Here is a 143,369-nt window from a genome sequence, read left to right as displayed (position 1 = left end):
CATCCAGTACAGGCTGGGCTTTTGATGCAGCCTTTTTTTCTGTCAGAGCATTCTACCCTGCCATGTATTTTTTTGCTGAATACATAAGAATTCTCCTCAAGATATCATATCTTTTTGTTATTTTCTTTGATTTGGCCTCTGCATTTGGTATTTATGAGGGCAGAGAAGCAGATTGTTGCGGGGAGGCATTAATTGTATATGGAAACTTTGTTTCTGTAGGAAATTAGTGTAAGAATCCGTAATATTGAGAGTTGAAATGATTTACAGTCTAGGTACAAGGGGGAGTTAGATAATAAATTCATTGAATAAGGAAAGCCAGAAGCAAGCATGGGAATTTTGTGGCTGGGTGTATGAAGGATTGTAAGGAATTCTTTAGCTGTATGAAAAACAAATCCATATAGTACAATACTGGTCAATGGGAGTGAAATTATAAGCTGCAGTGGCAGAAATTGAGTAAATACTAAAGTATTTCTAATTTCTGTTCAGAAGGAAGTGGAAGAAGTTTCATTTGCACATTTAATAACATGCCTGCTACTCAACAGCAGCTATTAAAGGTTTGGCTTTTAAAGCAGAAGTACTGACAAACTCTCACTGAAAGACATAGCCAGTCAGTTTTCTGATCTGTATTTTTATTTTTTTTAGAACTTGCATTGCTGTTTTTTAGAGATGTTGGAACACTGGTGGAAGTTAGTAAAAGTAAGTTAGTAAAAACTGTATTTTTATGGTGGTTTAAAAGGTTAAACAGAGCACAGTACAGAACCTGCTGCAGAAGGTCTGCAGCCCAAGCCTGGAGTTCCTGACTGCTACAACGATAACAATTCAGCTCCAAAGCTGTGTGTGCTGAACAGGCTGTTGTTAGTTTTGGACAAAGCCACAGAGAGCCTGATAATGGAACATAATACATCAAGATTAAAAAAAAAAAAAATCTGTGTCAGCATGTGAGTGATAACAAGAGTCATGTCACTTCTCAGTGGTCCTTGACTGAATCATGACCTTGTTAATAAGATACTGTGTGTGTTAATAAACTGCTGTTGTGTGTATTTTGTAATTAGTGATTTAACTTAAACATAAAGGTTGGAAAAATGTAGTTTACAACATAATTAGAAGCCATGTTAAGCAAGTTGAAGAGCAGGTGGCTGAGAGGTGGTAAAAGATGTGGGCAGCTGCTATAAAGTGGAAAGGTTATTAGACAAGGGGCTGGGAACAATCTTACAAGGCTCACGTGATTAGAGAATTGAAAAATATTAGAAGGGTATTTGGTATTTGATTTATTGAAGAGAGGGTTGAGAGTTGCCTTTATCAATTTACACTTGTCTCCTTAGAGAAGAGGTTTCATCACACAGTTGTTTCTTTAGCTTAGCAAGGATCAGCCTGATCCAGGAAACTAGATAAGAGAAACACAGATAAGATACAGCTCTTAACAGTAGTCGCAAGTAAAGTGGACTCACTTGTACAGAAATCCTTACTGACTGAAGTCTTTAAATCAAAATAGGTACCTGTCTTAAAGATATGCTGTTGTTTAACTGAGGTGTTGATGTAAAAAGTCAGCCATTGCTGTGCAAGCATTTAATGGTCCTGAGGCTTTTAAACATGGGAGGTTCTCTCAGCTACTGCACACAGGCAGCAGTGACACTCACAGTTTATAGGTGAAGGTGATGCCTTAGGATTTTAGATTTTATATTTTTCATATATTGGTAATCCTGCAATTCTTTAGTGTATAACACTAAACTCCATACACAATGTTAGCTACTGTTCTCCCATTTTGGTCAGACAAAACAATTCCTCTCTAGGCCTGGGAATCAAGGATACCTGACTGTCTCAGGCCCCGAGAAACGGAAACAACAGTGAGTTGGGGGGGAGCAAACTTGGGGAGAATGACTTCATTACCTGAAGCTGTAATTGGAAGATTAACCCCTGATATGCAAATGGACCAAACATATAAAAGTATGAAAACCCATAACCTGTCGTCCATTTTTGGGTGTAGGCCCTGGGGTGGTGCTTCATCTGCCCTAAATGTACCTGAAGGCCCTTCAATAAATATGACCGCTTTTTATTCTCTTAATTTTGTCTGGCCTCTGGTTTTAGGTAGTCCCAAAAGGCATCAAAGGTATTTGGCCCAGCTGCTGCAAGGCACAGTAACCTCTGACACTGGAGGGAACTCCCATCTGGGAATCATGGAATACTCCATCCAGCTCACTGGGAAGGAATTTTCAGAGCAAAAATTGGGTCGTTCGACTAAGGGAACTCCACAGGTGGGGGAGAACCACTCTCCTTTCTTCTCCCCAAGCATGGATCATTATTTGAAGGTCACAGAATCACAGATTTGTCAGGGTTGGAGATCATCCAGTCCAATGCCCCTGCCAAGGCAGGGTCACCTGGGGCAGGTGACACAGGAACATGTCCAGGTGGGTTGGGAATGTCTCCAGAGAGGGAGACTCCATAACCTCCCTGGGCAGCTGTGCTCTGCCACCCTCAGCACAAAGTTCTTCAAAATGTCTTCAGAGAAAGTGTAGGTATCAAGAAACTTTTTTCTGTTCTGTGATCCTTGGAGATTTGTCTTTCTCAACACATGGAAACCAGGACAAATCTCTGAGAGGTGCCAGGTCACATGGGTGGCAAACATAACTGGGGAGGTTTTGCACATTGGAGTAGCTCATCACCTGATATGTGATTGATGGCAGAGTTTTCATGGAGTTAATGAGTAGAATGTTAACGAGTAGAAGTTATCTAATATACACCTATGTAGACTACATCATATATGCTATCTATATCTAATATACCTATACTTCTTTTCATCTCTCATGTGCGCAGAATATGCCCAGAGATAACAAGACTCAGTGTTTTAGGTGGAGGAAGGTGTTTTGGCATGTTTTGCTGCCAAGCCCTGTTTGAAGTCGTTTGAAGCCTTTCCGGCTGGGGAAGCGACAGTCGCTGTTCCAGCAGCCTCTGTTGTCTGAACAAGCTCTGGCTCCTTCCCTTCTGATCAAAAACCCTTGGTGAAAGGTGCAGCTTGGATCTTTTAAAGCATCTCATTATGGGCTATATTTAGAAGTGCAAAGAATATATTATTAATTACAAGGATGCTCCAAAGCAAAGAAGCTGTTTTATCCATGCCCTTGATGAACAGAAAAGTTCCTGTGCTGAAGGAAGGTTATGCAATTAACAGTATATTCATTAGGAGTTCATCAGATAGCAAGCTATGCTTATCTTCAGGATGGTTCTGGAATATCTGACAATTTCCTAGTTACTGCCTAAGTGCTAAGGAAGAGCAAGAGACAGGAACTGACAGTTCCTGATATATAAATTTTTATAAATTTCCCGATTATATAAATTTTACTGTCAGTGAAATTTATATAATACAGTTTACATATCTGTTATCTGCTAGTTTTATATATATACATCTACATATTATTTTACATCTCAATTTACAGGCCAAGTACTTTCTTGCTGCCTTGCTGGAAAGAACTGGAGGTGGAAGATGGCCCCGCATATTTCTTGGCTGCTAAACAAGTACAGTGTATGGGCATTGTGCGGATCATTACAGGGCTTTTGCTCTCTTTTGTTCCCACAAAACCCCTCTTACCAGAGTAGCTGTCCCTTGGGGCCATCCAGTATCATCCTGCATGTTTGCTTTGACCTGTTCAGTACTCTCAAATCCAGTCTGTGCACTGGTCCTGTGAAACAGACTCACCTTTGCAGAGGAATTTCTCCAGCTTAAGGGATTTTTGTCATTATTTCAGTACTAACAAAACAGAGTAATTTTTCTGTCTTCAAGTTCAGACTAGCATCTGGTAATTGATTTTTGCTAATTGTGTGATACAATCAGGTGAACTTTTTAAACTGTACTTTAAAACCTAATTTTGGGTTGAGCATTAATTTGCTTCCAAAGAATTGGATAAGTCAAGTGCCTAAATAGGCTAGAATATGTATGAAATAAGCTGCCATCTGGAATTTGTTTCTGGATTTGCTGTAATAGAAATGGAGCACTCTGGGATGCATATTTTGGGGCATTCTAGAAATTAATATATAGGAAGAAAAATAGATAAATCTGTCCTGGTGCTGTGCTTAGCTGCTTGTATAAGAATTTGACAGGTGACCAAGGTGATTATGTCGGGTAGGCTTGGACAAAGTGAGATACTGCCAGAGGAGAGAATGAATTATTTTTAGAAACTAATTTTTTAAACAGTTCAGGGTCACAGTGCCAACAATTTGAAGGCAGCCTAGAAAACTCTGTCACTTTTATCTATAAACCAAAGCCAGTCAAATAACATTTGATTCAATAAAAAGTAAATTTGTCCCATATCTAAAAGTATCTGTGCAGAAATTGTTCCAAGATGCTTTCAAACTGCTGAGTTACAAATCCACACAGGGAGGGATGATTGATTTATTGTGTGCTGCAATCTGGAGTATTTTATCACTGAATCTTTAGTGAAGAAAGTTGATGTTGTTAAAGCTGCAATGTATTTAGACCCAAAGCCTAGGAATAAACCAGGAAGCATTATTGGATCGGTACAGATCAGGAGAGTGTGGTTATTACCTGTGTTTCTGTGGAGGGCAGCTCTTGCTGTGGTCTCCTCCAAGTCAGACCAGGAAGGGATGGGTTTTGTATCAAGGGTGGGCTCTGGTGTGCCCATGGGATGCCCAGGTCATGAGAACTAAGTAATGGGAATTAGGCACACGGCTGACACCTAAATAGGTGACAAAAGACTTGTAATGAGTCCCGTTTGGGTGGGGGAAGGCTGAGGCTGTTCCCCACCTCTGCCACATCCCGGCCCCGAGGGCTCTGTTCAGCAGCTCAACACATCCATTTGTCAGCTCTGTGGCTGCATGAGAAAGTTTCAAAGTTGTTCAAAACTCTGTTTGCCCACAAGGCTCCGGAATCACTGATCTAGGGCAGGGAACAAATTTCCCTTTCAGAAGTTGCATTTCTTGGAGTTAATTAGCTGACTTCCATTCATGCCCAGCTTGTGTCGCCGTAACCTCCCGACTCTCATTTCTTCCTTGACACTCTTCTTTCTTCCCAGAGCATGTCTGTGTTTGAACTTTGCTGATTCCCAGCTACTTTGCTACCAGTCTGTGCTGGGTCAGCTGTTACCCTCGGGTGTTTTATTCTCCTAAGGCTTGCCTGAATCAGAACTGCCTTGAAAGCATCACGCATCACTAATCAAGGGAAAACACAGTGGATCATGATAGATTTTTAAAGGTTGTTTATAGCCAGACTTAGTTTTTCACAGTAGGCATCCCTGGATAAAAGCAGAGGTAGAGGATCTGTGTTGAGAAACAGAGCTCAGCTCTCAACCATGTCAAAGACTGGAGTTCCATTTGATTTCTGGGCTCTAGGAACGGCAAAATAATTTTCTTTTTTCGTTTTTTTCCCCCTTTTCTCCCCCGACCTCCTCCATTACTATTAATGCAGAAGGGAAGGGAAGGCTGAACTGCATTACAACTGGCAATATGTACACAGATTGACAGGGTAATTACTGATGTAGGCAGTGGTGGGATGGGAGGTTTGACAGGACAATGTTGTACATCACTCTCTTTCAAACTAGCTCTAGAAACAGTAGAGTTTAAAGAAGAGGTTCTGTTCTGGGTAGAAAAAAACCAGAGTATTTTTTCTGACCTTCTTAAACAAAGTCATGTCATTGTTGAATTTTTTTTTTAACCTTTGCTTTTGATTGAGCATGAAAAATACCTCTCACAAAAGGGAATATTTAATAGCTTTTCTATTAGAAAACTATCTCTAAAGAAAATTTTGGGTCCTGGGTTTTGCTGGCAGGCCTGGGTGTTTGCTAACTACCAAAGTCAACTGTCAGTTTATTATGAAACTGTTTGGGATCAGCAGTGCACACTGCTGCTTTACTTATGCCAAGAACAGGTTCTTCTTCAGCTGTTCTGGTTTCTTACTTTGATGTCTAGGATTTTCCCTGTGGTATTTTTAGTATCTTCTTTCCTCTGTGCCAAGCTAAGGGCATGACCAACTGATCCTTAAGATGAGAGAAACCCACCAGTGAAGAGAAAATAAAATTTTAAGTAGTACAAAGTGATCTGAAGAAATCTGATATGGAAACTGAGGTTTTCAGTGGCCAGAATAATGTCTTAGAGACACAACTCTTCTTGAAAGCAAGTTCTGCTCTGGTATAGAGGAGGAGTAGAGAGAAAGGCAAGAAGGTCTGGTGCTTTCACAAGGAGGGACCATGTTAGGGTTTTGAACAACTCTCCATTTTAAATCTGGGGCGAATTATGAATTTTCCTCTTCCATCAAGAAGATGGAAGAGCCAAAGTGGTAGAAATAGTGGGAAAAGTTGGCAGATGGCCTCAGACTTGAGTTTATCAAAATCCCCTTTTTGTTCCTCTAAACAGTGAGGGCTGTGCTTCACTGTCATTAAGCAGGGCTGTCACTACAGGGCTGTATTCATTTCTTCTCTGGATTAATCTGGGTAAATGTTTCTCGTGACCATATGGCCGTGGTGTCAGGAAAGATGGGAAACTGGTGTTCAGAGGTGGCACGTGGCTGATGGGCTCTGCTGCACACTGTGTAATAATGCTTTACTCAGATGGGGTTGGACTGCACCAGCCTTGCTCTATTGTTCACGTTCCTGCCTTGCCCTGTGGAGTCGTGCTCAGCTCTGCAACAGGTCACACCACAAGTGTGCTGTGGTCATGGTTATTGTGTATGTTAGTGTTGTCCAGAATCTATGGAAAATGGTAACAAGGGCTGGAATCCCAGGCTGTCCTATGTCTCATTCAAGTTTATTAAAGGATTCGTGCATTGCTGACCAAGCAGTGCCTCGAGGCATTTAACATCAGAGCACTGCTGATCATTCAGAGTGGGCTGGGTGGAGCAGAAAGGCCACGGCAAGCCAAGGACTGGCCTGGAGGAATTGCTGACAGTATCTGGGGAACTGTTAAGTTTCCCCTGGGAAGGCAACTTTTGTCTCAAGTTTAGGGGATGGACCTTTTCAATGAATTCTCATGTGTGCAATGGCAGGTAAGGAAATGTAGTTTGTTTGGGAGCAGAAAGCCCTCACTGTATCATGTGCATCTCTCTCATGCCTAATAACCTGTCATGGTCTCCTAAAAAATGGTTTGTCTCTGCACCAGACTTGAGAGTGGGGGAATGTCACCATGTAAAAAAACCAGTGTTTTACAGGCATTAGATGGTTAAAAAAATAGAATTTAATGAGGCTCAGCAGCCTATATCCTCATTGCTGTTAAACATCTGATCTTACTTTGTAAATTCTGAAATTTCAGAAGTATGACCATGAGGGATAGTTTAAAGGCAATTTAAAAACTTCCTGATTCCTACTGAAAGTATCAATTTTCCTGCCGTTTGAGACCAAGGAGGATCATGTAATCATCCAGCTTGACCTCCTCTTTACCATGGGCCATTGACCTAGACTTGGATTTACCCAAAACAAGCAAGCTGACTCAAGTTTAAGGACTTTATTTCTCAGCAGCAGGGCCTGTTGGGCACATCAGGTAGAGAACGGATGTGCCATGGAAACAGTATCTGGAGAAGCTGTGAGATGAATCAGGTGAGATGTGCTCAGATGATCGCAGCAAAAGAGCATTTGCTCTGTTTACAGGAATATAAAATCAGCTGAAGTCCTGCCAGTCAGACTGAGGGAAGGAAATGCTTTTTGTAGCCAAGTTTGATGGTGGTTTTGGTTTTTGAACTGGATGAGTAAGACATAGCAAACAGTAATTGGAGACAAAATGGTGCACTGGAAGCCCAAGAGTAGCAGTCCTTTCTGTCCAGCTTGCTGTCCTGGGCTATGACAGTATTCAGTATTCCAAGTGTGCCAGGATAGCTCTGAACCTGGGTAAAGAAACCCCTCCTGACCCATGCAGGTGGCTCATGTTGTGAGACATAGAGCTTACCTAAAACCTGATGCCATTTGTCTTTCCAGCCTGCTAGAGATCTCTCACCTCCTTGCACTGTGCTCAAATACAGTTTATATTACCTGTTAAAATTGGCACAGTACCAGAGAATCATTTTCTTACTTGAGGTTGTTTGTAGTGTCTGTGCTTTTGGAACACACTTTTCCTGTGGAAATTACCTCACTGTTACTCTGACAGTGAGTCTCTATTTCAGTAATTAGGATTAATCCTGGGATTTTGAATTCCTGATTATTTCACTCTGATGTCAGAGGTGGTAATCACTAATGTGATAATCTGCACAAAAGTGAGGTACCTGCTATCTATTCTTTTAGACAAGCTGAACCCTTTGTGTGCTAAGCTTATTTTCTCCCTCCAGTTTCAAGGTAGAGGAGTTGGAGACTCATCAAAGACTCCTAATATATGGTGTTGTAAAGGAGCCCTTCTTACAAGCACACAAGAATGGAGTTAATAAGGGCTGTACTATGCAGTGCAATGGAGGGAAATCTGTGCAAATCCTCTTCTGTTCCCCTGGGAACTTCTAAACATAAGTCACCATCAAACAAATCACTCCATTGAATCTATTTATCAGGTGTATCAGTTGCTAATACTGTTCCTGACATTTTACAGTATAGTTCCTTAGTAGCCTTTCCTAATCTGCCTTTTTTGAGTTGCTTCATTTATGTTAGAAGATTAAAGGCAGCGCCCATAAGTTAATTATCTTTTTGTGCAGGAGGAATAGTTTTTTCACTATTTCTATGCTTCTGCATGCTGCCACAAGGGTTATGGCATTTACACACTCACAAATGTAGTCAGGTAGCAACAGTTCGAGCTCCCAGGCCCTGGGAATCGGTGTTGTCAGCATGCCCCAGTTTGACCAGAACAGACCTTTCTGTAAGAGCAGATGGATGGGGCGGCTGCTTCTGTCAACAAAGGCGTCATTGGTGGTGGGCTGGTCTCATTCCAAGTCTCACTGCTGTAATCTTAATTCACTTAAGCCACTAATCATGACATTTGTTTTGGACTGGGCTGGTTTCAGCTGAAATGGTAGAGTTGCCTGTATTTTCTCAGAGATCTCAAGTGTATGTGTACTGCAGATATGGGGAGCAACCCAAGTGCTGCTACTGGATGAGTTGCATCAGCTTTTGTAGGAGTTACAAGTTTGTGTAAGTCTTGCCATCCCAGCAGGCTGATGCTTGTACTGTGTTGCTTTACATGACAGAAGGGGAGTTCAGTGCAGCTCCTAACCTCAGTGGGAGCAATACTTTGATTAGCATTCCCCATAATGTGTTCTGTCTTTGTGTATTGCTGATGCACAGATCCAAACTCAGGGACCCAGCGAAAGCTGTGGGTTCAGGGACTCAAGTCCCTGTGCTCTGTGTACCAGGGCCAAAGAAATTCCCAGGACATAGGAATCATCCACCATGGAAGTTGCTGTCCCCACACAAACACTTCTGATCGTAACTTGGCACAAGGAAGGCATCAGGGAAATAAAGTATAACAAATATGAAATAACACACCTTATAAAATCACACCTAGAATCTGATGTGTTAAAGGGTTGTGAAGTAAACTTGAAGGGTTAAGTGAAGTAAACTAAAGAAACAGCAACCTGTCCTGAGCTACAGTGAACTGGTGGTGAATGGGGTAGGGGCCAGTGTTTCTCACACCCACCCTCAGCTGAGAGAAGAGGCAGGGGAAGGAAAGTACCAGTCAGACACACCTTCAGCTGTGACAATATTTAAAGTCAGAAGAGGGATTTCAAACTGTGTTTCTTATGCACCTTAAATAATTCAATGGGAAAGTTTAAGTTGTAAGCCAGTAGTGAGTGTAGACTGGGATATACATTCATACACACACACACATATATATAAAGAACTGTATATGCAAACTTGTGACTGAGATGTTTTTCTGAATCATGAATCTTCAGTGACTGAGAACTTCTGAATTTCCCTGAGCAATCTCTGCCTGTCAGCTCCCTTCCTCTCTACAGAACAGTTGCTCATTTACCAGTGTGGCTTGTTTTGTCTGGAAACAAACTGAATTCTAGTCCTGTACTTGGGCAGGTATGAACACTTATTTTGGTTTTGAGGCATCTCTGAGGCAGTTCTGCCAGCTGTGACAAAAGAAGATTTAAGGGCAGTGTTTGAGGAGGGGAGGTCCTTGTTAAAAAGCATTCTTTTAAAAAAAAAAGCTGGCAACTAAACCATTGCTGGAGGAAGGTAGGAATTTTAAGTTCCATACTAAAAGCAGTGGAAATATTTGCAGGAGCAGTTTATTGGCATGGCAGAAAATAATTAAACCATTTTAGTTTTGCATTTTCTCTGTTGTAGAAAGAAAAGATTTGGGTTGAAGTTTTTCTTCTGAAGAACCTGGAAAAAACACAAGGGGCAGTCTGGAGAGGATGGGAAGTTATTTCAGCAGAGATAGAGGAGCTGTTCAGACCTGTAAGATGATGTATTTCCACAAAGGGCGTTCTTTTCAATCTGCTGATGAAAAGTCTTGTGGGTTTCCCACCAGTAGAAGCTGCTTAATTGCATTTTGTGTATGCTCTTAGAGTACCTGTTTGGTGAGAACCTGACAAATGGTCTTCTGAAAGTAAATCAATTTTGTTTTCTTGGGCTTTCTTGAATATACATGATGTCCGGAGCCTGAAAAGCACAGCAGTGGCACAAGAGGAAGCAAACAGTGGGGCGCCAGTTAGGCTCTATGGTTCTCTGAAAGACTTTGTAGCCTCCCATAAAGAGAAAGAAGAATGTGCCATTGGCAGTAGTGAGTAAATGGAACCTTCTTGTCTTCTTTGCTCTTGTCTCCTTATAAATAAACCATTGTTGTCCATCCTTGGCATTTGCAGTTCATTGTGATAAATTGGTCTTGATGTGTCTGACATTTCAACCAAGTTGTTTAATGGTGCTTTTCTAAAAAGGCAGATCTTGCTATAACTCGCATTGGTCCAGAATGCATCCAGGGCAGGAGCACTCACCATCACACACAGCACTAACCCTTTCCTTTCTGGCTGCACAAAGAGGGAAGGAGGAAGTAAAACATTTTGGTCACGTCAGCGCAAGAAGCCTGGGTGTGTGTAAGCCGTGCACAGAAGCAAATGTTAGCCTGGACTGCAGTTGCTGAAAGCCTGTCATAGTGTGGACAACAACACAGACTCCACTTGCATCTGCAGCCTCCTGGGGGGAGAGGGGAGGAAAACACCCAACTTGCTGGAAATGCAGGTGTGTTTTCACCAAAGTGTTGCTTTGAGTTTTGTGCAAGATCCCCTCTCTGTTACCTGCCGGTGCTTACAAGTCATTGGCTTCCATGTAACCATTGCTTAGGTGCAGAAACCACTGGAACGCAGAGATTTGATGAACTGTGACCAACAGCAGCTTCTCTTGCTGTATCCCTGAAAGTTCAAGCTTTGATTTACATATTTTAAATGTCTGTAATTATTCTGTCAGGGAGATGATTAACACAGAGATTACTTTCCATAAATAGGAGCCTTCTGTTCATACTTTTCCAAACCTTTCAGCTTCCCAAAGCTATTAAGCGTCTGCCCGCAGCAGCCAAGCAAAAGTAATGCCCATACTTAAAACTGTGACCAATAAGTAACCTTTTTGCTGGTTAATGATCCCACTGTGTGATGATACCATTTTACGATTACATTTCACCTTCTTCAAAATCAGGTGTATGGAACATGTTCCCACCTGTCTTGACCCACTTGGTTTTCAATGGAGATTTACAATGGGGATGGAAGACCTGGTCCTACTTGGCATCAAAACAAATTCTCCTTCCCATCACCATAACCAGAGCAAGAAGAACTAGAGCAATTTTTGGGGGATGTAGACCAATAACCTGGTTAACAAATGTCTCCATGACATTTTTGGTAACCCAGTTTTCCCAGTAAGCCATTTGTACTGCGGTTTTGTATATTTGTACTGCAATTGTGCAGTACAAAACCTGCAGCTTAGTGGGACTGGGACACAGGACCTGGCCTGAGTTGGCAGATACACTGATCCTGGTGGGGTCTTGTTGGGGAGCCTTTCCCATGTTTTTTATTACTGATTTGCTGGAAAAATAATCCAGAAGCCTAAGTAAGGATCCCTTTCTTCCTCCCCCCTTTAATCAGGCAACATTCATAAATGTTATTTAGGTATGCAGCAAGCAAATTTCAACAGAAATGCTGTCATGCCTCAGGGTTATAAAACTTCATTACATCTGTTATTAACTGTCTGTCTGTGGCAGGACCTAATTTTTCTTGATGTATTGGTTGCCCACAGCTTCTCGAAACTGCTTCGTATAACACTTCAAGGCGCTAAAACAGAGAAATCCAGGGATTAAATGGCACTGCTCTCCAAGTGGCTGATTGATGCTTTGGGGCTGTAAGATGCCCTTTTACAGCCTCCTTGTGTAGCTGGAAAGGGAGGTATAATTTTCATCCTCTCTCGCTCAGCACTTGGGAAGCTGATGGACTTTGTGTAAATACCTTTACCAGGGCAGGGTAATGTGAAAGTTTTAATTCAGAATCTGGGTTCCTTCCTGTTCAGTAGCCCTGCAGCCATACACAGCATTATTCTCATTAATACCAATGGAAGAACTATTTGAAAACACGTAATTTTTTGAAGAGAGCGATTGGTCTGTTTAATAAGCAAATCCTGCCAAACTGGATGATGATTCCAGAATGCTAAACAATTGTTTAAACTGTGGAACATTTTACATTTCAGCAGTCTTGTCACAATAAATGTAGATCTGTTGCTCTTTACGCTAGTATGAAGGAAAAAAAAAATAGGAATTTTAGCAATGCAAACTAGTTATGAGAGAATGAGCTTCACAGCTTACTTGGTTCCAGATAAATCTGGCACATTCTTTTTCATAGTTGTGTTCTTGCCTGTACTGGGGTTTTTGCTTCTGCAGGTCCTCCTGTGTCTCCATGTCTGACATCACAGTTGCCTTCAATTTACACAGTTACAGCTCAATTTGTTAAATATGTGCAAGTTCCTGCTTGTCCTTGCTGCTTTTTCCTCAGCTTTGCTGACCACAGTCTGCCTAGATCATTACATTTAGAAATTGCCTTGCATTACCAAACATAGAAGTACACCCTTGTACTAAAATCAGGGAAATAGTTTTTGCTGGCTTAGTTGGAGGTGTTTGTGCAGAGCTGCTGTGCTGTGTGCAGGGGGGCAGTGACTGAACAGCTCCAGGTCAGTGTGTTGGCAGGGAGGCAGAGCAGGCAGTGCTGGTGCCGCACTGAGCATCCCTCACTCCAGGTAGTGCCATCCCTTCCCGTAACAACCAGCCCCAAGTTCTTAGCTGGAATCCCTGGTGGTCTGTTGAAACAACTTTCTCAGTTCACATCAGTTGAGTTAGGCTTGAAACTAAGAGAGAGGGGTGGTATTTGATTTATTTGCATGTTCCTGAAAGGGGTTAGCTGGGCCAGGCACAGGCTGCAGGGACAGGAAGGGCCTTGTTCGCAGGGCAGCCTGTGCAGGGAGACCTGATTTAAGAGGCAGCGGATTGATTTGGAATTTCATTCCAATATGTCTGAGGATTGAGCCATTCAAAGTAAAAGTAACTTTAATAGTGTAAACAATGTTAGAAGTGTTTAGAAATATGTTTAACTTCTGTTTATTTCTTTGGTTTTTTTCTTCCAGCCAAACAAGTGTGTCCATCTGAAAAAATTAGCTGTGGAGACTTAAGCAACAAATGCATCCCGTCATCCTGGAGATGTGATGGGCAGAAGGATTGTGAAAGTGGTATTGATGAGGCTGGTTGCACTCCTGGTGAGTTAATACGTATGCAACATCTCCATTTAGGATTATAAAAGTCCTAGAGTGACTGTTACAAATTGCATGGAAAGGGATGACTTTTCCTGCCAACAAACTTATTCACTCAATTTGCAGTGCTGAGTGGTGACTTTGAAAACAGAGAGGAAAGAAGGATTCTCCAGTTGGGTCTGGCTGGAGAATGAGTGAACTCTATGAAGAATTAAGTATTCTTTATATGGAGAATTATTATTATTAGGGTTAACACCCAGGTGATGTGAAAAGGACTTAAATAAAGGTTCAAACCTTCCTCTGTGGTAGCTCAGCAGGTTCCTGCTGTGTCCTTGTCCCTGCAGAGTGTGGACAGACTCAGGCTGGCTTCTGCTGAGGTAGAGTAGATAGGTCTGGACATTGATAGCTTGTTGGTTTCACTGGACACAGAGAGAATTATATACTCTGTATCCATAACTGTTTTAAATTCAGTCCCTAAATGGCCATTGCCTTTTATTAGGCCTTTCTGTGCTGAATGAAAGAGCTCTTTAACAGTGTTTTCAGTCTGTGAAAACTCCTACACTGTGTGATCAAGCCATTTCTCAGGCTGCCTTTTTGATAGACCAAGCATCTTAGCTCTTTATGCTTCTTGTTGTCACATATTTTCTTTTGAATGAATGCTTGACTCATTCTTGTGACTCCCTTTAGTATTCCAGTTGGTTTTCCAACTTTGTTTTTATACAGACCACCAGAATTTAGGGAATATCAGTCTTGCCAGTCTGTGCAGAAGTAAAACCATCTTTCTAATATCTAATACTGTTCTTATTAAGTTCTTCGTGTACAAATGATCCCAGGCTGTTAAGAAGCTCTCTGAGTTCTATGTATTCACTCAACCCTGAATATTTCTAGTGTTGGATGTGATATCAGCAATGTTGTTTTTACTTCCAAATTACTGGTGAAAGGGTTGAATGATTACATTCAAGTACAAATTGAAGTTTCTTCATTTGAAAATTGGATTTTGGGCTCTAATACCTACCCAGTTCATAATCCACATTGTATATTTTCTTTGAAGTTGTATGGCAAAATACATTTTACATTAACATTTTGTGGTTCTGAGTAGAATGCCTTGGATACGTTTATTTCTTTGCAGTCAGCTTTATCAAACGAAACATTATCAAAGCTTTTACTTTGTGAGCAACTTGTTCCACTATTTAGCTCTCTTTTTAAAAGTGTTTTTTCTTAGTCCTTTTTTTCTTTTTCCTTTTATTTATTTTCTGTGTGAAACTCTTAAGTCTTTTCTCTTTAGCTTTTTTTTTTTTTTTTTTTGAATGAGAGGCTTGAATCAGAGACAAATTCAGGAGATAATTGTAATTGCTGTTTTCCTGATATGAGTGAGTGAAATTAGAACAATTTTTACACTGGTGGCTGCGTCCCTTGATTTAATGCTGCTGCTGCTCACACCAGTGGGAGTGGTCTCACAGAGTCTTTTAGTTACAATAAAAATCTGCTTGAAATTGCTCTGAACTTTTTTTTACTAACCCCCAAAATGAATGTAAATATGTTCTGAATGCCACATAATTTCAGCATAATGATGCTATTAATGAGTTTGGAAATAGCTGAGTGTTTCTCTTCTGGAGGTTTCAGCATCTCTACTCTTACTGATCTTCCCGTTTTAGTGCATGTGCAGGTTCTTAAAAATGGAAATTTAATCCAAGGACAAATTACCATTTTGATGGTTGTTGGGTAACTTGTGAGAAATGAATTAGTAGCTTTCAACCAGTTCCTAATGACTGCTTTCCCCACACACTGGAAATCTCTGCTGAGTCTGGATGTGGGATGGGCCATTCCCTGGCACAAGGACCACGGGAAAAGGCACTGACAGGCAAACTCGGAGCATCCTGGGTGGGTGCAAACATCAAAAGCTTTCAGTCCTAAGATCTCAACTCAGCATCTTTCAGAGGTCAAAACTCGCTTTGAGAGGGAAACAGGAGGCACTGCTGAATGGCTGTAGTGGGAGCACTTTCAGGGAGGTTGCCTGTCAAATGAAGGTCTTTTCCTCATGGATGAGAACAATTGTGTGAGCTGTTTCAGCTGGGAGCTTGTGGGGGATTGATAGCTATCCTCTCTCTTATCCAAATCTGATAAACCTCACTAGACCTATCCACTGATACTCTGTTAACGTTCCCATTTCTTCTCTGTTTAGGATCCTCCTTTCTCTGTTTCCTCTTATCTCAGCAGCACACAGTATCCTGACCACTTCAGACCCCTTCTTCTCTTTGTTTTGTTAATTTTATCTCTGCACTCATGTTTTTATTCTCATTGAGAAGCTTCAGCACTGCCTGTCACCCACAGCCCCTTGGAGCAGAGCATCCTGTCACAGAGGTTGCACTTCTCACAGGGCTGACCAACTTGTCTATAAATAACACATCTTGCTGGATAGATGTTTGGAAGGGGATTTATTTGTGCTCAGAATAATTTCTGTGGTGGGAGCCTGCATGTGCAATAAACAAATGGATGATGACTTGAAGATGATGTGAGTGAGGGCATCCAGAAGAAGAACCCCTAAGCTCTTTCTAAATCCATGTTAACAAAGCTATTACTGCAACCTCATGTGACACTTCAAAAATATTTTAGCTGTGTATACTCTTATTTTTTGATAGGAATAACTGGCTCTTAGATTTATAATTCTTCAAGAGGATTTAATACAGAGTTTATGAACCTTATTTATGCCTGCATTTCTGCATTGGTAATTTGTACCAGTAACAAGATTGCGCTGGTATCCAGGAGCAAAGTTTGATTGTGCTGAGGCTGTGCAAGGACCTGTCCCTGTGTCAGAATGGTCACAGCCCAAGTTAAGGGAGGATCTCCTGCAGGAGAGGACAGTAATGGTTATAGTATAGAATCATCCAAATCTGTAGGAATAGTGTACATGTATTATGGTGCTTCTTCCTCCAGCAGTTTGCTTTCTAGCTACTGCTCTGGACCTTATATATAGGACCATATATTGCTGGATTTTTCCTCTCAGAATGATATCATTGCTTTTTGAATCCATGTGAAATGTATCCAGTGCAGACATTGGCACAGCCAGCTGGGGGGAGAAAGCAGCTGTTCAGAGACTCAGGGACAAAAGTAGAGAATCTGAACAAGGAAACAAAATGGTGTGATTTTCACCCTGTGGAAGAATTTGTCAAGGAAGCCACGGAAATTGAAAATTCTTCCACCTGCAGTGGATAAAGCACCAGTGATTAGGGATCCAGATTTGTGTCTGCACAGGCTGTAGTTGTACCAGGGATTAATTGCAGGTAGTAATCCTTGCACGTGGGTAGTTAAGTGCCCATCTGCCTGAATAATTGACTTCCAGCAGACAGGCTTTAGGAACACTACTGACTTCCAGTGCACAAACAATTTTTGAAAATGCAAATATCTGCCTTTAAAAAATGAAACTATATAAAAAGAAAAATCTTATTTTTCAGTTTTTGGAGCAGAAGTAATTTGAGTCTTTGCAATTCCAGGTGTGTTGTAGTCATAGGTCAGGGTTAGCAGTCTTGAATTTGCTGGCTTGGAGGTGCTGGCAGCCTCCTTATTTCCCTGGTGAAGGTTTTCTGCTCCCAGTGCACCCAAACTTTGTCACAATGGATTGGACAAGTTTAGGAATGTGTTTACTGAGACTAAAAGAGAAATTAAATATGAGAGGCTGTAATTAAAGCAACACAACTTGGGGTCAGTCTGGACTTGGCTAACTACTGCAGAAGTCATTAAATCTCTGCTAAGAGAGACAGTAACAGTGTTTTGTCAGCTGCTCAGGAATGCAGAGAGCACTTGAGAATGGCTTTAGAACAGAAGAGCTGTGATCCTGTACCAGCTGAAATGGCACTGAACCCCTTTAATGTTCCCTCTGACAGGGCACTGGGATACTCAAAAGAGATGCTCCAGGCTCTGGCCCCATCTCTTCTGTCTGTGCCACTGGTTCTCACCTGAACCACTGCTTACACTCAACATGGAACTTGTGTCTTTCAGATGAGGAGGTGGAAGTGCACAATTTTTCCCTTTCCCAACAGTCAGATGCAGTGAAATGATGTATTCATTAATATATTGATAGCAGAATAAGCTATTTACCCATACCATGGTTTATTCTGCAAAACTAAAGCATAGTGATCCATGGGAACTTGTGCAGGCAATGGACATACAATGACCTTGTGCAGTTGGCTGAGGAGAGAGCCAGGAATTCCTGCAGGAGTCTCATGACAGTGATAGCCTTGTTACCCAGAGCATCTTCTTTTGGACCCTGGTCTTCAGGCTTTTCATTGCTGACCACATATCTCCCAATTAGTTCTGGATTTTCAGCCTTATTATATGATGATATGCCAGATTATAAGTGAACAAACTGGATAAAGGATTTTTAAATTCATAAGGGAAACCACAGTAAGCACAGGTGTGCTCAGGTGTAACCATGTGTCTGTCCCTGCCATGGCAGCTCACAGCCTTCACGTTTCCATGGTGTACATAGATCATTTACAGGATCCTCAGGTGGTAACTTCCCACTTCTCCTGGCAAAGCTCCAGGCTCATGTGTTATTCTCCACAAAAAAGCAGCAATCCCTCCAAATGAGGGGTCCTTTTCTTGGAAGGTCCAAGTGCAGAAAACTTTGAGTTAACTCCTTCCAGTGCCTGCTCAACAGCCCTCAGGTCACCTGAGAACCACTGGCTGAAGGCAGAATTTAAAGCAGGCTAAAGCTGTTCATTCCTCCAGCAGATCCACCTGGTGCTGAACCAGCTGAAAGGGGGAAATTGCAAACCTGATTTAAAGCCACCTTCCCCCACTCTGCTCCTGCACCTAGACACACATGAAGTGACCTTTCTGTTGACAGTTAAAGTGTTTCATCATCTTTTATCATTGTCCTGTAACTATAAAGAGCATCAGTTGTCTCAGCACTGTTTTCTTCTTTGTGCAGTAAAAGGTACCTGTGTTTTGCATCTGAGTCACACTTCTGTGCTCCCTATTGGGATTTGACCATACTGATCCAGTCCATTCCAGATCTCCACTGATCCTACTGAGACCTTTTAACTTGGTGATAATGCAGCACTGATTTTATCTTTCATTGCAGTTTGATGAATGTGTGCTTTTGTCAAAGTTAGTTCTGTTCACTGCCTTCATTAAAGGCCAAGTGCACAGTGATGTGCTGTCCCTCAGTCAGCTCAGAGGGACATCAAACCCAAAGGATCAGATTTTGTCATGTGTTCTCCCTGAGAAACCCACCAATTTTAACAGGGTTAAAGCCCACAGTATCACAGTCATGCCTGTAAAGGAAATATTTATCCACTATCATTATTCATTATTATTTTAGTATGTGATGAAAAGAAACATGGCTGGCCTGAAATTCCTGGCATTTTACTAAGGGTAGCTGTAGCTTCACTGCACTTGCCATGCTGGAAGAATTTACAATTATTTCCAAGAAGGGAAAAAGAATTGCTAGATTTAACAAATGCAAGTCCTTCATAAATAAGATAAGGTAGCACAGCAATGATATCCTCTGGGCTTTACATGATGTTTAATTACTGGACAGCTGGAGGGATTAATGCTTGTGCATTATGCCCTGGCTCTCAGAAATTGAACATGTACAGCTGCCACTTTATCACTGCTTAAAGTATTAGAGCTCCTTCAAAAGCAGTAGTAATTTGCAGAAAAATCCCCATTGTTATTTAGGAAAAATCTCAGCCCATAATCATATTTGTCCTGAGTTCCTTCAGAACAAAATGGCAAGAAAAAAGAGAGATTGGGAGTTACTTTTAACTGTATGCTGACAGTAAGGTACTTGCTTGTTTAATATTGGATGCTCGTTGTAATTAAACATAATTAAACAGCGTGTGAACTTAAGTTAGAGGTAAGACAGTCATTGTGTAAATCCAGAATTAAACCCTAAAGCCATGGCCCAAGCTATGCCAGGGCTCTACCTGCAGAAGGTGAGGGTAAAATGGCTTTGCTTTCCCTGCTGCTGTCTCTTGAGCTTAGCTTTATGAAGGAAGATTTGGCACATCTGCAGATGGAGCTTCCAGCATGGAGTGGGGCTTTGGGGGTGGCCCTGTGCTGATTCTTCTCACTTCTCTTATCAGTGTTTCATGAATAATTTATTCTCTAAAGCAGAGTAGATGAAAACACAATCTGAAAACAAGACAGTGCAGCAGTGGTACTTCTGCAGCGTTTCTCTGAAAGAGCGCGAGGGAAAAAGGGGAGATGCAAAGAACAGCACGAGCACACTCACACCCCTCACACAGACACATCCTTCACACCCCAAAGGATCGTTGTTCACAGGGTTCTGGAAAAGGGCTATGAAAGAGCTGCTTTTATTCAAAGATTTGTGGATAATTCAAACTAAAGCTTTGTAGTGCTGGACTGCAGGATACCTGTCACACCCACACGAGCTTTGTCCTGCCACGCTTTCTGCACTTTAGCTGGATACACTGGCTCTGATTCTTCTTTCCAATCTCACATCATACTGACAGAGGAGCAAAAATTGGCCTGTAATTATGTTTATCTTTTGGGTAGTCTGTCTTTCAACAGTTAGAGCTCCTAGAGTTGGAATAGTCAAGGAATTACATCTCTTATTGCCAAATACAATTGTATTTCATGTCCCTGAAGTGCTTTCTTCATAAGAACGCAGCTATAACTTTGAGCCTATTCATCCAAAAAGCAAGAATCTGTTTAGTTTTATTCAGGGAAATCTTCTGTATCTGGCAGTGCCGGTGATGATGCTATGATGGCAGATATGTGGGTAGGAGTTGCATCCTGCAGTGGCCACCAGTACATATGTGTTACACTAATTAACAGTTCTGCTTCCTGAGCATATGATCTGAAGGCTAAATCAAAATCAGTAGCCTGAACTCAGCACAGTCCTACGCAGGAGAGGACCATGTCATGTTTGATGCAAGAGGAAAGAAAAAAAAAAAGTTGGTTTATGAGTCATATTAACAGATAAAACAACATCTGAAAGTCATCTTAGTGGCTGAAATACACTCTTTTCCTACAGAGGATGATATAATGGTTGGATTAACTTTGCTTTTACTTTGCAAAGAAATTTGTTTGATAAATGTATTGAGAAAGGTTTAGCTCACAATAAACACCACTTCATTACCCTTCTTTGTTCCAATAACTTTAAAATTAATTGCTCATGTTGAACATGTGAATCTTCATCTCAGCCCAAATCCAGGGAAGTGTTTCTTTCTATTCCCAAGTCACAGAAACTGCAAGGCAAATCCTAATGCCATGGAAATCTCATTGCTGTTAATGTGAGCACAGTCAGCACACGACCCTTACAGGTTTAATTGCAGTGAGTGGCACTCAGTGATTAAATTTTCCATTTGAGTAGAAAATCTAATACTGTTTTTTCAGAAACACTTGCCATTCTTTTCTGTAATTGTGGGTACATAGGTACGTTGTCTATATCATGTAATAGCTGTGCCCCCTAATTATCACATAACTGAAAACAGTCAGGGTCTGGTTGTTTCCTGAGCAGTCTGTCAGTTTCTTCCCCTCCCAAAATCACCACAGGGGTCTTGTGTTTATGGACTTGGTCATTATAGGATGTGCTTATGTTCATAACCTTGAATGGGGCTACACCAAATTCTGCCAATTGCCTCATTGCATCCTCAATGCTTCTTTTTTGAGGTACTTCTCCCCTCAGATCAGTTGTCTTGCAAACCATTTTATTTCAAATGCACCTTTGTTATTGAGCCTACATTCAAGCTCACTTTGGATCACTGTTCCTAGAGAAATGTGAGACATGGTTGGGTAAACTGGGGGGTTGAGAAGGCAAAGCTCTCAGCCTTGCCTTGTTTTGCCTGTGCTCCAGAAGAGTTAACAGTGCATGTTCCAAATGCAGTGAATATTTAATAGTGAAGCAAACTGCAATTAGAAGCAATAGCTCCTCTTACAGACAGTTCCCATCAAGCAAAGTAAATTAGTGGAAGTGGAAATTTTATGGGGTACTGAGCTCACTGCTTGCAGTGTGAGCTCTGCTTTGTCCCTCACTGCTCAGGTGAGTTCAAACCTGTGAGTTAGCAACCTCCAGGATGCCCTGCTTAGTTATGGCAGTAACTTATAAATGACTTGATTGATTATGGGGAAATGGCTCGGCTTTCCAACTGGTTAAACTGCTACCATCCCTGTGCTTAGGAACAGGTAAGGGTAAGGAGAAAGTGGCAGGCCAGTGACATGGCTGTAGAGCCATGGGCTGGGATTCCTTGCCTTTCCCACGTTTTCTAAAAATAAACCCAATTGTGCTGTCATTTGCCAGTGTGATTGGAGTGTAGCTTTTAGGATTCTGATGAAGTCTCTCTCCTGAGCAGGACATAAGGAACCAGAAAACAAGGGGGAAAACAGGCAGGTCGTGTTTCTGTGACAGCAGATGAGCAGAGTGGGAATCTGCCCAATGGGTGGAAGGTGGCATCCATGGATTGGCTTTTCCTGGCAAAGTGTCTGTGATTTATTTTAACTCTGAAATGGCAAAATTAAATCCTGGTCGTGCAGAAAATGTTGTGCACAGAAATCCTGTGCAGAAAATGGATAACCACAGAGAGTCCTGCTGAATCCAAGAGGTTTCAGTGTGTGCAGTAACGTGGGATTTGTGTGCACTGTCCCAGGATGAAGTCCAGCTCAGTAATGCCCTGTTCTGCTTGCTGAACGTTCATATATTCCTCAGAAATACAGAATTTTGTGTGATGAGAGCAGCTGTTAGTTTAATGGCTATTATCAGATGTTTCTGAGGGATTTGCCAAACTGGTATAATTTGTAAAATTGCCATTTTAATAAGCAAGTCATGTCTAAGGGAATGGGAGTGAGCTTGTCCTGTACAGGCTCCAATTTTCAAAGTCAGGAAAAATACTCACTAGACACATCACAGCGTTATTTTTTCTTCCAGTTAAATTTTGGCTAGTACCAAACATCTCCAATCTGATTCAGCTGATTCTATTCCAGTTAGAATATAAAAGAGTAATAATAATGTCTTCATCCTCATGAGATCCCCATGGGGTGTCTTGGATTGTCACAAAAGCAGGACAGTATTTACCTCTGGTATTTTGACCATCCATTTCTGTCTTTCAAGATGCTTTATTTTACCCTTTAACCCTCTACACTGGATTCACTTGTTCTTATTTTGAGGTTATTTTCAGTCATTTAGCCAGAAGAACCTCTGATAAACTTCCTAACCCTTTCCTGGCTTGAAGGAAAATTGAGGAGACCGCAGGTATGAGTTGCAACCTTACTGCACATACATAAAATTAAAGACAGTGCAGAGTGTGCATACCTTTGTATATGAACTGCTTCTCTCTGTAAATTGGGGGTCATAATTAATTCTGTTTTCAGATAATTAAACCACTTGGAATGAATATATGAATCTCAGGAAATACATTGTAAATCAGCACATACATTTTTGAATCAACTATTATTTGTCAGCAGGGACTTTGGCATCTGGTTGCTGGGTTATAATTAACTAATACTATGCAAATACTGCTGCAGAGAATGGGAAAATGACTGATTTGTGTTTGAGGGCAGTGTGTGACAAAGGCAGCGGGCACATGCAAATATTAATTTGCAGGAGTGCGTGAGATGGCTCCTTAGCTCCATTAGTGATTTGAACAATATCAGGAATTACTATTCCTTCTGCAGGCTCCATCTAGATGGGCTTTTCGGTATCAATCACCATAGCAACAACCACTGTTGGGAGTGAGGCTGCAATTCCACTGCATTATTCCCTCCATGGGAGGCCTGTCATTTTTTCAGAGCAATGAGCTTCAAGGTCATCTTCATTTACCTCCATCTCTTTTGCTGTCCTTCCTGGAGGGCAGCTTTCCATGGGAAACTTGTCCTTCCAGGCACAAATCCACACTTTAAAGACTGGCATTTGATGGAAGATCTGTATGAAATATTCAGGTATTTGGTAAGCAGTTGATGGCAGGCAAAATAAATAATTTAGACAGAATTAAGCCTGAAAATAAATACTAGTTAAGCAAACCTAACATGCTGACAATGCTGGTAGCTGGGAGTTCCAACATAATCTACCCTGTCTGCACTCTGTGACCTCCTTATCCATGGCCCAGCTCAGAGATTGGTTCCTGTGGGCTGGGGGAGCTGGGCTTGCACTTGGGGCAGAAAACCTGCGCAGGTGGAGCTCAGGACTTCCACTCCTCAGCCCTGCAGAGCTCAAATCCTAAACCTGAGAGCTTGGGAGAGTTCCTCAAGTCCACCAGCCTCTCCTGCCTGTGTTGAAGCAGCCATGAATCAACAGCACATCTCTCCCTCCGTGATGCAAATGTTGGTATGCACAAATCATCCTTTGCCTGCTTTAGAAGATCCATTATCAGATTTAAACAAACATAAATTTTGAGACACTTTTTTTTTTTTTTAAGTTGCTTTGGGGACAATATCAGAAAAATATGGTGTAATAATTCATCTTATCTTCTTGTCTTCACCATCAGTAGATAATTGCTGCTGTCCACTTTGCCACAAATTTTACCAAATAATTATCTTTCTTTAAGCCATTCATGTAATTTCAAGTGGAAATTGCTCTTTTGGAGGAGATGAATTAAATACCTGACTCTTACTGAAAAGCTATAAAATCTTTAATTAGAGATTAGCAATGACAGCAGTTATAGTCCCTTGTACATAATTCCCAGCTCCTGTGAATGATGGATATACCATTTATTAAATTTTTTCAGTTTTACCCAGATTTGAGGATCCATGCTTGGTAGAGTTGTCTATTGTAGAAATGTTATGTACAAATATATATTTTTTGAAATGACAGTTTTTAATGAGTGCCCGGTATTGTTAGAGAATTCTACATCTTGAGAGCATTCCGCTTTTTTCTAAAAGCACTTAAAAAGCATGTGGCAGAATTATCTGCATTTTTGGTGCCATGCCTGAGCTAAGATTGTTCCTGCTGCACCAGACTTTAACTAAAGCCTCTGGTTAAATCCTGGCTCTGGGCAAAAGAGAACCAGCCAGTACTGAAACACTAACTCCACAACTGCAATCTCTCTGATCTTCTGTTATTTTATTATTTTTAACTTCCTCTATCCCAAGGCTGCTTCTGCTCTACTCTCCTCAAGAGATGTGACAAGACTGCAGCTGCAGGATGTGAGGCAAAACCTGTGACAGTTGTGCTTTACAGATTGGCACATTGCACAGGGTAGAAATTAATGCAGAATAACTCTGGTATATTTTGTCTATAGGCAAAATCAAATCTACACAATCATTTATGTGTGGTATTTTACTCCCTAAAACTGTGAAGAACCTTTACACATTACAGTGCTCTACACTAAACTGTTGTTATAGTTATGCACTGAAGACTGTTGATTAAAAACTTCTTGACAAACATTTCCAAGATTTCTATTGGGATCACTCATGTTTGAAGTAGGTTTTGCACCTCAGAGAGTACAACATTTATTAATTTCTTCTGTGCTAAAGAAAGCAAATTAATATTTGATTCCTTGGTCTTGAGTGAATCAGCCTACAATAGGACAGGTAGCAAATTTGGAGAATGCAAACAAATTGCTCAAGTCAAAAAATACCCCAGTGATCATTTAACTACTATTGGCACGTTTTCTACTGAAATGGTCTGGGGGCAGTGAAATACTGTAGTGATGGGGCTGCGAGGTACCCTGACAGATTTATGAAAGGCGATGTGAAGTAAACGGTCCCTGGGACTTTGTTGCCCCATGTCCATCTCTCCAGGTGCTGTGTAAGATAATTGCAGTGCTTTATTTCTTGTGTTATGGCTCCGGCGCCAGGCGGTGCCGCAGGGTCCCGGCAGCGGCTCCTGCCCAGGCAGCCGGGGACAGCTCTGCTCCCCGTGCCTGTGTGTGCCAGAGCATCCCCCCAGCGCTGGGAGCTGCAGCCTCTGCCTTACCCTGGCGTGCCCTGAGGATTCCAGCTGTCAGGCAGGATGAGGGAAGGGTGAGAGGTGTTGGCACGTTATCTGCCTTCCCACGGCAGCAGCAGGGCACACGGGAGGGAGGGATGGAGCTCTCTGCTGCAGGCAGGTGTGACCCAGAAGGAACTGCTTGATCCCCCCCTAAGGACTGTGGGGGTGGAGAGGGGAGTTACCAACAGCCAAACTGCTGTGCTTGTTTCATGGAGAGAGAGCTTGTAGTCTCTAGTGCTGACATCACACTGAACTTAATGTTTAAAAAGAAATAAAATAATCATGACCATGCAATTTTTCTAGCTAGCAATTCTCAGGCTTCACTGAGAAAGTCCTCATGAGAGGTAACAAAAGTTGAACTGCTTCTACTTTCTGGCTGTGATTATCAGTAATTTTATATCTGTACTGGGATTTGTAGGTGCAGAGGAGGAGCTTTGTGCAAACTTCCATTGTCTGTATCCCACTCCTATGTTTATCAGTCTCTAATTTGCCAATACAGCAGATTTCTGAAGGGAAATACGTACAAACAGGAGGAGGGGTGGAGGTGGGACCAGGAAAACAACAAGGGGGGAAAGAGGGGCTCATTACAGTTGGTGGAAGGGAAATTTATGCACGTTTGGAGTGTGCAAATCATTACAATCTTGCCCAAACATTAGGGATCAAAAGGCTATGCAAGATTTTTCTCTCTGATCTGAGATTCATAAAAATAATGCCAGAAAACCAGTTTCTTCTTCTCAGCCTTTTATCTGTTACAGAAGCTGTACATAGCCTTAGAAAAATTCCTGTTTCCCCCCTACCATTTTAAAATAGATTGGTAAGATTACAACTCTTACCTTAAATTTCCACTTTATGGAGGAATGTTCTATATGCAGTTCCATATTATGACCCTGCTGAAGACAGTGTTAAGTTAAATAGCTGTGTACTGATCAGTAGGGTTAATAGATTATTTCTAGTTATGGGGTAAGGGTAGAAAAATTTGCTGAATGGAGAAAAAAATCAGAATTTGGGTGAAAATCAGAGCATTTTAATGGTCTTAATTCTGCCATGCAAAAGAAGAAGGTTTTTAGATGCTTCTCCACCAGACTGTGTTTGTATTTCAGGTCCTTATGAGAAGAATTCACCTCCTAATATTAGTTCTCTGATCTCAGTTCCTTCTGTTTGGAGAGGAAAAATTGTGGCTGCTCCAAGGGACAGATGCCTGGTGAGGGCATCTCAGTATCTAAAATATTTTACCAAGTGCAGAAGGAGCCTGAGCAGCTCCTTTGACCTCGCTCTGTTGCATTTCATGATTGGTGTCAAGTGGGGCAGCTGAGATTCTCTTTAACGCTCCTCCCTGCTGGAGGGAGCCTGGGTCCTGGCCAGTGCATGGTAGCTGTGCAGCAGGGAAGGCAATCCTCTTTCTCTTCTGCTTAGGTGGATTGCTATGCTGTAATATCTGGAAAGCCTGGGACTAAATGGGACAGAGCACAGGGCAGGAGGGGAGAGGTGCATATACATATATGTGTGCGTGTGTATATATATATATATATATATTCATGCTCTGATGTAAAATGAGAGGCTGCTTAGTTTATCAGACAGAGCCCAGCAAGTTTTCCAGCCAGAATGTAAATAAACATCTGTGCAAGTGGATATGTTCTTAACTGCTAAATAAATACAGCTTTATTCCTAGGTATAAACCAGACATAATATTGCAATAGAATTCTACTGGGTTCCTGTCACTGGCTGAAAGCTGGGATATGACTGATCCTTTATAGGGTTTCTGCTGCTTTCCAGGTGCAATTGCCATTGCAGTAATGGGTACCATCTAAACTGTGTGGTTTAGTGTAGGGGCTCTGCAGATATGGCAGTAAATACTTCTGCTCCTGAAGACAAAAAGATTCCCAAGTGCAATGTTTAAAAAAAAAAAAAAAGTCTTATTGTAAATTTATATGCATATATTTATTGTACTTTTAACTTATCAAAGCCATAACTTCCCTGTAGAGGACTGAAACTGTGGAAGCAGAATTCTTTTTTAAGTAACTACCTCAAAGTACTTAGGGAGAATTTCTTCCAGGGTTTTGGTTCCCCCACACCTTGACAGAATAAAGTGACTTCGAACTGCACTTTGTTGGAGTACCTGAGAGTTTAATTTGAGCAAGCATCTCTGCTTCAGCTGTCCATTAGGCTTGCAGAGGAGAGTGCTCTACTCAGCTTTTATCTGACAAGCACCTCATTTGTATGTTAATGTTGAGTTGTGATTTCCAGGGAAGGCATTCAGCGTGTTGTAAAGGGCCTTACTGGCAGATTGCAGCTAAATTGATGCTCGACTCACTAAATATTTACCCTACACATCCCACTTAATATGTCCAAAACCAGGCATACTGTGAAATCCTGAAACCTGATTCTGTGCTTATGAAAGTCAGGAAGCTGGTAATGTCAGCTTGGTGCCAAGCAGAGCCCTGGCGCTGCCAGCACAGCCCCAGCCTCTCCCTGCAACCTCCTGCCCATTCCCATTCCGTGCTGCTGCTCCTGCCCTGGGGCTCACCTGGCTCCAGTCCTAGGGCTCACCTGGCTGCTCCTCAATGCCAGGGCAGCGCTGCCCCCGCTTCTCCCACCCGCAGTTCCCACAGCCCTGCTGCCCCTGCTTCTCCAGGGTTGTCCATGGTCCCTAGAGGATGCGTCCTGAGGCCCATCTGGGGAGGGGAGCACTGCTCCTTACCACATGGTTATCACTGGGAGAAATGTTTTGGGGTAGGACAGCCAAAGTAATGCCTTTGTGCCTTTCTCCTCAGACATCTCTAATGTGCTAAAGCTGGTGCAGTGGTGAGGGCTGGGTTGGAGACCTCCCAGCTCACCTGTTTGTTTTTATTCCCAAGCCTGTTCTCCCAATGAGTTCCAGTGCAGTAACAAGTCGTGCATCTCCATCATCTTCGTGTGTGACGGTGACAATGACTGCGGGGATGGCAGCGATGAAAGGAAGTGCTCCCCTCTGACCTGCAACCCCAACGAGTTCCAGTGCAACAACAGCGTGTGCATCCCGGAGCTGTGGGTGTGTGACAACCAGCCCGACTGCGAGGATCAGTCGGACGAGTCCATGGAGAAGTGTGGATACGACGCCAAGGCCCTCAACACGTGCGCGGCCCACGAGTTCCAGTGCGGGAATGGCGAATGCATCCACCTCAACTGGAAGTGTGACGGGGATGAGGACTGCAAGGACAAGTCTGATGAGCAGGACTGCCGTGAGTGTCTGCAGGGGCAGGGCCCAGGGCTCTCCGGGCTGGGGTTGGAAGGGCCAGGAGGCTGCTGTGGGCTGTGTTTGAAGGCAAGGCTTTGATGTCTGAGCAGCAGCTGTGCCAGACAAGGAGCGCTTGTGTCCCACACGGCATGGCTGGGTGCCCAGCCCAGCAGGGTCAGGTGTATTCCATACTCCTTTTGTGCTTTTTCCTTGAGAATCTGGAGAGGAGGTGTAAGAGCTGTTGGATGGTACCGTGCCTCAGAAGAGATCTGTTTCACTAGAAAGATAAGGAGTGAAAAATGGGGAAAATGTTCAAAGCCCTCGGGCTGCATGGTGGGGTCACAGCCTGGAGGTTAGGAGCTGCTATGCTAAAGGGAATATATGATCAGCAGAAAAAAAAAAAATTCATTTTCTGCCTCTGAAATTGGAGTATACTGAACAAGGCAGTCAAGAGAAGTACCTCTGAAGAATCCAGTTTGAAGTGCACTTTGAGCTTGGCTTGATAAAGGCACAGAGCTAATAAATAATGGATTTCTTTTCAGCTGGCTTTATGCATTTAACATGCTGTTGTTGGTATGTGTGGTATTTTGAATGTTTCATCCATTTTTAGCCACTAAACTGTTCAAGCTGGTCACTTACCTGAGGAGGGAGAGAGAAGAAAACAAGAGCAAAATGTTTTGCTAGAATATTCATAATGACAAGATTGAAATTAAATATTTACATAGCTGTTTATATTTAGCATCTCTGACATTGGGCCCCCTCTGGGGACAAAGGCAGCAACCAGCTGCAAACCCAGGGATTATTGCAAGGTATCTAAGAAAATTTACCACTTTTGCCAGCACCATCTTTTCATACCCATGACAACACCAAGTCTAGGCTGGTGAGCTCAGAACAGCTGTATGGGAGAGCTCTTCAAAGAGCTGGGGGTCAGACTCTCTTCCAGGGAGAGAGAAGCAGGTGTAAATTTATTGTCTTCTTTAATAAGAGGAGGATGTAGTGAATCCTGGACACCACTGTTTGCACTGCAGGAGAGCAGGGGGACAAGCCACAGGTTACCCTGGAGCTCCCGTGCCTTTCAAATAGCCAAGGACTCTTTAAAGAGAGGCAAGAGCTGAATAGGGGAAGCCAAAATGTTTTGTCAGGAAGAGAGCAGCTTTGGCTGCTGGATATAACCCAAGGAGGGGTGGATTAGGTAGGCTGTCTTTTCCTTCATCTCTAAGAAGGTGATGAAGTTGCTGACAGAGTTCTTGGGCTGCAGGTACCCCTGCCAGGGTCTGAAGGGTCACAGGGACTGTGGAGTCAGGAGATAAAGTTGGTTTTTGGCTGTTTCAAGAAAGCCATGCAGAAGCACATCTGGTGGAGATGGGCACTTCTCGCTGGGGCAGCCTGGGTGGTTGGTGCCTGTTTTCATTCTGAGACCTCCTGTGGGCAGTCCTGTACCTGTGTCCCCTCTGAATCAGGAGACAGTGGCAAGGGCCATGTTACAAACACAGCTGAAGAACTGGTGTCTGGTACAGCGGACTCCAGCAGAACTGATCGCTGTCCCACGGGATGCATTCCCTGCAGTAACAGCAACTTCACAGGATGGCCGAGTTTGGACAGCTCAGGAGTGGGAAAGGTGAGCTCCCTTCTATTGCCAAGTGGAGAAAGAGGGGAGCAGCTCACTGATGGTGTTTTCCGATGAAATGCCTCTTAAATTTCAATCCCTGTTGTTCAACTTGAAATGTTTTAAGTCTTTCACAGATCCCATTTATTTTGACATTCTGCTGGGTTAGAGGAGTGGGACTGTGCCCATGTACCTTCCTGCAGAGGGCCCACTGTTCCCCAGCTTCTTTCCTTGGTTCTGATGGGCACCAGCCGTGTCCAGCTGAGCTCAAAGTGCTGAGCCATGAGGCCCGAAAGGAGCACGGCTCCACCAGCCTCCCTGAGCTGCAGAGCAGCCTCAGCCAGCAGCACTTCCACAGGCACCAGAGGCAGCTCCCAGGGCAGAGGACGCAGCTGGATACCGCTGCAGCACAGCACGGTGCTGACAACCAGTGGAGAAAGGAGGAAATGTGGCAGAAGTGATGAGACAGTTCTGAGTAGTGGAGATTTAGCACACGAGGGTCTCTTCCCATAAAGTCTCAGTCCAGCACAATGTGGGTTATCTACCCGGGAGAAACAAGCATGTGAGCTGGTTCTGCTGCCTTCAGTCCTATGGACTGGGGAACAGGGAGATTCAAAGCCCCACGTTTTAGCTACCCCAGTGCTGCTCTGCACAGAGTGCCTGGTTCTGCTTGCACCCCAGTGCCACAGTGGTGTGTGAGCCCACGGCCATTCGCAGTGCATGGTTGAGGTAGCAACCGCGAGAGGCCTTGCGGCACTGAGTGCTCGTGTAGCCGATGCGTTCACTGGGTCAGAGCCAAAATTAACGTTGCTTCCCCATCCTAAATGCAGCTGTTGCTGGGGTGCCCCTACCTGCAGTAAGAAAGGGACATTTGGGAGCTCTGGAAGCTCAGTGTCACTGCCCATCTGCTGGACTGAAGAATTTAGGAACCTTTATGATTCTTTTCCTCTGCAGAAATTCTCTGTTTGAGATCAGTATCATGTGGCATGCAGGGAGTCACAGGTGTGTGACGCTGCTCTGTCCCCTTAGCAACAGGGATGGTACATGGGCCCCTCGGCTGGACTTCATTAAAGCTGCAGATCCCGCTACATCTTCTCTTGCAATGGGGATCATATGGGGTTTGTGCAGTATAAACAGAGGGATGGGAGCTAATGCTTTTAAAAAAAAGTTATGAAGCCATCACCTGTCATTTGTTATAAACATTTTGGATTGCTAAATGAGTAGAGCAGAAATGAAGGGTGACAATTGGTGAACAGGTTTTGGCAGCAAGACAGCAAATAAATAGGAAGGAATGAGTCATTTCAGGAAAGCTGTGTGAGAACATTGGGTGGCTGGGGTTTTTTTCCATAGCATATATATTCAAATATGTATATATGTATATTTATAAATTAACATAAGGTTAGATTTATTAGTCTCCAAATCTGAAATGGTTATATTTTAAAATGTCCTTTGCAAGTTGCATTAGGGCATCCAGGAGGGAGAATAAATAATGTTAACAACTGACAGCAAGAAACAGACCTCTTGAGACCTGACCTCACACTTTCCTGCCTCTGTCTCCCCATCTATAAAATGGATTGATGCTTTTTCCAAATGTTGGGATTTTCTTTTTTGGGGAGGAAGGGAAAAAAAATCCCAGAAACCAGAAGAAACTAAGGCTCAGATTTGGAATCTGGAATATATCTGCTGAGTTTGAGCGATGCAGCTTTGTGCCCAGGATTTGTAAATGGGAAGTGTGTCTCTTTGAGGGCGCCTGTTAATTTAGCAGGGCTTTGGTAATTTGTTTTGTATTTGATTTGCAGAGGAGATGGCTGTAAAACTACTGAGATTTCACTGATTCAAACCTTCCAAATTACCACAGCAATTTTCTGAACATCTTGTGCAAATAAACAGCACAGCTCTTCCCTCTTCTTGGGTTATGGCTTTGCCTTGGGAATGGCCTTAATGGGAAGCTGCTGTCAACTCTGCCAGTGGGGCTGAGATGGGTTAGTGTCTCAACTTCAAGATAACATGGAATTCTCCTGAAAAATGCAGCAAAAATTAGAAATGTCATACATGCATTTTAATGCTTTTGTGATCTGTAAGAGCCATTATTGTATCTGCCTTTTCTAGATGTCTCTTAAGAGCTTCAGAGGCTGTTGCTCAAAGGCCTGAACTTCCACAGCTCTGGTGGAGTGAGAAATGAGCCAGGAAACCCAGCCTGGTCTCCAAACTTCTTTTTCTTCTTGAAGCAAAGCCTTGTGCAATGGAGCTGTACAGCCCCACATCTGTGTTTTGCAGTCTCTGTAGCAACTGAGCTAAGAATTGTGCTGTCATTTTTCTCTCAGCCTTGTGGTACTTGTGCAACATTGTCTTTGCAATTCCTACAAAATTCTCCTTAATTTTAATTCATTTTAGGATTAGAAATCTTTCTGTTCTTAGCATTTAGCTATGCTTTTTAGAAGAGCTTTGAAGATTACAGTTGAGGACAATTGTATGTTTTATAACAGCTGCCTTCCAAATCTGTAGCTGTTGTCATGCAGATTTACTTGATGGAGACCTGTTTCTGCTCTAGAAAAGACAAAACCTCCATTGGCTTTAATTACGTTACACTTTTGTGAGGGGTTAATATTTATAGTCAGAAATGGAGGACCATCCTATCCTACCTCCACACATAGAAGTTGCTACAGAAATGGTGAAGCAAACTGGTTTTCAAGTTAGGGGTGAAGACAAGAAATAATTGTGGCAAAGGACTTTTCAGTGACACAACAGGAAAAGCCTTGCAGTGGCCAAGGTTTAGCTTGGCAGAAGTCAGGGTTTCCTGGGGAGGAAGGTGGTGTCTCCATGATCAGGGCTTCCACAGGCAGGTGGTTGTACATGCCAGGAACAGTCTAAGCAGAAGTGACTCTGCCTCCCTGTAGGAGTTCTCGGTGCCACTTCCAGACCTGTGGTCTGTGACTCTCCCAGACCACAGCTTTGTTTCTTTACCTCCTTCATTTTTCTCCATTTGGTGGAGCAGCAGATCCCACATGCTTAGTTTGGAGCTGCTGTCCCAGATGTCCCACTGAGGTTTCTCATTCCTGTGCCTGGGTTTATTAGCTGAAACGTGGCAGCACAGCTGGTCCCATAACTGTGCTTATTGCTTAAGATTTTTTTGTTACTTTGCAGCTTTTTATGAATATAGTGCATATGGCTTTCCTCTCCAAGGAGCAGTGCTATTTCCAAACTTTCCTCATGTGAATACTGTGTATTTCTAATGACAGGATTTCTCCCTTCCCCCACCAGCCCTGCAGTTGTGGCTTTTCCTGTCTCTGGTGCCTTTTGCTGGCTGAAGATGCACTAGAACTAAGTCCAGTGAAACAGTCATGAACTTGGATCCTGCATCCATCGGGATGCAATCACCAATAATGTGGAGTCTCTGTGCAACTGATACTTCATGGTATTGATGCTAGCTCACTTCATGTCTGCAGCTCTTCCTGGGTTATCTGAAAGTAGTCATTTTTGTATTAGAACCAGTTTGTCAAATTGTCCAGGGAAGTCTGCAGACAGCTCTCACCTCCCATGTAGTAACACCAGTGCTGGCCTCCCCTCACTACTCAGAAGCAGTGATTTTCCGTCAGACCTTACCAGGACACAATCACATGATGGAAAGGCTGGAATCAGGAGCTCTCCAGGGTGCGCTGCCTTAATAGGATTTTAAGAATACATCCAATGGGCCCCTCAGAAGGAAGCTGCAAAACATGTCCCAGGAACGAGGAGCCTGTTTGCCAGTGAACTACAGGCTGCCTTGTACCCTGTGTCAGCACAGGGCTGGTCCCAGCTAGGGAGGTCTCTCATTTATTGTAACTTGGGGAGGGAAATATGACTGCTTTTAGTATCGTCAGCGCAGGTGTCTGGTTTATATTTTTCCCCAGCTTTGCTGTTTCATCAGATCTGGTTTGAGTCCATTATAATCTGACCTGGACAAACGAAGTTCAGGCTTGAAACCTGGGCAGATATTGTGGAGGTGTTTAGGGCTGGAAACCCCAAGAAACAACACAACACCATGCAGTGGAGCTCTTCTGCCTTCCAGTGGGCTGTTGGCTCATGGGCATTCGGTAACCTGATGATCGTGTCTTGTTGCTGCCTTCATCCCTACTGTGACCACACTGGCTTTGGCAGTCACTACAGGTCTCTTGCCCAGGCCTTAGCCTGAACATGTTTTGAAATGTATCTTAAATGTAATTTTTTGTGAAGGAAGGAGAACTGAGGAGCAGTTGCCTTTGCCTACCCAGCGTCACTGTACACTCCCAGCTGGAAAGCAGTCTGGCCTCACACAGACTGCAGCCCCCAGAGCTGCTCCACTGCTGGGAGTTTTGCTGCCTGCTTGCTTTGTTCTATCTCACCAGAGAAGCTTCACTGCTGGAACTGAGTCTGTTTTGACAGGGTGTGCTCATATGGGCTTTGATGCTGTTTTCCCAAGGATGTAGAGGGTGATGTAGGATAGCAGAGGGGCACAGGAGAACAGTGGCTGAGGCAGCTGCTGCCTCTGTTGCTTTGGTGGAAGCAGCCAATACTCTGACATTTGCTGACAGAGGGTGCAACCCCGGCAGTGTCAGAGGGACATGGCTAAAAGGTACCACACAAATGACTGAGTTCTGTGTGGCTGATGCTTGAATGTGTTGTCTTAAAGCTCTGGTGACCTGCCAGCCAGATGAATTCCAGTGTGGTGATGGGACCTGTATCCATGGAGCAAAGCAGTGTGACAAGGTGCACGACTGTCCTGACAACAGTGACGAGGCCGGCTGTGTCCAAGGTAGGTACAGATGGCTCTTTGCTCCTCATGCTCCATGGGGTAAATCTGCCAGGGCTGCGTGGCCTCTGGAAAGGGAAGACGCCTGTGCTGCTCCTCTGGGCCATGCCAAGCTGCTTCTTTTACAGTTTTAAGCCATTCTGGCAGTGGGATTGCTTGGGAGAGATGATTGTGCTGACCAGGCAGACTGCATGACTTGGAAAGTTCTTTGCATGATGTTCAGGCTCAATGTTCATTTGCTTAATCCTATCTCATTTCTGCTAATGATGCCCTCCTGAGCCTTATGTCAGCCTGTTTGTTGTCATGAGCCTCATCTAACTTAGTTGCTTTCCTCTCTTGCCCAACATGACAGAGTCAGCATGTGAAAGTCCCAGCAAGTTTCAGTGTAAGAGTGGAGAGTGCATTGACGGAGGCAAAGTGTGCGATTCACATAGAGACTGCAGGGACTGGTCTGACGAGCCTCTGAAAGAATGTGGTACAGTACTTGCCTTCTACGTGTTGCTCCTGTTGTAACTGCTTCCCCTCTCCTCCATCTGGTGCTCACAGCTTTGAGTGTAACCACATGTAGCTGCTAATGCTATTTCTCACTCTGCTCCTCTTTCCTTGCCTTTATTCTCTCATCACCCTTCATATGAATATAATTAGTAGCTTAATCTGATCATCTGTAAGTTTGAACTGTGCCCTTCTCCACTCAGTTTTTATTCTTGGAGGGATGTATGAACTGAGCACAGGACTAGGAATGAGGAATTCCCCCTCTTCCCAAATACTAGTGTCCTCCACAGCACAGACCAGTTTATTTAGCCTCCTTGCCTAAGTTATCTTTGAATTCTAAGGTGATGATAACACCATAAAAATATAGCATTGGGAACAGGCTTTGAAGGTGAAAACATGTAGAGTGGCAGCAACCCCTGAGAGATGACTTCAGCGGTTTCTGGGTTGTACATGTTGTTGCTGCTTCCCCCAGCATTGACAGCAGGCTGCTCTCTGCAGCGTCCTGCCAGCTCTGGGCTGTGGGAATGCCAGGAGAGTCAGGGCTGACAGAGCCCAGGCCACAGAACTGTGCCCCTCTCCATAGGGCAGCCCTTTCTTGCCTTTCCCACCAGACATTGTGGGCACCAGCCCTGATCTGCAGCATTACTCAAACCCATTTGTTGTTTTCCCCAGTACAGAGATGTCTCCAACAGGCATCTCTTTCCATGACATCATGGAGCTCAGTGGCTGCCCCTTAAATAACTCCTGTTCAGGAAGAACCATCAGTCTCTCCCTGTTTTAGACAAGAAAGTGTTTGTGCATGCCTAGTAAGGATGCTCTTACCTCATGCTTCCAGTGTGCCCTTGCTTTTTTCCACTAATCTACATCTCCCTGTTTCTCTGAGTGGGTGTTGCAGTTGTCTGTCCGTGGAGGTCTCCCAACAAAGCTGGCAACCTGGTTTGTCATAGGAGACTGGGCAGTGGCACAGCACATCTGGGCTGGTGCTCAACCCAGTGGTTGTGGTGCCATGACTGGTGCAGCCCTGGGCTGGCAATGAGGTGTTGTCTGAGTTGGGAAGCAGAGAAGAGCCCCTAGGGGAAGGTGTTTCTTGAAGGGCGCAGTGCTGGGCGTTGCTGTGACTGTAATGCCCTCACACAGGTTATCTCCACAGGAGGCAGAGATGCAGGACACACTCACCAGCTCAGTGTGTCTGTCTAGCCTGGCTAAACTCTGCAGTGCCCTCTGAAAGTCCCCCAAAAAAAGCAGTGCAGAAGGCAGGATAACACTTGGCTATTTTAGTCAGGCAGGGAATATACTGCTGAAGTTTGGGTGAAGAGCAGCAGCTGCCCCAGGCTCCTCCTGCCTGGCTCCTCCTCAGCTCTTCTTGAGAAGTGCAGCAAGTGAACCAGCACTTGATTTATAGCCCCTAAATCCATTCCACAAAGCACCCCTGAAACCATGGGAATCATCTTAGTGAGAGTTTGCTTGTTAATCAAAACAGCCTTTGTAGTATTTTGCAGAGAGCAGTTGTGCATGTTTAGAAGTCATTTGCTACAGACCCATGCAAGTGTAGGAATAAGAGATTTCTGTCCATAAATGTCACTGAACAGTGACAATACACAGTGGGGCTGTGGACACCTTCTCGGAGCCTGGTGAACTTGCTCTATTAATTACGTATTGCTATCTCTGTATGTACCTGCTAGGAAGGTGAAAGCATCCCAGAGCTGAGATGGATTCCTTCTGGCATGGTATTTTCCCAGTCTTACTGACTTAATTGGGTTGTGGTTGTTTCCATTTTCTTCCAAGAGCAACGGTTTAATGGCTCTGCTGTGCTGCTCACCTGCAGTGTGCAAGGAAGCAAGAAGTAAAAGATAAATGAAAAATTTGCCTTTAAATTGCATTATAGATTGGAGCAAATCAGTTTTCCTTGTTCTGGTGAGTCCACTGTCCCTGAAATCCCACAGCTCCTGTTCAGCAGTCTTCCTTAAGGAGAGAACTTTCTCTTTACCTTTTGTAAGTCAATTATAAGAAGAAGAAATGTTTTTTTCTGACACTAAACCAGCTTTCCCCAACCTCTCATTCAGTTCTACTTACAAGGATCTATTTATTCTGTTCTTCCTTTCTGCACTTGAGAGCAGGATCAGAGAGGTGGCCTTGGATTAGAAAAGACCCCAGGAGAGGATGGGGGCTGTTGCTTCATGAATTGCTCACTGGGGGCTGCCAGCAAAGACTGTTGTGGGGGACGTGTTTGTGGGAGGACTGTATCTCAGTGCTAATGGAGTATCTCTGACAGACTGCACTTCGGTGTTTTCTGGAATTTTTCACATAGATCATTCCTTGAAGCTAGATGGGAAAATAGTACAGTATTTCAAAACAGCTGGCCCCTGGGAGATGAGAGTCCCCCAGCATGAATTATTAAAGTGCAGAGAGACTGTTCAGAAAAGTCAACATGAACCAGCGCATGGGGAAGGAGGAGTATCCTGGAGAGAGCCCTCCGGTCCCTTGGAAGTTTCTCACATGTGGCAGAACAGCTCAAAGCAGCAGCTCTCTGATGGGATGAGATGCAGAGACTCACATACGCTGTATCCCCAGGGCTCCCCATTCATTCAGCCACTAGCTTTGAGTCCAAATGATCCCACAGAGTTGGTTTGGAATAATAAAGAGCAAGAAAGTGATGCAGTGGAGGCTTCTTATCTGTGAAGGCACTTGTGCTCTATAGGGCCAGTACCAAAACTGATAGAAATAGGAAAATTTCTGAGGAAATCTCTTCATTTTATTCAATCTCACAGCTAGAAGCCCCCGTTTGTCATAGGTGATCTGTGTATCCCCTGCAGGTGTTAATGAATGCTCAATGAACAACGGTGGCTGCTCACACATATGCAAAGACTTGAAGATCGGTTACGAGTGCGAATGCCCGCCTGGATACAAGCTTCTGGATAAAAAAACGTGTGGAGGTAATTGACATGCAAACAGCAGTCCCTTGTGTTTCACCATAGAGAGACGTGATTATATTCACTTGAGCATTGCTCCATCACAGATGGTTTGATTTCAAGTTATTGATGGGTTTCAAACACTCCTTTCAGACATAGATGAATGTGAGAATCCAGACGCTTGTAGCCAGATCTGCATTAATTACAAGGGAGACTACAAATGTGAGTGCTACGAAGGATACGAGATGGACACCCTGTCCAAGAACTGCAAAGCTGTAGGTAAGACAACGCCACAGGCACTAAAACTCTGCTTGCTCTACAGCACACTCCGATAAGAAAACACACTCACAGGGCTGAGGCAGGGGAATGGAAACAAAAGGAAACACGCAAAGCAAGCAAAGACATTTCACTGCGAGCAGCACAGAGCTGCTGCAGCGATAGCAGATGCGTCTCTAGGCAAGAACTACTGATCATGCAGATCAGAATATTTTAACAGTGTACAGAGCAAGATTGCAGTCACTACTTGGCTGTTTGAAGCTGAAACTAGAAAAGAAAGTCTCTTGACAGGTGTTATTGAAAACAGTGCAGCAAAAACATTTAGTGGTAGCAGTATTGAAAGAAAGAAAACATCCCGATTAAAACAGGGTACCTTTGACACCCCTCCACCCTCCCAGCTGTAAGTCACCAAAATCTGACCCTGGATTTTGCACTGAAATGGGAAATTGAAGATGAGTACATTCCCGGGAGTTTCGCTTGTGCCTTAGCAGAACAGGCAGTCCAAGAAGCAGCATGTGTCCAGGGACCACAGAGGTGCCTGCATGTAACAGCCCTGCCTCTGGAGCAAGTTTCCACTTGCTTCCAGTGTGGTGTAAAGCTTCTGTACAAGCACAGCTATCAGTGACTGATAGTTCCACTGTTGTTCAAGAAATGGAAGTTGAATCCAGCCCTTGGGACAGCTGCTGAAGTGACAAATGTGCTGATTTTCTGTGGCAGGCAAGAGCCCATACCTGATCTTCACCAATCGCCATGAGGTCCGTAAGATAGACCTGGTGAAAAGAGACTACTCCCGCATCATTCCCATGCTGAAGAACGTGGTGGCGTTGGATGTGGAGGTGTCAACAAACAGAATATATTGGTGTGATTTGTTCTACCGAAAAATCTACAGGTAAGGAAGGGGCAAGAGAAGGATGTGTGTGTTGGTCCCTTCCCAAAGCTGCATTCCATCTGTACCCCCTAAAGCATTCCAGAGAACAGTGCAGGGTACAGGGCACCTGAGGGCTTTTCTGCCCTGACAGGGATTACCTGTGTGGCCCAGACTTGGTAATCATTTTTAGGAATTGATAAAGACATCAGGGGCTCATGCAGTTATCTCCTTGATAATACAGGGTGACTTTTCATCAATGCCAGATCCTGCTGCACTCCTGAAATTAAATGTAGGCTCTTGTTTACTGAACCATGGATACTGCAAAGCAGGGCCGAGGCTGCTGCTGCACTGTGAGTGTTATATGGGAAGCCACAAAGGACCTGGCATCTGGATGCACAAAGGAGGCAAATGGTGGGAGCAAGGAGGCAGCAATACAGACACAATCTGCTGCCCACTGTAGTCTCTGGTAGACTGGATTTAAATTCAGAGCAGCTGACCACAGTGCATGTTCTGTAACTCATTCTCACTCCTCCTTCAGCTGTTTTTATGGCATCCATCACAGTTATTATGTGCTGGGGCTTGTGAGTGTGCTTAGCCAAAGAAGCATTTAATTTATGTGCTGAAAATCCCCTGTGTATATTCTGATTTGCACAGCTATTGCAGCTTCTGCAGTGGTTTGCTCTGGATTTTAGCTAATGATCAGGCATGGGCTGATTGGTATCAGCACATGGGAGCCAGGCCAGGGTTGCTGCAGGTTCTGGTAGCTCCTGCACCACTGGCAGGGATATCTGCCCAGACTGTGCTGGGTATCGACCACCAGTAGCTGGGCAGGTACCCTGAGGGGCCTGTGGGGCTCTGAAAGTGGGGGGATGGTTCAGAAGAAAGCTGTCAGCTCTCACCGGGTCTCTCACTGGGCAAGGGCTGAGTTCGTACACAGAGAATTATCCAAGACACTGCTCCTGCAGCGCTCCAACAGCAAATGTCCTGGGATGCTGGGAGGCCCTGGGAACAAGCAGTCTGTGGTCAACAGGCTATAGCAAGGTGAACACAGTAGTACAGGAGGTAATTGCTGGCAAGAGATGCCATCTTTCATAATGCTCACCTCAATTGCCTTTCTAGATCCTGTCCTGTTGAGGTGATGTCCCCTTTGGAGTGTCAGAAGATCTTTAACAATATTTAGTTACTGGGAGAATTGAAATGTCACCTGTACTTGAGCCCTTCCATTGTGGAACCTGCTGGAGCCTCTTGGCTTTCCGTCCTGTGCAGGCACAGATGGGAATTTATGTGCCTATGGAACATATGTTATGGAACACAATTGTCCCACTGGCAAGGGATTAACTGGCCTGGAGCTGTGCACTTAGAGCTGGAATACTGTAATCTTGGGAGCACTGCTGGACTCCCAGAGAGCCCTGATGTACCATTCCTTCAGTGCTGGGTCAGAGACAAACCAAAACCATTCTTGTAGGGAAGATGCAGCAGCGTGCTGGTCATCCTTGCTGACTCTGCATGGCCATTCCAGCCCTGACTGCAGACTGTAAAACTGTCAGGAATTCCTGGGTTTAGACACTTCAGTTCCAAGGTTCTAATCTGATACTGGAGAGCTCAGCTCCCATACAATTCCATGAGCTCATTCCATGAGCAAAGGCAGGATGGGCAATGAACAGAGGATGTGAAGCATCTTATGATTTCAAATGTTTGGGGCAGGGGGCAGAAACTTCCTGCTGTTTTATAACTGTTTTAAGATGTACTGAGTTATTCTGAGAGCCAGACTAAGCTTCTACAAACACTCATGCAAACTCAGAATAACTGGATTTCAGCTCACTCAGCAGAATTGATATTGAGAGCAGAATCAGCCTGTGTGGTTGTAGGAGCAACATTTCAGTTATTTATGAAACGTCCATGTGGAGTCTGCTGCCTTTCATTATTGTTTTGAAAGATTTTGAGGCTGCCACTAATATTTAGTGAACATATTCTTTATATCTAGTGAAATCACTTGCCAAATTAATGCAGCTTCATGAATTCCTTTGATGAATCATAATTAGTTACACAGCTCCTAATTCTGCAGTACATTTAAGTACATTTATTGCATGCTAAGCTCAACTCTGTTCAGCAGAGCCCTGAAGATTATATTTTTCATGTCCATAAATCCCACAAATCAATGCTGTTGAAGTTAACATGCCTGAAGTCAAATGTTTTCCTGAATTGTGCAGTTATAGCAGGAAACAGAACAATGAAAAGACAGTTCCCTACTGTGGAAATGCTGCCATACAGGAAGGGGGAAATAAGAGGCTGTAGGAGAAAGCAGAAGGTTGCAGGAGCCACGCTGCCCACGGGGCCCAGCCTCTGGGAGCTGTGTGTGAGCCCTGTGACCCCCTGTCCCTGCAGCGCCTACATCGACAAAGCGAGCGACACAGCCGAGCAGGTGATCCTGATCGACAGCCAGCTCAACTCCCCTGAGGGACTGGCCATTGACTGGGTCCATAAGAACATCTACTGGACAGACTCTGGAAACAAGACCATCTCAGTGGCCACTGCAGATGGAAGCAGGAGGAGGACACTTTTCAACAGTGACCTCAGTGAGCCCAGAGCCATCGCTGTGGATCCCACACAGAGGTAGGTGTGAACACCACGAATACCCCTTTGCCAACAGACATTCCGGTCGACTTTTTGCCCCTCTGACAAACTTGGGGTAGTTTTCATCTCACCAAGACTTCAGATGCCCTTTAAGATATACCCTGCAGTGGAACTGTGGAGATGCTTCAGCTAACCCTTGGCAAGGTCCCTGTTGTTAAAAACAGTTCTGAAATTCGTAGCCAGGTCATGTGTTCAATGGGCCTGAGCTGCTCCCGGCACAGAGGCTGTCCTGGGAAATGAAGTCTGTCTGACTTGTGTTTGGGCTATTTGGATGAGTGAATGCTAGGTACCTCACAGGCACAGCAGGAGAGTTTGCAGGGGTTAGTTAACTGGGGTGAGATTCTGCATTCTGGTGCCAGTTTTGTGGCAGATTACCCAGTGGGAGAACTGCATGCAACTCCACCAGCAGAATTAACTGAAGTGGCTGAGAGCTTTGCTATAATGAGAGAACCTTAGTGCACCTTCTACTGTAATCAGCAGTGCAGGTCTCTTAACCAGAGTCCAGGTCAGTGTTTTCTTACCTCTGCCTCTCTCAGGTTCATGTATTGGTCTGACTGGGGAGACAAAGCCAAGATCGAGAAGGCCGGTCTGAATGGCGTGGGGCGGCAGGTGCTGGTCACAGACAACATCGAGTGGCCAAACGGCATCACACTTGGTAAGTGCCCAGGTCAGAGCTACAGCACCCACGGGGGCTGAAGGAAAGCTGGTTTTATGGTTAAATAGGAAAACAAAATGGTAAATATGCAAAGGCACCTGCACAGACAAATCCTAAACTGGTCTGTCACTACTGCTCGCAAACATGAGTTCTTTTATTTCAGTAGCACAAACAGGAAGTCTTGCTGCAGTCAGAACCTCATACTGCAGGAGCCTTGAGTTGTTTGTCATTGTGCCTTAAGGGAAAGGGAAATTTTGGGGGAGGATGCAGAGCTGTGACAACCCTTTGGAAGTCCAGAAAGCATCAGAATCCTTGGTGTTAAGTATCTCTGTACTTCGGGCTGTCTCAGGAGCAGTGTCAGGATCCTGCACTGGGCAGATGAATGATGCACAGTGTATCAGAGAAAGGGACAGGGCCTTCAGAACCCATTCTCTGTCACCATTCCCTGCCTACCCAGCTGCTCAGGGCAAATGGAACCCACCAGAGGGCTGTGGTGGTTCTCACAGCCACACCAAGCAGCAGAGTGGAAAGGAGGTTTCATGGAGCAGCAGGGAGCATCCTGCTCTGGAGCTGTGTGTGTTTAACACCATGCAGATGTGAGGTTCTCTGCTTGGCTTTGAAAATTCTGGCTGTGCCAAGGATGTAGGAGGAAATGCTGCTGCCATTACATACTGCTGAAGTGCTACTGCAGTGAATAAATAATGTTCTCATTTAGTAATTAAGAAATTAATTAATGACTTGTTTAATTATATAACTTGTTTCTTGGCTCTCATCCACTTGCATTCTGTTCAGTGAATCCCATCCAAAATGAGTGAATTTGCTCCAGAAAGAGAAATGCAGTGCTTAGCATTCCAAATAACATTGGATCCTTTCCTCCCACCCTTATCTGCACCCTCCCCAAACTTGGCTGGCTGTGGTAGGACTGTCCCACCAGCAGATTCCCCCAGCCTGCAGCACAAGAAGGGTTTCTGGGCTCAGGATTCTTTTTCACTGAAAACATGTGAATCTCACAGCTCCTTTAGAGAGCTGTTTCATTGGAATCTCAGTAGTTGTTTTCCAGCAAGAGGCCAAGGCCTGAACAACCTTGGGAGGGATGAAGCTTCTCACCCAGGCACTGATGGAGGGAATCTGGGAAGCCCAAACTACTGCTGCCCTGCTGCTCCTGGTAACAAAAGAACCTCATTGTACAAGGCTGTCAGTCAGGCATTCCCCACACACACACACAGCAGAATGTTCCTCCTTTTTAATCTTATTTATAGGGTCTTATCCCAGCATATCTGGGCACTGATTCAAAATCAGAACTAGTGTTAAAAAAAAAGAGAAGCCCAATAATAAAGAGATTAGTCATGCTGCCAGCAGGAAAAACATGCTGGGCAAGAGCAAAAGAGTTGCAGGAGCTGTGTGTCATTTTGCTTCATTGTGTTTTACTTTCCAGATTTGCTGAATCAGCGTCTCTACTGGGTAGACTCCAAATTGCATTCACTGTCCTGCATTGATTTCAATGGCAGCAACAGAAAAGTTCTGATCTCCTCTGTGGATGATCTGAGCCATCCTTTTGGCTTGGCAGTGTTTGAGGTAAGAGTGGAAAATGGATGCAGAACAGACTGGAGCCTGTAAGAGGTCCCAGAGTTGTTCTTGATTAAAAGCTCTGCCTTTTGCACAGCCCAGAGAGCTCAGTGAGGGCGGTCGCTGCTATAGAAACCGATAAACCTGGTGTGGCTTCAGCAGGGAAACTGTTTTTTTAAGCCCTTAATCAAGAGCAATGTGTTATGTCATGCTTTTACCTAACTGCAGCATCAGTGTATTAAATGATCCGGGGAACAAAGGCTTCAACTTTGGCACTCTCTGTAGGTCAGGTAAAGCAGAGAAAGGTCCAGTTGGCTTTTGGCTCGGGAAAATCCTTATCCTTAAATCCCTTATTCCTCCTATGTGAAGTGGGTAATATCTGGGCATCTAACTTTGGGCATGGGTTTCTCCAAGTCATTGTTGCTCTTTAGTGCTATCCCCAGCAGCAGCATTTGGAAAGATCTCTTAGATTATTTCCCCTCTCTGGTCTGAATAGCTGGGTAGAATAACAGACAACCCTTTTGCTTTTGCCAAGCTGCCCTTGGTTGTCCAGCAGTGTGGCTTTCCTTATGGAAATACACATGGGTTTAGCAGGCAGCAGCACACACAGATGACCAAGAAATTAAATACTGTTTGGTAATTGCAATTCCAGGGTACCTCTTTCACCAGTAATTTTGTATCTTCAACCATAGTATGCCATGCAAAAGATAGTAATAAATAAAAAAAAAAGAAAGGTGCTCAGCTTCCAGGTGTGCTCTAGGCACTGGCCTCTTCATAGATACCTGTTTAATGCAGGTCTTATCTTGGGAAAGGAGGAAAAAATCAGCAAGGTAACAAATGTTTCTTCTATGGAGTATGGCCCTTTGCTCATGATCTATCCCAGCTTACAAAGAAAAAGCAGTTCAGAAACAACATGGATGCAGTTTGTCTGTACCTTACCAAATTTCTCCTCCCTCACCTCAGTCTCAGAGCTACTCAAAATTACACAGCACTTTGTAAACTTGTAGGAGAGCTGGGCTTTTGAACATTGTCCAAAATAGAAAGAAAAAAGCTGCAGACAGCAGTAGCATGAACCGAAGGTGCCCCATCGTAGGAACACAGGGCACTAACTTCGTGACTGCTCGAGTTTACTCCAACTCGAGCAGGATTTGAGCAGGCCAGGTCAGGAATCTGTGCATTCCCTGCAGGACAGAGTGTTCTGGACTGACCTGGAGAATGAAGCAATCTTCAGTGCAAACAGGCTCAATGGCTTGGACATCTCCATTCTGGCAGAGAATCTCAATAACCCTCATGACATCGTGGTGTTTCATGAATTAAAGCAGCCCAAAGGTAAGAGGTGTCTTCAGGATGTCATGGCCCTGAATCAGGTTTATTTGAGCTGGCAAATGAAATGCTCCCTGATGGTTCTTGATGAGAGAGAAAGCACAGGTAATAATGGGAAATCAATGCCTAATGTTTGAAGTTCCTGCATAATTAATTCAGCAGCAGCATTTATTGAAGAACCTGCAATTTGCTAATAGCTGTTTAATTAGCATCTTTGATACCAGTGAGTTACTCTTGTCACTGTGTTGCTTCCCATTCATTATGTATTTGGGAAGTTTTTATAGTACTGTGTAAGGTTCCACTCCACCATACAAACTGTAAAGACGCATAGGCAGCCTGATAATTTTCAGAGGATCTGATATTTCTTTGCCAAGGGCAAGAAATAAATAATTAGAAAAAAACCTTGTCTTTTCTTCCATCTTTGAACAGCTCCAGACTCCTGTGAGCTCAGCTCCCAGCCAAATGGAGGCTGTGACTACTTGTGTCTTCCTGCACCTCAGATCTCTCCCCATTCCCCCAAGTACACCTGTGCCTGTCCTGACAATATGTGGCTGGGTCCTGACATGAAAAAATGCTACAAAGGTAAATACAGTCACATCTCCATTTCACTATTCCAGCAAAACCATATTTACAGTGAACATATTTCCTGATGGTGAAAACACAAACACCGGCTTCTGCCACTCCTTGCTGCCCTCTGAGCAAAGCAGCACGGTGGTGTCCTTTGCTGAAAGCTTGCTTATTTTGGAAAGCTTAATCAGGAAAAGATACAGCAGGAAGGGGGGGGGAAAAAAGGACTAGGGCCCAGCACTAGTTCTTGGTACAAATTCACAGTCTTCTGAAGTTCTGTAAAAAACCACAAGTTTGTGAACTTCTTAGCTACCTTCAATACAGAGTGCTTTTTTGTTAGTATTAATAAATCAAGCTTGACTTCAGGAAGTCATTTCTGTAGCTTTAGGCAGAGAACTATCAATAGTTTGACTACCTGGGAAATAGAATTGGAATTTGGTTTCTGCTTCTCTTCATTAAACAGTCCTTCCCAGATATATGTCACCGTTTGTGATTTGCTTTGTGTACTTGCTTTAACCAAATTTTCTTGTTGCTCTTGGTTTTCACATCTTCCAACTACTGCAGCTCCTGTAGTGGTTTCCACAACCACTGCTGGCACCACGACCATCACTGCTGTACCTGGCAGTGCCAATGACACCACTGAAGTTGTTCCCAAAGCTGTACCAGAAGCTACAATCACCACCCCAAGTCTTCATTTACCTTCCACCACATCCATCCTGATAGATTCTGAGATGACCACTGGAAACAGCAATTTATCACAGCACTGTAAGAGAATGAGATTCCTCTTTCCTCCTTCTATGTCACAACTCCTCATGCACTGGTGGGACACCTGACCTAATGTCTGAGTTCCAGAGGGGTCAGGTGCAGGCACATCCTGGTGCACAGCAGGAGACATCAGCCCGTCTCTCTGCAGGCACCTGGATTATGATGGCTGCTGTCATTCCAGTCACTTGGCATGTTAAGGAACTTATATGAACTTTTATCCAAGGCACATGAAAGGCCCTGAGAGTTCATATCAGCCCTTGCCTTGTGCCCAGTACTGGCTCATCCCAGCTTCAGTGCTGCGGGCAGTAGAATGGATGATTCTGCAGGTGCTTCACCTCTTTTAATTGTTTAATTATTTATGTGATCCAGCACAAGTTCTGGGTGAAAAATTCCCCCTGTGCAGCTTTAGTGCTGCTGGACACGTGGAATCACTACAGCCCAAGACAAGCTGCCCCTGTTTTGTGTGGCCGTGCTTGGCATGTTAATGTGGCCTCATCATGACACAGGTTTGAAGTTTTGCATTATTTATCAGAAAAGCATCCCAGTGGAGAGCACTAATAGGCTCTCCTCAATGGAACACCAGCCTGCATCTCAGAGCTAACAGGCAATCCCTCCAGGTCCTGCTGCCAAGGCAAAGCAGAAAGGCTGAACTGCTGTTCAAAAAAAAAAAAAAAAATTCTAGTCCAGAGAGAAGATTTTGCTCTGCAGGACCTCAAACAGACACGTATGTTTAAAAACAGTAAAATGTTTCTTTTCCCCAAATGTTTCACTGTTTCCATTACATCTGGAAAGCAGCAATACACCACCTCTGTCTGCAGAACAGTGCTGCAGTGCACTCTGTGCTGCGTGGGGAAAGCACAGTCCAATGGCTAAAATGCATTCAGTTCTCTTTCTGCAAGTTTCTTTCAAATGCAATAATTACCTTTTTAATAAGCCATGAAAGTAAGGTGCTTTTATTGTCCACTTTGGAAACAGTCTGGCTTGTTATTAAGTAAACAACTATGTAATGCAGCAGCCTGCTACAAGGAGGTATTTAAAAGTTGCATGAATTGGTGTATCAAAAGAAAAAGTAGTTAGTTCCTCCTATCTCAACTCCTGATATTTTAGCAATAGTAAATTTTCTATACTGATCCCCTACATAAGATCTCAGAGCAAACATTTTAAAGTACAGAACTTGAAAGGTATATTGAATTTTTTTAAATTACGTTTTCCTGTAATTGCTTTTTTTCTCTTATAAGTACACTATTGAATTTTGGAACCATTCTTGTATGCTGAGGCAGGCTGCAGCAATGAGGGATAGATGTGTTCACTAATTCCTTAGCTGTAAATAATAAAAAAGGAAAATATTAAACAGAGAATTTGTGCAGATGGCTTTGAACTACATTCTTTTTCTGACAGCTCAATAAATCATTAATTGTGTTAGTATTAGAAAGTGTTCTGCTGTGGATTTTTAAGAGCGCTATTCACCATGCCCTGATCCGTGCATGGCATTTCCATTAAATGTCATGTTTTTAAAACTGGCCTCCTTTTTTTGTGCTTGCAACAGTCACCCATTTCTGGTCAGAGCTTCTCTGACAGCCCTGTACCAAGTGTGTCCCTTCACTGGGCACGAGCTCTGGGGTGCCCCTGTCCCCCTGCGAGGCAGCGGCGCTGCAGGGACCTCATTCCTCAGGAGAAGGAGCTCAGCTCAGCCCAGATCTGTGTGCACTGCTCAGCATCTCCTGAATAATTTTATTATGAAACTTTTTGTAAATTCTTTAATTGCAAAAGCTTTCTTATGGGCAGAACAACACGGGTAGTAACAGAAAACATTCTTTAAAACCAGAAAGTGAATTAAATGATCAGAACACTTCTGTAATTACAGATGCAAATGATGATGAAGGCTTCGGTTCAACTGTGACAGCAGCTGTGATTGGAATTGTCATTCCTGTGGGTAAGCAGATTGGATTTAACCTTTGAAGGAGATCACACCGAAGTGCAATACCAAAATAGTGCATTTACCACAGTAAATACACTTTTCTAGTTTTCAGTGGTGTGGTGGGAAAGAGGAACTGTTGGATTGGGGAAAAGTAGCCCAGCTTTGAGAAAATGTTATGAGGATGGCTGCCAACATGGGAACATCCCAGCAGATCCATGCCTTCCTAACAGCCCTTTCTTTCCCCTCTCCTCAGTGGTCATTGGCTTGCTGTGCATGGGGGGATACCTCATCTGGAGAAACTGGAAACGGAAGAATACTAAAAGCATGAATTTTGATAATCCAGTTTATAGGAAGACAACAGAAGAGGAAGATGAAGATGAAATCCATATTGGACGAACTGCCCAAATTGGACACGTGTACCCAGCAGTAAGTAGCTGAGGAGATGGCTGATGGAGAAGATTAATTCTGTTGAGAGTTCCAGTACAGAATTTGGATTAGTGTTGCTTATTTGCCACATAATGACAAAAACCAGAACTTCTTTAGTATCATTGATTAGGCAGAAGCATAAACATCCATGCAGCCCATGCAGTTATCTTAGAATACAATGCTCTGTATCAGATACTCTGTTCAAAGGAAGAGTAATTGTCCTAATCAAGGTACCAATCTGACAAATGTAAAGCTCCCTCAAGAGCAACCTCAGTATGGGACAGGTGATTACTCATCCTCTACTGGATTCCACTATATCTCTGCTTAGGCTGCTACCAAGTGTCTATAAACTATCGTAAGGATAAATTGAGTTTCTCTACAAATGGGGGAGAATATTTTCTCCATAGTAACAGTCTAAAGAAAAGTCACATTCCTCACAAGGAGAAGTGAGTGAGGTTCTGTAAGAAGTTAAGGAAAAGGATCCTCCCTCAGAGCAGCATCCCTGGGGAGAGGAGCATTGGCAGGTATAACTGCATTGTATTTTCAGAAGAGAGCAGGAAGATCCAGAGTAATGAGTGAAGGCAATACAGCTCCTCTGGGCAGGCAGGTGGGCAGATAATGTCCTATATCATCTAAAGGTCCCACACAAGACCCCACTGGAGAAAGTGCCATCCCTTACAAGGAGCCTTACCCAATATACAAGGGCAGGAAATTTTCCAGCACCTCTTTAGTAACACCTGAGCAAGTGACCTCATTTGGGGAGAAAAAAATTGCTATCTAGAATAGACTTGTCACCAATTCAGCAGGGACAGCCATGAGAGTTTTAACAAGAAATACAAATTAGCACCAGTATCAGAGTTCACAAAAGTGTGTTTTTTCCCTCCCCAGCGTGTAGCATTAAGCTTAGAAGATGATGGGTTGCCATGAGGATGCTGCTCCAATCAACTGAACACAGAACAAATCTGCTTTGGATCACAGAACCTGCTTCTTCTTTTTGATCGTTATTTATGTTGCAGAAGGGTAACCACAAAGTTATAATGAACTGCAAACATCCAAAGGATGTGAGAGTTTTGTATGTATAATCTTTTATACACATTTTAACTTGTTGCACTACCCATTTGTGATAGTGAATAAGCAACAGCTGAGCTACTAACTCAATGTACATAACCAGCCAGGCTGAAGGTTCAGTAGCTATTGCTTTATTTTAAGACTATATTTATAGATATTTTGTAAATATGTTGAATATGCTTTGTGGCTATCCATCAACATAAGTAAAATAAATTCTGTACAGGCAGTTTAGAAATATTTATTAACAAAATCTGGATTATAAGATCTGTTCTGTAAATATAGTAGAGGGGTGAGAGTATTTATTTTTTGTATGTTTGGCTTGCTGTGCATAGATTATCTGTGTATATATCTATCTGGACAAGATAGATATATAGACATATAAATATATACATATATATAAAAATATATACATATATTTTAAAATTACTAGCCTACATTTATGAAAATTAGGGATAATTGAATTTTTACAGGATGTTTGAGAAGTTTGCAGTGAAATCTAAAGACACTATGTAAGAAAGAGCTGTGGTATAAGATAGCTGACCAGTGAAGCACTCCATAAAAAACAGCTCCTGATTTCCATCCTGGCTCTTTAGGGCTGCTTTTACATTTTCCAGTTTATCCATGAAGAATCCATGCAGTGCATTTAACTGGAGAGCTATTGCCTACAGCATTTCAGTCAGGAGAAACTCCTACAGCACCTAGGGTTTTTGTGTTGTATTGTTGCTTTTTTACAGCTTGGTACAAATCTGATTTGGTTTTTGCTTGTTTGTTTCTAAATGTAAATCTAAATGCTTTTCCACACTGGCAGTCTTGCACCTCTCAAATCAGTTCAGAATTAACAGAAACAAAGATTTAGCCATGTGTTTCCACACTCCCAAGTGAGCGCTCTCTGTGGTTCATCAGGAGAATAACACAAAAGTCACTTCCTTCCCTCCTTGCCCTTATCCCCTGCTCATACTGATTTAAAAAATCCATTTTAGGAGCTGCTGTGGGCACACAAAGAGCTCTTTGAAGGGCAGCAACTCCCTTCCAAAGTCTGGCCCGTGGAACAAGATGCCCCATGGCAGGTCTCCCAGAGCACAGAGCACTAGGCAGAGCGGCCAGAGCAGGATAAAAACTCCCAGCCTTACCAGTGTCTTTGGCTGGGTCATCCTGCACCTGGCAGAAGAAACACCTGGTTTTTCTCATCTCATTCTATGAGATTTCCTGGGAATTCTGTGGGAAGAGAATACACTTACCTCCCACTGCATAACGGACTAGTACCTCCCTGAACTGTACCAAATCCTAGAGAAATCTTCCCCTGTTTTTATATCAGTCCAAGCTTTTGTGTTTGAGTGAGTAGAAGAAACTCAGCCTGAGTAGGTTTGGGGGTTTTTTTCCTTTTGTTTTCCTTTCTTTTAGAATAAATTTACAGTGTAATGTGAGCGGGAAGCTGATTCTTGACTAAGAGAAGGAAGAAAGTGTCCAAAGCCCTGGTATGCATTACAAACATAATTCATACTCTCAAATGCCTCATGGCCTGCATAAACAATACAGAAGTAATCAAGCATCCTTCTATTCCAAATTTTAGATTTTAAGGCAGTGACAAAATGAGTGAGATATCCCATTATTGTTGTAAGGTATGAAGCTCTCTTTCTACAAATCCATGCACTGTGTGCATGAAGAAAAAAGCTGAGAAAGGCTGTATGTGATAACACTGTAACTAACAGACGAATGTAAATATATATGAAAGTTCTACAGTTTTGATACTTTTTTAAGAACACACAATCAAACCTGTACAAACCACGTGTAAAAGGCTGCAGGTTTTTTCAAACCATTGTAAATGAATTCAGTGTGCAGTGCTGATTTCAACCTTTACAGATTTATAACTACTGAGAACACCAAATTTGTTTTTTAAGAAATTAATTATTTTAAATAATGGTTCCGATTGGTAGGGTGATATTTAACATTGTAATCATTTCTGCTCTGTCTTGTCATACTGAAGTTCTGTTAGAGTAAGTTCTTGCTTGGTGCCTTTTGTGTTTCAGTTCTTACCTTCTGGACAAAAGGCCCAGGGAGGGGTGGGGGTGGGGGGGGGCTCTGTGTAACACTTGCTGTACTGGAAACCAAATGAACACGTTTGTAAAACAGTGCACTGTTTCTATAGAAAGATTAAATTTTTTTATTTGGGACTACTGAACTAATTACTTCATGGTGTCTGAAAGGGGGGGTGTATCATATTTTGGTCTGAGTTTTCCCTAACTCTTAACTGCCCAATGCCAGAGTGGGATTTGGGAGCAGTGCAGGGTAATTCAGCTTCAGCGTCACAATAGCAGCACTGGGGACAGTTCATATTCCACACGTGACTCAACAGAGCATTTTGTTCTGAATTGTCTCTTTCTGCCACTTTGGTTTTGGTCATTTGCAAATCACAGGGAAAACAGCACCAGGTTCATTATTTCTTTGAGCTGAACATTCCATCAGTGATGTAACTTAGTAAAACCTCCCGTGGTACAAGTACACCAATCCTTACCCAGTGTGAGAAAATGTCCCAAAAGTGAACAGTGCCCAGAACAGAACTGGTGGAGCTTTTAACCTGAACTATTAGATGTTGGACTATTCAACAACTAATTGCAAACTACTGCATTTCTTCTTAGAGCTTTTGGTAAAACACCTACAGAAGCTGCAAAACGCCTTACAGCCACACTTATGCCATCCTGAAAAAAAGACAGAAATACTGCTGTTCTTGGAATATCAACAGGCAGACTCAACTTTTTTTCTTTTAAACATACAAACAGTCCCTTCCATGGAAATAAAGCTGGAAAAAGGTTCACTGTACTGGAAGTACAATAGCTTTGGCTCAGAAGTGGCTCAGAACTAAACACACAGTTAACTTACTCTCTCTTCCCTGTCGCTTCAAAAAATGAAACCCTGGATAATACAATACAATACAATATCTTTCCCCATCACATGTTGTACAAAGCCCTTGGGAGCAGTGCATTTATAGAAGTTCTCTTTCAGTCAATTCTTGGCCCCAAAGAAAGCAGCCAAGCAGGTAAAACTTTCCAGGCACAAAGAGTTATTACCAAACTAATACAGACTGATGTAGTGGTGAATATCAGTGGTTCAGTTTTCTAACTGAAAATAAGTTTTTCTTACTTCAAAACACTTTTCCCTTTCAGTTAAGTATTTTAGCAAAGCAACATGGTAACAGAAGAAGTGAAACAACCAAAAAAATTCTCTCCAGATCTAAAAAGCAAGGACAGCACAAAAGGAAATTGAAAGAGCCTCATAAGAGTCACAAACATACCTGGGCATCAAGGTACGCCTCCCAAAACAACTCCTTTTTTAAATTATTTATGCTGTATTAGCAATAAAATTCTATTTTTTGTTTCACTTTTTACACATAATAACTGTACAGTCTGAGCTAATCCACACCAACACTGTTCTGCCTACTCCCATTAAGAGGCTCTATGGACCACAGGGACTAATGTAAGTCCCTCAGTGTTTATGTAACACATGCAATTCAGTCACCTGCCTTCTGCAGGAATATGTGTGCTCTTTTCCTTACACTGTTTGTTCTCCATCAAATCAGCCCTTCAACTTTGGGAAACACTTTTAAATCTGTCTTCCTAATTTACATCCTTGCCTTGAAGCAGGGGACTACAGCCATGGGCTGTTGCGAGCTCTTGCACTACCCCAGTGCCAGCGTTTATAGAGTGGTGCTAGTTCCAGTTGTCTCCTAAATGCCCAGTTGTCAACACTGGAAGGATTCAAGGCAAAAAAAGAAACAGAGATGGTGAACTTAGATGTGGGATATGGCAGCCACCCATTAAATTCAAGCTACAGTCCATTTGCACATCAACGTGCTGGGTGCTCAGTGGCCAGCTCCAAACACTGATTAACAAAACCCCCACACCCACACACTCCCTCCTGCTTCCGTTGCAGGTCCTGGGGCTCTCTCTCCCCCTCAAGGGTAGCCCAGAAATGGCACACGGGGTGATGAAGGCACTGCTACAGTCCCAGTTGGGGACGTAACAGAGTTGTTCCAGTCATAGTTTGAGGGTTGTTATGGCTTGTCCTGATGCCAAAACTTGGGGCTGCAGCTTTGCAGCTGCATGTTCTGCAGCAACCTGCACGAGACCATTCCCGGGGAATGGCAGCGAGCATGGCCTGGCCACAAGTGTCATTTATGAGGTGAAATGTGTAATGTCTGGGGTGAACCAGAGCCCCCAGTCTGTCCCAGGCACAGGGCTGGCCAAACTCTTTAATACAAAGGATGAACCTGAACCCTCTCCTGCCCCAGTGGGCTGAAGAAAAGGGACACTGGTCATCCCTAGTTACAGGAGTAAAACATACACAGAGCCACGCACATCAGTAAATAATCTGCTGGGGGAGGAGGAGATAGAGAAAATGAGGAGCAAAGTTAAACCCAGGGGGAGGAGGTGTTTTAAGATTTTGGTTTGTTTCTCATTATCCTACTCTTATTTAATTGGTAATAAGAGAAATTAATCTTTCCCCAAGTCAAGTCAGTTTTGCCTGTGACAGTAACTGGTGAGGGATCTCTCCCTGTCCTTATCCCCACCCATGAGCCTTTCAATGTGTTTCCTCTCCTCTCCCCTCCTGAGAATGGGAGTGACAGAAGGGCTTTGGTGGGCAAATGGCATCCAGGCAGGGTAAACCCACCAAACCCATAACAGAAAAACAGGGGGTTCACTTTCTACAGAGACCAAACTGGCTCTTCTCAGATAGATGAAATGTGCCTGGCCAATAGTTTGCCAGGCTCCTTACACCCGAGGGAATTGAATGAATGCATGGTCAGCAGGGAATGAACTGAGCCACCTTGTTTTACTTTTATGGCTTCAAGCACCAATTCTCCAGCCAAGACACAAATATCAAGAGTCCACACAGATAAAGATGAACTTGTGGCTTTTGCTATCACAGCAGCAGAGACAGTGACACAAATGATCAGCTTCACAGTAGATCACCTCCCAGAGTGTCCCCAGAAGGTGGGCTATATGCCTCAGGGATTTCTCAACCCAACAGTGATAGCAACTTCCGGAAGAAGCCAATGAGCGCCAGTTCCAGCTGAGTTCTTAGCTCTTACAGGAGGGCAGTAAAGCTAATGTGTGTCTGCACCTAAGCATCAGCAAGCAGAATGAGAATTAACGTGCTTTTAAAAATGATACTCTTTTTTCAAATTATTTGCAGCATTCAAATCTTTCCATGTACCTCAGTGGGAGAACATTTCCTTACGGGATTAGCCACAGCTGCCTGCTAAGTTCCCCACACTATCAAGGAAACCACTGCAATCTTGTCAGTGGTGATAAGGCAGTGCCTTAGCAGGGAGCTGAAGTTATGTCAGTGAAACAAGCAAATCTCCCTGATAGTTTGATAGGCCCCTGCCTGGTTCCAAGGATGGTGTACACAGGGTTACAGAAGGCTGGACTGATAATTTTGTCTTCACATCAGTTCAGCTCTTCAGCCCTTGCCTCAAGGCTACAAAGTCAGGTGGAAGAGGAGAGATTTTACCTGCAGTTCTTGGCCAGGTACAACTGAGGCCAAATAACAAAGACATTCCACATTACCCTATTCAGGACTTTATCTGCTGAGTCTTCCAATCAAGGAATTAATTAGTTCCAACTGCAGTAATTTATTTTCATGCATATATTCCCCCACTGGGGCTCAGCTAAAAGCACTTAATTCAAGCCATTACACATAAAAGATGATGGAAAACATTCAAGAAAAATCCCTGAATCTACATATTTTACTAATAAGGCACAGACCTAAATAAGTTCTAAGCAAAGAGAACACCTTGAAATGATGCTTAGAAGATAAACAACACTTGGAAGGTAATATTTAGGTCCAAGTTTCATTGACAGGAATTTTCTTACAAAGGCTAAAGTTGACTTCTAGACCTCCTGTAATGAAAAGCTGACTCAAAATTATTGGAAATTTACATTATTGTTAGCAATATCTGAAATGAGTGTCACATTTAAAAGCCTGACCTCATGAACTGACTTCATATTACTTTGATACTAAAGGCATCAGTGGCAATAAAAGTCATGAAGAAGTTAATAATAAAAACTTACTCAATCACATCAGTGGCTGGCAGCCTGTAGAGGAACAGGTGAGGTTAACAGAATCTCTTGCTATAGAGGCCTTTTTGCAGGAAAGGCCAAATTAAAACCTTTTTGCCCTTTTGGAGTTTGTTTGACACAAGCTCCATCCCAGTGTGGTGAAGCATGAACTCTCCAAACTACATCTCCCCTTGTTTCTTCCAGTTTTTTTTAAAAGGTGATTTAAGATTTATCCATACAGACTCCAGTCATAAAAACCTACTTTGCCTCCTGCAGACTAAGAGACAAAAACAAGGGCTTGGGCTCACAATCCCCAATGACCCCAATGACAGTTACAGTTGTTCCTTTGCCTTAGCTATGGCTCTGCCCAGGACATAGGCAGTGATGCTTTAATCATTACAACTTATATGCACAACCACCAAATAAAGAACATTTTGGTATTTTCTTCAGTCATGTTATCAGTTTACAGAAGCTCATAGAGCTTCAATATTTGCTGCCCAGAGAGGCTGTGGCTGCCCCATCCCTGGAAGTGATCAAGGCCAAGCTGGAATATCCCAGTCAAGTGGAAGGTATCCTTGGCCATGGCAGGAGGTTGGAACTGGATGATCTTAAAGATCCTTTCCAACCCGAACCATTCTATGATTCCATGAATATGTAAGGCCCCAAAATGGTTAAACTAGAGAATGTATGATATTCAGAATATGATCACTGGCCTAGAATAGACTCTAAGCAATACAAATAAACACACACAGGGATGCACCCCAAGCCCTATTTATACACAGCCAAAGACGTGGGCCATCTGCAGACCTAGATAAATTAATTGAGAAGCTGTGACAGGAGCATATGATGATGATGATGTGTTGTTTGTAGCACATTACTGTGGACTTTCAGCTACACTATGCCAGGAACTAGCTACAGTTATGGTTTCCCATAGCAACAGGATATACAGGACAAATTGCTCAGGAAAACCCAGCTGAATGGGAGCTGTACCTCCCATGGTGAGCCAAGCCAGGCATTCCCTTGATTTGCAAGAAAGTGAAACAAAGCTCCTCCATATGATCTGAAATACTTCTTGAATTTAGTCAAAATGTACCCCTTTTCATTGCAGCTGGTGTTTTACCACTCCCACACTGCTTCAGACGCTGCAGACAAGCCTGGTCAACCCAAAGAAGGATGGACTAAACCCACTAAACTTGTGCCTAGATTGCCCTGTTGTCATTAATTTTATGAGTCCTGTGCACAGAACTGGGCTTACAAAGTCCCTGTCATTCAGTCACTGTCCCTGCCCAGTGACCACACAGACCAGCTCTGGACTGATCATGCTTTAAATGTGACTGCCCAGCAAAGCACTGCAGGTAACACAAATGACTGTGAGCAGACCTCCACTACCTGACCTGATAATACAGTGTCTTGGCAGAGATGGCTTCTCTTTGAGAGTTCTCACAGAGCAGGTGGGCACTTGGCAAAACCACCCCCCAGAACTGGACAGGGCAGGGATGGGCCAGGGAAGTGAACTGGAGCTTTCTGGGGGGAGCACAAACAGCACAACATCAAACACCTGCTCACATCTTGGCCAAAACACAAACACACATCAGCATTTGTACTTATAGATTAATGTAATGCAGAATTATCTCCCTCTTCCCTCAGGGACCTGTGTGCCATCTGTGTGACCTACACAGGCAGGCTACAAAGGGTTCAATTTAATCCTAAATAGTGGAGCAGCACCAACTAACAAGCAGGTATACAGAAACCTTTTAATTTCAGTGAGTCACTTCAAGGCAAAAATCCTAATGAAGAGAACATAATTTGTAGTGTCAATAGCTATTAGTGCTATGAGGGCTTCAGAACTCGGTGAGCTTTGATTTAATGTGTCCCTTTTAGAGCACACTCTACGTGCACAACAAGAACAAGGCCAAAGAGGAATAACCTTCAGGTGCTCCTGCAGATCAGGAGCATCTGATCAGGACTCTACAGCCATACATTATTTTGATTATCATTCCCTCATTTGAGAAAAATCAACACAGTGCTATCAGAATATTTATGTCATCAGACCCAATGAATCTCCAACAAGATGTGAAATTATATTCATAAAGTATTAACCACTGCACTTTTGAGAGTACCTCTTGGTTTTTTGGGCTACAGGGAATCCATCTTTTCCAAATCAAGCAGTAACTTTGCTGGCTGACACTAATCTTCTGCAATATCAGTTTTGCCTACTTACCCCCACCTCTGCAGCAGCAGACCTCCAGTATCTCCTCTTTTCCACCAACATTTTTAAAAAGTAAATGCTGATCAAAGTATAAAGTTTGCTTCCAGAGAGGGTGAGATGAACTGATAGGGAAGGAACATGAAATGGGAATGATCTGAAAGCAATGGCAATTAGAAAGAAACAAAGGGCAGCTGGGCTGGAACTGTGGGGGGTGGGGGGGGTGATGGCACCAGCTGTGACTTATTCAGAAGATTTGATAATCCTTTAACAAGGAATTTTAACCTTCAAGTGCATACACACAGGTGCTGCTGACAAGAAACAGAACAACTATAAAGAAAAAATAGAGGATAACTTTTTAGATGTGAATTCTTGTCAGCCTTTGGCACCTGATCATTAGTACCAGTACTTAGTATAAAGCAAAAATATTTGGCAGTTTGAAAATTGTGTTCACATATAATTACTGTGCTGGCATTCACTATATTCAACAAGACGATGCAAAGAACTGCATGGTAATTTCTGATAAAAAGGCAACTCCTCCAGCCCCTTCTTTACACTATTGTGACAACACAAGAAGAAAAAGGTGATTACTTTCTTTTCTACCACTACCCTAAAATTAAGCCTTTCCCCACTGACACTCATTTGGCTTAACACCTCTGATTTGATGAGCACACTGAAGTAAATCTTTTTTAGTTCTTCTTTGACCATCTCAAAGACTGCTGGACTGAAGTAAGGCAAACAAGTCAGTGATGAGCTGGCTGTAAAGAAAATATTGCTTCCTTAGCAGAAGAGTCACATTATAAATTTCCCATCAGATCTCCATATTTTTAAATATTTTCATTTTTCTTTCTTACTTTATGCAAAAAACTCAGTCACTGTCTTCTACTGACACTTGATTTTGAGACAGAATGCAATTCACTCTCCTAAGAAAAGGCAGTAGAGTGGGAATCTCTTCGAGCTCTTGAATAGTGAACAAAACCTGAAAAAAATCTATGTAAACGTAAATGGCTTATGAGGCTGGAACAGCCAGGACATTCTTGTTTCTGTAACCCAAATAAAACAGATACAATCCTATGCAGGCACCTTTGATATACCAGACTGCAGGAAAAACTACCCAGCTGGAGCTGGGTTGACTTGGGACAAGTGATGTTTGGGGGGTGGGAAGAGAGAAAAAACTACCAAAACCTAAATGCAGCTTCAGCAGAAATAATGCAGTTTTAATGGACCATGGAATATCAGATACCCAGCAAGAGGATGACCTTTTCTCCAGTACTGAAATAACAAAGCCATAGAACACAAATGCTGATAAACCAACTTCAACTTTACAAAATCAATTTATGTGATAATAAAAGAACAAAAGACATGACCTTTTCTTTACTATTAAATAAACCAAATCCATTCCATTGAAGTCTTCTTTTTGAACAAAAGTTATTGCCTGACCTTTCTTATTCCACTGCAGGATGCAAAGTGACTGGGCAAGCATTTAAGCTCTTTTGTTCTTCCTAAATCAGAGGTTTCTGCCACCACAGAGAGGAAACTGTGCACATCTTCCCCAACCCCAATACAGGGGCAGGTTCTGTAGGTACCATCAGAGATCTGTGACATGGCCCTCAGACAAGGGGCAAAGACCACACAGGCAGGTACCAGAATAGGAGTGGATACTTAGGCTGGAATATGACTGCCTATCCAAACCAGCCCTGTGTCTCCACAGGATCCTGCAACACACAAGCATCAGCTCATGACCTGCACAGTGAAGACCATTAAAAGTGATATATGTTAATGGAATGTTTTATCTCGTATATCAACCAGATATTATATACAGAACACTGGCATAATTTTGTACGCTATTCTCAAAGAATCAGAAGCACAAACTACGTTACCTGAAATTAACCTTCCCTGTGATGAGTTCTTGATAATTTACTGGATTCTTGACACAAACTGTTTTATAAACAGCATGAAGTAAAAATATAATGTAAATGAATGATAATTACATAATTAATATAATGATAGTCTAAACATAATTTTACCTGTAATATTTCTCTTGTGGAGGCAATGCCCAAGTAATGTTCAACAGATGGATGTTGCTGCCTGGGATAACAGCAAAATAGGTTTATTCATTGAAAAGAGAAATGTGTTATTATTTCCAATCCTTTTAATCCCAAGAGCCATCTGTGGGCAAGGCCTTTTATTTGACATAGAAGAAAGCATATGCAAGTGTATTGCCTGTGTGGAAATATATAAAAATATATACATTAATTCCTGAAGCTGCCATCCACCACTCTGTTAAACTGCTATCAATAAGGAACTGCTGGTGCACCATCCCCATGGTTTGACAGGATGGACTCACAGTCACAGTAATCCTGACTGACTGGAAATCAAGAATAATTTTTTGAGAGAGACGGATCACTTTATTATGAGAAATAACTCCCTGGCTTCTGGAAGGGGATTACTGTATTACAGCCAGTATCATCCTTTTCATCTTACTTGTTTCTATTCTCCAGTTTTTTTACTTTTATATCACTGAAAACCTGCCAGTGACATGAACATGGAACAGAACCAATCTGATGGCTCCTAGGGGCAGGAGAGCAGTTATGCACAGCAAAACAGAATCTTGAAAAAGATGACCAAGAACTCTCTGAGATCAGAGGAAAAGGACAGGAGAACACCAAGACTGAGAATTATATCTCCTGGCTGTAAAATAATAATGCTGAAAACCCAGAATCTCAGATTATATGCCTTCATGCAGTATGGAAGGGACAGTTTTCTGCCAAGAAGCCCAGAGAAGAGGTGGAGAGACTAAATGCTGGTATACTTAGAGCTGAAGAATAAAGAGCATTAGTGAGCAACAAGGATCTGTGACACTGCTAATTTCAGGGCCTGCCCATCTATTGCTTCTCAGAACTAGAGACCCCTGAACAAAAGCCATGGGGTACTGTGGAATAGTACATTTACTGATAAAGCAATCTTTTTCTGGATTAAATAAAGGGGGTTGCCATGGTAACCCTGAATGAATTCAGCACATCACCTGCACATGAAGTCTATCTGCAAGGGATCTCTTGAAAGCTGAGGGTTTGCTTCTTGTTTGGGATCCCTGAAAATTGTACAAGGTTTTAAAAAGCAAGGATTGCACAGGAAATGGATGAGACTTCTGCATCCACCAGATCAAAGCCTGCTTGAAGACACAATTATCTATGTAAAAGGAAAGCAATGTATTTTTCTTGACAAAAATTTTCAAATGGCTGTGAAGATTGGAGAGTCTGATGCATGCGGGGGACAAGCAAGGCTGGAAGTTTTCTGTGAGAAGGCAGATATGCCCGAGGTGTTTCCCTTCTTGCTAATGAAGCCTTAGATTTGGATTTCCTGACCTACTACACCAGTTTCTTTCTTTATAGAGTAAGGGAAAAGAAAAGACTCAAATAGACATTATGACAAGCATGAGAAAAAAATTAAATGCAAAACCAATTAAAAAGTATACAGGTAAAAATGTTAGAAATAAATAAAATTCAATTTAACTTTTTGTCAAAGTGCAACAGAGAACATGAGGCCCACTTAGAGCAGCACAGCATGCCTACAGGTAAAATCTAGAAGTTTCTATTATATATGCACTGCCCCAGGTCTCTCATCTCTGTAAAGCTTGTGAAATTCTTGTGTGTCAGAAGGTTCTGTCAGAACCTTGGATTTAAAAAACAAACAAACAAACAAACTTGGTAAAGCATTTCAAATAAAAGAAAAAAAAAATAGAACAGTGCTTATTGAAGACAAAGCAAGGCCAGATGGAAGCAAAGAAAAGTTTCGTTGTAGCCCTTGTCTGAAATATCATCTTGAGCACTCAGCACAACCAGGATATCCTTCCAATCAAGGAGGTAAAATGTCCAACACTCCTTTGCTTATTTCCACATTTATAGAGACATTACCCACCTCTATAGGAAGGTCATGGGCTGAAGGCTAAATAAATACCTGTGCTCACTCCCTGCCACCAGGGAAACCTTTAAAGAGTTTGGCAGATTTGTTTAAATAAAATCAGATTACACAGAAGCACCTGACTAGAATACAGCACTTGGCCAATGTCAAAATGAAGAGCCTAAAACATGCAGTGACATAAAATACCTCTTTCTTATGTCATACCAACATTTTGGGGAACTACTTAGAGGACAATTCAGTCCTCTAATTTCAGTCTAAATGGGCAGATTCTTCCTCAGAAGCAACCACTGGAGACAAGCTCCCCCATGTCAGCCCTCATAACTATCTCTGTAAAATTCTGAAGTGAGAATTAACACACATCTCTTTTTAAATAAGAGCAAATCCTATTTTGTGTAAGTTCAAGACACAGTTCTACCATGGAAAATAAATAAACCATTTAAGTAAGTAATACTTGTTTTCTTAAATTATTTGTGGAAATAAACTCTAAAGAGGTGGATTCATCAGTACTGGACCCCAGATACTCTTCTCAGTTCTCATACACCACTGCACCCCAACTTCCAGCCTTGCCAAACCAAACAGATTCAGATGGGGGCTGACTTATTAAATAAGTCAATTACATTATAAACTGGCATTTGACACAAAAACGATCTGTAGAAAAAGCAGGGAATCAAAATCAATCAAAACCAAAAAGCTTCATTAAAACTTACACAAATATTCACATGGGAGAACTGATCTTGTCTGAGGGCAGGGGGGTGAACCCGGCAACAAGAACAGACCCTTCCAGTCCTGTAAATTTCCACTAATCTGTCTCCTTTTCAGGCACTCATTTACACACAGGAGTGTATGCTAGGCTTAGGATTTGGTTCTTCTAACACAGAAGTCAATACACCCCATTTTTGTTTACTAAGTCATCACCCGTGAGAACTGCCTTGTGAGCAAACAGAGTCTTTCAGTCAATAACCAGCCACAGCAGCACAGCCCTGTGGGGAAAACCTCACCTCAGAGTAATAAGGTTGTTTTACTTGGCACCAAAACAATAAATGTTCCTTCTTACAGAGCTGTATTTTTAACCAAGTAGATGAAATTTACCCATATTGCAATTTCAAAATACAAACGGGGATGTCTCTCCTAAATAGCACAATAAAATGCACAGCTTAGGGTTAACACAGCACCCCCCGGCCCGTCTCTGAACAGCCACAACACACTGCTGACTCAGCTGTATTTTGATACTCATTATCTCTCACACAATGCAGAGGCAAAGGAATTAACATTCTTCAAACCCAGAACAAAATTCTCTTCCCAGCAACTGAAGAAGTAACACAGGCGTAACAAGGATCTACGTGCAAAGTCAAGATCCTCACCACGGAGCACATTAAAATGCTATGGAGCACGTGTTAAAGAAACATTTTAGGGATTTTTTTTAACTTTCAGAGATTATATTGTCTTACTTTTCTCAGCAAAAGTAGTCTTTTCTTACTGAAAAATCAGTATCTTACTGATAGGGGAATCAGTAAGAATTAAAGCCTCTGCAGATACAAGGAAAAAGAGTTGCATAAAATTCTCTGTGTTTGGAGCATGGTTTAACAAGTTACAGACATGGAAAAATATCAGAAAACAACCTGATTTATTTGCAATCTGTGAAAAAATTCTGCCACCCAGTTCTCCAAAGTGTTCAACATTTCTAGTGAAGAGAAAAAAATAGCAGAAATACAACTATTTCAAAAAACAGTCACAAGTCTTGCAATCTTAAAACTAAGTTAAATTATGGATCCAGAGTAGGTTGATTCATCCAAGCTATCTGCTCTTTTATTGACATGAGAAAAAACCCCAAATAAATAGTAATCTCATTTCTCCCATTTTTCCAAGTCCCTAGGTCAGAGGAGAAAATCATGTAAATTTTGTTCTTTTTAAAAAACAAACAAAAAACCCCAAACCCAAAGCCATTATAAACCAGTACCAGTATCAAGATTCCATATGCACACTGTTACATTACAGCCCCTCTAGCATGTGTAAAATAATGCTTAAAATGTGTGTTTATAGAGATATTTTCTTCACAGAACAATCACTGTTTATATATGCTTTTAAGCAGAATGAAAAGAACTACAATGCACACATTTGTGCCTTTCACAAACACATATTTAAGCCAATGCATTCAAGCATAGCATGTTTGGGATTGTAAATGTGTCAAGATAACCCAAACACCATTGGCAGCAATTCTCTACCCATTGTATCGCCATCAAATATGACATTTATTTTACTTAGACAAAAAAACTAATACACACACAGAAAAAACACATTTTTATCTCACCTATAATATGCATTTATCATAAAATATGTTAGAATGAATATAGAGAGCTCAAAGACAGATGATACCTCCAGAAGGAATGAAAATGCAGGTTCTCAGGATAACTCCTAAGCCAGTTTGCTCTTCCTTCCAACACAATAATTTAAATAAATACACATTAAGTACTGATATTCCTGAAAGGGCTTATAAACAATTTAAATAATTACAGTGGAGTTATTCTCTCACAAAAAAACCTGAAACCAAACAAAACCAAACCTCCAAACGCAGAGACAAACCAGACAGTACTTGGTAATACCTTTAGATTGGACAACGAAGTTCACAAAATAAGCAGGGTAATAATTCTGACAAAAAAAATCCTTCAATCTGGTATAAATACAAATGTTACATTTTTTAAGGTTATGTTTTAATTTCTTTGCAGTACCTGCAGGTGTTATAAAGCAACTGATTGGCCATTTCTGTATCAGTAGGACTCTTCTACTGAAGGGACAACTTTTAGACATTTTATAGAATGGAAACTCCTAAAGAATACAGAATGCAACTGGGAATATTCAAGTGCAAAGATGTGAAAAACAACGAATAACAGCAAATATTGCCTGACTTAGCCTAGCTGTAACTCTAAGGAAAGCAGAGTGAGTTCCATTAGCCCAGCACTGGGATGTGAGGCACCACCATCTAAATGAAATCACGTTCATCAGTGTAAACCCATTTCCAACACCACCACAGTACAAACCACCCTCCCCTATTCTGTGTCCTCAATTAAAAGTGTCCTGTCTAGCGATGAGCACAAGAGATAACCTGTTTCTGAATTTTTCTTGCAGAAGGGAACGTTTTACAAAAGGACATGTCTCTGGTTATCTCCTTCCAGCAGTTCCCAAAGCAGAAAAGGGCAGGATTTACTCCCAGTCCATTTACTCTCAAACCTCAGGCCACCAGGGATGAGGGATCTCAACACACCAATCCCAGTGAGGCACCAAACTGCTTCAGAAGACAGAAACCTGCAGTTCTTCTCATTCTGCTTAAAAGCATAACTGCACAGTGGGGAAATAAAAATGCTTCTGGGATTAGTTTAGCTGGTAGAGTATAGGGCTGATAATAATAAGCTCGTGGGTTCAATCCTTGTGTGGGCCACTTGCAGTAACACTGAATGCAACCATCAGGACTCAAAACAAATGGCCACCAACTCTTCATCCCTCTTTCATCAGTATGTCTAAATATCACAAGAAGGCTATTATTAGTAACAAGTGAATAACTGGTCCGCCGAGGGCCCGAGATTCTGCCCTGGGGCAGCGGAGGTGTGGCGATCCCTCACCTGACACCGTCTCGTGTCGCTATGGGATCGGCCCGGTTGGCTTTAGACCGTGTCACGGATGGATTTCGGCTCTGTCCCGGCTGGATTGCGGCTCTTTCCCGGCTGGATGTTGGCTCTGTGCCGGTGGGGTCCCACTGAGGGAGCGGGACCGAGCTCCCCCCTCAGACAGGCCTTTCCCACCGCCGCCCGCCAGAGGGCGGCCGCGCGCGCCGCCGCTCCGTGCGCGCCAGGAAGGCGCGCGTCAGGCCCACGCGGTGACGTTTCATGCCGGGGTGTGGCGTGGCCATGGCGAGTGACTTTTACCTGCGGTACTACGTGGGGCACAAGGGGAAGTTCGGACACGAGTTCCTCGAGTTCGAGTTCCGGCCCGACGGTGAGAGCGGGGCAGGGGGCCGGGGAGGTGGGCCGCCCTCCCGGAGTGGGGGGTGCCGGGCCGCGGATAGCCCCAGCGTGGTTTAATGCCGGGCCTTTCCCCACAGGGAAGCTGCGCTACGCCAACAACAGCAACTACAAGAACGATGTGATGATCCGAAAGGAGGTGAGGGCAGCGCCGCGGGCTGCGAGTCGGGAAAAGAGCGCACAGCGCGGCTGAGGGCGTTTGTGCCGGCAGAAGGGACCGCTGGGCAAGGCCGCGAGCGAAAGGAAAGCGCTGCGCGGGGCCGCGAGCGAAAGGGACCGCTGGGCACGGCTCGGGGTTGCCTGTCGTTGCTGGGATGTTGTGGGCAGGCTTGCATTTATTTCTCTTTCGGAATGTTGTGTCCAGGCTTACGTGCACAAGAGTGTGATGGAGGAGCTGAAGAGAATAATCGACGACAGTGAAATCACAAAAGAAGATGATGCTCTGTGGCCTCCTCCTGACAGAGTGGGCCGACAGGTGGGTGCACAATGTCTCTTTCATGTGTTGGCTCCTTGGAAGCGTAACCAAACTTTTCATTCAAGCCGGTATTGTTTCCAGCCAAAAGGGAAACAAATACTGCTTTAAAACCTGAGTAGTCCCTCAGTGGCAGTGTAGTTGTGGAAGCTAATACGATCCACAGACTTGCTGCATTCAATATCTTTGTTACAGAAATTTGTAATAGAAAATAAAAACCATCACAGTACTGAAGTATGTCTGTAACTGGTACCATGAAGCAGTGAGTTCCTATAACCTTTTCTTTTTCAGGAGCTCGAGATAGTAATTGGTGACGAGCACATCTCCTTTACCACGTCAAAAATCGGTTCCCTCATTGATGTAAATCAGTCCAAGTACGTACTCTGCTTTTTATGCTGCCCTTGTTTCTATTCACCAGTCTGTATTAGGATTTCCTGATTATTGGGTACATGTATTTTATATTGTTTCAAAGCATGAATCAGCTCCTGGGGGCACCAGTGCTCTGTGTTGGAGCACAATGTGCCAAATGCCTGTAACTGTGGCGTTACAGGCTGTGTTTTCACTCGCTGAGAGGAGACCTTGCTGTAGGAACCCTGTTACACACATACAGAGTCCAAGCTGCCATTGGCCTGTTTGTATCAATTTCTTTGGGAGAATCATGATATTTGTATTTCACCTAAGCTGAAAACACTGACTACCATGGTTTTGTTGGGTTTTTTTTAATCCTAAGTGCTGTTGATACTTGCTTTCCTGATAAAAATGCGTATTTTGTAAAGACTTTAAATGTTCACAGTTGGAGTACAGAATATTTAATCTATCAGTGTAGAATGAAACAAATCTGTAATATCTAAGATGACATCTAAAAAGTCCCCATGTAGGTTTTTTTGGGTTTTTTAATACATGAGTTCTGTAACCTGTTCTCTAAGAGCATCAGTCTTAAACATTTTTCCCCTCCCTTTCTTCATTCTGTTGTGCACTGCAGAGATCCAGAAGGCTTGAGAGTGTTTTACTACCTGGTCCAGGACCTTAAGTGTCTTGTCTTCAGTCTTATTGGACTCCACTTCAAGATTAAGCCAATATAAATCAGACAAACTGGAGTTTGTATTGCAGTGTCAGCAGTGGGGGTGGGAAGGGAGGATCCTGTTCCAGTTCCTTACTGTTTCTGAAATTTTTGTGTATTTTAGATTATTTTTTTTAATTGTTGTTTTTGTTGTTACGGACTGTTAATGACTCAATAAAAGGGTGAGATTTGCGTTTTTTAATTTTTAAGCTGTGGTGAGACTTCTAACACTTGTAATGGTGCCTTCAGAGTGTGGCACTTCTCTTGTATCAGACGCACACTGTACTTGTCTATGCAAGCAGAAAAAGGAATGAAGCCTGGCTCTGTGAAATGAAACTTCTGCCAGCTGCCAAGACAAACTTCTGTTACTATCCTGAGTTGGGTGTTCTGTTGGCCAGACAAGCACAACATCTGACTGCACAGGATAACTGGTTATAGCAGACACACATCACCTTCATCCCAGCCCGGGCTTACCCGCTTGCCTCCAGAGCAGAGACAAACAACAGGCCACTCAGGAGCCATCCAGGATCTTCACTGGTGGTCCCGCCCAGCTTCAGAGAAGCTGAAAAGCAACCTAAATGTATTTAGTTTAGTTCTAGTCTAGCAGATCTGTTGTGCAGCATTAGTTAAAAGACTTCAAGGGGTCCCCCACAGGCCCTGAGGGTGGTCCCAGTGCTACCAAACCGCGCCTTTGCTTTCTCTTAACCCGTCTGTGTTGTCTAAGAAGCCGCTGCGATTAAAAAAAAAAAAAAAAAGTGGTTAATTGACGTTTAATACTGAAAACTCCAGTGCCTCCCGCTTTCCCTCCCGTCCCCACAGGCACCTTCTGCCTTTCCCGCGCGGCGGGGCGCTGGCGGCCGCCATCTTGGCTGAGGGCAGACGCGGCTTCGCGCCGGCTCAGCCGGGCAGGGAGCGCGGGGCCGCCATCTTGGCTGAGGGCACGGCCGCGGCGGGGCGCGGAGAACAGGGAATTCCACGGGATCCACACGGCCATGGGGGTAGGTGGGAGTCCTGGCCGGAGCCCCGCGGGCCATGGGGGTGGGGGGAGCCGGGCCGGCCGGGGCTGACGCCGCTGCGCCGCTTGCCTTGCAGAGGATCGGGCTGCAGCTCCGCGCCACGCTGGAGAACATCACCCGGCTGCGGGCCGAGGGCCAGGACTTCCGATGGTACCTCAAGGTGCGGGGCCGCGGGGCCGGGGCCGGGAGCGGCGCATATCCCTGATTATTGACAGCTTTCAACCTCCCGATTTGTGTTCTCCAGCTGAAATGTGGGAACTGCGGTGAAGTCTCGGAGAAGTGGCAGTACCTGCGGCTGATGGTGCGTATGCCCCTTGTAACCTGCCTCTGGGCAAAAATGAGAACACAAACTTGCCTCTTACACACGTATCCGCATCAGGGATGTGACAACTTGCCCTCTTGATGAGATCGTTTTTCAATAGCTACATGCCTTTAGAAAATTGTCATGTTCCATATTTGGAAATATTTGGAGACTGTTAATTGAAATATGCCATTTGAATGGTCACCGTTGGTAACAAAGTATTTACATCTACTTTTAAAAAACACCTTGCTGTAAAAATTTAATTTAAAATGAAATTTTGAAGTGGTATCAGAATAAGGTTGTGGCTGTAGCATATTCTCTGATGCTGATGGAATCCTTTTGGAGAAGGTTAGGTAAATCAAGATGAGTTAAGCTTGCTAAATCAGCATTTGGAAGCTGAAAAAGTGGGATAAAATTTGTCAGGGATACTTGTCTGGTCTTAGCAATAATCATCCCTTTTTGTTGCATACAGCTGAATGGTTAAGAATGTATTTTGAGGAATTAGTAGAGCATGCCTACATGGATAAGACATAAATATCCATTATTCCCTATTTAAAGTCTAGAACAGAATAATTCTTTGATAATCACAGCTTGTTGAATTACTAATCTCTGTAGTTATAAAAAAAGCTGCCTTGTTGCAGTTGCAGTATTTTTAAAAAGTTAAAGGTCATTGTAAAAACCACCTTACCTTTGCAGAGGTTTCCAGTGGCTCAGCTGAAGTGGTTAAAAATGTCTCTCTTGTCATGGATTTTAGGACAGTGCTCCCCTGAAAGGCGGCCGAGGAAGTGCCACTATGGTGCAGAAGTGCAAGCTGTGCTCCAGGGAGAACTCCATCGGTACGTGCTTGGACATTCCATTTTACAGTTTATCCTTTAGTCCCCATTTTTGCTTGACACCGTTTGTAAAGAGCTTTCACCAGGGATTTCTTCCCTTGTACGCTGGTGCTTGAGTTCCCAACACACACATTCTGGACATCACGTTCATGGAGACAGCAAAGCCTCCTGGTGAGTCCAGGTTTCTGCATGAGCAAAACCCATCTGTATTGTTATCTTACAAAAGGGTGCAAATCTTTTTGGCAGTGGTAGGGAAAAATGGTGCAGTGTAAACTTCTCAGGAGAAGGGAGAAAAATTGAATTCTACCTTTTGAAGTCCAGGTGCAGGAAATGCTTGCTGACTTTGTTTCTTTTGCTTTGTATAAAGAAATTTCTTTGAAAGAAGATCCTGGTGCTTGGTTTGTGCTGAATACAACTGAACACAGTGCCACTCACTTGTATACTTTTTTTTTGTTTTAGATATTTTAAGTCAGACAATCAAGCCTTACAATGTAAGTTTGTTTCCTCTTCTATGTAACAAGTGAAAGATAAATAACCATTAACACTATTTTGAGTTTTTGCTCTATCATCCTCCTTCAAGAACACAAAAAGCTGGTCCTGTCCCCGGACAGAAATTGTCTTGTAGACTCCTGCACAGTCTCAAGTGTAGAATAATGTGATACATTTCCTAAGACAACACAGAACTGTATCATTCAAATTAGAGGTGATTATATAATGCCCCTCTTGGTTTCCTTTTGAAGGCTTCCTCATGGCAGATTAAGAAATTCTAGTTATTGACCACTCATGAAATGAGCCATAGGATTTTGCTGTCACTTGGGGCGTCAGAGATGACAGTGCTGCCTTTCAAGCAATCCATTTCTAGACTAATGCTTGTCACTGCCTCTATTAGATGGAAACTAATGGTTTTCTGACTCAATTACAGGCTGAAGACAGCGAGAAGTTCAAAACAATTGTGGAGTTTGAGTGCCGCGGTCTGGAACCAGTTGACTTTCAACCACAGGTGAGTTCTTATTTGTGATTAGTTTCTGTTTTTTAAAAGTACTTCCTTTAGAGTAACAAAATATACACTATTTGAAATGGTTCTAGAATATCATAGACCTTCCCAGATTCCCATCCTTCCACAGTTCCTTTATTTACTTCATTTGACTCAAAAAACAAACCAAACCAAAAGGCTGCAGTCAGCTAACACGAACAACTGGTATTCTCTGTACCAGTAAAATCCAAACTAAGCACACCTTGGAGTTGTACTCAAACTGCCTCACAGGTGACTCAGCACTGCTCATCTGAATTCATCTGAGAGGTCTTCACTGCTCAGGTTATTGCAAAAGAGTCTTTCCCAAAGGGGAATTGTTGGAGTGCAGCATTAGATGGTACCACTTTGCTCCTTGGTACATTACAGAGTACATCAAAGGCTCGGGTTACGAACACACTTCAGTGTGTGTCCTCTAAAAAACAATCTAATTTTCTTTGGGATTGACATTACCAGAGCCACAGGAAATGAACATTGGCATTTTTCCATTTGCATCTTAACCAGGCAAAGCCTGAAGATCACTGGCAGTTACAGGCTGGTGCAAAGCACACCTCAAGGTTCAGAGTTTAAGGATTCTTCAGGGCCAGTCTGCAGTGACTCATCTCTTGTGCATGGTCATGCTCTATGCCACTTAACTCCCTGCTATATTTAACCTATTATTCCAGTCGGATTAGGTGTAAATAGACTGACAAATATAAACCTATCTTATCCTTCTCTCAGACTGTGATGCTGTGCTAAAAAACAGCCCAAAAAAGTCGACCCCACAACGAATTTGATATAAATAGAATCCCCACTGCAGTGTGCTGGGGGAGTTCTTTATTTATTTAAGTGAAGTCCATCTTTTTGATTAATGGTTATTCCATTATTCCAAAATGGTTATTAGTTTATTCCTGCTTGAAAGCTTTGCAACCAGACCTAGGAACTTGCACTTCAAGAAAAATCTATGGGAAGATGACAAAATGTAGGAGATGTTTATAGCTCTGCATCCTAGTGTCAATTTTATCTACAGAACAAAGACTTCACAGCTGTAACAAGTTTTAATTTAATGTTCTGAGTTTGGTGCACTTGACAGGAGAGTACTTGAATCCCTGAAGAGGTATTTCAGTGAATTTTTGGATGCCTGAATCAGTAAATGAAAATTTTCTGATGTTTAAGTGACTTCCGCAGGTCCACAAAATTTTGTCAACTGCTTTGTAGTTGGCATGATCCAAGCCAGCCTGGCTTTTGCACGACCTTAGATCTCACTTTTGATAGCACTAAACGTGGCATGTGGCCATGGAATCACTGTATTTTCTCTGTATTTTTTGGTGGACATAATACAACCACACCCAGAGTCAATTCAAAGTGGCTTCATGTTTGCATGTCTTATTTAAATTATAGTAGTTATCAAAAAAAACCCCAACCACCACCAAACATTTGAGTGCGAAAGAGGAGAAAGTATCCTTTGTTTCTCTGATATAAACCCTCTTTTTAGACCTAGTGCAGAAGTTTGTAATTGCAGTCACATGGCTGGTGAATAGCTGCAGGTGGCAAAAGCAGGGCTTCTTCCATTTTTCTGGTGTTTGTTCTGTACTCAGCTCTGCAGTTTTGACCCACGATGCTCATCTTCCTCTCCAGCCCAGCAGTTCCCTTGACGTGGGCTTCTGACAGTTACAGAAAGGCCACTGTGTCCTGCAGATCCTTCTACTGTTGTTAGATTTATTAGATCTGCCACACTCTGTGGTATAACTCCCAAGTACTTAACTTCCATTCAAATCCCACAATATTTTAAAGTCATGTTACTTTGCACATTCTTACAGCTAAATGTCTGACTAGCACTAGTAGGGATTTCTTTATCAAAAATGGAAGTGTAGATCCCTTGCAGAAAACTAGGAAGAAGCTACCTTTGATTTTTATTCATTGGTTAATAAAATTCTGTAGTTAGAAAGAGTAATGTAATGCTGCTCCCTTCCTGCATGCTAGGGAAGGAATCCCATGCTAGGCTGGGATTTTTAAATGTGCTTTTAAAACTAGTAAATCTTACTGTACAGCTTGGTAACTGTGAACCCTGAACTGAGAGAGCTGTTCCTATAGAAGATAAACCAGAACACCTTCCTAGGGCTGTCCTTTCTGCACTCCTTAGAAATAGCAACAGTGATGGCAGTGAAGAACTCTCCCCTGTGAAATGCTTGTTTGGGGATACTAAGCTCACTCAGCCAGCTCATCCTCCTTACACATAAAGCTTGCTTGTCACTTGTGTACCTAAATCCAATACAAGCTGCTCCTTCTCTAGAGTGTCTTGGATTCTGACAATATTCAAGCCAAAACTACTTACACTTTCCTCCACATTCTCTTACTACTTTCTTTGCAGTGTATTATGAAACTATTATGCCTGTATGGGTCCTGAACACAAAGCTGTTAGTAGTAATTGGATGTTGCTATATAAACTTAGAAACTAAGGTTTAACATTACTTAGAATAGTTGGAAATACTTTTTTTGCTAAGAAAAATAGAGGAGCAGTGTTCCCTCATTTTACTCTGCTTGCTTGGATTGAATTTTCCCAATTCAAAAGCAGGGTCACAACCTTCTGACCCTAACCAGGAAAGAGCTTGCCCATTCTTTCTACCTAATTTAAAAGAAATACAATACATTTTTGTGCTGAGCTACTTTCTTTGCTTATGTTTCAGTGATCATATTTATTATTTTCTCAGTGCAACATAATTTTTAAAACTTTCTGCAAATGTGTTTGCAGGCAGGGTTTGCTGCTGAAGGTGCAGAATCTGGCACACCTTTCAATGACATAAACTTGTTAGAAAAGGTATGTTGTCTTAGTTTCACTAGTAAAACTAATTAGCTAGCTTGCTTTCCCCACGTCACTGGTCCAAAATACACACCCTAGACTGGTTTTGCTCTTCCTGTAGCCACAGCTGGAGAGAGAAACTGAATCAGCTATGAACAAGCAGCATTACTAACAGTGTCATTTTAGAAATACGTATTTGTTAACTTAGGAGCTGACAAAGGTTTAAGTCACTCAAGAATTCCAGAGAGCAAGAACCTGGAATACTAAATGGCTGGGGTTATTAAAGTGGTGAGTTGATTTTTCTAGGAAGATCCCTGCCCACTGTCCTGTGCACAGAGATTAAAAAGTAATATAGACACTGTCCTTTAAAGCTCAGGATAATGGCACCAGCATTGCAAATCTTCCTTGGCTGTGAGCAGGAATCTCAAGGTCAAATCTGTTCCCTGGTATCCTACTTGGCAGAGATCTGCTTGTCTGCTTACCCACCTGACTAGGGTATTGTAAATGATAGATAATCCTTTCACCTGCCGTGGCTGCTGTCCACTACAGGCTGGGGACTACATAAGAAAATAAACCCCAAAATATACATACATAAACACTGAGACTGAAGCTCATTTAATTTCAGGTTAGTGCTCTTGCTACTCTCACCGGTTAAAATTTAACTTTCTACAGATACCTAAGACCCAAATTTTGAGTAACATTTAGTTCCAGTTTGAATTCTAGTCTGTGTGCTCTGTGACTAACACTGTGAAATCTTATTTCCTACAGGATTGGAACGACTATGATGAAAAAACAAAGGAATCTGTTGGAATCTATGAAGTTAGCCATAAATTTGTAAAATGCTGAAGTTCATACCCGTAATAAATTATGACATGCTTACTGATGGAGCTGTAAAGCATCAGATACACAGTTTCTTTGGAGTTACTTTTTTACATGGCTGCACTTCAGAAATGGCAACCTAAGTTCTCAGAATCACAGTTATTAGGGTGGAAAAGATCTCCAAGATCAAGTTCAACCTTTGACCGACATCACTGAGTTGTACTTTCTGTCCCCTGCATGCCCTAATAAAATATTTTCCTTGGAGCACTTGCAGATGGCCACAGTACAAACTGAAAATAGAACATAATGACTGAACTGTGCCATTTCCTTAATGCTGTGGGGTTTTGGAATATATATGGTTGTGGTGGACTGTAACTTAGCTAATGAATACAGTAACTACTTAGACAACTTACAGCCTTAAAGGTTTTAATAGTCTGTTACCAGGAAGTAGCCCCATTTGATTCTCAAACACAGCAAATAAAGTCTTCCCACTCACCACTCGTATCATGAGGAAATGGCTACAAGCATTAGTAAAGGCACTGTGTTAACTGTTCAAGGGAACAGGTACACCTTTAGCAGCTTTCTGTCACTTCAGGTAAAGACTGAGATGAGCTTACTGAGAACTCTTACTAAGCTTGACTGCTGTTGACATTACACAGTTACAATCCTCTGAAAAGCAAGTTATCTTTCAAAGAATGTCATTAAGTAAACCTCATTTTTAGTTAAAGACAGACTTTGTACTCCTTGATGAGTGCACTCACAATCTTGCCAGATGTTCTCATGTTTAAAAACAAGAAAAAACACAACAAAAAACCCCACCAAAAAGAAAAAAAAAAAAAACAAAAAGGAAAAAACCCCAATCATATAATCTTTAGTGAATTTTATTCAGACTTTTGGTGTGATTATTGTTTCCTGATGTATTATTTCCTGCATCTTCCCAAATTATCACCTTCCTTTCTTTGTTTAAATGAGCAAGAACAATTATGCTAAGTTTTAAAATAAGTTTTAAAATACAGCTTTTCAGCTTAAAACTAGAACAACACATTACAGGAGCAAAGCCTTCAGGCTTACATATGAAAAGCATGCCTCTCCCCTGCTAGCTTATTTCATACTTCCAGGATAGGGTATTGCTTACACTTACTGTGCTAAATTAAAAAGACCCCGGGAGAACCTGGAAGCTGAGATACCCAAAGGAAGAGCAAAGGGAAGTAGGTTTCTGAGCCTCTGAACCTGATCTGTCCCATCCAACCAATGTGCTCAGACTTTTCTGTTGTGCTGATGTATTTGGTTGTCCAAGCCAGTGGGACATCAGCTGCATTAGTTGTACACAGAGCACAGAAGCAAACACCACTGTGCAATTCAGCTCCACAGAAAGACCCGTCCTCCCAGAAGAAAAAGAGTGGAAATCAAGAGGCTTTAAAAGGCAGGAATTCAAGTTCTACATACCAGACAGAGCACAGAATACTTGCAAGTTTTCTTTCCAACCTTGGTAAGAAACATGATCTATTGATAGAGGGTCTACCCATGCTGTATGATTTAGATATGGCAATAAAAGAACTTTATGGTTATTAGTAGACAGCTTTATTAAAATACAGTCTTTTCCACTCAATTTAACAACCCAGTTGGTGACTGCAGGTTACTTAAAGCCTCCCACTTCATTTTTTGTGTCTCTAAAAGCTGTTATAGTGGAAAGGCTACAAGCAGTTGAGGCACAATCAGTTCTGATAAAAATTCAAGTTTCAAGAGGTAAGTGTGACAACTTAGTAAGAAAGCTTACTGCAAGAGTGCAAATGGAACCACTCTTCCATGTTTAAAATTATTGCATGTATTTTTTTTAAAATCAAACAGTTCAAGAGTGGCATCACAGTACTGTAGTCCGCCTGAACGCTCATGGAACACAGGTGTTCCAAGTTCATTAACTCAGTAAGAATGCTTTTTATTTTAGATTATGTGTTTCAAGAACACATGGATCTGTTACTTAATTTGACATAGTGAATGTTTGTATTTCCTGAAATACATTCAAGGTCTTTAACTGATTTCTTTAAAATAGATAGAAATTTCCTAGTGAATCTAACAGTATTCAAGTTCAATGAAGATACATGAAGTCAATTAAGCTGGGCAGTTTCAGCCATGCTGAACACTGATTAGTATGTCAATTAGACACAATCTGCATTTTACTCTGCAACTGTGAAGTGTTCCAATGTCTTTATGTCTAACTACCAATTTTCTTCCCCTTTAAAACATTAAAGATATCTTCTAGTGACTTGTGTATACACTGAAGGAATTCTTTACCATTCCTAGCTGGGTAAGAGGAAACATTACAACCTATCCAGTCGTCATGTACCTGATACCCTAATCCAAAGCCATCAGCCACCACAGGGCCAAACCCTCCTAACTGCACAGCTGGGCTCACCAAGGTGCTGGTAGAAATGATGTTGTGATTAAGGCGAGCGTAGGCTTGGTCTTGATAGAAATCCGGCAGTGGCAGCCCCTTGGATAAGGCTAAATAGCGCAGGCTGAAGAGATGCCGGTCAAACCCCTGGCCTGGAGAAATAAAACAACAGGTATGAGAGAGATGGCTGACTTCTGTGGGAAGTAAACTCACCTCGGTCACAAAAGAGGTCTGTAGAACTGGGTTTATTTTTGTACTGGTAGGAAATATTTTTCAGACTTTTCATGCCCGTATCCTAGGGAAACAGGGCCTGCTTGTTTTAGTGCAAGCCTCACCCAGGATCAGGAGAGTACACAAAGGTGCAGTGTTAACAGACAATTTTAATAATACATTATATTCTTTGATTAACTATTTATCTGAACATAGCCAAGTTATTTAATGCAGAAAAAGGTTTTCCTAAAATTTATGAATCTAAAGAGGAAGAGCATCTTGCACCAACAAAAGGAGGCAAATTTTAGACTCTATGGGATAATATTCAACAGTCAATTTTACTGCTGTCAATTTTAATGCTTCTGGGAAGGACAGTTAAAAAGAAAGCATTTAGAAAAATGCCAGGAGTAGAACAGCCAAAAATGAGTTTGATTTGGAACTTGTTAAAGCCTTTATTCCCTGCAGAGATAAGACAGTACCTCCTCAGACTTAAAGCCAAAGTTCTTGGTTGCCCTGAGGAGTTCAACATGCACTAAGTATATGAAATCCTCAAACAGTGCAACTGCTCTAAGGACAAAAACTAAAGCATAAAAAATTCTCAACACATGAAAGGTGCTGTGGGAAGCATAGAGGCATTCCTCTCCATCAAGGAATGAGTGTTAGAGAATGCACTTTAAACTGCAGCCTTCTGCTATTGTTTTTGTCAAGTTTACATTAGACCTCCATCAACATTAAATTATTTAGTTGCAAATATTTACAGCAACCTTAATAGACATTTTAGTGCAAAGGCAGGAGTGTTTGATGAATCGCTACTTACCCATAGCAGCCTCTTTTGTCAAACGGCCATGGTACTTGGAGCACTCCACTATCAACTTCTGCAGCTCTTCTGTGCTGTGTTTGGAGAGTTCCTTGACAAAGGCTTCTGAGCATTTCTTTGTATGGACAGTGGCAGGACGTATGGTTTCTGTACGGCCGTGTTTGAAAGCTGCAGTGCTGCAAGACTCGTACGTAGCAACAGTCTGGTCGTACTGGCGAAGGAAAGCCATCTGGAAGGCCAGCTGAGCCACAGCATCTGGGCTCACCTTCTTCTGCTTTAGAAGCTCCTTGCCCCCTTCTTGGAACTGAATTAGGTTAAGAGAAAGTGATTCCACAGTGGCGTCAAACTTCTGTTTGGCTTTGGTAATCCCTGCTTTTAAGGCATCATTCAGCTTAAAGTCAAGTTTCTGCACTGCTCTAGAAGAGTCAACTGAAGCAGGCTGGGACTGGGGGCTGATGGCTGGTGTGGTGGTGCTATCTTTAAAAACCTCATTCTGGAACCTGAGCACAGCCACACCATCTCCCCAGGAATGTTCAAAATTAATTCCTGCAGTGCCATCCTTAGTTATGATAAGATTAAAGGATTTGTCATACCAGCGATTTGCAGCATCTCCATGCAACATAGTGTGGGACACGTGCACAAAGTCTTTAACAGGAAAATCATCGAAACTTAAACAAAACATGGCAGAGTCTACTTTTTGAAGAGCTTCTTCATTGCTGTTTTCCAGTAGATTCTTCCTCAGCAATGCCCATGTATCTCGGTTTTCACTGGAGAGGTAGCCAAGAGGGAAGGCCGGGGCCGGACTGTTGTCACTAAGGATGTATTTCAAGTGTGCTTGTATTTCTGAAGGTTTCAGCATGTTTCCATCTCTATCAATAACATCAAACACGTAAAAATTTCCATTTCTCAACACTAGCAAATGTTTTGCCTTTTCATCTGTATAAAGCTCATCTTTGTTGAGCTTAGGAAGCCGTGTAGAATTGAAAAGCCTGAAGTACTGGGACATATCTAGAGGGTAAGCATTGACCATGTAGGCACCAAACCAAGAAATTGAAGAAGGCACAAACCGGATAATTTTTTTAAAGATCTCAGTGTCACTTTTTTCTGGATTGAGGTGAAAAACCTCTGGTTCAAGGTAACCAGCCCTGAAGGTCTTCATAAAACGTATGGCAGAAACAGTCATGTTCGTAGCTCGTATGAGCTGATCGTTGTATTCCGGTTTCGGATCAGGATTAAAAGACATAAATGCATTAAAATTCAAAACAACAGGCTCACGTGCTTTTAGATACATGTCAAACCAGGGACCTGAAAATTGAGAGTTGAGAAAGAAGTCAGAATATAAAATCAGCTTCCTGAGTCAGACCAGAGGGTCGTGTAATCCAACAGTGATCATGAATGAACACACACCGAAGTGCCTTTTAATAAGACAAACATATGCAGTAATTCACCCAAGGCTTCTCCCAACCCCCATTATGAAGAAGGATACTGTTGGCTAATCATAAAAATACTGGGTTTGGAATATTCCATATCATGGGTGTCCATGTCATTAGCAACAAGGGCCCACCTCCCTGTTTTCTATATGGCTCAATGATAAACCTTAACTCCCAGGACATACAGTGCAGCTCCCCAGCTTTATATTTTGGGGCACACCTTACGTTTGGAGTGGTTCATGCCTTTACCTACTCTTGAACGATTAATTTCTGCAATTCTCTGTCACTGAGTGCATCTCACTGAGGTTAAACCTTCTACCTGGACAGTAAGAAGGGCAACGTGTAGGTCCAGGAACTAAGTTACAAATTTAATTACGGATTCCCACAGGTGAGTAAGTAACACTCATCTACAGCTTCAAAACCACATCAGTCATCGTCACGTAGCCTTTTAACCCCAGACCTGAAAGTCCAGGGTGGAGGCAACTCTACATACTTTCAGAAACCAATTTCAAGTGGAACAGGTCTTTTGTGAGGCCTAAAGAAGAAAAATAACTAATCAAAAAGCAATACAGACACCCCACCATTCATGGACAAAAAGGAGCATACTGATTAGCATTGATGAACAACATAAAGCCACCACTTAAAACCCAAGATGTTGTTCAAAGCGAATGGAAAGTAAAATATAACAAACCAAACAGCAGTTTTTGTGAAATAATGTGGTATTCTCTACAGAATGAGTGGTAGCTAACACTCTAACAGGCAGTCTCAACAGACAGCAAGCATAGAAGTGCATTCACTAGGCAACAGGGAATCTTCTACTTCCATAGGTATTTGACTATTTCCACCTCTGCTGCTGTCTAATACTTTCATGAGCAGACACTTGTACATGGAAGCAATAATAAAGCAGATAATCAAAAGGCTACATGCATGGTCTCCCTCTCCTGATTTGTTTCTATTTATTCTCATTTTCCTATTTCTGGCACTCCTTTTCTTTGGCTCTCTAAAAGAATATAGTTTTGTACTTTTAAGGGCTTTTAAGTCCCAAGTAATGACCACTTCTGCCTCCCAAACTTAGTTACACTCTGTGACCCCTCCCCTCCCTCAGAGTTCAGTTTTCTTGCTAAATAACATGGAATTATTTGGAAATTATTGCTTTAGTTTCCTTAAGTGAAATGCTAGATAAGCTCCTCTTTAACCTAAACCCTATAAACTCATGAAAAAATACTATTGTTCCAGTATCTATCTACCCAGAATTCTGGTAGAATACATGAAGTTAGATAATGAGCATTCTTCTTTCCACCAGCCTCTGAAATTGCTCAAATATACCCAAAGAGAGTGCTCACAGCAGGTTATTTCAAGTTTCTGGATTTCTTAAAGCTTCAGCCTAGTATATTTATGGCATTATGAGCTGTTATGAAGCATGATGATTTACAGACTCATCCTACACCCAGCAGGCCACCATACCTGTAATGTAACTTGTATGTTTGTTCTGATTGTCTTGAGCAACCAGTTGTTCATGCAGCTCTCTTCCAATTCCCTTTTCAAAGGCATGAGCGAGTTCCTCAGTCTTCCTACAGCAATCAAGAAAAGAGTCAAAAAGCTGTCACAAGTCACTCTTGTTATGTGTAACATTTGGCTTTGGAGCAGAACATGACACTGCAATATGTGTTTGTGCATACCTGAACTGGTCATCATTTAAAAGAGGTTTCTGGGCATTCAGGTATCTCGTAATTGTATCTTCTAGCTTGGGAACTGGCAGTCTGAAGGAAGTGGAACACAGAGATGTTCACTTGATGAGCAAGGGCATGACTGAAGCCTGTGTTTCTTACACAGTCATCTCTCTTTGCCTCCTTTCTTTCACATCCTTCCTTATACTATTATATATACTATACATATAGATACATATACACACACTATACCATACTATATATACTATTACACTGTATATATGTATTTGGATAATGCTTCTGCATACATATTATCCAAATGCCTCAGAAGTTTCTTGTGGAATAAGAGAAGCGAAGGACTAGATGGGCATCAGTCAGCACACCATAATGTTCTTGGGAAGAAAGGCAGAAAACCAACTTGACAGTCTTGTTACAAAGGTATGGCAGTGATGGGAGCTAATCCCTTACAGGGAACAGAGTGCCATAAACAGCTGCTAAGAGAGGCAGTTCTATAGAAGGAATAGTTCGGTTGCCGGCCCCGTTCGGCCTCCCCCTCACAGCTGCGTGCTGGACATCTCTTTCTCACAAATTTCCTATTCGGTATCTTTGTCAACTTCCTCTGAGCCTAAGTTTTGCTTTCTATAGCATAATCCTGTTACATCCCGGAGGTTATTTTGCCCGCCAGGGGGATGTTTCAGTTGCAGGCTTGTAACCACATCTACACTGTGAAAGCCGAGCCCGTTCCTCTGCAGACAGCGGGAAGCGCGCACCGAGAGAGCCGCGCACCGCGGCGCCCAGGGCGGACATTCCCACTGCCCTCTCCTCACAGCGGACACCCCGGGCCGCCGCCGCCGCCCCCTTCCCGCGCCCCCCGGAGCGGCGGGCTCCGCCGTACCTGGGCAGGCTCTTCTGGTAGTGCATGGTGGGCACGATGCTGCGGTGCAGGAACTCGGCGGCGCCCGCGCCGCTGTAGCCGCGCCGCCCCGGGGCCGCCCGCAGCAGCTGCCGCGCCGCCATGATGCGCGTCAGGCCCGCGCCGAGCCCGGCCCCGCCCGCCGCCCGCGGGGCCCGCCCGCCGCCGGCGCTGCCCCGGGAACGAACGGGAAAAGCCGAGCGTTTTCTATTATTCCATTCCAAAAATCCATTGGATACGTGCTGCTAAGGTAGCAAAGTTACCAGGGTGTTGGGACGGTTCAACATCATGTGTGTATGTAAATCTTCTTACATACACACTAGTAAAACTTTCTGATTCATTAATAAAATTCTCTGCAATCCTCTTCTTTTTATGTTCAACATACAGACTCCACGTATTTTTTCTTTTACTTTTTCCTTTTTTTTTTTTTTTTTTTTTTTTGTGTATCCGTATGTCCTACCGACTACACAGGATTGAGATCCTGCCCCCAAAAAGAACAGTTTAATCTCTCCCGAGGTTTTTTTTTCCACTCATGTGTGAGCATGTAACAACAAATAACTTTATCACGGCATAAAATGTAACAGTGTAAAAACACAACCTTGTTGTACTGTATGAAATATTTTCCATAAAAACATTGAATAGTTTTAGAATATCCCAGAAACTACAGAAATGCTTTTTTAAGAATGCATGGCATGCAAATGATTATGGTGGTGTATTTTTATCAGACACTCACTAGCATAAAAATCAGCGTTGGGATTGAATGCGAACACAGCAAAGGAAAGGAAAGCAATCCCTGTGGCTTAGTCTGATAATCCTCTGAAAGTAAATTGGCCCTACTCTAATCAACATAGTGGTTGGAAGAAAAGTGAAATCATTTCACTTGCAAGATAATAAATGCCAAATGACAGAAGGTGTCCCTGCGTGTTGCACTCTGGCTATTTCCTGTTTGATGCATGTCTCTCATGCTGCTCATTCAGCCTTTTTTTTTTTTTTGCAATGAAAACAAAAACCCCAAGCCTGCTTTAATTAATGAAGTCCAGTTTCACCTAGCTTGCCCTGCTGTGATAGTCCTGTTCAAAATGTTACCTGCTCTGCCCTTTGGGAAAATTGCTCTGTTCCCTGTTTGAATGCTGACTTGCAGGGTTCCCTTTATAGGTTTGGGTATCCAGACCCCAAACTGGGGAGGCTGAAGAATGCATCACCTTTCCCCCAGGAGTGTCACTTTGTTTTGAACTAGTCTTGTTTTAGAAATACTACTGCATTCTGTTCTAATTTTCCAGAGCCCCCTAATCTTCTTCCAGGCTCTTAATGATGTAGTTGATAATAGGATTGTTGGTATTAATTTGGAACAATAATGCCAGCTGCTTGCTTGGTGGCTATTGGCAGAGGGGTGACCTTGCAGGTCAGCTAAGCAGAACTGGAAGTGCTTTGATCTGATCTATACAGAGCCAGATCTGTGCACCCGAACAAGAGAAGCGAGTGAATTCTCTCCCCATGGGATGCTGATTCTTCTCCAAAGAGCAGGGAGGACAGCATGGCGGTGGCCCTGGATGCAATCCTCGCTCGGATCAAGGATGTTTGTAAAAGGAATGGTTTGCTCATCCTCTCGGTGTTGTCCGTCACCATCGGCTGCCTCCTGGGATTCTTCCTGCGGACGAGGCGACTCTCCCAGCAGGTAAGAGTGGCTCGCAGTGTGTGCAGAGGAAATGCCAGACTTACATAACAAAAGACATATGTAACTTGGGGAACTTCAGGGTGCGCTTTTGAAGGTAGAAGTCGTGTGTACGTGTTTGCTAAGATTGTTTGATTTAATCTGTTTGTCAATCTACATTGTTCTTTGGGTCTTTTCACATATTCTCAAACAATAGATTAGCAAAGGGTTCTGGTCTCTCAGACACCTGGCAAGCGTAGCAGGAGCACATCAGAATGTTGGAGGTATGGATGATAATAATGGACATTTAAGCTACATGAAACGTAGCATTTAATGTAGGCCTGCAAAAACTGGTAATGAAATAGGATTTTATACTATTTTGGAACACATATAGTTAAAGAAAACACCAGGAATATTTTTCAGTATCAGATGCACAGGGGTGCAGGTGTTTATGTTACACCAATGGTGTTTCATATTAATACATTTTAGATTTCCCATCATTAGCAGAACATGTTACTGAAGTCACTTGGGGAATTCTCTCCCAGCATACTTCAACTAAGCTCTTTGCTGGTGCTCATTTCTGTTGTATCCATCAGACAGCAACATGCATTAATAAATGCACTGTTGAGCACAAAATAGAAATCTCAGTTTAAAAATATGGCATTCAGTAAATGCAACTAAATTAAACCAATTTTGTGTTCTGCTACTGCAAACCACTATCTGTCTAAACATTGTTTGTGTCCAAACCGTAGCTTCAAACATGTTAGGAAAACACACAAAATGCAGAATGGAGAGATTATTCAGGGCAACTGGTTAACAGTAGTTCCAAGAGATGGCACATTTCAGTTTTGTCTGCCTTTGTAAAGGAATGAACAATGCAGTGTGTTTATTGAATAAGAATGCATTATGTAATCTAATTAATTTTAAAATTATCTTTTAAAGCCTGCGATCTTTGCCACCTTATCTTTGCACCAAAGGTGCAGATTTTAGCAATGTTATCTGATCCACAGCTCTAGCAGCACTTGTGAAGAGAGTCTGTCTTTAGCTCAAAATAATAAGCATCTCTCCATGTATTTCCAGGAAATTAGTTACTTCCAGTTTCCTGGTGAGTTATTGATGAGGATGCTGAAAATGCTGATTCTCCCTCTGGTTGTCTCAAGGTAAGTGAAGACAATGATTTCTCCAATAACTTTTGAAGTTTCTTAAATGAGATTTGTCATCACACTGGTTTAGTTGTGACTGAAGTAAGTGGCAGTACCAGAGGCATCACTGCCTGCTGTACATTCATAATTTTAGTGGAGCCATGAACATGTTTTTTAATTGATAGGATCATTTCTGCCATACCTCATACAGGTATTACTTGCTTTAAAATTAATGTGTTGGGTTTTTTGAATTATTTTTCTTTTTCCCTTGGAATGGGAGCACTTTTTCCTTCAAGCTACTTAGAAGTTAAATATATGGAATAAATAACCCACCTTATCAAAAAGCCTGCCTTAAATCTAAACAATTGAAATAATACACTATACAAATAAGATGAAAAAGCACAGTTAATTCAGTGTCCTGCATTTTGAGTGTGCTGTAGTATGATGACTATTGAAAAAAGCCTGTGTCTCCAGTGAGCTAATAATATATAGCTGGAAGTGAAAATTATTTCTTAGTATATTAAAGGTAGGACATTTGGTGGTGGCATTTTATTGGTAGCAGAATTCATGATCTCGATGCTGGCACTGACTGGTGCATGGTAGCTGCCTTTGCTGTGGGAGGATGTAACTTAGGGCAGGCTTTTCTCTAAGTTTGACTGTCTTCCCACTGACTGCAGTCACAAAAACACACCAGTTAGATGGCCAAAAACTCCCTCATGTGCCCAAGGCTGAGAGGTTATTAAAGAGATGGAAAGTAACAAAGCTAACTTTACCAGAGCTGAGAAAAAATTACTGCAATATCTCGTTCCACTTCTGGAACCTAATACATACACCAAGACTTCATCTTCCACTTTGAGAAAAAAGCAAGTTTCTAGTCTTCAGATCACTAAGAGTTGCCAAAAATGAACATGATTAACAGCACTAATTGTATTTTTAAATCACCTACCCTTATATCTGCCTTCTCATGGTTTTTCACAGAACAAAGCTGAGTCATGGTGCTTTGGGACCGAAACTGGTTTTATGACCATGGACTCACACTTGGTCCTGGCCCATGCATCTAGAAAACACCAAGCCAAAACATTTTTTGAGAGGTGAGAGTCTTCCAAAGAAAACAAGAGTCTTACATGAGGAAGTGGCATAGTAAGGAGGACAGAAAAGGGTTGGAGCAGACTTACATGTCCTTCCCTAAAATGTGTAGTTCTTTAGGTCCTCTTGTATATTTAGAGATGTTAGGAAGCACAGCAGCACGGTAGGAAAGAACTGCTCTGGCACAACCTGTGATGGCTCTAAGTTGCCTGAAGAAGTGACACCTCTGAGCCTCACTGTCACAGCAGCTGCACTGTGTTCTCTGAGGAGGAAAGAGAAGAAACTTTACAAACTTTCAAAGAGGTTAAATTCTCCTTGCAAGACAGTGTGAGTCCATCTCCCTGTATAACAAACTAGCAGTGCCTGCTATTACAAACTAAAATGGCAGGGTTTGCAAGAAAAAAACACTCCAGATATAATGACATTCTTGTACAGTTTGGGCTTTTTTGGCTGGTTGTCTTTTAGGGTTTTTTTTATAACAAGCACAGTATTTTCCACACACGCATTTCATAAAATCAGTAAACCAGTACTCTGTATTTTTACCAATCTGCATGCACATTTAAACTACATTTCTTTGTGCATTTGGAATATCCTCAGCCTGTCCTGCCAGAGCAATGGCATTTAAATTATCTTTTCAATTACTCTCTATTATTCTTTACAAAAGCCAGGAGCACAGCACCATAAAAAGAATTCTAAATATTGCTCTCCTAGTTGAAATTAATACAAGTTTTTCTTTGAACACAGAAGTAAAGAAATTACTTGTAAAGAAAAGGAAAGGTGAAAAAGGAAGATTAAAAGAGGGACTTAGTGCAAACTACTCTGTTTCCAAGTCCAGAGCTTATTTTGAAGGGTTGTGGCAGAAGTAAAAAAGTGGCAACTGCATGGGTCAGAAGATTGACAATGGACTAGAAAATCTTGCACTTACAGACCACTAGCACAAATCCAGCATTAAACAGAAATGGCTGAAAATTTGTACTCCCCCTCTTGACCTTATTTTTAGAGAGTTAAAACAGGAGCTTTGTAGATAGTATCCACTGGGAATGAGGAAATTATGATAGTCAGGTATCCCTGAATGGTGTTTATTTTAAAAGTTCCTTGGACGCAGAGGAAATCTGTCAAACAACAGGAGACTATTTCTTTGATGTACAGTTTCTTGTTTTCCTGTACTTTGTCCTGCTCCTGGAATTGCTCTATCCCAGAGCTCCTGTACCTGTTTCCCATGTCTCCTATCACCTGTGGTCTTACTTTTTCTTTTCCCACAGACAGGAAAATCTTGGAAAGGCAAACACCACCCACGAGTCTGTCAGTTTGAGCCCTGTATGAGCTTTTGTTTTTGTTATGGCATGGACCTTCATTAAGGGTGGGGGTTGATACTACTTCAGTTATCTGGTTACATAAACATAAAGCTTCATAGCATCATAAAACAACTTTTTAAAAAGCATATATTTATTGCACCCATCCTCTGCCTGAGGCTTAGTCCTGCTCATACCTATTAGTAACCCCTGTGTGTAGAGTTTGTTTTTCTCAGCTGTGAGAACAGGTACCCACACAACACTTCTGTTAGCAAGATAAAGAAAAAAACCTGAGACAAATAGTCTGACAGTTCATGTCTGCCTAAGGGATACTCAATACTGGAGTCTTAGAAGATCAAATTTTAGACCCTGTAGTTACTAGATGTGCACTTCTTACTTTATGTATAAACACAGGATACTGCTGTTAAACCTGGGAACTAAAATATTTACAGAGCTCAGAGAGAATAGGAGCCAAATCTGAATTCATAGTTACACATTTAGACACTGGCCAAGCTCTTACTGCAGCTGGACAAGGAGATGTTCTCACCAAGCCTGAAAGATCAGCTGCAGAAGATCTGAAGTTCCCTGATTTCTCTTTGGGACAGAGGCTTCGATGCTCATTTGACAGGGGCAATGCAAATAGTGTATTTTCTTCCTTATGCGCAAAATGTTTCAACCTTCAACACATCTCAGGTTTTCCAGCAGGCACGCACACAGTTTGCCATGCGTCCTGCCCTGAGAGTGCTGTTTATCAAACCCTTCAGGCAGATCCCGCTGCTCAGGTTTGTTAAACCCCCTTTCCTTGCCCCTCCGGCATTCCCGGCGCGGCCGGAGGTTGGGGTTGTGATAACTGTAATGCACCCTGCGGCCACCAGGCGGCTCTGCTGGGATCCCCAGGAACGACGCCTCGCTCCCCGCGCCCGATCCTTCCCCGCATCCCGGGGACTGCGGGTGCCACTGCCCGGGTTCCTGCATCCCGGGGATTGCCGGTACCACTGCCCGGGTTCCTGCATCCCGGCGATTGCCGGTACCACTGCCCGGGTTCCTGCATCCCGGCGATTGCCGGTGCCACTGCCCGGGTTCCTGCATCCCGGCGATTGCCGGTACCACTGCCTGGAAACCCCGCATCCCGGCGATTGCCGGTACCACTGCCCGGGTTCCTGCATCCCGGGGACTGCCGGTGCCACTGCCCGGGTTCCTGCATCCCGGCGATTGCCGGTACCACTGCCCGGGTTCCTGCATCCCGGCGATTGCCGGTACCACTGCCCGGGTTCCTGCATCCCGGCGATTGCCGGTACCACTGCCTGGAAACCCCGCATCCCGGCGATTGCCGGTACCACTGCCCGGGTTCCTGCATCCCGGGGACTGCCGGTGCCACTGCCCGGGTTCCTGCATCCCGGCGATTGCCGGTACCACTGCCCGGGTTCCTTCATCCCGGCGATTGCCGGTACCACTGCCCGGGTTCCTGCATCCCGGGGACTGCCGGTGCCACTGCCCGGGTTCCTGCATCCCGGGGACTGCCGGTACCACTGCCCGGGTTCCTTCATCCCGGCGATTGCCGGTACCACTGCCCGGGTTCCTGCATCCCGGCGATTGCCGGTACCACTGCCCGGGTTCCTTCATCCCGGCGATTGCCGGTGCCACTGCCCGGGAAACCCCGCATCCCGGCGATTGCCGGTGCCACTGTCCGGGTTCCTTCATTCCGGGGATTCCCGGTGCCACTGCCCGGGAAACCCCGCATCCCGGCGATTGCCGGTACCATTGCCCGGGTTCCTGCATCCCTGCGATTGCCGGTGCCACTGTCCGGGTTCCTGCATCCCGGGGATTGCCGGTGCCACTACCTACTCAGAAAGTAATAAACCTTCCACTTTCTTTCACTGTGGTTAATTATAAACTTCCACAGACACACACACATACGGGATTCCTTCACCTGCTTCCATGACAAATTGATTGGCAGAGATACCTGTGCATCACTCGAGTTTCTCAACTTCTTAAATGCTTGAAGTAATCAAATGTGATGTCAATGTCTTTGTGCTCTGCACGACACAAAAGACTGGGAAAGGAACAAAACCACAACTTTCCTCTTAATATCTTCTCACATTTGCTAAAGACAGTATAAACCCTCTGACCTGCTCCTGTCTGTGCCAGCTCCAGTGCAGACCATGCTGGTGGGTACTGTGCCACAACTCATGCACTGTCACCTTCCTTCAGAGCATCCTTGTCCTTGTGCCCATTCCCTGCCCCAACATCTTCAGCTCATGTTACCACCTTTGTACTGATCAGTTCTCAGTGAGCCAAACTTGATTTTCAGTAAGCATGAATGCATTGATTTAAGCTTTTTGTGGAGGCTGGTACCGAAACCTGATCTGTCATCATTTCATAGTTTTGAAGAATAGTACTGGACTGGAATAATATGGAAAAATTTACCACTGCTGAGGCATTTCTAATGCTGCTGTTTGGCATGGATTCCTTCCAGTAGGCCAAGAATTCACACTGGCATTTTCCCCAGAATGGAAATGCAACTCTCCCTTTCTGTTCAAAATGCAGAGGTGCTGGTGAGCCCACAGGGGAGGAGGAGGTCTGGCTCCCAGCACTGCTTTGCTGTGGGCAGGCAGGGCCACCACATGCACCTAACATGAGCTGCAAAATGTGTGTGCTGCAGACCTGTGAGGAAGGTTGGAGAAGAGGCAGGGCTCTCAGCCCCTGGTTCTTTTTCAAGTTAATTCTAGAAGTCCACACATTCTTTCTCTCCTGTATATGTAAAGTTTCACAGACCTTACAGGAACACAACTCTCTCTGAATTAACGTGTTATTAGTATGGGCTCTCACACACGCAGTGTTTGACTGCATGAGCTTTGGTTGTTCAGAAAAGCAGGCTAAAGCCAGAGTTACACAGGTTTGTACCAGCTGAACCTCCCCAGTTCTCTTTGTCCTATATGTCTACCTAGATATGTAAGATAAAGTTGCATCCTTTATTCCAGCACCCTCCTTGTTTATATGATTAAGCTTTTATCAGCAAAGAGCTATAGGGCTGAGTTTTCTAAGACTGTGATTAGCAATAAGCAGTGAGAGTGCTTCTGGGAAAGAATTGTGAGGGCAGACTTGAATGGTTCAGCTGTTGTAACAGGCTGGTTACCCCAGTGAATATTCCCTTTGGAAAAAGCAGTTTTGTTTTTTAAGCTTAGGAAGATTATTATATTTTGTATTTACTACCAACCATTTTCTAGAGGCTTAAGAAATACTGAGTAGCAGAGATTCGATTCTTTTCCATGAGCAGATCTTGTTAAAGAAATATTATTCCCTTTATAGTAAAAACTAAAGAACTGATTTGACCTGTATTTTTTAAATTACAAAGCTTGTTCCAGAGAGTGTGTTGTGCCTAGTACAAACAAGTGTATGCTAATAAATTTTTTTATTTATTTGAAGGCCCATTTGGGGGGTAGTAATAAATATTAGTTACTATTGTGGCTTTGTTGATGAATTAGATACAATATTCTAAATATTGTGTTGTCTTTCTTTAAGGGGATTCCTGTCCATAATGCCATCAGTTCTGGTAATCCTTCATCCTTCTGCTCACATTCCCAAGTTGGTGATTCTTACTCGTGCTCTTAAAGCCTAGTACTTAATTAGAAACTACTCTTTTTAGTACCCTTTTCCCCATATTTTTTTTCTCTGATTTGGGGAACATGCTGGCATTTCAACATCCCACCAATGACAAATATTGCTCATTGTGTCCTAGTGGAATTCTGTCATTGTTCAGCTGTACTGGGCCATAGCAAATGTTGCCTTTCAGAACTCCTTAATTACCCCTGAAGAGTTCACAGTGGTGTAAGGTGTGCAAGAGGAGATGCTGTGGGCGCAGGCAGCTGGGCAGTCCCTTATGCTGCCATCCCAGCTGGGCAGCCTTGGGCCGGATGAGGCTGGATGGTGTCGGATCAGGCTGGCTGGTGTTGGATGGTGCTGGATGGTGTTGGATGGTGCTGGATGGTGTTGGATGGTGCTGGCTGCTGTTGGATGGCACTGGATGGTGCCGGTTGGTGTCGGATGGTGCCGGCTGGTGTCAGATGGTGCTGGTTGGTGTCAGATGGTGCTGGTTGGTGCTGGCTGGTGTCAGATGGTGCTGGTTGGTGCTGGCTAGTATCAGATGGTGCTGGCTGGTGTCAGATGGTGCTGGCTGGTGCTGGCTAGTATCAGATGGTGCTGGCTGGTGTCAGATGGTGCTGGCTGGTGTCAGATGGTGCTGGCTGGTGCTGGCTAGTATCAGATGGTGCTGGCTGGTGTCAGATCGGGCTGGCTGGTGTCAGATCGAGCTGGCTGGTGTCAGATTGGGCTGGCTGGTGTCAGATGGTGCTGGTTGGTGCTGGCTGGTGTCAGATGGTGTTGGCTGGTGTCAGATTGGGCTGGCTGGTGCTGGAAGCAGCACAACCGCATTAGCGCGGCTTTGCACCCAAGTTCCTGCGAAGGACGTATGTGGCTGCAGGGCTCCCATCCCTGCCCTGGCAGCTCAGAGCAAGGGCACAGCCATGCATGGCTTCAGTGGCTGTGCACACATCCCCAGAGTACCTCGCAGCAACAGCATATTTATTCTCTGGGAGTTAAAACAAGGCTGTGGGACAGACCATTGGCCTGGGTAGGTTGTGTTGGGCACTGTTTGTTTGCTCTCAGCTGTAGATGAAGCTGGCAATAAACCACATACTGGAGGTTGTTTGACTGTTTTACTACTTAAACTCACCACTTGTTAGAGATGAAAAGTTTGACCCAAAATCTCCAAGACCTGTACTGCAATTGGCAATCTAAACCTTTTATCATGATTATAAACCACTGTCTGATCAGTATAATATCCATTCGGAAGGAAAACAGATGTCTAAAAGGCTATGAATTTTTTTTTCTATTTATGATTATATTTAAATAAAGAGGGCAGCCAAAATTAATTAGCTCAATAGTGCTGGTTTTATGTGAATGAGAATTTGCGCAGTATGGTTTCTTCTAATACATCCCTGGTACCAAGAGGTATTTTCCATGTTGTCTTGACACATAATTTACCTGAAGACTAAATGGGAAAGGGTGGATAACATAAGGTTCTGGTCAGTTTTGGCTTGGCCTTTTCTGCTATGTATGAATGAAACCATTCACCTAAATACCATCCACTCTGTTCTTACCCTTGTGCTGCTGCCAGACTGGGTTGTATTTGAAAGACAAGTAGATGTGGCACTTGGGGACATGGTTTAGTGGGACTTGGCAGTGCCGGGGCAAGGAACTGTGGGGTATGCCCAGCCCCTGCCCTGGAGAGAGGCCTGCTGAGATAAGGAGATTGCATAACCCCCCAGCAAGATCCCCTTGGAAAAGGCAGCACTTCTTGGTGAGGGTGAGAGAAAACAAGAACCATGATCCTCTGGGAGACTCTGTGTAGATTCTTTGCAACCCATTGGCTTCCACTCTCTCACACCCACCCTTGTATCCCTATAAGATCTACCCTTCTCCCCCTTTGAGTTCGGAGAGCTCGTCCCTAGCCTCCCCTTCCCGGGGTGCGGACTAATAAAGCTGCCTGACGCGGAGCTGCTAAACGAGCCTCTCGTCTCTCTCCTCCCGGTCCAGCCTGGGGTTTGCCTCACAGAACAAGAGCTGAAATCACTCTCGCTGAAATGCCTAGAGAGCTGACAGCCTGCTGAGACAGGCTCCTTTCTGCGAAGGCACCCCGGCGGCTGAGGGAACGCCGTAGACCTCTGGAAGACTCCCTTACGGGACACCCTCTCGGGGTCGGTCCCGGCTTCCTGGGTCTGAGCCACAGTCCCCAACCCAGCCGCAATAAGGAACAGTTGGGCTTGATGATCTTAGAGGTCTTTTTCAACCTAAACAATTTTATGGTTCTGTAATCCACTGCAATCAAATTTATGTACTGTATTATCTAGTAGTGATGTGCTGAGCAGCTGCAAAACGCTGCCTCTGGGTCTCTGAAGAGCGTGCTCAGAAAAATGTTTCATAAAGTACCAAGGCAGATGTATCTTCCCATAGAATGAAATTGCTTTGGAAACACAGGGCTTTTTTTCTTCACATTATTGGACTCTGGACTTTCCCCTCTGTCTCACCTGTGATGGAAAAATATTGGCACTGAGGAACAGGTCTTCCCCAACAGGGGAGGGTAAACCTTCTGCTGGGTTAGTATGGGGAAATCTGTGGGGTACCTGAATGATAACATAAAGTGTGTATAGAGCCCCATTTCTGCACTACCTGTAATGTGTATCACTGTAATGTAAATAATAATAAAAGTACATTTCACCCCAGTGAGAACAAGCTGTTAGCCCTTTCCTAGGATATATCATCTCAAGTCTGTATTGTGGAGAAAGTGTAGAGAAGTGAGTTTTAAGGAGATGACTAGAGGGAATAAATATATTTATTTTCAGAGTGAAAAGCAAAACTACTTGGATGAAACTGAAAGAGAAGGATTACCCAAGGGTAAGAAGAACCAGTCAGAAAGCAATCTCACTTGACACCATTATACTATTTTCAGTTCTCCTTATTGCTATTATATTGCAGAACTGGTGTCGGATTACCCCAAAAAGTCCTCATTTGAGATGCTTCAGCTTGTAGAGGAAAATTTTTATCCCTCCTCCATGTCTCAGACATATTCAGAAGTTTCTCCACATTATCATCTGGAACATTATCAAAGTTCTTAGCTGTGTTTAGGAACAGTAAGTCTAATGGTCAGATCCAATACTGTTTTCTAGTGTTTTCTTTTGTTTGTGCAACCCAGAGGTCCAGACTGTTTCAGTGAAAAATGACATGTTGCAATTACACATCATAATGACAAAACTGGACCAACTCAGTACCAATTATTTAGTGAGTGTCAGTAGGGATCTAGTGATGTGCAAGAGAAATCTGTGGCCACAGAGTGAACGGGTGTAGAAAGCACTGAAGAGATTACAAATGGGGTATGAACGGTTTGCAACCTGATAGAATTTTTCTGTAGTCCTCTGAGAGCTCTAAAATACTTAGTGTCTCACAAAGGAATGGGAATGACATGTGGAGCTTGAGGGACTGGCTGGATTCCCTCTGTTTCCTTAGACAAAAACCAGTTGAATAAATCTGACATTTGTTTATAATCCAAATTTGTGTTTCAAATCCTTTTGCTTTTTCCTTAATCTAAAAATGCTTGAAAGAACTGACAGAAAAGAAAAAAACAAGTATTAATAGGGTTCTTGGCTCCTTCCACTACGTGAAGCTGCACATCCATATTTAATAGATAATTTGGGTTTGTTTGCATTCTGACCTTTGAATTTAGGAAACTCCTTTTTTATATCACAACAGCTGAAGTCAACAAGCCAGCCTGAATTCTGCATGAGCTACACTGCAATCTCCTTTATCAGTCAGTGACCAAAGGTTGCTGTTCTTCTCTTCCAGCACTCATGTATCACAGTAACCTCACATACGCAGGTGACAGAGCAGCTACTGGACATCAGCCTTCACAGTGTGCTGTACAAAGTCCTGCCTTGTTTACATTAGTCCATAAAAGCAGGTTTCCTACTGCACAAGAAAGAGAAAATTAAATGCATTATGTGAATTCCTGGCAGGATTTTTGCTGTGTATGTCAATTTGTCATTAAGAGTCACAAGTGTTGGATGATAAAGGAGATATCAACATTTTGGATAAAAAATAAAAATCTTACTATTTTATAAAGCAATTTAAGAAACAAAATCTCAAAATTATGCATGTTATGATGTATTAGAAATGTAGATTGGTTTCTTTCCTAGCACCTTAGCTGTGGAATTAAACACAATCACTGCAAACAGTGTATTGCACACAGCAAGATCTTCTAACATGTTTTTGTTGCTTGAAGATCAAGAGCCAGATTTTCCATCATGCCTGACACCTTTGGGCTTCCACTGTGTTTAGTAAAATAGCTACATACTGAGGCTCTGAAAAGTGAATTCACATTTCAAGTGCTATTTACAGCTGGTAATCCAACCATACAGAAACTGCTGCAGCAGTCCTGTTTGTAGTACAGCTACCACTTTCTGCATTTGGGCTTTTTTGAGCTTAGGCACGATTTCATTTTTATTAAGATACCTAAACTTTAAAAAAGCTGTTTTCTATTACTTGATTTGCACAGGAGATGAACCTTAGTAGCCCCCTGGACCTTCACGAAGATTCTAGATGTCTCAACTCATTTGAAAATCAGGCTGGGATACTATGAAATTTTTTATAATACATGACATTGGGGATCATTCCACTGACCACAGTGACCAAGATGGCCCCTTAGTTGTGTTCAGATCAGCAGAAGCCTGAAGTACACCAGCAGTCTGCAAAACTACTGTAACAATCTCTGTCAGGAAGGGCAGACCATGTGCTACAGTGAAGCAGAGACAGGGCTGGGCTGTGATCTTCCCACCACTACCACTGTCCTTTCTCTGCTGCAGCCATGGCAGTGTCTTGCTCTGTAGGTGTTTTTCATATTAGAAGAAAGCAAAAGGATATCCTGAAAAGAAAAAGTCATTCTCATCCCACTTTCTCAGTGCTGAAATAATTTGAACTACACTAGAGACTAAGAACAAATCGAGCATTAAACTATAAAAAGAGCCAGAGAAAGTTTCATTACTTTCTTTCTTTCATTACTGTAGAGAGTTTTATTTTCTCTGTTGCAAACGTTACTCTGAAAATGGTGCCTCCATGGAAGAGAAGCAGACTCTTCTGAAAGCACAGATAGCTGGGCACAGATGAGAAGTGTGATGGTTCACTGCAGCACAGAGATCTCTTAGGCTGATCTTTTTTTTCACTGTAAGTGGTTTGCCTTTATTTAAAAGTGCCTTAATTTCTCTGTTTCCTTGTCTATAAAATGGAGATACTGCCTTCCTGCGTGGGAGGAGGTTCCACTGGTAAAGCATTTTGAGATGATTAAATGGCCTGTGCTATGGAAATGTACATTATTATCATGTTGAGACTTGAAGGCACTGACCTTGACAAAAAGGTGAACGACAGCCTGCCTGCATGATCAAGCATCATTAGTGAAGCCAGCACTTCCCTTTCATGATGCTCAGCTGTAATATAATCATCTCTAATGTAGCTGTTAGAGGCACTTCCCAGCCTCACTGGGAGAACTTGCTTAGGAAGGTCTTTTCCATGGCATGCAATTACGAAATGAGAATGGGAGGGAGAGAACAGGATGAATGAAAACAAACATCATTCTAGGAACAACTGTTTGTGGTTAATACTTGACCATTACTTCTTGACAGGACTAATGTCTTTCTAATCACACTAATCCCTTCTGATAACTTTATCCATATCCATCTATTTCAAAGCAACATCCAGATGGCTTCTGGTGGAGAGGAAGACAAAATAAACATGCAGAATGGGGTCTTAGCAGCAGCTTCTTGTATTTTCCCTTTCTGGGGATATAGGGCTTGATCTTGAGACAGGACAAAAAATGTGCTTTTACCAGAAAGCAACAGAAAAACCTAGACAACTGCAGAGAAGATAGAAAGTTCTATTTTTATTTGTAACTAAAATACCTGATGTTTATCTGAGACAGCCAGAACAAGCCTAGAGGTGCTCAAAAGGGTTTAGCGACTTGTTTGCATGGGCATAATTAGATTTCCAAGATATTGGAAAGAATTCCCTTCTTTACATCAAAAATTCTGTATTAGTTTTGGGGGTTTTACACAGATTTCCTTCAAAGCAGACATGAAACTTAGTACTTGATTCTTTGGTTTGTACAATTACAAATACTTTAAACAATGTAGAAACTGACTTTACCTTTTTAATTAGTCACATATAATTCCTAAAATTGAAGATGTCTTCCCCTTCCCTTTAGGCTTGACAGGTCTTTTTCTATACAAGCTAAGAAATGGTCTCTGAACATTAAATTACAACTTGAGAGATTTTTTTCCCAGACTGATTAAAGGAGTGAGATGCACAGTAGTTATTTAGAAAAACTGCAGATTGTATTTTATTGTCTTAATCCTGTTTTATCCATTTGGCAATCATTAAAACATGTTATGGAAACTACACATGAATCATATGTGTGGGAGCTACTTAGCTGCACAGTATCTCAAATGATTTTAATCTATGAATCAAATATCTGCCCTCTTATTTCAAGGCCAACCAGATTCTGAGGTTTGACAAGAATTAAAGGTACACTGTTTTCCATTCCAGTGTGTTCCATGAGAGTGTAGTAGTGGAAGCCATGGGAATAGCTTTGTTCTGGCTTAGAAGAATCTTGGGAAACTCTTAAGGAAGTTTTTATGTAGCCAAGAATGTCTGATGAAAATTAGACTTAAAGGGAAGCCCTGAGCATGACACAGTGATCTTAGTTTAAATTAGCTGGAAGCTTATTCCTCCTGGCCTTCCTGCTCCCTAGGAAGTAAGAAGAGTACTTTTTCTTGTCATCCTTTGGCTACATTGTGTGAATGTTAGAACTCTAGAGATCAACAGTAAAAAGCTCCTGTGATGTATTGTGTATTACTTGCTTTGTACAATAACTGTGATAACCAGTATGTCTATTAATCTTTGTGTCTTTTGTCCTGTTCCTTCTGACATCAAACTTATGCAGTGAAACAAAAACTAGTGAATGAGTGATTACTGTCTCGTTCTAGTTGCAGGCATTTCTTTCTGAAATGATTCTGAGCTACTGCCTAAAATGACATGACCAATGAAACTCCCCAGTCTTTGGAGAACTGGTTCCAGTGGTCCCTTCCTAAAACTGAGCACTGCAGGCCATGGAGAATATAGGGCTTTATCTGAGCCCAGACCTCTGTTCATGCTTCTGTCACATCACAGTTACCCCACTGCACCTTCATAATTAATTACTTTTGAGGACTTTCTTATCACAGCATGAACTGAGCATGACTTTATCTGGTGACAGGATAATCTCATTACAGATGATGATCTTTAGTTAATGAATATCCCCAAGACATAGAAATCTCATTATTAGCCCCCTCAGGATTTGTCACCTATGAGCCAAGGTGAGATTAGATTCCAGGTGAACAACATCCTCCCAAATCCTAAGGCCCTGCATCTTGAGGCTGAGGTAACAACCCTAAAGTCACCTGAACCACTGGACATATTTAATTAGGATTTTTCTCCCTAAGTACTTCAGGAAATACTTCTCAGGTGAGTGGTCAAGACAAGTCCTCATCCCTCTGTTGTTCTGTAGAACAAATGCGGCACAGAGGCATCAAGGACAACAGGAACAGTGTGGCTTCACCACACTGACAGTGGCTCCAGGGCAGTACCAGGGAGGGAAGTGAACTCTCTGTCTCCTTGGTAGTGCCCTATCCATCTCCTTTGCAGTGCCCTCTCGAAGGAATTGCTCTGCCTACAAGTTACAGCTCTGCTGTTCAACAGTCAGGCCTTCACACCACTGGTATCATTGCCGTGCATATATAAAAAACCCTGAAAATTGTTACCATGAAAAACATCCAGCTAGTTAAAAATCAACCTGATTTTAATTTTTCTTTCTTTTTTTTCTTCCCCCTTGGGAATGTGGGGGTGGAACAGTGCTGTAGTCTAGTACAATAGAGGTATCCACTCTCTGCAGCAATGAGCTGTCAAACTGGCTCAGTGTCCTGTGGAACCTCAGCCTGAGAGAAGAGTTCAGTCCTAGAAATCTAATAGCAACATAGGGGTTTTTTAACAGAAAACTGTCACATTAATTTGAGATAAAAGTATTTATCTTACCTGTTTTATAAAAAATATGTTTTAGAATATCTACTCTTCTGCATGGACTCATCCAAGGGAAATGTCAAGAAACAAAGTAGCATTCCTGCTACTATATTTTCAATATGCAGTGCTGTGTTTGTACACAGTGCTTTGCAGACACACAGAAAGGTGGGATTTTTATCAAATCCAATGATAAATAAGAGCAAAGAACAATGGTTATATGAGTGAGTTACTCAGATGCTCATTTTCTAAATTATCCAAACTCCAGTACAGCCTTGCTCCTATAGTGTTAACAAAACCCTGCTAGATGAGAGATTGGCAATGCAGAAAAGCAATACATTTTCTTAATTAATCTAGTGGATAGCAGGAACCTGAACACTAAATCCACCCATTTGATTTCATTAAATCTACTATAAAGGTTAAGCTGCACTTTAGCATTGGCTCTAGACAACCTCTCTCAGCAGAGTAAGGTTAAGGAGATCTCTTTCAAGGAGGTGCAGCTTAGAAAATGTTTATGAGAACAAGCCTGATAAACAGGTCTGTTTTGATGAGAAAGCTGGACACACCAAATAGTAAATGTGGTATTTTATCAGGTACTTTTCCTGAGATGCATGCTTTGGAGAGTTCACAGAGAATTATCCAAAGTTAAATCTCAGTTTAAAGTCCTGAACAACACTGCTGTCAGGGGAAAGCCAAATATCAGACTCGGTTTGCTTGGAAACTGCATCACGGTCTATGTCAGAGCAGCCTGAAGCAACTTCAGGAGCCAAAGAATGCCCTGTCTTATTTGGCTGTAAAAGAGGGTCAGTGGGAGCTAGATCCCATGGTAGAGAGTTGTATGGCTTGGCACTGGGGAACTGTACAAGCAAGAGGATGGACACTGCTCATGCTCTGGCAGTGCTGGACAGGGAGCTGAAGAGGAAAGATCCTGATGGGTCCCTTCCAACTCAGCATATTCTATGATTGTATTACTCTATTATTCTCTGATTCTATGAAAAGGCTGAAGTGATCACAGCATGTTCTTTGCTCCCAACTGGGCAGCCACAGAGAGGTGTTACCTCTGCATCCCATCCACTGTTTTCACTGAGACTGGAAGCACACTGAATTACAGTCTGCTCCCAATGTGCCCCCTGGTAAAGCAAAAATAAATTGTGCTTTAAATTGATTTAGAAAAGAAAAAAAGTTACTCTTTTAGGTAAAGAAAGGAATATATGACAAAATTGCCCCTTAATGTTTTTAATTTCAAAATTGTGTCCCTATTTCACACGAGAAGGGGTGAGGGGGTTGATTAGATTTTCTTCAGAGGCCCATTCAAACCTGAATTATTCTACTATTCTGTAAATTATGTGTAGAGTTTCATACACAGAGTTTTAATAACTATTGCCACTGCTCCTGTGAACTGAGCCATCACATGTGTAACTTGTGTTAAACTGTCACTGGAATTTCAGGGAAGACTCAGTAGGATTCAGTCCCCACATGTGCAGCCTGAGCTTGCAAGTTCCTTCCAGTAACCAGGATTTGACCTGGCAATTGGAAAACACCTCTTCAGACACAGAGACTATAGCTTTAGTGTTACTGGCAAGCTTATAAAAACACTGACATGTAGAACGAGCTGTAAGAGAAGCAGGCAGACTGGAATAATTCAGAAATTAGGCCTACAGCTGCCTTAACATAATGCAAAAGATACAATTTGTGTTGTGTTTTCTTCCCACAGCTTGATGTCTGGGCTTGCAGCCCTGGATGCCAAGACTTCCAGTCGCTTGGGAATCATAACTGTCACTTACTACCTGTGGACAACGTTTGTAGCTGTGATTGTGGGAATAATTATGGTCTCCATTATCCACCCTGGTGGAGCAGCACAGAAGGAGAGCACTGAGGAGGGTGGAAAGCCCATCATGAGCTCTGCAGATGCACTGCTGGACTTAATCCGGTAATGACATTCATTCTTTCTGCTTTCTGAACGCAGCGTTTTGTACAGAAGTGTGTGAGGAACTGTGGCCTGAGCCTAAGTTCTGAATCTAAGGATATATGTTGTGTTTAAATTGAGAAAAAAGTAAATTTCAGAAGATGATTTTCAAATTATCGGATGTTTATATTGACAGTTTCTAGTAAAATTTAAATGAATGGCCACCAACTAACAACAATGGAGCAGGTCTTTTATATCCCACAGAATTCCATGTAGCCTGTGGACCTCACCATCAAATCCATTATTAAGGTCAAGGGAGTATTAAAATGTGATGTTAATTTAAATAAGGGTATATGGTTGCAATAGGCAAAACCTTAAATAAAGGGATGAAATACACATTCTTCAGAAAATAATTCTTAAAAGTGCTGTTAGTACTGTTCATACCAATTTGCAGATAAAGGACATGGTTAGAAAGACCAATATTGTGTATTTTTTATTCTGCTTTATGGCTTTTCCTTATTTGTTTTACTTTGTTTGGCAAAAGACACAGCTGTTCTTTTAGAGCAGCATTAGGGCACTGCTGGAATTTGACAGCCCTGCCTGGAATCCCTCTCTGTCCCAGCATTTCAGGTGCTAGTGGGATTAGTTTCTTGACTGAACATATTCTGTGCCTCGGATTTATTTTGCTCAAGCAGAAAGACCAAGTTTTGCCTTTGTTTGGTAGTTCCTCAAGTTGCTGATCTCATACTACACCAGGCAAGGGCTTTCAGGCCAAATGTGTATCTGTACCACAAAGAATTCTCTTTGGAGTTCAACTTACTGAAATCAAAAACATTGCACAGTTTGTCTTTCAAAAACCCAAATTCCTGACCCTGACAGCATGTCAGCACACAAAGAACTTCAATTAGACTTATTTGGACTTGAAATCAGAAGGAACTGGGAGGAGAAGCTTACAAAAAATCTTTTTTTTCTCCTCCACGTTGTGTTTAGCCAGGTCACCTGTATTTCATCAATGTGTTTGTGAGAATGGGCCAAATTATTTTAGTCATGGAGCAGCAGCAGAGAACACTCTCTTTTGTAGCTTTTCACAAAACCACTGTCTTCATGTGCATTGGGAAGATACTCATCTGTATCTGCCCAGTGACTTTGCCATGATGTATGGATGTGCAGTGGAATTCCCATATCCATTTGTGACATCAGGTCAAGTCACATTATTCTGTTCCTGCTGCACAAAGGACTGTAATTCCTACACCAAGAGTGAATTACAGAAGCTTTGAATCCCTCAGTATGACAGAGTAAGAAAGAAAGAGAATAAGAAGTAAAAGAGAATCTAAGAAAAATATGACCTTAATGATTGTCTTCATAGTGGCAGGGTTTGGAAACCATTTCTAGCGTGCTGAGCTGCTTCTAAGGCCTCAGTCTTAGACAAGTAAAGGCACAGTGGGACATGGGATGCAGTGTTACACCCAAACTGACCTTACAGCTCTGTCTGGGAAGAGTCTCCCTCACTACAGGTTCCCATCCCTTTTCTTACAGAAGCCTAGGTGCCTTTAGAGGCTCAGAGTAAGCTTGTCATGGAGATGAGTCAGATGGAAAGTAAATTGGGGTTTAAAATCAAAATTCAGTTCTGTACTATTGTGTTTGCATAAAATGACAGAACGTGTGACTGGAACCCAAGATCTGAGTTACAATCTCATCTCTTCACCTCTGTCTGGCTACTCCCTGTACACCAGGGGTGTCATGGTGAGGTTTGGGAACACTTTATTCCACTGAGCCTCACTGCAGGTAAAAAACCATGTCCTGAACTAAACATCTGCAAGTATCTTCTGTAATTTCACTTTCCACAAATATTTACCAGAGCAAGTCATAATAGCTTGTGTGCACATTTCAGGTATTCAAGTTTCCAAACAGCCATGTGCTTCTAGTCTGCAAAACCTTACATTCTTCACTGGTTTGGGCAGGTGTCAACAATGACAAGATCAACAAGCCCTTGTCATTGCCAAAGGTTAAAAAGAGAGAATAAAGCTCAGTCTCCTTTTGCTGTGCTAAGCAGCATGCACAGCTGCAATCTTTCTACCCCAAGAGCACAAATGGATGGGTTTTATTCCTCTGCTACAGAAATAACTGCACTTACTAAATAAATAAATAAATAATAACAACAAAACTGTGGGGAATGGGCTTTCAGCCTAGGCAAACACTGTGGGTGAAATTCTGGCTCTGCTGCAGTCAGTTGCAAGACTCTTAAATATCTGTGTGGAAGTCTGGATTAAATGTAATGATGTACCCGCTGGTTTGAGCTAGCAAAGCTGATCCTTTAGCTCAATGATAAATCACTTCCATTCACAGCTGGAGACCATCTTTTACGGCCCAGATTGGCTTATCTTCTCAATTCATTAATTTCCTCTCCATTTATCAATTGCATATGTGCCCAGAAGTTTACACAGGAAACATCTGGTATTCTGCAAATGAAGAATGCTAAATGTACAAGTGGAGAGATGATATATGTGACATTATTGTCAGGTTTATTTTGAAAGCATAAATTTTGGCATGGTGATACATGTATTCAGCCTCATTGATTCCAGATTTGAAGCCACTTTGAAATGATGAAAAACCTTATTATTTCTTGTGATGTTATATATGACATTGTCAAGTCTAGAATCTTTGGCAGGAAGGATGTTGCTAGAAATTTAATGTCTTGAATTTTTGTGTGAGGTTTTTGCTTTTAGAAGTGGTTTTAATTAGAAATTACAGAATGTACTGAATCAGCAAGAAATGAAACCAAAAACTATTGCAGACCCTTGTGGTTATTCTAAACACTTGCAATGCTAATCAATAACCCCATTATTATTATTATTATTTTGCATTATTTCGTAGATGGTATTTCCCCTGTATATTTGTCTGCTACGTAAAAAAAACCCCAACCAACCAACCAAAAAAGCCCAAACAGCAATGACTTGATGAGAAGATAACAGTGACACTGTGCGGCATAATTCTGAAATGGCTCTAAACCTCACATCAGCCAGGAAATCCATAATCTCATCAACATTCTGAATTTCATGCCTCAAAAATTGCATCCACAGTTCAAACCTTTTTTTTTTTTTTTTTTTTTTTGCCACTCTAAACAGCAGTACTTGAAAGAATTAATTCCTTTCTAAAGAGAACCCCAGGAGATTGGGGACAAGAATGTTCTGCTGCCTGGGGAAGATGCCCATTTAACCAGGTGGTTCCTGTGCAGGAACCTCCCTTTGCATAACCTACCCCTCTCTATTGGATCTGAACTAAGGACAAGTTCAGGAGGCAGCTGTGAGTCTGAAGCTGTGCAGGAGATGCTGTTCTGAAGATGCTTCTCTCTTTAGCCACCACTTTATTGCTGCATTGAGAGAAATGTACAAAGATGCCCTCATTTTACTCAAGGTTTCTGCTGCAAGCACTGCAAGGCCTATGAAAGGATATTTTCTTCCATTTAAAGCTCTATATAATCCTCAGGCTAAGGATAATGTTGTATTTAAGCACCTGGTGCTTTATGAGTTTTTATGGATTCATTCTCATGATGTGCAGTACTTCTGTGAGGTAGGCAAGGACCATTTTTCTTTCTTACAGCTAGAGAACCAAAACACATGGAAAAGAAATTACCTCACTGGGGGTTGTTCAGAAAATTCTGTGGGGCCAGAAACATATTCCCAGCTCATACAAGACCTGGTAGGGTTCTTGTTCTACGAAAGTGGCTTTGGAGTACCTTAACAGCAAGAGCAATGAATCAATGAACACCTTCGCCTTCTTCTTCCTGTGGGAATTACTGAAATTAACTTAATACTTTGTCCCCAAAAATAAGACTGACATTTTAGTAGCCTGTTATGAGTTAAGAAATTAAGAAAGGCAAGATACCATTTTTTTTAAGTAATTCAAATTTTGAGTGCTTTATTCAAAAGGACCGAAGGGACATATTTACAGGAGTAGTGTTCAGTTTAAAATATTAGGTTTGTTTAATTTTGTAGCCTAAGCACCTGACTAGGAGAATAGAAAATGCCTATAATTTGGGGACAAACATTTGCAAAACTAGTTTTGTCAGCCAGCACCACACTTTTGACATTAGCAGTTAATATTTCCACTACATCTGTTACCTTTGATTTAGAAGGGGAAATTCTGCTGCGACTGAAATCATGCCGCCTGCATTTGTCACCAAGAGAAATGAAATTTGGCTTATGAGATAAAACAAACAAGCAAACACCATAAACATTCACATGAGGAAACAAGTCCCAGCCAAACTGGGTTTCCCCTCCTGTTTTATATCAGCCTGACTGCAGATCTGGGCACCAGCAGGTGCAGGGTCCATATACATTGTTAGTTTTTCTCAGGCCTAGCAAGACAGCGTGGCATCATAAACTTACTCAGCTCAAAGCCCCAAATAAACCTATTCAGTGAATGCAGACAGGATCAAATTACACCTTGACCCATGACAAATAAATTTGTACATTTCTGAAGTTTACTGGAAGGAGAAATCAGAGCATTTTACCACTGACTATTCAGGATTGCATCCAATTTAATAGCAGGTACCCTGAAAACCAATTTGGCTTAACCAAGAGAGGCTTTATTTTTATACCATTAAGAGTTAGAAGAGGATATAAACACTGTAGAGGATTTATGTTTTCATGGGAATCCTGAGCACTCTTTAAAATCACTTCCTTTCCCTTTTTTCAAGCTAAGGTCTACATTCTATATTATTGAAATTGTGTTTCTTGAAAATAGGGCAGGAAAAAAACAGTAGCTATTGTAGTTTGGAAAAAGTCCAGGCTGTGCAGAATCAGAAATCACATCTTTAAAAGTTTACAACTGAAGCCTGAATTGTATGTAGACACAGTAAGATATTTAAGGGTGCACTAAATGATCCATTATGATGCACTAAACTATGAAAGAACTTTTAAAAATAACTATGCTGTACATTAATGTGTTTTTTGCCAAAAGCCACTGCATACTATGATGGAAATATTTATCTGTCCCCTATGGCAAAGTACCATTTTTACTCATTTCAGATTGCCAGTGTTCTTTTATCTCACAAAACCAACTTGGTACCAGAACTGTTCTGCACTGGGACCAGGTCTTCGCTTCAGGTTATTTTTTAAGAGTTCAATCTTCACAGGAGCCCTAACCTTAAGTATTTACAAAGGACTCTGAAGCCTGTAAATGTGTGGTCCCTATTTGGCACAAAAGGAACCCAACATGGAAAAAAGATAATTCTGTGATGAAAACGACCCCGAGGAGATGGACTACATAGCAAAATCTGCTCTCTGGTCAGGAGGTAGTCACAGAGGGGGAGGTGCACGAGGCCAGGAATTAAAACTGCACTAGGAAAGTTTAGAACTTGCAGGGGAATATGTTGTCCATCCTCCTGACAATTGGTCTGGACATCTTCCATAAACATACACTTTTTATGGAATAACTTGCCTTGCTGGAACCACAGTGGAAATACATTGGGCCTGTCATGTTACCTTTGATATAATTCAGCCTTTTCAAGATGCTTAAAGCTGTGATGTACACAAGCACAAGTAATTGTGCTTCCACTCTCAGAAAGCCATAGCCCTGTTAGGGCTGTGTCAGGACCTTTTCTTTCAGAGGAAGCAGGGTAAGAAAGTTCAGATCCCTTACTGGAACTGAAACACCATGCAGCCCTCAGGACAGATAAAAAGTCCACATTTGACAAAATGATTCCACAGTATGGGTTCTGCTCTGATCTTTGAAAAATGTTAAGCAAGACAAAATAACTTAGACCCGATTAGTGATTTTTGCATTCCCTAAGTACTTTTTATCCCAATAATGAGGATTTTAGGGCCTCATTAATTCTGCAAAAGCCTTCTTGGGTAGTTTTAGCTGGAGGTAGTATGATTGGTACTGAGTAATAAGGCACTGGAGGTGACTACTGATGTGCAAGATGGTTTCTCACGTGGCCCCTGCTATAGGTTGTTTGTTTGGTCTTCCTGGGTTAAGTTTTGCCTTTGCTTTCAGCTGTGCAAACCCTGCTGGAGCCCCCTGACACCAGCAGGAAGATATTTCAAATGTATGGCTAAGGACAGGATTTGTTGCTCATATGTAACAGTAGTGAGGAGCCTACACAGCTGATGATGAATTCATGCAGAGGACATAAAAAGTGAACAAATTCTTGAGATTAAGGTAATGTCACTGAGAATGACCTCAGCCTATAGTAAATAGGAGCTACGGTGCTGTTCATTCTTGGAAAAACTTGGAAACTTTACAGTTCTCGTGTCAAGCTTTTCAGGCTCTGTTTTTGCTGTCTGTACCCTTGCCATATAGAGTGACAGGGTAAGGTCTCAAATACTTAAATATTAGAATCCTGTCAAATTCCCAGCCTTAAAACAATGTTCTTGCAAGCTCAGCTACGCTAGCTCAAATTTGAGAGCAGAGTGACCAAAGCTGCTTTATGCCTAGTGCAAATATAGGCCAATAAATATTATGAGGACACATATGTAGCAAAACCCCCAGTCTGGTGGCTTTAATTCCACAGCGTGGGAGACTGCAGCCAGACTGTCTGGTGTAGCAGGGATTAGGTGCTGATAACATCAAAGTCTGAGAGCAAAACCAGATTGGGGCTGCAGAGCACAGAGTGTGCCAGAGGGAAGGGGTGTTCTGAGTCAAAGAAACAACATCTGCTGTACCTGTGGCTGTCCTGCACTAGAGCCGCTGGCCTCATTTCTGACTGAGAGGATCTGCAAAAGCTGAATGGTTTGAGTTAATGATGCTGTAGTCAGGACTCAGGATGAGTATTTCAGATATTCAGTAGCCTTACTGAAACCAGAATCTGACCTGTCATTTCTAACAGAAGTTATCCAGGAGATGTCAAACGAGCTGTCCCAGTAGCTGCAGGCTCATGTTCTCTGGACAGTTCAGTTAACAGCATCACAGCGACACAGTTTAACAGCACTGCTCTTTGTGTCACTACTGTGGTTCTCAGAGCCAACCACCTTTTGAAGAGACAAGAGGGCTCCCACATCCTGGGGGCAGAATGGCTTCCTAACACAATTCAGCTTCCTATAGCAGCTGAAATTAGGGGAGAAAAAACAATCAACTGTGTTAATTCATAGGTCAGTTGCTGGGAGACAATGGGGAAGGGAAGAGGACCTTCCACTTTTGGCAAGATGCTAATTTGTCCTGTGTCTAAGGGGAAGCTGCACCCTCACACCTGCTGCTCAGACCAGGTGCTGCTTGCACTTGATACAAATCTTTAGGATTTTCTCAAAATCCATGACTACCAAATTACAGAACACATGTTGCCGTAGTTGTCTTGTATTACATATACATACATGTTCCTAACTCATACATCTGAATCCTCTTATCCCATGCAGAATTAGGGAAGGGCTCCAAAATTTGCTTGTAGAATGCAGCAGCCTGTGCATCACAGCACATAGTCAAAGATGGTGATTAGTAGGTCACCTGTGTGTAGGTGCTGCTGTCACAGCAAATGCAGGCCAGGCCCGCTGTGCCAGCTGGGGCTCAGTAGCTCAGGTCTGTTAGAAAGTTTATCGAGCTGATATTGAAGTTTCGTGCACATTCACCATTTTAGCCTCAGCTGAATACTCCTGCTCTATCTGGCAGAGTTCCTGAGGCAGACAACGCTCTGGGAAACGTTATTCCTCAGGGCAGGCAGTATTTAGCGTTAATTTTTTATGTAACAAAGAAAGCCTACGTCTCAATTTCTGTTTTACAACTATATCCTTGTCTCAGACATAAATTTATGTATGTTTTAAACCAGACTCAGTCACTGTTATGCAGTAGATTTATTTCCCTACTCTTCTGTGAAATTATTTCTGCTAGGAATGCTGAACTGCGCCACTGAGGTTAGAGACAATATTGCTTGTGCTAGAGAAATGAATCCCAGCTCACGTTAAGTTTCCTGCACTATTATTTTGTGACCTGTGTCTTACAAGCAATCTGAAAGCAATGATGGAACTTGAGAAGTATTTTATCTGCTTGGCTCTCTTAACTGAACAAACACAACAGTATTTATAGGTGCTGACAGCAATGATGAGCTCAGTTTGAATCACTGCTTCGTAAGTGCTGGCAGTGTCTTTAATTCATGTACATCAGTGATAAACACAGGGCCTGTTCTGAGTAGAGACACAGCCTCGCTTTATGATCCTGGCACCAGAGCCATGTGGGTACATCTGGATCTCATCCACAGCTGCAGTAAAGCTCGTAGAGATCCACAGGGGGCAATCTGGGTGCTTGGAACAGAGATGGGCAGAGATGGACAGGCTACAACACCCTGCCATTAATTTTGTTGTACATTTGGGCAAACGCACATGTCTGGATTTTGAGCCAGACTGAGCTCCCTCTCCATAGCATTCCCCAGGGCTCAGGCTTGGTGGGCAGGAGGTCCAAAGGGGGCCTGCCCCAAGGCACCTGTGAGGATCCAGCCAGCCCTCCCCATCCCGGTTCCATACTAAAAAGTCAAATCCTCTCACTTCAGTCTCTTGTTCTGAACCACTCCCAGGAGATCCTTGCTTTCTAAACATCCAGCTCATGGCTGGAAATATCAATGTGTAGCAGAACATACCCCTCAAGCAAAAAGTGCTTCTGAAAGAGGCCTGACAGAACCCAGAAACCCTCCCAGTCACCTCCCATCTCTAGGAGTTTGATTCTTTCTTCTCATTATTTGTTTTTAGTCCATTAAAGTTCTCATCCACCAATTGCTCTCTTAAATGTTTTTAATTAACAAAAGTTAATTTTGGCTAATACTGGATTTTCTCAATCCAAGTAAACCAGCTTAAAATAAAAAATAAGCCGAGGCTCTGGCAAACACATTCAGGTCAGCCTTTCACCGGATAAATTGTGTAACTTTGGTGAGGCTAGTCTCAAAGACTGGATCACAGTGCATAATGTATTAAAAAATACTGGGAGAATTCCAGCATCTAGTATTAAGTGGGTAGTTGTAATTCCTGCAGGATAAAGAATGATAAAGAAACAAAATGCTTTAATCCTCTACCAATTTGTCTAATATTTAATCTAGCTACTAACCATATGATATTTCCTTTCTCGAGCAGTCTTAATTGTTCTTAATTCTACTAATTAGGACTATGAGGGAGAAAGTGGAAATCATCAGCAATTTAAAAAGCTGTGTAAAGCCACAGCTCATACGTAAGGTGCATATTCAGAGCTGTGCTGGAATCTCCATGTGGATCTGTGCTTTCAGAATATTTCCCATTCACACAGCAGGTCAGAGCACAACTGAGCACTCCTGTAGCACCTTTCAGCCCAGCATCTCAAATCACAAAACAAAGACAATTTAATATTAATAAAGCCTTGAACAACCTGGAAGCAGAATTACCTTATGAGGCATAATAAAGTAGTAACCATCTTTACTCTCCAGTGCTTCCCCCTCCTATAAACATCCTCTCCATCTTCCCAGGCCCAGCTCCATCCAGCTGTTCCTCAGTTAGTTCCTCATGTCAGCCAAGCCCCAGGGCTCAGGCAGAAAGTTGTGCCTGCACCTGATAGGGGAAGGATGCACAGCTGTCTCTTGTCTGTATCTTGCTTTGGCTACACATTTGACATTTGAACCAGAGAATCTGCAGCTTTGTGGACAGTTTGCAGAGACAACCTGATGCCTTTATGAGACTTGCCTGCTCTCAAGCAGCAGGCCAACAAACCCCTCTCATGTTCAGTCTTCCATTTCAATCATTACACAGTACTACTATCATTTAATTAAAATTTTTCACACACAGTTCTCTCTAAAAACTGTAATTAATTACCTCTTTGTAGCAATTGCTCTTTGTGCTTGATGCTACTGATGCAGAATCTACCTCATACTTTTAAGTGTGACCATCATGTCATATTGTGATCACTTAAAATAGAAAAAAAATCGTGTTTTCTAAGCCAGTGCTGCACAGTGACTCCCTCAGCAGCAAGTATATGCTGCTGCAGCGAGGAAAGCAGCTCTGAACAATGTCTCTGTTCAGCATGTATTTAACTGTCCATGCACACAGAAATTCTCTTTCAAATGAGAATAGGCTTTTCACATGTATTTAAGTGTTAACCTGTCTTGGGGTTTAAGCAGGACTTTGAATTAAAAGTCATTTTGTTGGAGAATTCAGGAGTTTCTCTTTGCATAAATATATGTATATGAAAGGAGATAATTGGGTCATAGACTCTAACTGTCTTCTGCCCCAAGGTTCAGAAGCTTAGGGTTGAAAATAAATCACTCCTGAAAATGATCCTATTAGAATCACCACACAAATCTTGATTCCCAAATGCTGCATAGAAATGTATGACTTTTTAGCTATTTTTTCCCAGTAATACTATGATTCCTCTTTGAAGCCTGTAGAGGGTGTGCTCTCCATTTCAAAGTAGGATTTAATGTCTTTCTGCAAAGCAGTATCTAGCTCAAACTGAAGCTATAAATTAGCTCCAGGTATAATTGTGTGAAATGTTACAGACTGAGATACACAGCAAGTCATAAAAGGTGACAAAAAGAGTCCCTTTTGGAATAAAAAATCTATTGGTTTCCCTGCAATCTCCGTGTTTGGTCATTGTCTTCCTCTGTAGCTCAGCTGTGAGCAAAGATGAAGCCATTGGCTTCATTCAGGTTCTTGTTCTGAAGCCTCAGAACTGTATCAAAATAAAATCTAGCACAGACCGTACAGCTCTAACCTCAACTCTTTTAATCAGAAATGAGATCCTCTTTTTGGAAAGCAAATTGTTCTTGACCAAACCACTGCAAAGTCTACATCACTTGCAATTTTAGTGATGAAAATATATCGGGGGTACTACAGTTTATGAATTAGCACAGGGTACTTAGAAGTCCCACAGTAGATTACAGCACCCAGGGGTCTCAGGAATACATCCCTGACTGTCTTGAACAGCTCATTATCTAAGTAGGGAAGACAAAATATGGAATAAAAGAACATTCATCCCCTCAGTCAACAGATGGGGAAGGGAATCACAGCAATTATGTCGCCCCAGTTACAACGTGGAGACTGTGGCAGAGCCAAAATCTGCAGCCAGAGCTCCTGGGTCTCACCTCAGGTGTTTGGAAGCAAGTCCCAAAACTTCAGTTCCAAGGAGCTGTCTCTCTGTTGAGCCGTGCTCAGCCAGGCACAGCTGTATGGCAGAGTGGGAGAGAGTGGCATCCTCTGCACCTGCCCACCCCCTGCTCTCCAGGAGGGCATAGAACCGATTTATCATGGGAGACCCAACACACAGTAAAAAGAAGTTGGTTTCAGTTCCATAGAAATTATTCTTCTATTTGTTCATTTTTAGGAACATGTTTCCAGCCAATCTTGTTGAGGCCACATTCAAGCAGGTAAGTGGCTATGTTCCTTTTACTGATGAAAGACATAAGCCAGCATTATGTGAAACATGTTTCTTTGTAAAACACAACCCAGATACAGACATGGCATATGACTTCAGACACTGTTAGTACCTTCAGCATTTAGGAATTAATGAGTCCCATTCCATTAGCCTCAGCAGCCATGGTATCTGAAGACAAAACAGAGATAAAGTGCTCTCTAGTGTGACTAGAGAATAGATATGCACTCCTGTGTCAGCTCCACATCCACCTGAGGAGAGTTGGAATATGTTTAAGAGCACCCTGCAACACCACACAAAGGAAGAACAGAATACTATTTTCAGTTAAAGCAACAAAATAATGTACTGGGGAAGAATCTAATTACTCATTTTGGAATTTGGCGAGAAAAGCTCACCTAAAAGTTCTGAGTGAGCAAGAGGCATGGCTGTATTTATTTCACCTGGGGGAATATTTCATGGGAACCTCACAAAGAGAAGGGCACTCAGAACCTCTAGGGAGTCATTCCTAATTATGTCTTATAGGAAAGTAGCTCTGTCAGGAGGCAAAGTGTTTGCTGCACCAAACTCTGGTTTTGTTATGCTTTTCAAAAAATTCAACTGTTTTTACAGATTTTAGCAGACAGGGACAGGAGTGTTCGTTCTGTTTTTCATGCCTCTCCCTTCAACATGCAGCATTGTTGAAACAGAGCACTTAGGAGGTCTCATTAAACTATTAATTCCTGCTGGGAGATTGTAATAAAAACTACTTCGTTTTCTTTCAGTATCGCACCAGGAGTATTCCCATCATTAAATCTAACAAAGCATCATCTGAAAGCACTACTCGTCGCATTATAATATATGGAGTCCAGGATGAGAATGGATCTAATGTCCAGAATTTTGCCTTGGATATTACTCCCCCTCCTGAAGTGATTTACAAATCAGAGCCAGGCACTAGTGATGGCATGAATGTACTTGGGATTGTGATATTCTCTGCTACGATGGGTAGGTTTGAGACATGTTTGGTTTGTAATAATCCAAGTGTCCATTTAAGAGAAAAGGATTGGGGTTGGGTTGCTTGGTTTCTTGATTCAGCTTTTTTAACTGCTTCTATCTAAACTTTGTGGGGGAAAAGGCAAGACTGTTACAGAGCTGTTCTCCCACCCTTTTGAAGATAAATTTTGAAAATCCTTGATGACTTTTTTTCCATGGAGTTGTGTTTTCTGTGCATTCACTTGCAATCTTTTTCTTTTTTTTTTTTTGTCAATTATTTTGAGCTTTATTTAGGAATCATTTTTTGCTGCCTGTTAGACACACTAACACAGTGTGCTCAGAGGAGGGAGGAATCACCACCAGATCAGATCCATGGCCCCTCTACAAGTATTCCAACCCATATTGGTTTATGAGCTTTAGATCTGTGAATCTTCCTTTTTTGATTGAAACTTCTCGATTTTATTTTTCTATCCTGCAATGAAGATAGTTATATACCACCTAGTAGCTTGTCCCAGTAAGAGCTTCTGTCTGGCCTATTTATTTAGTTTAACTTGCTGGAGGAACTCATTGGTGCCATGTGTGTTATACTATGTTTGTGGATTTGTGGATTTGAAAGAAGAAATTTAAACAAACATTTCCTAGTTAATCATAAAGTTCTGATGATTTTTATAAGGAAATGCTGATCAAATTTTCCTAATGTTAATTTATTCTTGGAAGTTAATCTGGTCAGCAAAAGTAGTTCCATAAAACATCTTTGACTGTATTTATTATATTATGGTTCATACCAGCACAAGGGGTCAAGATTCAAACCTGGAATTAATGGATTTGTCTCTGTTTTATTAGTTTCTCCAGTGAGTGGCATTCCATGTACAACCTTGCTGGAAACTGGCTCTCTCCCAGTTTGTAGTATTTTACAGTCCATTTCCAAAGTAAAATGTGACTGCAAACACTATTCCAGTCAAAACGTACTGGATATGAATGAATTAATTACATGTACTTATTAGGACCAAGGGCAATTTTCTGCTTCTGAGAACAGAAGATTATTCATTGTCTTCCCAGAACTGAATGAATGACTTTTACCAAGCCCCTCAGAATTGCTGGCCTGGGGCTCAGGAGGTGGAAACTGAGAACTGATTTCTTCCTGGCTGATGTACAGAAAACAGTACCAGGACTGTCACCCACAGCGTGGCTGCTGGGTCACCTATGGCTGTATCAGCCACAAAAAAACCTGAGACACCAAACCCTAAATAACTGTGATCACCAGGGACTATTTCAGGCTTTTGTTTTGAACAAAGGATGCAGCCAAGCATTTATCACTGTCTTCAGCCTTCTGTACCACCCTGCCGCCCCCAAAATGGAAGCACTGAAACAGAAGACATATGGCCTCAAACCCTATGAAAGAAGAGTAGCCTTCCAAAGTTTTTATTTATTAAAATTGTAGAGACATTGGTGCTTTGCAACAGTTTTGCTGAGCTTTATTTGCTCAAAGGTCTTTCTACATCAGAGAAAAACAGCAGTAGGGTGGGTATGAGTTATTACAGGTTCCTTAAGGCACATCAACACCATTATGGCATAAAGGAACAATAATTAAATTTAGATTTGAGCTAATTGTCTTTCCATGAAGCAGAAGGCGAATTGCTTAGTATGCTCAGTCCAGGAATACATCCTGGGTGTCAACGACTGGACTTCTTTGCCAGGCATGCATTAGAGTGGGCAATATTGGACAGGCAGAGTGTAAAGCCTTCGTGCTGGCTCAGCTGGGAGTAGCTACACTGCCTCTCCTCACAGTGTGCAGGAGTTTCTGCTAGAGATGGTAACAGTGGCAAAGAACTTGAGACATTGGACCTTTTTTTCTTAGAGGAGCACAAGTTATTTATTCATTACAAGGAAAATGTTTGCATCAAAACGGACCTTGGTACATCAGGGCTGCAGACCGGAGGCCCCAGTCCTGCCCACTCCCCTGTCTGTCCCCACCAACACACACATGCCTAGGTAGGACAGTGTTTTAAGGAGAAAATTGCAGTTGTTCCTGCAAAATTAAAAAGAAGACATTTCATCTTTTTGGAATTATGCAGATTTAGAAGACAAGACTCTTGTGAAACAGCCACTGACCAGGCTAGAAGAGCTGAACTATAGTTAATGTCCTATTACCAAAGATGAGCAACATGCTTAATGAAAGTGTTGTCTTCTGACCTAGAAGTTATGGCTTAGATGAGTATTAACAGGCTCACAAACTGACATCTTGAGTGCACTGCTATTGTGAAATCCCTGGATAAGGCAGCTAAAAGCCTCCCTCCCTGCCTCAGCAGGGGATTGGCCCTGGAAGTGGTGCTGCCTGAGACGTGGCTCCAGCTGTGGGCTCCAGGAGCCCAGGCTCCTGCTAAAAGCAAGGACACTGCACATCCAGAGCAAGTGGCAGCATATATCCCACTGCCATCCCCTGCTTCCCCAGACAGCTCCCCTCAAAGTCAAAATCCCTGGGTACAGCCGGTTTTTGAAGTGCTTCCTTGAGCAATTGACTCAATCACTTTTAATCCTTTCAGGGAGGATAATTAGCTATAGGAAAATGTCATCTATTCATATGCATTAATGGAAATTAACACTGTCTGGAGAATATATGGTTAGGTGACACATCCCAGAGCTGTATACATTTCCTTTCTGAGCAATGGGGGCACATAAATGGGTTTTATTTGCTTTCTTCTTTACTGGTTAGTCTTTATAGCAATTTGGCCTTTCTCCCCATGAAACTGCATTTCCTTACCTTCCCCAAAACAGCAAAGCTTGACTGATTATAAAGGTTAATTATTATCATGTAGACAAGAAGCTACTAAAAATATGACAGAGACTTCATTACTAACTCCCCATTACCAGAACAAACCTCAAAACCTGGCTTTGCCTTCCAAGTTCTCGTGGGTGTTGCCCGGTTGTAGGCAGAAACAGTTTCCTTCACTAGAAAATTTTTCTCAGTTTGTCTTCCATGGATCACTCAGAGCAGGTAAATCCCTCCCAGGGCTCTATGACAGATGGTTAAGGACACAGGCTTGCTGCCAGGGGACTTTGAGTTACAGCAGGGAGGGAAAGCACTGGGGCTGTGTGTGAAGACCTGAGAAACTGAACCTGAATGCTTTGATTGCAGGCATAATGTTGGGAAGAATGGGGAACAGTGGCATCCCTTTGGTCAGCTTTTGCCAGTGTTTGAACGAATCTGTCATGAAGATAGTGGCAGTTGCTGTTTGGTAAGTAACTGTTTCAGTGAGAAAATCAATATTTTTTTTAAAAGAGTAAGAACATTTCAACAGAAGAAAATGCACAGAAATCTCACAAATTTATTTCCAGGGAAATAAACGAGGGTGAACAACTCTTAGTTTTGCAGGGCCTCAGCATTTGAGGATGCACACACATCTGTCCCTGGTCTGTACTACCCTGTTGGCAGGGACACCCTCTGTGTTGTTACTCCCAAATAACAGAACATGGTATAGCTGGGTGGGGTGTGCTGAATGCCTTAAGGGCACTACTAATCCCTGGGCATGCCAAGAGGGATTAGAGCCACCCATACCACACAAGGGAGAAGCATGATGGGATGCTCTAGCTGGTACTTCCATCACTTCTAGCACTGCTGCAGACCCAGCCAGACCTGCCAACACATCTGCCCAGAGGAACAGCAGGTGGCTGCCAACAAGAACCATCAGCTCTGCACCTTCTCTCCACTTCAGAATGTCCCTCACTGTGGCTCAGCCTGACATGGGGCAGGGAGCCACTACCAGCCTCTCTTTCCAGCTACATGGTCCAATCTGACTGAGTTGGGTCAGGGAATGATTGCTTGGTCGGATACCAAAGGAGGTCGTTTATTTCTGGAAAAATGAGGAAGTTGTGTAAAGTCTCTGGAGATGGCACAGCTGCAAGTGGAAGATGGTTGGATACCCCCAGATTTTCTAACTTTTTTTAAATCTAAAGCTTTTTGGCATCCATGGCTATGTATGTAGCTGTGCACAGAAGCACAACTGTTTTGATAAAGCACCTGTCCAGAGTGGATTCAGAAACTAACAATTCTTCTGCCTATTTATCTGCCCCAAATCAAACCCCCAGGCAGTCCAAGAGCATGTCTAACATATGTTGGTGTTCCTCCTCTGTCTTCCAAAGGCAATATAAACGTTTACTTAAGAGCTTCCAATGAAAATCCATGAACAGTTACAGGAGCACAAACACATGAGAGGAGTTTAAGATTTATTCCCCCTTTTCCCAGTAATTTACCTGCCTGAAGCTAAAAAGTCAGAGCTGCCTTCAGAACCAAAACATTTTAAAGTCGTTCCTTGCCAGCACCATAACCTCAGCCATGCTGAGGGGGACCCTGCAGAAAAAACTGTTCAGCCCAGTGCTCTGGGCACCCTCCTCTCGTGTGGAAACAGAACAGCCTAACACAGACAGTGCTGTTACTGCACTGCCTCTGGAAGGATCTGCCAGTTCTTACTGTGTGATGGGAGGGAGCTGTCTCCTAATAATGACTGTCTTTCTTTTTGCTCAGGTATTTTCCATTTGGAATTGTGTTCCTAATAGCTGGCAAAATCCTAGAAATGGATGACCCCTCGGCCATTGGGAAGAAGCTGGGTTTCTACGCCATTACGGTGGTGTGCGGCCTGGTGGTGCACGGGCTGTTTATTCTGCCAATGATGTACTTCTTCATCACCAAGAAGAATCCCATTGTCTTCATCAGAGGGATCCTTCAAGCCTTGCTCATTGCTCTGGCCACATCCTCCAGGTATTACAGAGTTTCTAGACAGATCCAATAAAATATTTGCTAGATCCTTACTACAGCTACCTCTTGGGAAGATCACACTATTGCTGTAGTGGAACAGATATTTCTGTATCTGAACAATGGTCTCTGTCCAATTCACTGGTATAAATTTAAAAAATGTGTGTCTCAACATTTGGAAGTTATGTGGGAGCCATTGGACAATGATTTTGTCACATTGTTTTCCCTTGGTTTAAAAAATATTGGACAAACCATTTTTTTTGTAGAGGACTAGAAAGGAAATAAGTTCTTTTTCCATATAAAAAATACTGTGTTTCTACAAAGTTAATGTATATGAGGGACACGCAGTTTGTCCAGACATCATTTTTGGTGTTAGTGGGGAACCTCTTATTTCAGTCATGTGGAAACATTTTATCCTTTCTACTCATCTTAGTCTTTGTCTCTTGGTACATTAAGAAAAGACTGTGGTTGCAAGCTATTGTCCAGCATTGGGAAAGTATTTAACTGTTCTGCTCAAGGAATAATATTTTTTGCACCCTTTTTAGGGAAGATGTACAATGAGTTTTAACCATAGCTGAACAAAGGTACGGTGAAAATGGGAACCAGCTTGTGAATTGGCTAGGAAAATGACTCCCAACATGGATAAAATGGTGCATGAGTTGTGCTTGAAAGGGCTGGAATTGCCTTGCGTGGAGCAAAGACAAGAATGACAATTAAAATCACATTTCTGTGTAGCCAATATGACAACACAGTTTCATGGCATCTGTGGTTGAAGGAATGTAGAGGAGTAAAAGAAAGGGGAGGAGGGAATTATTATTTCAGTACAGAAGGTATTGCATTTCCACTGTTACATTTTACAAGGCGTTTTAATGTATAATAGTTTGCTCCAAAATGACCTATAAAGAGCAGCATACTGAGAAATACAAAGTCAAGAAAAATTACATGGTGGGTGGTGTTTAAACTCTAATTATGCTTCAATAATTAAGGAAAGCTTTTTCATTAGAACATAAAAAGTTTGTAGCTTGAGATGTCAGCACATCCCCAGATTCAAGTAAGATGAGAATTTTGCATTCAAAGATGTCAGTGTTGGAAAGGCTCATCAGGCTCACATTTGACACACTTGACTATCTGCCCTGCTTCTCTAGGAATTCTCTTTCTGAAGAATTCTATTGCTGACACAGTTTTTAAATCTGTGCCGTTCCGTTCATTACCTCTTTTTTTCTAGAAAGAGATAACTTTTACTAAAAATCCAATCTGAATATTTCTCTTTATAGGAAAAAAAATATTTTGGTCCTTGTTTTATCTTTAACATCTATGGAACTTTCATCAGGGAACGTTTCATAAAGACTTAAAAGACCAGCACATATTTCACCATTTCAAAACATACTACTTTTCCTAATTTTTCATATTTTCTTCAGCATTGCATTTTGAGTTTATCACCAATTTCAGAGTCCTTTACTGATCTGGAAACTGATGAGAGAGAGGTGTCTGTCTCTGCTGAGCCTCTTTAAGGGAAACCAATCCTTACTTGAGGTTTTCTTCAGCCCCATTTCCTTACCCCAAGCTGATGTGGGAGTGCCTGCCAACAGTAGGGAATACACACGGAATTCAGCTTTCTCTTAAGCCTGTGCTGACTTTGACTCTCCTGGGCTCTGATTCCCAGTTAAGAGCCTGCCTCTGGGGATATCAAGTGCTTTGAGACAGAACTTTCTCCCTTCAGCTGTGCAAGGAATAATTATTTATAGGCCCAGAGAGGGTGTAGTTTGGGAACAGAGCTCTGGCACCAGCTGGCAGCTCAGTCTGTCACCAGAACCACCAGCAGGACTTGCTACCAGATTTAGTATCTTTATTGAGAGACGCTAAAGTACCACCAAATTTAAGGTGAGTCTGGAGGAAAGGCTCTGAACATACAGATTTGGGCCTTGGACATTTTTGGATTTAGTTGTTTGTCCCTCCTTAAGAATATGTATATTTTGCAAATCCAACACAGGCCCAACATGGTTTCCAATGTTTTTCTGCTCAAATAGCAGTGTCTTGTCTAGAAATAGCTGAACTTTTCACCTTCGTTACACTGAAAGGAATGGATACTGCACATAACTGAGCTGTTGCCAAAAGAACATGCACAAATAATTGGGGCTGGACAGCAGAGCTGCCTCTCCTGACAGTCAACACATCTGTATTTGGTTAAATAAGATTTGCCACGGGGGCATTATATAACACTTGTCATGTGGGTATTGGATTTTCAGATCATCCTAGAGAAGAATAAAGAGTTGGTTTTAAGAATACTGATGTGTTTCTTGGAGAGTTTTCTGTGTCGGTTCAGGTCTACATCTAAAGATAGAAAGAAAACCACAGGCCAGTGTGCTGATACTCATTGCAGGTAGTCTGCACCTGTGGAAAGCTTGTTTGTAAAGCTGGAGATCAAACTACAAGAAGCAAAAACAATACCATTTACAAAACCCAAGAATGTAACACAGGGAAACCTGAAAGCCACTAAGCAGCCATTGATGGAAATGATTTTACTGAATCTCAACATTATTTCTGCTTGTTTCCCTCTAGTGAAAGGTTCTGCACCCCATTCCCAGTCCCCTTATATTTCTCCAGAAATCCCAATCACAGCAGTATTTTGGTTTGCACAGCCATCAGTGGAGAGGCAGGGGCAGATAAGCAGATCTTTTTCCTTTGGTGCATCATTTAGGACACAATGAACATGCACAGGTCCTCCTTCCTGCATCACTGAGGGTGGGCACGTGCTGCCTTTGCCCACCCTGCTCTGGGGTGTCCAGGCTGCACAGCTGGGGGGATTCCTGACTCTGCTTTCTTCCCCCCACACTGCCCCTGATCTTGTCACCTCTTACCACACTGAAAAAGCAGAATTTGGCCTGCAGGCAAAATTCTTCATGATTTTAGCTTTCCTCATTCTAATGGCAAGAGGGAATTTTGGTTTTCTAGGTCATCTTTCCATATCATTAATGAATTAAAGCAGCATCTTTTCAGTGGGACATCCCATCAAAAGAAGCAATTTTCATCTTCTCTGAAGATGAATTATAAACCATGAGGTTTTCAAGGTTTTTGCTGCTTATGAAACACTAAGATCTTGGCTATTGCACAGTGTAAATTAAAGGCAGATTTAGACAGGGGAGATGAGATCAGTTTGCTGATTTTTTTGGAGCAAATATCAAAATGCATTTGAATGATAAGATAAACAGAGCAGGCTGAACAGCTGTTCTTCCACAGTGACTGGCTGTCTTTGTGGCTCTCACTAGTAAAAGCTTGGCTGGGCCAGCATTAGCTTATGCTCAGTCTCTGCAGCTACAGCATTTTATTCCAAAATTGAGATTAGACTCTGAAAATGTATTTTTAATTGTCAGAGTTAATGCTGGGAGAAGATACCTCTCAGCTGAAAGCCTTGGGTCAGTTTTTACAAGACTTAACAGATTAAAATCAGTGCTTTAGAGTATTTTTTCCTCCTAATAAATATTAAATGTCAGGCTTTAATGTTACTGCTCCACTGTCTAATACTAGATAAAAGTAGCTTTCAAGAAAAAACTTCACCTAATTCAACCTGAAAGACAAACGAGACAAATTATTTATTTGATAATGTTTTTTATAATATTGAAATTATATATTAATATTACTCCAAAATTACAGTAGGAGCTTTTCTCCTTTGCCTCCTGAGAGTCACCAATAGCCAAAGCCTTGAATATGACATACTTTTCTGGTATGTGCCAGATGATACATTATGAGTAAAAATGAACCATCATTGAACAAGACAACCTCTCCTAGGATACTCCACATAACTTCTGTCACCTGTATTCAGGAAAAGTTCATTTATATGAAAAAGGTGCTGAAAGGGTAATCAGGGATGTAAAGTAGCCTGTGCTAAGAAAGTAGAGGAATCCAAGACCTGGAAATTTGCTTCCTTTCTATATCTTGCATGTTTTTCATCATCATTGCACTTACATTCTGCCTGTTTTCTTTTTTATTTTATATTTAACAAACAACCCAGCCAATCTGTTATGTGCCTTAGAAATTTTACTTCAGTCAGCATAAAATTCAAATGAAAGACACACCTGACTCTGTGAGATAGTGCACAAGTTTAAAACTTGAATTCTTGCAAAAACAGTATCACAAAATCTATTTACAACAAAGGAAATAGATGGGGATTTTGCTGGTTGTGCCATTGGTATTAAGAGATTGTTTTGCATAATCTTTTTCACATCTCAACCAAATTGGAATACGTCAGTCAGTTAAAATTCGCATATTTGACAGCTCAGCTCTCTGCCTTCAGAACAGGCAGACACTTAGGTTTAATATTTCGGTATATCAGAGTGTGGGCAACGTGGAAAGGACTTGTAAGATCACCTTTTTGTCCTCTTTTCCCCCCAGAGAAATTAGGCAGGGATTTGTTACAGAAAAGCCAAATGTCTGAGGGAAGACGGTCTTTAAAAACAAGTAACTCTCCAAAACTGAGTAGCTGCAGAAAAGGGAGACAATGAATAATAAGTTAAATAATTGTTTCTTGGCCAAGCTGCTAGTCAGAACATCTAGAAATGCTACTGAGTCTGCTTCTAGTTGCAGCTATTCCAGGGCTTTCAGTTCTACATTATTTGTGAGCCACAGCCTTATCCTCTTCTTTTATGAACATTTTATGGTAAACACAACACAGAATTTCAGTCATTCACAAATAGCTGTGTGAAAAATGACAGACATGCCCAAGAGAAAAATGACATCTCATGTGCAGCCTGGGGATTATGGGGTTATGCTTTGCTATGTTTGTTTTTCAAAGTAAGTATTGATTAAATACTAGGACTGCCTGAATTAAAAGTTTAATATACCCCAGTTACGGGAGGTAATCAGATTCCCATTGCTCTCTTGCCTTTCCAGCATATTTAGATACTTAGAGAAAGATTTCTGTCTGGATTTTCAGGCAGTGACTGGCAGTTTGTAGTAAATCATTCAGCAGTCAGACTTCATGAAATTACAGAAAAGAGAGATATCATAATGAAAACATAGCCTTGTCTTTTTTGTTTTGTGTTTCCATGGCAGGAAGCTGCTTTTCCTTTCCAAACACTTTCCTCGAACAACAGCTTGCAAATACAAAATGACAACTCCTACTCATGGAAACATTTTGCTTATGTATTCCTGCAAGCTTGGGGTTGTGATTTTAGAGTTTTTTGAATCCCTCTGTGCTTTTATAGGACATTTGCAACAACTGAGAAAGAATTTGCAGATCCAATGTGTTATCTTCAATTAAGAACAGATAATGATCATTACAAGGTTTAGGTACTGGAGCCACATTGTGATGTGAGGGTCACAACACACAGTGACAGAGCAATCTGACTGCCAAACCCGGGGAAAGACACCTGGATTTCCTGTCTAAGAGCATGTAAATCATATGAGAACAGGACACTGAAGACCACAGTGTCACCATACCAATATTTCCCCTATAACTATCTTTTTTAGAGGTAACTCTGGAATAATTTTGAAGGAGTTTACTATATTACATTTAAATAGTCTCAGATACTGAGCAGTGTATTAAAATTGGTATAATAACAAGGAAAATATTTTGCCATTTGTTTTTTTTCTTCAGTGGTGTTACTTATTTTCCATAAAAACTGATGTGCCATTAAAAATCCCCCTCACTCACCTGAATACAGTTTCATTACTCATGACATATCAGTGAATGTGACCACTTGATAAAACGCAGAATGTGTACCAAAAAGCTGATAAAATATATGAATAAACACATTTCGATGTGTTACTACTTAAAAATGTGTGCCTTTTATTGAAAATGAGAACATTTCTGACCATATAGTATTTCGTTAATTGTCTTGGTCAAGGAAAACAAAACTTGGAAATATTTTTTAGGGTATGAAATTGTGAGTTAGAGTTTTGAAGGGATCAACTTAAAATAAGCACCTGTCAAATGGTCTTATACAATTCCATTATATTCCACACACATATGTCTCATTTACATATGTACACATTACTATATGACCTGCAATTATGTGGTTGGTATATGATCACACAAGGGACGTGGGTAGATCTGTCCCAGGGAGAAAATGGGATTTTATATTCCTAAATACAGACATTTTGTCTGCAATTTTTATTTTCAGGCAGCTGTTGAAAAGATCTTTGTCTAACCCCTTGCAGAAATAAAAAATTGTTTACATATGAGGTAGGCCTGGAAGGAAACATTTTTAGAAACCATGAGTGTACAAAAGTTTTCAGAGGTTTTAGTAGTAAGCTGCACAGGGTGTTGTTCCCTTTTCTTCCATTTGAGTGTACAACACTGCCTCTGTGGGATTTCTGTCCCTTTTCTTCTGAAACAGGGAAAGAGAGAAAAATATTTTTAATTTTTGGGAGCAAAATTAGCACTAACTCCAACATTTATACATGTAACTGTCCATAGCCTCCCTCAGGAGGAGCACGGTCCCGGTAAGTGAGTCACATGCAGAGCAAGGAATGAGAAGCAGTGCTCAGATGGTTGTGTAGAATTTCCCCTGCCTAGACAAGGTTTGGTACAATTTATTAATTCCCCAGAAACAAAAATAACCCAATGTGTGCTTCTGTGCTGTTCTGCAGCTCGGCCACTTTGCCTATCACTTTCAAGTGCTTGCTGGAGAACAACCACGTGGACAGGAGGATTGCGCGGTTCGTGCTGCCCGTGGGAGCCACCATCAACATGGACGGGACAGCGCTGTACGAGGCGGTGGCCGCCATCTTCATCGCCCAAGTGAACAATTACGAGCTGGACTTTGGGCAGATTATTACCATAAGGTACAAAGCACAAATTCCATGTGCTGGGATTTGCTTGTCTGCATAGAATCATAAAATCTGCTGAGTTGGAAGGGACCCAACAGGATCATCACCTTGTTGAGTCTGAGGCACAACTCTTGTATGTAGCGATGTTAAGAACAAAACTCATGTTTGCTGTTATCAAAGGATGCATCCCTCATGGAAGGGGTGTTTCCAAGCAATGCAGAGATCAGGATTGCGCAAAGAGAAATTGTCCTGGTCCTGTTCAATAGATGTATGTAGACACCAGGAAATGTGCTTCTGTTTGAGGATAACTGTAATTTTTGCATTTAGGCAACCCATTGATCACTTCTAGAATTGGAACATTTTATTATTATTGGTGTTTAAAACACTATTTCAAACTTCACAATTGTTTTCAAGTCTGATTTGCATCTTTAAGTGAAAGGAAAAGGTTAAAAAGTTGCAAAACTGGAAGTCTTAGATCAAGTAACGGGGAATAGTGTATGCCAGGAAGCTCTTGCAGGATTAAGGGGAAGAGGGAAGGAGGACAGATGCTACTATCAGGGTAGGTTTTCATGAAGATGTCAGATCACTCAGATGTTTTTTAATTGTCTTCTCTTCTGCTTGATAAAGAAGAAAACTTCATAAACAACCATGCTCTCCGTGGGTAGAGATTATTATAGCTGTGTACTCCATCCTTGAAAGGCCTGTAATGGATCCAAAAGACTAGAAGATCCAGCTGAACAATTACTGCCAGAATAACTCCAGTGACTGCCAAAGAATGCCTCAGGGACTGAAACCTGCAGGTTTCCAGCAGGGAACAAATGATTATAAAAACATTCCTCATAGTCAGAGCTTTGTGCAATATATTTGAGATCTGCTTAACTACCCACCCACTGACCTCACCACTGCCCCATTTACATTGCTGGGCCTTGCCCATCTTCTGCTGGACCCAAGAACCTTCATGACAAGAGGAGAGTCCTGAAACCTCAGATGACAGCTGAGGTTTGCTAATGGGCTTCTGGCAAGACCTGGTTGGACTACAAAAAGAAGAAATAAATTGTGCCCATATGAGCTCTTGCTTCAGGCTTGCACTCTCTTTGAAAACTGTTGGAATGAGTCTGTGCTAAAATTTAGTCTTTTGTGATTTGGAATTTTGAGATTTTTTTAGCATGTGATGCTAAAATATGGCCCAGAGCATGAGCAGACATTACACACACTTTGAAGTAAAGAATAGTAATTTTTAAAATTAAGGAGAAGAAGGGTGATAGTAAATGGAAAGAATGTAAGCTCTACCTTTTCCTTAGCAGAATCCTCTCTTATCTCTTTATTTTTACTCCCTATATTAAGTGCTAGTACATAACGACCAGACAGAAATAAAACAGCAGAATAAAAATGCAAGTAAAGATTGGAAAAAATCCAAGAAAAGAAAAAAAGTAAAAACACTTACAAATGAGGAAGCTAAACAGGAAATCATGGTGGATTCAGTACCTTCAATAACTTAATCCAAGTTCTAACTGCATTCTATAGGCCAAACCTACCCCAGATCTTGATACTTTAGGACCTGGAGATTTAAAATTCAAATAATTCTGAATGCCAGGATATTTTTGCCAGAAGGAAAAAATTGTTAGACAAATACTCAGTCTACTTTGCTCACTGTTTGTAAAATCCAGGTTGGCAGTTTCTATCAATGCAAACATTGATGTAGCAGAGAAAGAGGGTAAAGATCATATTTCCATCAACTGAGCATCTTACAGAAAGAAACATCTACATTAAGGTGAAGATGGAATGGAATAGCACATGAGTTTGCTTGTAAAATCTTAGTTAAACAGTCCTGGTTTTGATCCCAATTAAGTCCTGAGACTTTGTGGCCTGATTTAAGAGGCAGAAGCAGTCCAGCACTAACTGGAGAGCCTTTTAATGTTCATTATACCTATCTGTTACTCAGCTACTGAGCTTCTGTCCTTTCCTACCTGTGCTCTATTACAATGTTATTAGGATGCTACACAAGTTAACTTTTGCAAAATGTAGTTTTAAGTCTTTCTCCTTCCCCAACACACCCACATGCTAATGTACTTTTTTATTGCAGAAAAGGGCTCTAGTTAGAAATACTGCTGCTGCTGTACTGGTACACAGTACAGCTGTAAGCAAGGGACTGGATATCCCTGTGTTTCAGTTTCCATAGGGGTGAATACCGTTATCCTCATTTTCCACAGGAGGTTAATGAGGCTTAACTGCTTGCCAAAAGCTCTGACATTCTTGACTGATGAATGCAGAAGATTATCAGTGTAAATGCTTTCTGTCATCCTTTTAAAACTGTCAACATTTGGTTTTTTGTCTTTCTGCTAGATGGCTAGCCCTTGCAAGTTGCTAGTTGGGTGGAAATGAATATATCCAGTCACTTTAACTCCTGGAAAAAGGAATTACATCCCTCCCTTAAAAATAACATTATGAAAAAAATGTTAAGCCTGCCAGGTCTACTCTTGCCCTTGTCTCCCATTCATTTCTGCTTGCCTGGCTAAAAAAATCATATGAAGGTCAAGTAAAAATACTTTCCAGAAACTGAAGCTGTACAGTCATATTCACGCTTGCTTCATATTCAGATCCAAGTATGCAAAGCCATGTGCTGTGCAAGGGCTTCACCCCTGGCCCAGCCTCTTTACCCTTGGCCTAGCCCTTGAGATGGATTGACAGGAAAGGCCCCAGGCAGGGCCAGCTGCGTATTTGCCAGGCACAGGAGCTGCCTGAGGTGACTCAAAGGTGTCTGCTGGGAGCTCGGCTGCCAAGGAGAAGCAGCAATGAGTGGGGCTGGCAGACTCCTGGCACACAGCGCTGGGTGGTGCTGTGATCCTTGAGAAGCTGGCCTAACTCAGAGAAGCCCACAGCCTGGCTGGCTCCTCTGCTCTGCAACTTTGATACTGCGAGAGAACTGAAACTGCCCCACCAATGCCAAGGCTGCAAAGGCTCAGGATGACAATTCAGCCCTGGGCAGTTTAGCCTGTTCTTGTTGTCTCACCTGCATTCTGTCCACAAAACACTGGCACTTCCGTGCAGTGGCTTGTGTAAGAAAGAGAATGGTTTAGAAACATGGTATGGTTTCTTGCAGAAAGTAAAGCTTATTCCTTTCTTTCTTTGTTAAAGTATCACAGCAACAGCTGCCAGCATAGGTGCTGCAGGCATCCCACAAGCTGGTCTGGTGACAATGGTCATTGTTCTCACCTCGGTGGGGCTCCCGACAGACGACATCACGTTGATTATTGCCGTCGACTGGGCACTGTAAGTAACACAAAGCTCTTGAGCTTTCCATGGTGGCAACTTTGCTAAAAAGACAAATGGTCTCCAGGGGTACAGTAGTACATATAATACAAATCTATAAAAGGCATAGGAAGTGATTATGTAATTTGAAATGGTGTTAATGTGGCCTCAAATTAAAAATTCTGCTGATGTGGACATTATATTGAAAAAGACAGACAAATGAGAGAGTCTAGATAAGTTTGGCAAATACCTCTGGCATGGAAAGGCTGAAGAAGTGGAGTCCTTTTAGTCTAAAACCAGAGCAGGCTGAAAAGGTCACCACAGCAGCTTTTTACAAAGATAAGATTGTCCAGAAGAGGACATTGATCAATCTTCACATTCACAGGGAGGGAGGATGAAGAAATAGAACAAAGTACCTACCTCAAGTCAGATCCCAAAAAAACTTAAGAAATATTTTTTTTCTAGAAGGATAGTCAGGCAATGGAAGTGGCTGCACCTAGCTAGGCTGGATGATGATCTTCAAGACAAGTTTGAAGGTTGGGCCAGACAAATGTGCTTAAGGTGCAATTCTGGCACCTTGCCTTGGACAAGGATAAGGGGCCAACATCCCTAGGAAACATGGTTTGCCTGCACTCTGCTTATCAGTTCACTGACATTTCAAAGCCACCATCTCAGCATAGTGAAGCACTCTGCTAGAGGCCTGAGCCACTGCTGAAGCCAGCAAGTATCACTGCCATCCCTCCACCCACAAGAGCCATGACAGCCCAGTGATGGTGTGTGCTGTGTACAGCTACTGCTACTGCAACCCCAATACAGTCAGCCTGAGTGTTGGCACTAATAATGCCTTCCTTTCACCATGGATCCTGATGCAATTCTGTGCTCTCTGATTTCAGTGCTAAATAGGGAGCAGCTGCTTGCAGCCCCCAGTTTTGCAAGTGCAGCCGTTCTGTAGTGAGGGCACTTTGCTGCATCCCTAATCACAGGGGATTTAACAGCATAGGCAGGGGCTGAAACTTAACACACTTGGGAAGAAAGGGATTTGTACCACCCATGAGAAGAGCCACTTTAAAAATTTGTAAGGAGTGGTTTATTTGAACTCTCAACTTTTATGTAAATGCTGATGAATCAATCAATTTTGAATAGTCTAGGAAGATGAATCATGAAATACTGGCCCCTAGCCCATTAGCATGTCAATTAACTGCTTAATAGCATATGCATACACAAGGAAATGTCCAAATTATTTTTATTTGAGCTATATAAAATATATCTCCTTTAATACAGGGAGTTTCATTACATCAAGGTTCTGGGTAAAAATGTGTTACAAGTCCATTCTGTTATATATCCCTATTTTATTCAACTTTTAGCTACCTATTTTCTTGTACAAAGAATTGTGAGAAAAAGTATTTCCTGTTCAGTGTAATAGAATATTATTATTATTAGCGTTAATAGGAGCCATAAATCTTGTGTTGTATGAATATTTTAAGACTGTATTACAAAAGCCTTTCCCCTCTATATTGCTCAGTTTTTGCCCAGCTCTTGCAACATCAACATTTCATTGTTTTTCCAGTAAGCCTTCCAGCGTATATAGGAATTATGCTTCTTTTTGTCTTACACAACTTTTCAAAACAACAGAGAAAAAACTTTTCAGGCTATAGCTCCAGATGGTATTAAAAAGTGAGTAAGGAACAGACACAATTTTCTGTCTTTTGCAGATGACCTTTCAAACCAAAAGTGTATTTCTGTATTTTGGCACTTGGTGGTTTCAAGAGCCTGCAGATGCAAAGTGTCAACATGGTTGACACGATGAATATTTTCAGTATTAGTTTTGGAAGTATTGGAGTATGAAGGATGCTTAAAGAAGGCTGGTTAGATGATCTCACGAGACTGAAATGCCCATTACAATGCACTGCAGGTATTAAAACTCTCTTAGGTAGCCATAACATGTATGTGACCTTCACACCTTTAGCTAGTGCTTAGAGACATAAAGAAGAAAATCAAAACGTTTCCCAGCTCATAAAACATGAGGTAAAAGTTTTGCATCTTTAATAATATCATCTACAGCTCAAATACCACTGCAACACCTGATACCTGACAAGTTTGCATGGAGACAAACGCCACCAGCAGTACGGTGGCCTCTCAGCGGTGAAATGTCAGTGGTGCGTGCTGTGGTTCGACTCATGCATAGTGCAGACTGCTCCATACACTCAGAACATGGAACACAACTGGTCCAACAATATGCCAGGCAGTCCCTTTTCTTAAGAGTTTCAGTGTGGAGCACTGAAAAGTCCCATCTTTAGAAATTATACTAATCAGAGTTCAAAAGGGAGTGCAAGCTCTTCAGCATTGCTCAAACAGCTTCTTCTCTACCATAGCTGAGTTGTTGCGCAATCCAAAATTCACAACACTGAATATCTTTCCAAGAATTACTATTTGATAATCAAGCAAGGAAAAAAGTCAGTGTGTAACAGGAACTTCTATCAGTATGTGCTGTAACTGCTCTTTTCCCCTGTTTAACGTGTTCTTCAAGGAAATTTTCTTCAAGGCAAAACCCAAAATCACAACAGCAGGAATTTAAAAAATTGATTGAGCAAACAAGTGTAGGACTGGGTCCTGGAATCAACAACCATGTCGAGGTGTAGGCTGTGGAATATTATTGCTGAAGTTACTTGCAGTTGCACGTACAATTTGGGTAATTCCACACACAAATAAGCTTTCATGCAGGAACTTTCATGATATTTAAGCAACTGCATAAACATTTATATGCACTGAGTACCTGCCTAAAATATCTGAAAAAAACCACCTCAGCACAGAGTTCCAGTTCTTTTCTATATTAAGACACAGGATCAGAAATCTGGGCAGTGTTGATATTGGACCGTCACTGGCTTTAATAAGCCAGACATCTGGAGATTCCTGAACCTCTGTTTTATAACCTACCTTTATAAATTAAGTTACTAATATGACAGAGTTTTCAGATGTATATGTTTTTCTTGGAAAATATGTAATTTATTTCAGGCTTAGATGCTATATCATCTATTTGAAATCTCATCAATTTTAACTAATAGGTACCAGGATGATTCAAGTGTAACACTTGTCTTTGACAGCCAGTTACTTTTCTCTATTTACAGTCTGTATTTTAACAGATTTATTTTCTAGACAGTGTGCAGAAGATGTAAACAGGGAAGAAATCGCATAAGTGAATAAATGAAAAATAGTTAAACTATAATAAACTATATTAAATACAAACTACTGTCAAGCATACAAATTTAAATTGGAAAAGGTAACTGAAAATGAAGAATCTTTAAGAGCTACTGCACAGCTAGCATAAGAGGCAAAGTCACCACAGGTTTTACAGGAATTAATATTATTTAAATATGGTCAGTGGTTGCTTGGTTTGTGAGTGTAGTTACATAGCAATCTTCTGAATTTTTTTGGTTGTATCCTGCCCATTCTACCAATACAATGATCTTAATAGCACTTTGGTTGCTGAGGTTGGTACCATGATCACTAATACAAGGTACTGGTTGTGCTGGCTGACCTCTGCTTTCATTGAATTCAGACAGTTGGAGCACCAGTCTCCAAATCAGGCCATACTGCCAGACCTTAACAGATAAACTGGGACAGAGATGCAGCTGTGATATGCTGTTCCACCTTTTCAGTGCTGAATCAGCTCACCTCTCTAGGAGGACACAGCTGCTCCACTTAGCTGTTACACAATAAAGTGTGTGGCAGCACAGCACACCAAGCTCAGAAAAGACTGGAAAACCCCACTGAGCTGCTCAATAACTAATGGATGCCTGATACCAAACTTCTTAAAATTTCTAAACATTTTAGCTCATAAAAACAGCAAAACTGTCCTTCAGCCATAATTAACAGCTGATGGAGGCACAGGAATGTACCCAAGGAGCCAACAACTTACAATGACTGTTTCATTTTCCAGAGACAGGTTTAGAACAATGATCAATGTCCTGGGGGACGCGCTGGCTGCTGGGATCATGGCCCACATCTGCCGGAAGGAGTTTATCAAGGATGGTGATGAGGTAACCACACTGTGAGCCAGGGTGTGCCAGGGTGTGCCAGGGTGTGCCAGGGTGTGCTGGATTATGGCAAAGAACCTGTGAGCTCCCACATTTGGTTCCTCCAGTGTATAAAAGGTGTTTCAGAGAGGACAGAATTGGGCAATGTGCTTCTTAGCACATGGGGTGGAGGGATGTTTTTCCATGAGGTCATGTGAAAAGCCACTGGAGTTCAGGGCTTGCCAGCCAGCTGTGTCTGGCACACTGGGGATGGGAGCAGAAGTAGCTGCGCTGTCCTGCAATGCACAAGATGCTGGGACTGTGAGTGCCACACTCAGCACCCAGGTCCTGACTGGCCAGTAATTTGTCCTCGAAGTGTGACCAGCAACAGAGCAGAGTGACAAATGTCCTTGACTCCCTGTGTGTAGGGGGAGGTAAAGGTATCTATGAGTGTGTACATGCATAATCAATGTGCTCACCACAAAAGCAACTACCCTGGGCGTTGCAAGCCCCAGAGTCAGCATAATCTGAAGCCACCCTTGCAATAATTTTCTTTCCAGACTAGCACAAGCACATGACTCCATTCTAGATTTCATTCTCAGACATCTTCATGCCTTCTACATTTAATACAAGCCCCTCCTTACATCTCTGTTTTACCTCCTCTGTATCTTATTTCATACAGCACACATACCTCTGTATTCTGCCCCTGCCTCCTTCCACTCCTATGCATTTTCTCCTTCATCTTTGGCATGCATCACTAAGTCTTTCCTTATAACAGGAGGTCCTCATGTCCTTCCTTCAATCCTTGACAAAGGAGGTTCCTAATTCCATGAGCCCATCAGATTTGGAGGTGCTAATCTCCAACCATTTCAGCTCATGGTGGACTCTCATTACCTTTCTTCCACAAAAACAGAATAGTTCAGGCAGGAACATTTCTTCATCAGGACTAATTTTCACAAGGCATGTTTCATTTCTGTGCATCATCTATAGTATTCCACACAGATAGCAAAGTTTTGTTCCCATCATTATTTCTCTCATTCTACAATCTTTCTGGTCAATTCCATTCACATGCCTTCCTGCAACATTCACTTAAAATTCCTGCTCTTTCAAGTTGTATGTAGAAAGACAAGCGGTGTCCTCTGAGGTACTTAGCACCTGCAGTAATTACTGATGACAGGATTAGGCCTGACTACATGGGCTACATATGCAGCTACCTACAAAACCCCTAAAATACAACCTATGGGTAAGGTACATCATCCATTACGAAGCCAGAAGTGTAGGCTGAGCTCCTGCATAACACAGGCCTCCTGACATTTCACTGCTCTATTTAGAACTCAGTCAGAACTTAAGAAGAGATGTCTCAGTAATATAAAATCCCTCCTGAGGGATTATTTAGTCATCTGTGATGAGATTTTTCTTTGAATCATGCTCTGTAATGGTATTGAAATATACTGCTAGTCTGCCATACATTTTGGCTGCATAATTTGTGCAGTTAGTAATGTATACCCAAAGGCCATATTTTCTCAGCTGCAAGCCCACCTCTTTTCTCTGCCAGTATTTACGTCTTACTTTCCCCATCAGAATCTGGTTTGATTTAAAGAACATTTCAATATTTAACTTTTGACTCAGTTAATAAAATCCCCTTTATTTCTTTCAAAGCAGTGCAAACTGAAGAGACAGGTGTTGGTTTACTGTGTTAGAAGAAAGGCATAAGGCAACAACAAATGGTTTATTTAATTACACCCAAGAGCAAGCACTGCCCAGAGCTCAGCACAGTGGCCATTGAGAGTCTACCTTTTGAAGTGAGCCCTGGAATTCTGGTCTCTATTTACCCTACTTATAACACTTTACCAATGGCAAGCAGCTGTTACCATGAGTGTAAGTCAAATTAGAGTTGTGACAGAATTTGCGTTTTCACACAGACTCCTTCACTTCATGCACATGGTGTGCAAAGATGCCTTAGAGTATATGAGAAACAGCTTCTGGAAGTCTATGGAGGCTCTAGATAATCCTGGTGAATGTAAAGCAGCCCAGAGGCTTTCCAAGTAAAAATTCCCTTCCTGTTGTATACAGCAATCAGTGGCAGTATTCCAGATCTTAATGCTTTTCACATAGGTGCCATTGATCTGTGAAACTAAGCCTATTAACATCCATCAGATTGTGGCTTACCAGAGAAATGGTTGTGTGAAGACCATGAATGAATCTCGTGGACCAGAAACAGTGAAAGGGTTGCAGCACCATATACCCGTACAAGTGGAGCAAGAAGAAAGTCCAGTGGAGAATCACACTAAGAAATCCAACAGTAAAGACCACTGCACTATTGAAATAAATGAACTAGAAACAAATGTGTGACTGCTACACTCAGAGATATCTCACACCCCAGTGACCTGATACCCAATCTCTACCTCACAGCTGGAAGAAGGACTCTTTGCCTTGAACAGGAAAATGTGGAATTATCCCCACCCTGCTTGTACTGGAACCTGGAGACCAGCTGTGAACGTCAAGAAAGACACACAGCTTGCAAGAGACATGGGCTTATTTAGGTGGAAGATTTTACTACTGAAAAATTAACTAATGGACTACTACTGTTTTATTCTGCACTCACTGACTTCAATATAGTATTTGACACTCCTTTGGCTTCTTTTTTTTAAAAGCTTTTTTTTTATTTGACCCTTTTTGATTTTCTAACCAAAGCCTTTTTTTTTGTGAATCTCAGTAATTACAAACACTGTAGAATTTTTGCTATGTGATCATGTTTCACCAAAATTGCTAAAGATACTAATTTTGTCTAATATTCGCTAAATATAGTTTGTGCTTAGTTTTAGACCAGCAGTAAGAAAATCACACTGATTTCTTGATCTCAAGGGGTTACATCTATTCCTAAATAACAATCCAAGCAGAGGGGAAGTGAAGTGTGCATTTGTGCAAGAAAGGGCATTAAGGTAATTGTGATGGGCAGCCTTCAGAGACAGGCAGTCAAGTGTGATACCTAACACAAAGAACTCCTAGGTCATGTCAGAGCACAGTTTGCCTTCCAAGTGCCAGATTTATTAACCTTTTTTTAACCTAACTCTTCAGTAAAGTCAGTTCCATGCACATGCAGTGGCAGAGGCAATGTGAGCCCTAATCCATAAGCACTGGTGCTAATGTGTCCTCTCCTGTAACCTATAGGTTGTTCTACTGTAAATATGTATAAACTCAAAGCTCAAGCTCATGAACCATGTGCTGCGTCCTAAGGGCAGACTGAACACGAACTGGAACCCGAGGATGCTGAGTTATAATGGGATTTTGTGAGGAGTTTGCTGTGGTAACTGCCTCGTTATTTCTCATCATTCAGTTGACAGTTACTTCCTTTCCACTATCCACTGAATCTTTCACTTACAGTAAAATCTGCTGCATATGTTTCCAGTGTTTGTGATAGAGAACATTTTTAATAAACCTGCCATTTAAAAACAGGCTGTCTGTGCTCTTCTACTCTTAGTGTCTTCTTATGTCTCTGCTAAAATAGAGAGTGGAAGTGAGGAGACCTTTTGAAAAACTGGGATTTGATCCAGAGATTACATACCAGCTCATACCAATACACTTGACATATTATATTTAGCTACTTGTGACACAGCAGCTTGAGATACCATGTGCCTGGTATTTTAATATGCTCTTCTCATCTGTAGGAAAAAAATAACCCAGTCAAAAAGGACAATTTCTGCATTAACCAGAAGCAGAAGTGCTTCATGCATTAGTTCATTGCAGATTCAGTGTATCATTCATTCATTATTAGTAGCTTTTCCTGAGATGTACATGTTCACCTCTTCTTTGAGGGCTCCTGTTCAGACTATTTCTTATGTCAGGCACTAATTAGTTGCCTCAGAGCATGGCAGTATAGGTAGTTTAATTATCAAGTAGTAAAGCCAGAAAGAACACACATAAGTCTTCTTTGTCTGTAGTTCCTCAGAAATTATGTATTAATTTGAAACTATGTACAGTTGGTAACTATTTTCCTGATTTGACTCTAGAGTGAAAACAATAAACTCAAAACACAAAGAATAGGGAAAAACTGAAATGATTCAGAGCAATTTGCTCCAGAACAATTCCTGTAAAGGACCTGCTCTGCAGAGTGTCGTTAGAATGAGTGACTGGGGAGAGCTGAGGCTGATCTGTGCCTCTCTGAACAGGCAGAAACACTGACTGACAAACATAACATCTGATACTTTTCATCTGAGCAGCACTGGCAGTTCCAGGAGGCCCCCCTCATTCTTCCCCAGCTGCCCATTCCTGCCTGCACTGCCTCCCCTCCTTTCCCAGCTGTACAGACCCAGTTATTTATGAGGCCAGACAAAGAACCAGATGAGAAGTAATTTTAATTCAAACCAGTTCACATATGTTTTTAGCATAGTCCTAACAGACAGTTGTGTCAACACAAGTGAAGGGGTGATACAGGGACAAGATCAAGCAGCCAGGGATGAAAAAGGGTAAGGGCACATCGACAGGGCAGGATCTCTGCATGCCAACTTTGCCTAGAAAGAAAACACTACGAAAAGTTTCAGCTTCACCCAGTCAATTACAGCTACCTGAAGTGATAGTATAATCCTGCCAGTCATCTATCAGTTTACAATCACTTTGCATAGATAAAAATAATGAAGAAAGAGGCCAAGTAGATCCAAGATTTGGAACAAGTAGTTCCAGACTAAGTGGTTTTGGAGAGTCTGCCCACACACCATGCCACTGTGCCAAGCAGAAAGTGCTCCTAGCCTTACCACCACCTTCTTCCCCAGCCACATACAATCTCTGGCTAACTACAAAGTGCAAATCCTTTTGCCCCTTGCCTGAGACAGTTTACTTGATGTGACACTCTTCAGTGGAGTCATGGCTCAAGAGCTCTAAGTCAACTCTGGTGCTTAAGCAGCTTCTGTAAGGAGAACTTCAAATGAGATAAAACACCAAAGACCCGTGGTCAGTTGTGCTGCTCAAGTCCTACACAACAATGAAAATCACAATTTTGCCCATTATGCTCCAGCAAGTAGGTAAGGCAGGAATCTCATGCGCAGAGCCGTATTTTTATGGAATCAACAGGCTGGTTTAAAATCTGCTTTTTGCATTCAAATCCTATTCAGAGAGTGTCCAGATCTGCTTTGCAAACTAGAAATCCATTATGTTTTCTACACTGTAGTGTTTGGATCTTTAAAACTTGGGGTTTACACCATTATGTGCCTCCCATTCAGCTGGGAGGAAGGCAATGGTCCTGTTTCTCACCTGGCCTTTTTCATTTGTCGTATGAAATCCTGGTAACTAGAGGCCTAAGGCACTTTGTGTCTTGGTTCTGGTAAATATGTTTTGCTTAGTGTATTGTGACCTTGTTTGGAGCACCTGACTGCTACAGCAGTCATTCGGTACTGAACACAAAATACCACTGTTAGCTGGGGAGAGGTGAACACTGAAGTTATGATAATTTCTATGGTAAGTTTTCCTCCATTTAACTATCTTCTGTGTCTCATGGTGTGTGTTGTCAAGCATCTTGATGCACAGTGCAATTAGACTAGCAGTAGGTTCCATATTTGTATGCATGGATCTGTTCATATTTTCCAGTTATAATCACACTTCCTTCCAACAAAAATAACAAAGCTGTTGATTATCAAGTTAAAGTGCAAGCTTTGTGTTGGTAAATATGTTTCTCCTATTTTCAGAGCATAAAAACAAACATGTGACCTTTATAGTCTCAAAGAATTTGTATTAAAAAAATCAATCAATCGACCAGTCAATCACTTATTACAACAGTTTGCATGGTATAATTTCAAGCATATGTGGAAAGAACATATTTCTTAACTGGCAACATTCAATCCTATTTCTCTCCCTGCTAATCAGAAAGGGAATGTAGCCAATTGAAGTATACTCAAGGCACACTGGGGAAGAGTCTTGAGGAAGGAAAGAAGATAATTAAGAAGGGTGGTGCATTGTATAACTATAGAAGAAATAACATTGTATAACTATAGAAGAAATAATTTGGGAAGCAAAACAAATTAGCACATACTTATCAGAGGCAGTTGTTTTATGCTCGTTAATTTGCAACTCCTTTGCTCTGAAGATTCTACTGAGAGGAAAGAAGCTGCTGCAGATTGTTGTGGCATAAAACATCATTAAAGACATATTAAAACAGGTTCCTGAGGATTTTGCCAATGCCAAGGAAGTTTAGCAGTGTTGAATTGCTGTAATAAATCCTTGTGCAACTATTACAACTGAGAGAAAGAGACACAACCAGAGCACTTACACATCCCACCAACTCCCAAGAGCTTTTGGCGGCCAACCCAAATACGGAAGTTTATAGAACTAATACGGTTACTCATGTGCTCTGCTAGTCTTAACTGATTCCACTTAAATGATTTAATTGCAGCCAAGTTTATTTGTGCCACCTGAATATGAATCCTAACATACAAATAAGATGATCTAAATAGTCAAAACATTAAATTGGAGATGCCCACCCTGCTATACCAGCAATTCTAAAGCTCTTAGAAAATACAGGAACTCTCTAACACCCCCATTTGATGAGGTCTTGCTTTCAATTCAACAATAAACATTAATTTTAGTCAATTTTTAACAACAGCAAACTGATTTGTAACATTTTCAAAGCAGAGAGAAAGCTTCATCTTCAAGCCAGATGGATAATCTTGGAAATTACCTCACTCCTTTCTGTGCTTTCCATAAAAATGAGGTAACTATTAGCAGAAGGTGGTTGATGTGTGCAAGCAAAATGTGTAACCTGGGAAATGAACTGAATGTGGAAAGCTCAGGCTGCCTTTGATCTTGCCCAACGCTAAGCACTCCCGTGTCCGTGTCTCTGCTGAGCACCCAGGTGTGTTTTTACAGCAAGAGCAGCTCTGTCACTACAGACACAGAGGCAATGAGCAATTGCTGGCTTTCCCTTGCAGGCACTAAGCCGACTGAGATCACAGCCCCCCAGCTGAGGACTAAGTACAGCGAAGAGAAAAAGCAACAAAGGTTTTTCTATTGGGACGCTACTGTTGCCTAACGTGCAGTGGGAGAGCACAGCTTTTTGCAATAATAAGTATCTGACTTTGCTGCATTTGGAAAAGAGGCCCCAGAATAGACAAATTTAATGCACCCATTCACTAAGGGCTGAGCTGAAAATGAAACACGTATTAAAATTCTTAGTTTAGCTCGTGATTTCACTTACAACTAAGGAGACAAGAGACACTCAGATTACATTCTTCACTAACTACTTTGGAGCACACTGATTGATATTCCTGGAATTTATAAGAAGGTTTGTCCCACAAAACCCCAGATGGATGAGATCAATAGAACAGGAAGGGTGGTCACTACTTAAGGTCAGGTTCGTAATTCACTCAGCCTTCCCATGTGATCTCATTGTCAAGTGACCACAAGAATGCAGGGTTTGCTTTCCATCTGTAAACAGAGAAAAGGTCCTTTCTAAATCAACAGGGTGATGCATGGTAAGGATAAACGAGCTGAAGACTGAGACAGTTATGTAACACAGTAAAGGGGACTCATGATTATCTTGGATTAACCACTTCTGTCTCTCTGGAAGCACAGGATCACTACTCACAACATTCACAGGAATTGCCAGGCTTCCATTTTAAGTGACAACCTCAGATGCCATCATTTATAAAGTAGCAACAGTTGCACCTCTGTTGCCTAGAAGATGATATATGGGAATGGATTTGGCACAGCTGAGACTTTTGGCAGATTTGTGTCACAGGGTATTTTAGAAATTTTACAGGCTGTCAAAGTAAAATCGTAGCAGTCTGTTATTGAGAGAGTGGTATTTTGGGCAACGAGAACAGAAGGCTTCAGAAAGACAAGATGGGGAGTGTGGTAAGGGAAGAGCAAAAATGTTCAGTCACTTCTCCTGCAATAGAATCAAACCTTCTTTCCCTGCTGGCTCCACAATGAGACGGTACCAACAGCTGGAGATGTAGGGAGGGAGCAAGGCATCCCTCCTCACAAAGCTCCTGTCCCCACAGGGCCACTAAAGGCAAGTCTGCAGGTACCCCCAGGCATTTGTGACTCTTCACAGCTGTCCTTCCTTCCAAACCGGCACAGAGCATTCAGTCCAGCACTAGAACAAGCAAATGTTGTTCCTGATGAGTGGTCAATTAAATCATTACAAAACTCTAGACTTCCCATTCCACTGGGAATTTCACTGGGATGTTCTCAGGTAGGTCACAGTTTTGCTTTTCAGGTTTCATCTCTGGAGGTTTTGTTCCACAAGGTGCAGAGTTCTGCATCTGCTGCTTTAGAATCAGCCATCTTTCATCACAAAGAGGTATCTGAATTTCATTTAGGAATTAAATGGGTGCTTCTGTGTTTCTGCACACCACACCAGCTGAGAGCCAGGCTTTGACCCACCACATGAAATTCACTGTAGTTAACTGCTTTTGAACTTTCCTAAAAAGGATCTGGTATCTCTAGACCCACCACTTCCCCCTCCCCCTCCAAAAAAAGTATTTTAATAAGATGGAAAAAGTAGGGGAGCAAAACAAGACGTGTTTTATGTTCACAGATATCTCATATTACATCTGCTACAAATACTGCATGGGCTAAATCGCAAAACCAAAAGAAAAATGAGACTGACCTTGAGATGTTTCATTATGATTTCATTGCTTCTAGTGGTTTTATTGGGTTTTACCACTAGGCTATTAAAAACATGTGGAAAGTATACAGAACTAAGTCAAACTGAGCATTTTCAAAGATATTTCATCTTCTTTTCCATTTAAATGCTTTCATATTTCTTTAATATTTAATACGTTTTCCTGAAAACAAACTCCAAGTACAGAGATTTGGGTAGTCTATATTGATAGTTCATCAGTATAAAGTTTGTTTTAGAATAAATCATCCATTTTTTTAACAAAAGAAAGAATTTATCTGACATGAACCTTCCTAACTAAGTATCTGGGGAGAGAGGAATCGGGATGGACAGGAGGGTGTCAGTCCAGCACTGTGGTTGGATCCAGCTCTAGCAGGAAGTTTGGAAAGGAAGGTTAAAAGCTCGGCAACTGCGAGAATTTCCACAGCTCCTTCTCAGCTGTGGTTTCCTCACTGGTGCTGAGCACAGGACTGATGTACAGTTCCATGCTGCACTTTCTGCACAAGCTTTTGAGTAAATTTCACAAAAGGTATTAGAGGTGATCTGCATCCCATTTTGTTCATCCCACAGGTGGGAACAACCTGGAAGACTCACTTTGGTTGTTCCTGCCTGGTTTGGCATTGGGAGATTCACTTTGGTTCTTCCTACCTGCTTTGCAGAGAGCAGGAACAATAACAAACAAAATGAGTCTTCCAGTGTCAAATTATTCAAGCTGTGGATGATGAGGGTGCCTCAGGGTACAGCAACTCAACTCTTCAGCACATCAGTGAAGTGCTTTGCATTTTATCCCACTGCTGCATTTGTATTAAACAGACCCAAAACAGAGGTCCACCAGAAAGATGGGGAGACATCTAGAGTGTTACGTAAGTAATCAAAGTTAATTTTAATCCTGCATAAAAGATATATCTTAAGATCTTTTTAAAGCTAATTCCTGTGATGGCTCTCAACAAACACACAATTATATCCCAAGTAACAAAATGAGTGTCATTAATTTCTTGTTGCAACTGGAGTTGAAAATACTAAAAATCAATACAAATTTTTATCAGAAGCAACGTTCTTAGCAGTACCATAACATATGCTAAAAACAGATTCTGGAACTATCATGGGGAAAACTTGAGATAGCCTGTACAACTGTGCATTAAAGTCTTTGCCTGATTCAAAACCGTTTAAAGAAGGACTTTATTGATGGACTTTTTAATGTCCTTGGATACTACTGAAGAATTTTTATGGAAATACTTTGTATATTGGATTATTAGAACACATTTATCATCCATTGCCTGCATATATATCTCACAGCTGGCTGACTTCATAATAGCAGCATGAATCAGAGCTACAGGGCACACCAATATTTTCCTCACTAAAGGCAATTGAGTTCTTTAGGGAATTTACTCACTGTTCTTGTATTAGCAACATAATAAAACAATTACAATGACCTCCATAACTTAATCCCATTAGAGAAGGAAATATTTTGAAAAAATAAAGCTGAACTCATATTATATAAAACTCATATATATGTTTAAATTTTTAGGCTAACTACTCCCAAACGCAGGAAACAAGACTCACCAACATTATGCTGTAGAGTGAAATCAATAAACAGGATCTTGGACTATATCATAGAAGTTTTCCAAGACACTGCTTCCCATCAAAAATATTATTTGTAAAATATGTCTTTATTCTTATTAAATAAGAATAAATTTGCTTAGATTTTTTAAAGGAAATTTTGCAAAAATATTAGTGGGCTCAGTCAACATGGTGAGAAGCTGCATTATAAATTAAACTCTTATTTACCATCAGGAAACACTGTCAAGAGAGAAAAATCATGAAGTTTTGATCAGACCCATCTTGCCTCCCTGCCCCATGTGGACCACTGGGGAGCAGAAGAAATGGCAGTGGGGTCCTAGGAAGGAGGATACTTCCCACTCTTACCCACTTTGCTAATGCAGGCCCACAGCCTCGCTCCTGCATGCACCAAACATCTGCTCAGGAAAAGTCCTCTGTATCTGTCTTGCACAGCAGCAGAAGAGGAGGAGAGGGTTTGGCTACAGATGCCTTAAGAGCAGCCCTGCCAGCCCAGCTCTTCAGCACCTGCAGGAGTTGGACGATCCTTTCCCCAACTGCCCTTTTAATGCACAGTCCTGCAGGATTTATGAGAGGGAGCTAAGATAAATAATCTCCAAGTCCCCAAAGCAGCAATTCTTCTGTTGAGCAGATGCAGCAGCTCTTCACCCCGGCAGGGCTGTCTGGCCCAGAGCCCCCAGCAAGGGAGGCAGCTGCCAGCCCCGGGAAGCAGCCCCGCAGGGACCCAGTCCCGCTCCCAGGGACCCAGTCCCACTGCCAGGGACCCAGTCCCGCTCCCAGGGACCCAGTCCCACTGCCAGGGACCCAGTCCCGCTCCCAGGGACCCAGTCCCGCTCCCAGGGACCCAGTCCCACTGC

General features: G+C 42.2%; 5 protein-coding genes across 8 annotated transcripts in view; 4 read left to right on the top strand and 1 right to left on the bottom strand.

Moving 5' to 3' along the window:
* The window catches only part of LRP8 (LDL receptor related protein 8), a 58,201-nt gene extending 5,579 nt beyond the window's left edge, over positions 1–52,622 (top strand). For both annotated transcript variants that reach the window (XM_082287068.1, XM_082287067.1), the window contains exons 2-17: positions 13,518–13,646; positions 28,389–28,751; positions 35,002–35,124; positions 35,474–35,596; positions 38,427–38,546; positions 38,676–38,801; positions 39,516–39,687; positions 42,052–42,279; positions 42,837–42,955; positions 44,391–44,530; positions 45,709–45,850; positions 46,274–46,426; positions 46,976–47,176; positions 49,041–49,109; positions 49,348–49,520; positions 50,409–52,622. In XM_082287068.1, coding sequence (XP_082143194.1) covers positions 13,518–13,646; positions 28,389–28,751; positions 35,002–35,124; positions 35,474–35,596; positions 38,427–38,546; positions 38,676–38,801; positions 39,516–39,687; positions 42,052–42,279; positions 42,837–42,955; positions 44,391–44,530; positions 45,709–45,850; positions 46,274–46,426; positions 46,976–47,176; positions 49,041–49,109; positions 49,348–49,520; positions 50,409–50,447 — 2,420 coding nt within the window. In that variant the 3' untranslated portion in view covers positions 50,448–52,622. The remainder of the gene's footprint in view (positions 1–13,517; positions 13,647–28,388; positions 28,752–35,001; positions 35,125–35,473; positions 35,597–38,426; positions 38,547–38,675; positions 38,802–39,515; positions 39,688–42,051; positions 42,280–42,836; positions 42,956–44,390; positions 44,531–45,708; positions 45,851–46,273; positions 46,427–46,975; positions 47,177–49,040; positions 49,110–49,347; positions 49,521–50,408) is intronic.
* Positions 52,623–66,624: 14,002 nt separating this feature from the next.
* Positions 66,625–68,528, top strand: MAGOH (mago homolog, exon junction complex subunit). Its single transcript, XM_082286898.1, has 5 exons — positions 66,625–66,761; positions 66,868–66,926; positions 67,152–67,262; positions 67,551–67,633; positions 68,242–68,528. Exons 1-5 carry the CDS (start codon positions 66,653–66,655, stop codon positions 68,339–68,341), a joined length of 462 nt encoding a protein of 153 aa, XP_082143024.1. The 5' UTR covers positions 66,625–66,652; the 3' UTR covers positions 68,342–68,528.
* A 654-nt stretch (positions 68,529–69,182) lies between these two features.
* On the top strand, positions 69,183–75,181 carry CZIB (CXXC motif containing zinc binding protein). Of its 3 annotated transcripts, XM_082287639.1 has the most exons (8): positions 69,183–69,317; positions 69,412–69,495; positions 69,580–69,636; positions 70,391–70,472; positions 70,929–70,960; positions 71,392–71,469; positions 74,231–74,296; positions 75,047–75,181. In XM_082287639.1, the coding sequence occupies exons 1-8, from the start codon at positions 69,312–69,314 to the stop codon at positions 75,122–75,124; spliced, it is 483 nt and encodes a 160-aa protein (XP_082143765.1). In that variant the 5' UTR covers positions 69,183–69,311; the 3' UTR covers positions 75,125–75,181. The 3 variants fall into 3 exon arrangements, with proteins under 3 accessions (XP_082143765.1, XP_082143766.1, XP_082143767.1); XM_082287640.1 differs by lacking the exon at positions 74,231–74,296; XM_082287641.1 differs by lacking the exon at positions 69,412–69,495 and having other exon boundaries at positions 69,246–69,317.
* Positions 75,182–75,962: 781 nt separating this feature from the next.
* CPT2 (carnitine palmitoyltransferase 2) lies at positions 75,963–82,654 on the bottom strand. Its single transcript, XM_082287638.1, has 5 exons — positions 82,509–82,654; positions 81,626–81,706; positions 81,411–81,517; positions 78,517–79,821; positions 75,963–77,641 (listed from the first exon to the last, which is right to left on the bottom strand). Exons 1-5 carry the CDS (start codon positions 82,628–82,630, stop codon positions 77,310–77,312), a joined length of 1,947 nt encoding a protein of 648 aa, XP_082143764.1. The 5' UTR covers positions 82,631–82,654; the 3' UTR covers positions 75,963–77,309.
* Positions 82,655–84,060: 1,406 nt separating this feature from the next.
* SLC1A7 (solute carrier family 1 member 7) lies at positions 84,061–134,672 on the top strand (the record flags this gene model as incomplete). Its single annotated transcript, XM_082286834.1, has 11 exons — positions 84,061–84,201; positions 85,258–85,337; positions 101,064–101,279; positions 112,524–112,566; positions 113,333–113,552; positions 116,677–116,776; positions 118,063–118,296; positions 124,879–125,073; positions 128,194–128,328; positions 132,245–132,344; positions 134,436–134,672. The coding sequence occupies 11 exons, from the start codon at positions 84,061–84,063 to the stop codon at positions 134,670–134,672; spliced, it is 1,701 nt and encodes a 566-aa protein (XP_082142960.1).
* Positions 134,673–143,369: the final 8,697 nt, after the last annotated feature.

Source organism: Coloeus monedula (assembly GCF_965178545.1).
Source record: "Coloeus monedula genome assembly, chromosome: 9".
Taxonomy (NCBI): Eukaryota; Metazoa; Chordata; class Aves; order Passeriformes; family Corvidae; genus Coloeus; species Coloeus monedula.
The sequence above is the reverse complement of the archived record's forward strand: the minus strand, read 5'-3'. Positions and strand labels throughout refer to the sequence as shown.

What these genes read in the sequence shown, in the direction of transcription:
- CPT2 (XM_082287638.1), bottom strand. Translation starts at nt 82,630, where the DNA reads ATGGCGGCGCGGCAGCTGCTGCGGGCGGCCCCGGGGCGGCGCGGCTAC. An exon ending in TACCAGAAGAGCCTGCCCAG is followed by an intron (nt 81,707 to 82,508) that starts GTACGGCGGAGC and finishes CACTTCCTTCAG; the next exon opens with ACTGCCAGTTCCCAAGCTAG. An exon ending in GACAAAAGAGGCTGCTATGG is followed by an intron (nt 77,642 to 78,516) that starts GTAAGTAGCGAT and finishes TTATTTCTCCAG; the next exon opens with GCCAGGGGTTTGACCGGCAT.
- MAGOH (XM_082286898.1), top strand. Translation starts at nt 66,653, where the DNA reads ATGCCGGGGTGTGGCGTGGCCATGGCGAGTGACTTTTACCTGCGGTAC. An exon ending in GTTCGAGTTCCGGCCCGACG is followed by an intron (nt 66,762 to 66,867) that starts GTGAGAGCGGGG and finishes CTTTCCCCACAG; the next exon opens with GGAAGCTGCGCTACGCCAAC. An exon ending in ATGTGATGATCCGAAAGGAG is followed by an intron (nt 66,927 to 67,151) that starts GTGAGGGCAGCG and finishes TGTTGTGTCCAG; the next exon opens with GCTTACGTGCACAAGAGTGT.
- CZIB (XM_082287639.1), top strand. An exon ending in GGCAGTACCTGCGGCTGATG is followed by an intron (nt 69,637 to 70,390) that starts GTGCGTATGCCC and finishes CATGGATTTTAG; the next exon opens with GACAGTGCTCCCCTGAAAGG. An exon ending in CAGTTGACTTTCAACCACAG is followed by an intron (nt 71,470 to 74,230) that starts GTGAGTTCTTAT and finishes ATGTGTTTGCAG; the next exon opens with GCAGGGTTTGCTGCTGAAGG.